Source organism: Paramisgurnus dabryanus, chromosome 11 (assembly GCF_030506205.2).
Source record: "Paramisgurnus dabryanus chromosome 11, PD_genome_1.1, whole genome shotgun sequence".
NCBI lineage: Eukaryota > Metazoa > Chordata > Actinopteri > Cypriniformes > Cobitidae > Paramisgurnus > Paramisgurnus dabryanus.
This window is the reverse complement of record NC_133347.1, coordinates 21,959,623-22,102,269: the sequence shown is the minus strand read 5'-3', so window position 1 is coordinate 22,102,269 and position 142,647 is coordinate 21,959,623. Positions and strand designations below refer to the sequence as shown.

General features: G+C 38.6%; 4 protein-coding genes, 3 long non-coding RNA genes and 39 other non-coding genes across 46 annotated transcripts; 3 read left to right on the top strand and 43 right to left on the bottom strand.

Annotated features, from left to right (window-relative positions):
* The first annotated feature begins 4,448 nt into the window (after nt 1-4,448).
* On the top strand, nt 4,449-10,517 carry LOC135729675 (izumo sperm-egg fusion protein 1-like). Its single transcript, XM_065247492.2, has 9 exons — nt 4,449-4,723; nt 5,210-5,284; nt 5,459-5,542; nt 5,620-5,640; nt 6,684-6,773; nt 6,860-6,975; nt 7,294-7,447; nt 7,533-7,701; nt 8,749-10,517. The coding sequence occupies exons 1-9, from the start codon at nt 4,504-4,506 to the stop codon at nt 8,837-8,839; spliced, it is 1,020 nt and encodes a 339-aa protein (XP_065103564.2). The 5' UTR covers nt 4,449-4,503; the 3' UTR covers nt 8,840-10,517.
* Nucleotides 10,518-15,235: 4,718 nt separating this feature from the next.
* dusp2 (dual specificity phosphatase 2) lies at nt 15,236-19,025 on the top strand. The gene is made up of 4 exons (XM_065260116.2): nt 15,236-15,918; nt 17,025-17,155; nt 17,314-17,533; nt 17,615-19,025. The coding sequence occupies exons 1-4, from the start codon at nt 15,525-15,527 to the stop codon at nt 17,866-17,868; spliced, it is 999 nt and encodes a 332-aa protein (XP_065116188.2). The 5' UTR covers nt 15,236-15,524; the 3' UTR covers nt 17,869-19,025.
* A 3,791-nt stretch (nt 19,026-22,816) lies between these two features.
* Nucleotides 22,817-28,087, top strand: adra2b (adrenoceptor alpha 2B). Its single transcript, XM_065247409.2, has one exon. The coding sequence runs from the start codon at nt 23,927-23,929 to the stop codon at nt 25,433-25,435; it is 1,509 nt and encodes a 502-aa protein (XP_065103481.1). The 5' UTR covers nt 22,817-23,926; the 3' UTR covers nt 25,436-28,087.
* Nucleotides 28,088-72,151: 44,064 nt separating this feature from the next.
* LOC135729615 (uncharacterized) lies at nt 72,152-75,518 on the bottom strand. The gene is made up of 5 exons (XR_010525718.2): nt 75,227-75,518; nt 73,680-73,736; nt 73,476-73,539; nt 73,128-73,189; nt 72,152-72,968 (listed from the first exon to the last, which is right to left on the bottom strand). It is a non-coding gene; the product is annotated as an uncharacterized lncRNA (long non-coding RNA).
* Nucleotides 75,519-84,819: 9,301 nt separating this feature from the next.
* On the bottom strand, nt 84,820-89,382 carry LOC135730066 (uncharacterized). Its single transcript, XR_010525860.2, has 4 exons — nt 89,119-89,382; nt 86,954-87,031; nt 86,018-86,095; nt 84,820-85,571 (listed from the first exon to the last, which is right to left on the bottom strand). It is a non-coding gene; the product is annotated as an uncharacterized lncRNA (long non-coding RNA).
* A 598-nt stretch (nt 89,383-89,980) lies between these two features.
* On the bottom strand, nt 89,981-90,062 carry trnas-cga (transfer RNA serine (anticodon CGA)). The gene has a single exon. It is a non-coding gene; the product is annotated as a tRNA-Ser (tRNA).
* Nucleotides 90,063-90,268: 206 nt separating this feature from the next.
* On the bottom strand, nt 90,269-90,351 carry trnas-cga (transfer RNA serine (anticodon CGA)). Its single transcript has one exon. It is a non-coding gene; the product is annotated as a tRNA-Ser (tRNA).
* A 612-nt stretch (nt 90,352-90,963) lies between these two features.
* trnas-cga (transfer RNA serine (anticodon CGA)) lies at nt 90,964-91,045 on the bottom strand. The gene has a single exon. It is a non-coding gene; the product is annotated as a tRNA-Ser (tRNA).
* A 576-nt stretch (nt 91,046-91,621) lies between these two features.
* Nucleotides 91,622-91,704, bottom strand: trnas-cga (transfer RNA serine (anticodon CGA)). The gene has a single exon. It is a non-coding gene; the product is annotated as a tRNA-Ser (tRNA).
* A 343-nt stretch (nt 91,705-92,047) lies between these two features.
* trnas-cga (transfer RNA serine (anticodon CGA)) lies at nt 92,048-92,129 on the bottom strand. The gene has a single exon. It is a non-coding gene; the product is annotated as a tRNA-Ser (tRNA).
* Nucleotides 92,130-92,472: 343 nt separating this feature from the next.
* Nucleotides 92,473-92,554, bottom strand: trnas-cga (transfer RNA serine (anticodon CGA)). The gene has a single exon. It is a non-coding gene; the product is annotated as a tRNA-Ser (tRNA).
* Nucleotides 92,555-93,130: 576 nt separating this feature from the next.
* trnas-cga (transfer RNA serine (anticodon CGA)) lies at nt 93,131-93,213 on the bottom strand. The gene has a single exon. It is a non-coding gene; the product is annotated as a tRNA-Ser (tRNA).
* A 1,069-nt stretch (nt 93,214-94,282) lies between these two features.
* On the bottom strand, nt 94,283-96,667 carry LOC135729604 (zinc finger BED domain-containing protein 4-like). Its single transcript, XM_065247392.1, has 3 exons — nt 96,541-96,667; nt 96,204-96,335; nt 94,283-95,874 (listed from the first exon to the last, which is right to left on the bottom strand). The coding sequence occupies exons 1-3, from the start codon at nt 96,665-96,667 to the stop codon at nt 94,283-94,285; spliced, it is 1,851 nt and encodes a 616-aa protein (XP_065103464.1).
* A 575-nt stretch (nt 96,668-97,242) lies between these two features.
* On the bottom strand, nt 97,243-97,325 carry trnas-cga (transfer RNA serine (anticodon CGA)). The gene has a single exon. It is a non-coding gene; the product is annotated as a tRNA-Ser (tRNA).
* Nucleotides 97,326-97,486: 161 nt separating this feature from the next.
* On the bottom strand, nt 97,487-97,568 carry trnas-cga (transfer RNA serine (anticodon CGA)). The gene has a single exon. It is a non-coding gene; the product is annotated as a tRNA-Ser (tRNA).
* Nucleotides 97,569-98,079: 511 nt separating this feature from the next.
* On the bottom strand, nt 98,080-98,162 carry trnas-cga (transfer RNA serine (anticodon CGA)). Its single transcript has one exon. It is a non-coding gene; the product is annotated as a tRNA-Ser (tRNA).
* Nucleotides 98,163-98,228: 66 nt separating this feature from the next.
* On the bottom strand, nt 98,229-98,310 carry trnas-cga (transfer RNA serine (anticodon CGA)). Its single transcript has one exon. It is a non-coding gene; the product is annotated as a tRNA-Ser (tRNA).
* A 205-nt stretch (nt 98,311-98,515) lies between these two features.
* Nucleotides 98,516-98,597, bottom strand: trnas-cga (transfer RNA serine (anticodon CGA)). The gene has a single exon. It is a non-coding gene; the product is annotated as a tRNA-Ser (tRNA).
* Nucleotides 98,598-99,323: 726 nt separating this feature from the next.
* Nucleotides 99,324-99,406, bottom strand: trnas-cga (transfer RNA serine (anticodon CGA)). The gene has a single exon. It is a non-coding gene; the product is annotated as a tRNA-Ser (tRNA).
* Nucleotides 99,407-99,472: 66 nt separating this feature from the next.
* Nucleotides 99,473-99,554, bottom strand: trnas-cga (transfer RNA serine (anticodon CGA)). Its single transcript has one exon. It is a non-coding gene; the product is annotated as a tRNA-Ser (tRNA).
* Nucleotides 99,555-99,807: 253 nt separating this feature from the next.
* Nucleotides 99,808-99,890, bottom strand: trnas-uga (transfer RNA serine (anticodon UGA)). Its single transcript has one exon. It is a non-coding gene; the product is annotated as a tRNA-Ser (tRNA).
* A 466-nt stretch (nt 99,891-100,356) lies between these two features.
* On the bottom strand, nt 100,357-100,438 carry trnas-cga (transfer RNA serine (anticodon CGA)). The gene has a single exon. It is a non-coding gene; the product is annotated as a tRNA-Ser (tRNA).
* A 66-nt stretch (nt 100,439-100,504) lies between these two features.
* Nucleotides 100,505-100,586, bottom strand: trnas-cga (transfer RNA serine (anticodon CGA)). The gene has a single exon. It is a non-coding gene; the product is annotated as a tRNA-Ser (tRNA).
* A 725-nt stretch (nt 100,587-101,311) lies between these two features.
* On the bottom strand, nt 101,312-101,394 carry trnas-cga (transfer RNA serine (anticodon CGA)). The gene has a single exon. It is a non-coding gene; the product is annotated as a tRNA-Ser (tRNA).
* A 66-nt stretch (nt 101,395-101,460) lies between these two features.
* trnas-cga (transfer RNA serine (anticodon CGA)) lies at nt 101,461-101,542 on the bottom strand. The gene has a single exon. It is a non-coding gene; the product is annotated as a tRNA-Ser (tRNA).
* A 604-nt stretch (nt 101,543-102,146) lies between these two features.
* trnas-cga (transfer RNA serine (anticodon CGA)) lies at nt 102,147-102,228 on the bottom strand. Its single transcript has one exon. It is a non-coding gene; the product is annotated as a tRNA-Ser (tRNA).
* Nucleotides 102,229-102,433: 205 nt separating this feature from the next.
* trnas-cga (transfer RNA serine (anticodon CGA)) lies at nt 102,434-102,515 on the bottom strand. Its single transcript has one exon. It is a non-coding gene; the product is annotated as a tRNA-Ser (tRNA).
* A 759-nt stretch (nt 102,516-103,274) lies between these two features.
* Nucleotides 103,275-103,356, bottom strand: trnas-cga (transfer RNA serine (anticodon CGA)). The gene has a single exon. It is a non-coding gene; the product is annotated as a tRNA-Ser (tRNA).
* Nucleotides 103,357-104,109: 753 nt separating this feature from the next.
* trnas-cga (transfer RNA serine (anticodon CGA)) lies at nt 104,110-104,191 on the bottom strand. The gene has a single exon. It is a non-coding gene; the product is annotated as a tRNA-Ser (tRNA).
* Nucleotides 104,192-104,748: 557 nt separating this feature from the next.
* Nucleotides 104,749-104,830, bottom strand: trnas-cga (transfer RNA serine (anticodon CGA)). Its single transcript has one exon. It is a non-coding gene; the product is annotated as a tRNA-Ser (tRNA).
* A 927-nt stretch (nt 104,831-105,757) lies between these two features.
* trnas-cga (transfer RNA serine (anticodon CGA)) lies at nt 105,758-105,840 on the bottom strand. The gene has a single exon. It is a non-coding gene; the product is annotated as a tRNA-Ser (tRNA).
* A 66-nt stretch (nt 105,841-105,906) lies between these two features.
* Nucleotides 105,907-105,988, bottom strand: trnas-cga (transfer RNA serine (anticodon CGA)). The gene has a single exon. It is a non-coding gene; the product is annotated as a tRNA-Ser (tRNA).
* A 338-nt stretch (nt 105,989-106,326) lies between these two features.
* trnas-cga (transfer RNA serine (anticodon CGA)) lies at nt 106,327-106,408 on the bottom strand. Its single transcript has one exon. It is a non-coding gene; the product is annotated as a tRNA-Ser (tRNA).
* Nucleotides 106,409-106,474: 66 nt separating this feature from the next.
* trnas-cga (transfer RNA serine (anticodon CGA)) lies at nt 106,475-106,556 on the bottom strand. Its single transcript has one exon. It is a non-coding gene; the product is annotated as a tRNA-Ser (tRNA).
* An 834-nt stretch (nt 106,557-107,390) lies between these two features.
* On the bottom strand, nt 107,391-107,472 carry trnas-cga (transfer RNA serine (anticodon CGA)). Its single transcript has one exon. It is a non-coding gene; the product is annotated as a tRNA-Ser (tRNA).
* A 725-nt stretch (nt 107,473-108,197) lies between these two features.
* On the bottom strand, nt 108,198-108,280 carry trnas-cga (transfer RNA serine (anticodon CGA)). The gene has a single exon. It is a non-coding gene; the product is annotated as a tRNA-Ser (tRNA).
* Nucleotides 108,281-108,346: 66 nt separating this feature from the next.
* On the bottom strand, nt 108,347-108,428 carry trnas-cga (transfer RNA serine (anticodon CGA)). Its single transcript has one exon. It is a non-coding gene; the product is annotated as a tRNA-Ser (tRNA).
* Nucleotides 108,429-108,829: 401 nt separating this feature from the next.
* trnas-uga (transfer RNA serine (anticodon UGA)) lies at nt 108,830-108,911 on the bottom strand. The gene has a single exon. It is a non-coding gene; the product is annotated as a tRNA-Ser (tRNA).
* A 205-nt stretch (nt 108,912-109,116) lies between these two features.
* Nucleotides 109,117-109,198, bottom strand: trnas-cga (transfer RNA serine (anticodon CGA)). Its single transcript has one exon. It is a non-coding gene; the product is annotated as a tRNA-Ser (tRNA).
* A 194-nt stretch (nt 109,199-109,392) lies between these two features.
* Nucleotides 109,393-109,475, bottom strand: trnas-cga (transfer RNA serine (anticodon CGA)). The gene has a single exon. It is a non-coding gene; the product is annotated as a tRNA-Ser (tRNA).
* Nucleotides 109,476-109,541: 66 nt separating this feature from the next.
* On the bottom strand, nt 109,542-109,623 carry trnas-cga (transfer RNA serine (anticodon CGA)). Its single transcript has one exon. It is a non-coding gene; the product is annotated as a tRNA-Ser (tRNA).
* A 401-nt stretch (nt 109,624-110,024) lies between these two features.
* trnas-cga (transfer RNA serine (anticodon CGA)) lies at nt 110,025-110,106 on the bottom strand. Its single transcript has one exon. It is a non-coding gene; the product is annotated as a tRNA-Ser (tRNA).
* A 190-nt stretch (nt 110,107-110,296) lies between these two features.
* Nucleotides 110,297-110,379, bottom strand: trnas-cga (transfer RNA serine (anticodon CGA)). Its single transcript has one exon. It is a non-coding gene; the product is annotated as a tRNA-Ser (tRNA).
* A 2,702-nt stretch (nt 110,380-113,081) lies between these two features.
* On the bottom strand, nt 113,082-115,177 carry LOC135730065 (uncharacterized). The gene is made up of 4 exons (XR_010525859.1): nt 114,818-115,177; nt 114,618-114,686; nt 114,411-114,522; nt 113,082-113,606 (listed from the first exon to the last, which is right to left on the bottom strand). It is a non-coding gene; the product is annotated as an uncharacterized lncRNA (long non-coding RNA).
* Nucleotides 115,178-116,660: 1,483 nt separating this feature from the next.
* Nucleotides 116,661-116,742, bottom strand: trnas-cga (transfer RNA serine (anticodon CGA)). The gene has a single exon. It is a non-coding gene; the product is annotated as a tRNA-Ser (tRNA).
* Nucleotides 116,743-116,936: 194 nt separating this feature from the next.
* Nucleotides 116,937-117,019, bottom strand: trnas-cga (transfer RNA serine (anticodon CGA)). The gene has a single exon. It is a non-coding gene; the product is annotated as a tRNA-Ser (tRNA).
* Nucleotides 117,020-142,647: the final 25,628 nt, after the last annotated feature.

Genomic DNA, 142,647 nt, shown 5'->3' with positions numbered 1-142,647 from the left:
AAACTTTCTCACTAAGTCATTTTTAAAGTTTTTCACCTTAGATTTTTCACATAAATTGAGAAAATTTAAGTTGAAAAAACTTTATTTTTTAGGTGTTACAAGCTGACAGGGGCGTAGGACTGGGGGTAAAACCAGTACTGATTACCAGGGCCCCAAGGGGAGAGAGGGCCCTTGAAAAGTCTGGAATATATTTTATTTTACCTGGATATTTTCATTTCCTAATTAAATTTCATAATGAATGTCAGATGAAATGTAAAGTTAGTGTATTGGCTGAGTAACTGTTTGACTGACTACATTTTGTATAAGTAAAATCAATCTAAAGTCTCAAGCTCCCACCCCTTGCTAATGCACCGAATGGTTTAGTCCATCTGCATGCGCATTTTGTTTATGTTAGTTGAGCGTTTGGTGGAGCGCAAACTTCTGCTGTACGGTTAAAATGTCTTTCTCAAAGAAAGCTAAATCAGGCCACCAAAAAAGACAGGAGAAGGAAAGAACAAAACAAGGGGAAACGATTTGTGACTGACTTCTTTTCAAAGAAAGGTGAGCACAAACTAGAACATGAAATCTATAGTGCTAAACTGTTTTAATATCCCCGCGATTATTAATGCTAAAAATAAACTGAGACAACCAATTGAAAAAGCAGAACTTACACTTTCAGATGATAAATTGGTTATAGGCTACATGCAATTTGAGGTGAAAGGCTAAATAAATAAACAGTTTACTAAAAATGCTGTTTGCATACAAAACACCGTTATAATAGCCTAATTTGAAACAATTTTAAATGAATAGGCTATAAACAAGACTTGATTCAGTTGCTAATAATAAAATGGCTGGGTTATTTTTTTACATTTTAAACACTTTTTGTGTAGTTTCAGTTTTCTTGTTGTTGGGTTAAACCTGCTGGGTTATTATGCTGGGTTGTTTGAAGAGGCTCACGTGCTTCGCGCCCTTGATGTTTGAATGTGCTCATTAATTTAGAGGAATAGTATTGGGTCAGACCTCCGCCACCCCACTTCGACTTTTGTGACACACACGCGCCCAGTGTTCCCAGCTCGCTAGTAATAGCGACACTAAATTTAGTGACAAACGAGTTGCTTTCTTGTCATTCAACATGTAAAGACCGCGAGCACAAGTTAACCATCGCCGAGCCGACGTCTCTGTCAGTGAGCGGCAGGGACAAGCAGCACATTCAATTTACGGTCGGTTGGGCAGGTCGATAAATGAGTACAAAAATGTAATAATTCTTACATAAAATGTATTGGGAATACCTAAATTATCTGCTAGTACTGCTGCACTTTATAGTCTTTATTATATTCTTTATAGTCAGATCACCATTTGTCAGTTTGTGTGGTTTGCGGCCTTTGTTAGTAAAGAGTTTAACACCAAAGTCTTATGCAAACTGAACAGGCCATTTCATAAAAAAAAAAAAATCTCACACGTGGTGGTATGCAGCCAAGGATGCAAAAGTAAGCCTTCATAATTTTATAAAATGTATAATTCACTTGGCCCACATGGTTTTCTGAATACTTAGATCTGATCATTCAGTTCTGACCACTAAAAGTTTTTTCTTTTTTGTAGATTGATACAAAGGTGGTGGAATTTCTTTTCTGGACAGAATCCTCGAAACCCTTTCCTTTCGTCCTGGCCATGGGAAACATGCAGCAGATCTCTCAATCTTTTGTAATTATTAATGGAAAGCTCTGAAACAAAGCACACAACTTGCAGCTGTTGATGTATGTTTTAAGCGAGGGGAAAACTAGATTAGAAAACTAAAATGGAAAAATGAGAGAGGGGCCCATCAGGACTGCCTGCATAGAGCCCGGGACCTTGTGCTACGCCCCTGCAAGTTGAAGTAACTTTTTAAAGTGTTTCACGTTAAATGTGTACCCAAACAATGTTCTCAATGCTCGTGTTCATGTGTAGATAGTTCCAGGTGATACTTCGAGCAAAGTTTCATGTTGTGTCGTGCCTTCTTAGTGTTGTAAAAATAGTGGTAGTTCGGTAGCAGCGGACAGCGGCTGGAAGAACCCATCAGGGATCAAGTAGGCATCACACCCTAACCAAGATATTTTTTAAAGTAGCGTTTCTTTTCATGACAGTCGAGGTGCGAAATGTTGTCTTTCGTAGCCATTTCCTGTATCCGTAAGAATCAAAGACAGTAATAAGAAATCCGTAATCGCCAATGCTTGTCAAAATCTGATTATGAAACTTGGTAAAATACAAAAGGAAAATAAAGAAAGGAATGAATAAATGTAGTTTACAGATTTGCATTTTTTTTGTATAGATAGATGTATGGATGCATAAATGTATAGATGTTGGGACACAATAGTTTCAATGATTAGATAAGATCCACTTTTCTGAGCTGATATTTTATGTATAGAGGAAAGGTTTAGATATACTGTACCTGTATGTACTGTATGTATACTCATCCAAACTCAAAATTTTTACTCACTTCACAAAAATATACACAAACACATGCTTATGCAATAACAAAATAGCCGCTCAACATATAGTTTCTGTATGATGTATGTGACCCTGTCTGTAAAATCCAGGCTAAAGTCTCATAATCTAATCTTTACATGCCCTTACTAAGTCAATATTAAAGATATCAAGGTTTAATTTTATTATATTCTCTTAAGATTAGGATGATTTTTATAGAAAAAAGTAAATAAGATAAAATTGTATTTCAGCTGAGTTTTCTCAGACTGTGTCACATACAGTATTTTAAACTTTGTCCTGGATGTGTTGCCAGGTGATAATCATGTAACTTTTGTTTAAAATTACTGGGTTTTGCACCAACAGGTGTTAGCACAGTTGATAGAGCATTGTGTTTTCCAGGGCGGAGTGGGGACACTTTTTCCATGGTGTAATTCCAAATAAGCACTTTTTCCAAATTGGATAAATGAAGCAACATTTCAGCTCTTACTTTTGTGTATAGTTTTAGTTTAACCAATAATGTAAAGGTTAAATAAAAATTTAATATTAATTCACTTATATACTAGAAAAAATAATTAGTGATAAAAATAAAATAATAATACAAAGTAATTTTAATGCATATACAGATCAAGCTTGAGTTTTGTTTTCAATATTAAATTACATAAGAGTTGTGAATCGAAATGTATTGGATGATACACAAAAGGCTTTTAACTAAATCATATATTTTGCTTGTGAATAGGCTGACAACGGTATTAGCCGAATAATTACGTTGCTAATGCTAATCATAGGCCTATCTTTCTTTACCTGTTGCCACTTGTGTTTGTCCTTTTGAAAGTAAATCTGTAAGCTTGGCACATTTGGCAGCATCCTCCTCCAATGCCTTTTCAGCCCCTCCTGGCCTCTTCCTCCCACCCATACTCCTTAACGCGTACCGTTACGGTAGGGCTGGCCCAGCTATCGGTAGGCGCCAGCAGTAGCCTACCTGAGAAGTTTGTACGTTTTGGAAAAGACGGACTATGGACCCAACCAACTCTATGGAAGGGGAGAACTCCCTTATGGTACAACCCATTCAGAGGCTGCGCGCTGTGGTGTCAGAATGCAGAACGTGTGTAGTGTTATTTAAGGGAAGATAGACTCACTAAAGTGACAAATGTAAAAAAAAAAACTCGACCGGCCCAAAAGTGAAGTGGCCCACGGGAATTCTGCCGGTTCTGCTTATTACCCACCCCGGGCCTGGTGTTATTAGTGCAGAAGGTTGTAGCTTTAATTCCCAAGTAATACACATACTGTAGGCTACTTATATATAAAAAATATATAGCTTGAATGCACTGTAAGTTGCTTTGCATTAAGGGCCAAATGCATAAATGTACCAAGGTGGCAACATAGAAACTGAATCTTGTGCACATGTGTTTATCATCTTTCATGGCAAGTCAAGTGCATGGGTGTGTGTAGTTTGATGGGTTTGGCACATGGAAATTTAGAAATTTTCTGATATCGTCATGATCATAATTTTTTTAATCACAACTATGTAATCATTGCTCATCATAAACACGGCAAAAGGATCTTGCAGTTTTGGCCTCAGCGTGCAACAACAGGCCTCCACTGAGGTGGGGTGGAGTATCAGGGTTAACCACTGAGTTGTTTAACTCTACACTGTACTTTGAAAGCAAGACTCTTGCACTACTTGACTACTTAAGCAGCAAATATTTGAAATAACAGAAAAGAAATGTCTAGAAAAGTTTCTACATAAAGCACATTGAGGTCTTGAGCAGCTATATTCATTTCTAATGAAGACAAAAAAGATATAAAGTGAGAGTTTCTATGTTGTCTTCTACATTCAATTGATTTTATTGAGCAACAACTGCTACACAACTACACATTTTTTATTTAAATAAAAGATGACTCAAATTTACCCTATTTTGATTTCATGGGGACTTAGGATTTTGTGTTGCTATAGTAAATAGAATGTTTGCATTTGATGACATCATAAAAGTTCTTTGGATCTGAAATGACATCATTAGATTTTTATATTTTCAAGAACATAGCTTTCTGTTTCTTTAAAGTACGATGGGTTTTGCATTTCTTTTGTGCTGGCTCTTGATTCTATCTTCATGCGGCAGTGTTAAGTCCTGTCTGCAGTGTGACCAGGTTGTTCGTTACGTACATGAAGATTTCCTTTCGTCTGTCACAGGTATTACTGTCCGTGATCAGATTGAACTGAAGGAAATCATTCAACATGCTTACAACAACTATCGAGAGACCAGTAGATGGTTTCGTGGTGTCATAGGTATGTGAAGTAATTGCAGTTACACAATAATGCATGGTGATGCAACTGCTATCTGTAAAATTCTACTTACATAAAAGGTTTGCAACTGTCATGGAAACTCAATCAGATAAAATTGTTTACCTGGCCTGCTAATAACTTTGGTTTTACTGAAAAGTTTTATAGTGATCCCTGATATTTCTTTGCTGTTTTGCTATTAGACATTGCTATTATCAGTTTTTGTATGACTTATTATAATTTATATATTCAAATATATAAAAATCTAATACATTTCATAGACACTGGATTTTAATGTTTGTTATGATGCTAAAATTTAATGATCTAAAAGTTTGAAATTGGTCTTCTATACAAATATATATTGCATACATTCATACTGTGTTTATAAATTTCTTTAGAAAACATATATACAAAAAATATGATTTAGCCAAATGTACTTTTGTCTTTTCAAATGTGTTTTTACAGCTACAATATATGCTTTTTGCTTTATAGATCCTACAACACTTTATCGTGCACGAACAGAATATCAGAGCGAGTTTAAGAGGCACTGGAAAGAACAAAGAACCGGTAAAGACTTGTGAATGCTGGTTATTTCTGTAACATGCTCTTACAGCTCAGTCATTCATTTTTAACTGGTATTTTCATGTCTAGTGGTCAGCTATCTGCATCTGATAAATTATTATGGCTTATATTGACAATCCTATAAACCATGCTTAGTGCAGGTGTTTTTCTTTTTAATAGGTTCACTTCAGTGGGATATGATTAATATAGTGGAGAAAGGAAGGAGAATTCTGCAGAAACATTTGGAGCTTTTTGTTGCACAAGGTGGGATGTATGACATAAATGTTGTTAGCATTGTGGTGTCCAGACTGCTAATTCTCTTTATTTTCTCTCTTATACAGGTCTGTGTCCTAATAAATGTGGTAAGTAATAGTAACAATAAGCCTTTTAATAAAACATACAATTTTTCTCTGGATAAAATCTATTTACTTAAATGTTATTTACAGTCAGAATAAACACAACCTCACTTAATTTGTTTGTTCATTCATTCATTTCCTTCATTCATTAATTTATTGTCATTCAGTCATTCACATAGTGAAATAATAAAAATTCAGAGGAGTTTATTACAAAAGCTAAGCATATGATAATATTAATAATATTCATATAATACATATTATAATTATAATTCATTCATTCATTCATTCATTCATTCATTCATCCATTCATCACCCATTCATTCATATAGTAAAATAATAAAAATTAAAAGACCTTTAATTTAAGAGTTTCTTAAAAGCTATATGACCATATTCATATTATTTATATAATAAATATTATAGATAGAAATAATTCATTTATCCATCAATTAATCATTCATTCATTCATTCACTAAAATGGAAAGAAAAGCTAAACATGTGATCATATTAATTTTATTCATATAATAAATATTATAAATATAATCATTAATTCCCAAATTCATTCATGCATGCATTCTTTATTTATTCATCTATCCATATAGTGAAATATTGAAAACTAAAGGGAGTTTATTTTAAAAGCTAAGCATGTGATATTAGTATTATTAATATAATAAATATTGTTTTATTTTTCCTAGTAGCCACCTTTTTCCTTGTACACTCTTCAAATTTGTATTTATCTACAAAATCAATTTAAAATATTTAAGCCTGTAAAGAAAATCACGTTTAAGAGCAACTGAAACTTGTTGAAATGCTGGTGTACATGTGCATAAATGTGACAGATCAATGTATTTATTGAGTGTTTTAGAGTTTAATAAAGTATAATGATCTCTCTATCGTTTTTCCTCACTTTCCTCACTCACTAAGACACTTTGGATTAAAGCATCCGCTAAATGCCTACATGTAAACGATGCATGTATGTATATTGTACAGCTCATTCATTGTGTGGTTATATGAATGGTTGTCTGGCTGGGGTGAATGCTTGTTTATTACAGGACTGTTCTATCAAAAAGTAATGAATTGCTCTTCCTGTCAGTATGGACTTTATACATGTCTATCAGCTACACCACCATTAGACTGTGGAGGTGAGACAGACAAACACCCACATCCAGATCATTTCAGCAACACTTTACTATATATAAATATTTTTCATGTTTCTGTTTTGCTCAAGAACATCATCTAGTGGCAGAAGAAGGAGAGGGGGTGGTGCTGGACTGTTTTCTGTCTTGGCACACTTTGGTAGTTGGACAGTTGGAGTATCATTACTCCTGGCTCCCAGCAAATCATGTAAATATAAACAGTCACACAAATTTGATTTTTATACTGGATGCACAGAACATTCAAAGCCTTAAAAACAGGTTTAATAAAATTTTACAGACAGTTGGGGAGTAATAACTAAAAGCAATGCTAAATCTTGTGGAAAATCGGTGGAAGCTAAGTCGCTTTCAAAATATGTAACATATCTGTTATAAGAAGCTACTTACTAGTGGTGTAATGTGACAAAATGCTACATTCATCATTGTTCACAACATTTACAGACAGGGATTGTGGTTGAAATGAATGAATAAAATGTATAGTAATTCACACATGATTATTCATCACAAGCTGTCACATGATGGGGAGTATGAAGAGCTGGTGGTGACAGAAGACTCTAAAATAGTACTGAATCAACTGAGAGTCAGTGAGCAAGGCCTGTACCGCTGCCTCTTACAGGACCAGAAGGGTACTACACTGTCTCGCATTTACTTCAATCTGACAGGTAAGAAATATGGTTCCATTAAATGAATTGTGTAAACCATTTATGGACTGACTTGTATCTAACGATGTCTTTTTTTGTCTTTTAGTCGACCCATTGCCAACTACAGCCCCTAGACTGATTGTGACATTGCCTCCTTTGCCTTTGGGTTATGAATCCACCCCTCCTTCCCTACATAGGAACGCTTTACTTATTATGGTTATATTACTGACGGTACTCAGCATCACTGGCAGCCTGGTCATCATAATTTACTTTGGGTATGACACATTGACTTGACAAAATCATAACATTACAAAACCATGTTTGGACAAAGAAGTATCTTAACTGGGTATCTTTGTAAGGCAATTTTAAACTAAAACTTTAAGGTCTTAAAGGGATTGTTCACCCAAAATGAAAATACTGGCATTATTTACTCACACTCATGTTGTTGTTACAACCTGTATTCATTTCTCCTTTTTTCCTGCTGAACAAAGGAAGATATTTTGAGCAATTTTGTAACCAAATCGTTTTTAAGCACCAATGACTTCTATAGTAGTATTTTTCCTGGAAGTCAATAATGCTTCTGTTTCCTGCTTCATTATAATATCTTCCTTTGTGTTTAACAGAACAACAACATTTATACATGTTTGTAACAACATGAGGGTGGGTAAAGGATGCCAGTATTTTCATTTTTGGGTGAACTATCCCTTTAAGGCTGAAATGATGGTAAGTGCTGTAAAATTTCTTAATGGAATGACAGGCAGAGAGCCAGTGAGTAATTCAGTGAGCCTGGAATTATTGATCACAGCATTTCTAAGAAACCAATTTCATAGTAGAGACTCTTATTTTTTTAAGTACTTAGCGTGCTATAAACTGCCCTGTTTTAATTTGTTAACTGCAACAGTGAGCACACCAGTTAGAGAACCTTCGAATGGGAACATCTATACAATTCTTTACATTTTCTACAGTCCCAGAGATTTTTTGTAAGAGATGTCTGATTTGATGAATCATTATCAGTTTTATAAGAATAAGAAAGTCTCTCCATGATACATGATGCTGTATTTTTTCTTATTTGCAAAATGTCCTTTAGGTCTCAAACTCCAAACAGTACGTGAGGGTTAAATATACTTCGCTCTAGTTATCATTTGCCCCCTAACAATTATTTGCATTTTTTGTAATTATATGTATATAACATGCAGTAAGAGGGTTTGCATATGCAAAGACAGTGAGTGATCTGTCACAAGATCATCAATCACTGATTGTAAAAGGAAGGACAAACACTTCATTCATTCATTCTGTCACATTGTTTTGTGTTTCTCTGACAGAGTGACCATGAAGCGACAGAAGGAGAGAGACAGCAGCAGGAGAGGAGAGAGGGAGGATTCTGAAAACATTGAGCTGACTGTCATACACTGAGGATGTGATCCAAGAGACGCATACATAATTCATTAAAGTTAATTAAAGGATTGACGGATTTATGGATTTGTTAAAAGGAAGATTTTGTTCAAAACTCACCCTTGTGTTGTTCAAAACCGGCATGATTTTTATTTTTTCACTGAGCGCAATGCTCTTTTCCATATCATGAAAGTAAATGAAACTAGAGCTTACTAGGTAAAAGAAAAAAAGTGTTTGAGTCAGTGAACTAACGTCATCTTAATAGCAAAAAAGAAAAAACAACATGCTTTGACATGAAGTCGTGTGACTTACAGAAGATAAACTATAGTGCAGACCTGTTCCTGCAGGACCCTAATGGTTCAAAGTTTAAATGTTTCTTAAACAAACACACACTTCAGCAATTCAGAATCAAATACAAAAGACATCTCAAATCTGTACTGTATGTTATATCTGTCTATGCTACTGTAATTCAGTTAACTATTAAGTTTACGTACACATCTGCTGTTCATTCCTTCATTTACTGACTCTCACAAAAAGTTTGGGCATGCATGAGGGAGGGAATCAGAGATAAAGTGCTAAAGGAAGGAAAAGATAAATCTTTTGGATTACATTGTTTGTCTGGAATTAATATTGACCTGCCAACTGGTTAGTCCCAGGGATTATCCGCCTCTGGTCATCGGAGTGCACAGTAAAAACTTTAAATTGTTTTTCTTTAAATAAAGTTCCCCTTCAGCAACTGCCAGAACTGCCAGACTTCCTGTTTACCGTTTCATCATCTGATTGATCATGAGTGTATTTTTCAGATCATTTATGGTGTTGTATGGTAAGAGTACGGGAGAATTTATTTTCTGTACTTTGGGACCCACCTATGAAATAAGTTTGAAATAACATGTCATCGGGCCTTCTGGGGAAAGTCCTTTATGATACTATACAGGATATTACATGTATTGAAAGCTCCGATTTTGAGTGTCTTTGTTTTTTATGCTTTTAATTATTCATCATGTGGGCTCTTTTTCTATTGTTTTACAGAGATGAGTGACATCACAGGATGCATAAACTGATGCTCATAAATGCAGACTGGATAGTTCTTCCAAAACATTTTCAACAATACACAGCTGTGGAAAATTGGCCAAGCTTAATCTTGTTTGCTAAGCTAAAACCAATGTTCTTACTTGAATGGGTTAATTGTTTTCTCTCAGGCTGTTATATTGACTTTCACCAGATTACTCACCAACTTCCTGTAGACAACAGGAGACAATCAAACATAGGCCTATACCTATGGGGGATCTCCCTTAAACAACACATTGTTTTAGTGACAGTTTGAGGTAGATATATAAGGTAGTACTTTCTGTTTTTGGTAATCTTTTTTGGCAATGAGTCAGGACATAAATAACTGAAATAAGTATTTCATTCACACATTAGTTTCATTGTTCATTATTACGAAAAAAAAAATTGTGTTAAATTATAAAAGATAGTACTAGATATTTTTGTCTTGCCTACAATTTACCCCTGAGATATTAAGCATGCTGTAATTTAATACAGTATTTAGTCTGTACAGGACTTTCCTGATTTAAACAGTTTTGTTGAAGTAGTCAAAGGTACTTCTGAGAGTAAACAGCCCCACTGTTGCTATAGCCAATTTTTCTTTCTTCCATCTTGACAGGAAATTGATAGTGTATAGTTTGTTAAACTAACCTCAACCGACAGTACCACATTTGCAATAATAACTGTAACACAGATAAAGTGTGCAATAAACATTTTTTACTATTTTTGCATACTTAAAAAATGACAACAGGTGTATTTAATAAACTAATATATTGAATGTTTTATGAAAAAAAGAGGAAGATAGACGATAAAAAAATCTAAAAAGGAAAACTGAAAGTGAACACCAAAGCGCAATTTGACAAATGGATTAACGGCAAAACCGTATAAAAATAGTGTGTGTTTATGTTATTACTGGCAACAGTTTGCTCGGATGCTCAGCTGCCATTGGGGGAGGTGGCGCAGCCTGAGCCCAACTCAGAGTTGGCAGACATGCTCGCTTGGGCGGCGGTGGTCGGCTTAGTCTGGGCTCCTCCCCCAGCTCTCGAACCATCCTGCCTCCACGATTTTTTTTTCGGGGCAGCCCGTGGTACTCCTCAGTATTCTGCCCAGGTGCCCTTCTTCTTCGAGGTCCATGAGGAGGTTGTACTCCCTCCCCCCTCACCATCTTGATGGCGGAGCCGCTAAGGGCTATGCGGCTGTCCGAACAGTCCCGCCACCACTGCCTCCTGGAGGACCAAGCCAGCCCTGTCTTCGCGGGCCTGCAAGCACTCGTCCGCTCTGACGGCCGGTGCCTACCGGGCCTGAGGAGTGGTGGCTTCAGCCCTGCATGCTATGGTGTTGTTGCAGGCCAAGGCACTGAAGGACCTACACGAGGGTGGTCATGATCTAGAGGAGCTGCGTGCAGCTACTGACTTGGTGCTCTGAGCGACCAAAGTCCCAGCGCAGTCCGTCGGTCATACAATGTCCACGCTCTTGGTCCAGGAGGGCCATCTCTGGCTGTGCCTGGCAGACATGAAGGAGGCGGATAAAGGCTGCTTCCTGAATGCTCTGTTGTCCTAGGCCAGCCTCTTTGGCGAAGCGGTCAAGAGCTTCAGGAGCAGACTGAGTCGATTAGTCCTCCACTGTCTGCCCCAGTTCCCGCACCGCCTTAGCAGCAACCCACCTTGACGCAGCATCGGAGAACCAGTCACAGGCAGGCCACCCCACCTGTCCAGCCTGCCACAAAGCCCTCCGGAAAACGTAAAGGCAAGCGGCCCTGAGATGGGCGACCTAGAGATGGCAAGGTCTGCTTTTGGGGAGATGGTGCTTGCACCACTCCCTCCCCCAGAGGAGGGCCGGGTGAAGAATCTTTTGTTTCCTTTTGTTTCTGTTCAACTGACATTTCAGGCGGCACCCACTCCATCAAAAAAGAGCAGTTTTCCTTTTCTTCTCCAGGTCTCTATAGGATGCAGGGTGCTGTGCTCACCTGCACCATCAGACTCGACTATGCATTTCAGTTCGCCCGGCATCCTCCAAGTTTGTCGACATCCCTTTCATTTCAGTGAAAGCAGCAGATGCCCCCTACCGTCAGTCCCTCTACCCGACATGAGGTCGGGATTTTACAGCCCTTACTTCATAGTATCCAAGAAAGGTGGTTGGTTATGATAAATCTTGGATCTGCGTCGTCCAAATCACGCACTACACAAGATTCCGTTCAAGATGCTTTTGCAGAAAGCATTTTCCAGTGCATTCGTCCCCGAGACGTTGTCCTGAAGGATGCGTATGTCTAGATTCTCCCTTGACACAGGCCGTTTCTCCGATTTGCGTTCGAGGGGCGGCCATATCAGTACACATTAGCTGAATTCTTGAAAACCTGTGTAAGGCTTGGCGTCCATATGGGCGACCCCTATAGAGGGATGCCATATGTATAATGTCCGTGGAGTAAAAACTAAGCCCAAATTTTTCCCTCAGCAGAGCTACCTCTGCGGTGTCTGTACCGATGTAGTCTCATTAGAAAGCCACCCCAGAGAATTCGATATGCAGCAAAGCCCTTGCGGTTATTCCATGTTGTAATCGCCACCTAAGAAACTTAAATGGGATGTGGCTTCCTCAGCGTCCCCCGTTACCGCTAAAACTGGTATGCTATAGTGTTGTCTAAGTGTTACTGAGTGGGTTATATCGGAACAGCAGTGACTGGCCTTCTCTGCATAGGGCCCCGTCGCGCCTACTCTAAAACACCTAACACGTTTTCTAGGTATAGGGTTTGTGTCGAGCCAGTTTCCTCTTGTGTTTTCACAGAAAGCCGGTAGAAGCACTGAGGCCATTATGGTGCTTATGGTGGTTAATGTTCTTTTAACTTTGTACAAACTTGTCAGTAAATAACATATATTTAAATCTACAGTAAGTTACTGACAAACAGCTGCCAGTAATATCTATCTATCTATCTATCTATCTATCTATCTATCTATCTATCTATCTATCTATCTATCTATCTATCTATCTATCTATCTATCTATCTATCTATCTATCTATCTATCTATCTATCTATCTATCTATCTATCTATATAATATGAGTTTGTGCTGTGTGTAAATATTATGTATATTAAAACACACACACACACACACACACACACATAGAAATATATACATTTAAGAAATGTTTTATTTATATATCATTTTTTATTTATATATAATATAGAATATATAAAAATATAAATAAATATATATACACATGTAAATGTTTCTTAAATACATACATGAATGTGTGTGTATTATATACATAATAATTACACAAAGCACAAATTCATATATTGTTTTATTTTGTATGAGATTAATCTAGATTAATCTATGCCCAGCACTAATATATATATATATATATACTATACATGTGTGATGATGTATAGGAGAAAGTTGAAGGTTTGAATGTGGGTATAGGAGTAACCACAATTGTGGGTGAATTTGTCAGGGAAAAATATGGGGGAGAAGTAGAGTAGTGAAGGGAAATTTAAAAAGCGAGGGAGTGAATGAGAGGACAAAGAAAGTTGTTAGTTGGGCTGCTTTTAACACACACATTCAGTGAAGAAAAACACACAGTGGGAGGATGCACCTCCTCTTCCTTTAACAATAGTGCCTTTACTTTTGGTTTGTGATTTTAGGCTAAGCTGGATGAGTAGAATTATTTATTTTCAGTACATTGTATAGATTTGGCAGACGCCTTTATTCAAAGCAACTACAGTGCATTCAGGTTATTCATTTTTTAATCAGCATATTTCTGGGAAATGACCCCACCTTTGTGTTGCTAGCAAAATGAGTTGTAACATTACTCTATATGAAGAAATATTCTGTATAGACAGGTATAATTTTACATCAGTTACCATAATGTAATTCATTAAAACATCAATCATCAATGTGTGTTATTTTAAGAATAATCTTGTCAGCATTAGGCACAATGATGTCATTTTAAGTCATGTTTGCTGAATCGACCGCAGTCAGTTTTAAATAGGGGTATTTTTAGGCAAAATCATGACTAAACTAAGACTAAGCTAAACTTGTCCTCGAGCTGATGCGTCACATTTGATAGTTCGCAACAACCATACACGAGGAAGCAAAATTTCCATTATTTAGTCTGTGACTCATGACTTCAGGTGACAAACTCTTGTTTGCAGTTGTTGTTATTTAACATAAATGAGCTCAGACTTGTGGAAGATGTTCAATTTCTAACATTAAATAACAATATGCCACTGGTCCTATAATTTGGTTGGTTGAATCATATTTCTACATTGCTGAAAGTATAACAGCTCTCTACCTCCACCCCACCCTTTGTAGTGCTTCTGTGTGTTCTGGAATAAAGAATATGTTGGCTATAGACTGTTTTGAACACATATAGTCCTGATGTGGGAGGTCAGGTCATTAGAGTCACTCAAACGTTCATAGAACAAGCTGCTCCTTAATGCCTGCAGCTGTGTTGTTCTGCTCTTATGGGTATAAACAGAAGGCTGGAAATAACAAGGATGGCGTATGGAATTGATCTGTTTGTCTTTTTCTGGATCTATGTAGAATTGATTTTACAGTCAAACACAGTAAAGAGTTTCTGATTCACACAACGTCTTAAAAGATAAATATTTTGTGGATATAATTGTAGAATATTAACCTTTATATTATTATGATCAAGTCAGCTAGTTTAGCAGCGAGTCAGTATAACACCTGCAGTTGGTACATCAAGAAAACAGGTACACGGTATATGCACCTGCTGCACTGTACTAATCCAATACATTAATTCATTGTAGACTATGACTTGAATGTGTGAAAATAATAATTTTGTATTAATAATTCATTTAAATTTGTTTTATCCATATTCTTTTGCTTTAGTATTACCAGTTTTTAGTTAAAATAAATAATAATAAAAAAAACATTCATTTTAAATTTGCTGTTAGATTTATTGTTCTATTTATTCTGATCTCCTGACAGTTTGCATCACCCTATGATTCAATACACTTACGGAAAGTATTTTACCCACATCGATATCGTCAACAAACAATACGTCACATCCAGCGCGTGGACCGTTTATTATTGCATATCTAACCCCTGCAACTCCTTGTGTACTTTTCACAAAATCTCAAGATAGCCACACAGGTGCCGTATAGACCCTATGGCAACATACGTATATGTGTGTGTGTGGTACATCTTAAACGCACGTCACATCATGAAAAAACACGGGTAACCCCAACAACCACGTGCCGGTGGGAACTGGGGGGAGAGCGCGTCAAGAGCCATATTTGGAACGTCGGTCTTTGTCAAAAGACCAAATATGGTATTTCCGCGCTTGACGTTTGTTCCTTGTGTGGAAAATGAAGGCGTGGCTGTGGCGGAGGAGACGCGATACAAATGCTGTTTCCAACCCCGCCTGTACTATAGAATCACATCTGCTGACAAAATAAGGAGTGTAAATCTAAGCTTTGACGAAATCATCTATCATAGTTAAAGACTAGCAATTTGTAAACTAGCAATACTGTGAAAACACATTAGGTCTCTAAGAACACACACTAATAATATTTTGTGTGCTCCATTGTTATTTATACAATTGTAGTAACTTAGTGCATTTCTGCTCGTAAACATTTTTAAATATACTGAACCGGTTACATCCAATTCTCCTCACGGCTGTTGTTTATCTTGAGAGGTCATCATGGGTATTGGCGACCCTCTTGAAATCTCTGGCAGTGAGTTAGTTCATATTTTGCGGACTCCCTGTGAGCTCTTCACGTCTGGCGGATGTATCGTGCTGGACTGTCGGCCTTTCCTCTCCTTCTCTCGGGCGCACATCGTGGAGTCCCGCAACGTGAACTGGAACTCAATGCTGAGGAGAAGATCCAAAAGCTCGGTGGTGTGTCTGGAGTGGCTGGTGGCCGACAAGTCGCTTCTGGCCCAGCTGCGGAACGGAGACTTCTCTCCGGTGATCGTCCTGGATGAGAACAGTCGGTCGGTGGGAGATCTGAAGAGTGAAAGTCTGGCCAACCTCCTGATAAGTGCCCTTCAACTAGAGGTCCAGTCTGCATCCACTCAGATCTGCTTTTTACAAGGTACAGATGCCAAAACTTAAAAAAGGGGTCACCGTTTGGAAATACTGATACTGCAATCTTGCATTTGACCGTACATGTTTTGTTTGTTTAGATTTTTTAACCACACAAAACATAAACATGCACATTTTTATGTTTCCTATAAATATACTGTATATACTTATGTACTTTAATGTTGGTAACCTAAAAATGTGTTTCATGCTACTGAACGCTACTGGTTTTATTCAACACTTTTTAAAATATAGCTGCTTAAAAGGTTCTCACAGCGATGCCATGAGAAGAACCTCTTTTGGTTCCTTAAATAACAATTTTTTTATATACATTTGTATAATCTGAATAGCATTTTCTCACCTTAAACATCCTTTTATTAAACAGAAAGGTTTTTAAGATTCAGACAAAAAAAGGTTCTTCTATGGCATCGTGAAGCACCTTTATTTTTAAGAGTAAAGGACAACATTAGCTAGGTCACATCAACCAACATGGAAAATACCATAGTATACTTTAGTATTTACTAGTCAACTGTAGTGAAATTCCTAGAAACTCAGGTGTTTCTGAACCTTACAATAGTAAATATTTATGATTCAGGGTACATTATTTATAGTTCACTAGTTTATACCACAGAGTATTTTACATTTAGTGTATTTACTATATTTAAGTGGAAATACTATAATATACTACAGTATACTTCAATTTACTATTTTTTTTTTCATTTTATCATGTGGGAAGTAACCTTAATTTAAAAAATAATTACATAATCAAAGACTTGCTTGGTACCTTACTTTCTAAAGGTACCATCACCATTTGACTTAAAAATTATGTTTTATTTGTTTTTATTTATAGAAACGTTATTTACAAATCGCAAAATTCACATAAATGTTATGCTTAAATGTTAAACACCATTTACAGTAGCTGGATTCTTAATTTGAATTATAAGTTGTTATTTATCATTTATAATTTACTGCTTGATTGTTGTTATGCTTAAATGGGGGCCTATTAAAGAGATATCTGATATTTTAATATGTCAGAAACTTAGCATAATGATATTGAGATTACTTACTATTACATTACATTTTCATTTACAAATAATTTTTCCCTTAATATTTCTGTAGGTGGATTTGATGGATTTTTTACACTGTATCCCGAGCTTTGTTTTAACACTCCGGTCATGTGTTCAAATCACCCTGCTCTCGCTGACCCGGAGCCCATTGTGTCAGGAAGAAAGACCCCCCTCTATGATCAGGTTAGTTAAATAAATTTGTTAATCAAAATGACCCATAGTTTTTTGCTAACAAGTAAACACATTTATGCAAACTCACATAATCGTGTTTATCGGAAATGTGAACCACTGCTTTTCTGAGGTTTCTAATGACAAGCTTTTGGTTCCTTTTAAATCTATAGGGTGGTCCGGTTGAGATCCTCCCCTTCCTCTTTCTGGGCAGCGCCCATCACTCGTCCAGACTGGAGACTCTGGAGCGATGTGGGATCACGGCTGTGCTTAATGTTTCCTCCTCCTGTCCGAACCTGTTTGAGAAAGAACTTCAGTACAAGACGCTAAAGGTGGAGGACAGCTTGGCTGCAGATATTCGTGTGCTTTTTCCCGAGGCTATCCACTTTATTGGTAAGTTTGAGGGAATAAACAATCATACTTAATGACTTAAAACTGACCTAAAATTGACAATCACCTCTGTTGGGTCTGCAGATTCGGTTAAAGAGAACGGTGGGCGAGTGTTGGTCCACTGTCAAGCAGGGATCTCCAGGTCAGCGACCATTTGCCTTGCATACCTGATACACGCTCGCCGTGTCCGCCTCGACGAGGCCTTTGACTTTGTAAAACGCCGCAGACAAGTCATCTCACCCAACCTTGCTTTCATGGGCCAGCTGCTGCAGTTTGAGACAGATGTTTTGTGCCCATATTCGGTACTAGAACGAGAAAACAGTGCCACTGCATTTTAGTGTCTGTGTACAGATGGAAGAAATCTTGCCTTCAATGATCTGTGACAGAACATTACAAACTTGAGACTTTGTCCAGAAGACAGATCTACTGTACAGCATGAATATCAAAGACTGAGATTCTGAAAAATGTAAGGTGCTTTTGTGTTTAGCGTGATGTCGACTCAGGTGCACATTTCCAATCCTACGGGTAAACAAATGTTTGAATGCCATTCTGCGTCAGCAGGATTATGGCACAGGGTAAATATCTTTTAACAGGACCAGGCGAGGAGTTTAAAGTCATCCCCCCTTTAAATGAACACCATAGTAGACTCAGCTGTTCATATCTGCTGTTGTAGATAACATCAGCAGACTTCCTTTACTTGTTTGTTTACGGCAATACACAAACTATATAGCTGAATGGTTGTCTGTGTCACCAAACAATAATAATGTCATCACTGACACATTAAAGGACAACGCTGCTATACCCTTATGGAAAAAAAATTGTTGTATGTCACTGTGACATTGTGTAAATCAATGCTTACACATAACAATTTGAGAGCTTTGTGAGACGGACAATCAACCTGACAGCCAAACCTCTATTGGTAGTTTAAAACCTGAGAATAATAAAGCAATGAATTATGGTTGTTTTTAACAATGTGCTCAGGATGTACGTCTGCAGATCACATAGCATAATTTTATTGCATCATTCAACGCTCCATTTGACTGTACCGACTGAACCTGTGACTATATATGGGCGTGACTTGTGGTTAGTTTTCTGTGTGGTAAATGTCAAGTTTTTCCACAAAGTTATTGTCTAATTGTTAGTCTAAGTTTTAAAGGGCAAAAAAAGACCTGACAAACTGTGATCTTAGGTCATTTTAAAAGGTAAATTGTGTGACGTAGATAACAGGCACAAAAGCTTGTTTTCTAATCAATATGTGTATGTTTTATTTTTAAGGTTTTTTTTTTTAATTTTCTTTTTTGTGAATATTTATTTATGTATTTCAGTTCAAGCTATGCACTTTAAATGTAAATGTTTTTGTATATAATAAGATGTTTTTAAGCTGCATTCTTCACTTTGAAATGTAAATAATGTAGTCCAATATTTTTTTTTAAAGCACAACTGAATGATGTCAATTAAATCAGGCTCTATTTTTTAATAAATGTGACCCTGCCTATGAAAACCCGGCTAAAGTCTTTTTTGTGATTTAGTGTTACATAAAATCATCCTACATAGTAATGTAAAGAAACATTTTGTGAAAATATAACCTTGATATCTTTATTTTTTGACTGAAAGACATGTCAAAGATTGAAATCAGTGACTGAAATTAAATTAAACTTTATGCTCCTAATCGTATTATTAGGTTATAAGAATTACAGTAGTAGTAATACCATGAAATTGGTTATATTTTTAAATTTCCAACTTTATTGAAGGTTAATGAGATCACCCAAAAATCATTTACTCACCCTCATGTTGTTTCCTAACCTGTATGAGTTTTTTATTCTGATGAACACAAAAGAAAATATTTTGATAGATTAAGGTAACCACACAGTTGACAGTACCATTGACTTCTACAGTAGGAAAACCAAACACAATGGGTACTATTAACTCTGTGCTCACCATGATTTATCAAAATATCTTATTTTGGGTTCAACAGAATAAAGAAACTCATAAAGGTTAAGAACAACATGAGGATGAGTAAATGATGACAACATTTTCACTTTTGGGTGAACTGTGGCCATAAAATAACCCAGCGAGAACCATGAACACTATTATACAGGCGGTTGAAAAATCATAACTTTTACATCGGCGCCATCTGCTGCCCGTTAGACAAACAGCAGTGCTGAATATCAACGTCAAACAGTAATACAAAATGACCACATAGAGGCAGTGTTCGACTATAAAAAAGACTATGCTTAATCAAAGCAGGCTTTCTAACTCAGTGGTCCTCAAACTTTTTCAGCGTGCGGCCCTTGTGTACGGCGCATTCCTTCGCGCCCCCCCCCCAAAGAAAATTTTTGACAAAAAACTGTTCTAAAACTCAACTCAACAAAACAGATTGAATGATACAAAGTTGTGCTGTTGGTTAGTAGCCTTATTTTTTAGGTTTAATTCCACAGAATTCATGATAAATTAATTTATTTTATAAAATGTCATAAAATTGGGGCCCCCCTGGCACCATCTCGCGCCCCCCCACGTGGCCCCCAGTTTGAGAACCACTCTTCTAACTTGCACGATTTACTATGCCCATTTATTTGTTTACCTATAGGAATAAAGTGGACTATTAACAGTTGGTGGAGTCTTGTGAGTTCATCCATCAATCAGTCCAAAGGGGGTAAGGTAATTGCTATTACCAACATTTGGGCCTACTATTTCCTAGGTGCCTGCATGGGAAGAGCAACAATTTCTTTGTTTAGATCTACCAAATCCATAGGAGTTTGGTTGTGGGAAACCTGATGATGTTGAAATGGATCATGCATAAACTCACACATTTGCTTACGGTGACATTTGGCCTTTTTGAAATTAAAACTTTGGTCTAAACCCGATGTTTTGATTTGTCCAACTGCAGATTAAGATTTAAATTCTGAATTACATTTTACCCGGTAAATATTGACTGCTAGAGCTTTTAATCTGACTGAATTAATTAACTGTGTCATATACACAAATTTATTTGACACATATTGAAGATGGGAAAGTAGAGAACAGCATTTTCTGGCTTTGTTTATGCTCTCTTTCTACTTTGAATACATAAACATTTCTTTTTAAATATTGCTGATGCCAGGCTATAGGAAACATTGGCAGTACTATCACATCCGATAAAATCTTCCTGTTAACTGAATAAAAAAACTGCATGTTGTCTATTGGCGAGTTTTCACGCTATTATTATTGCTCATACTGTAGAAGACGAAACATGACAGTCACAGTATTGTTTTTTTTTAGTTTTTTTTTTTATTATGTTTATTTATTTATTTATTTTATTTTTTTAAAGGTTCTTTGCAAAGCTCTTGTCCAATTATGCTATAGTTTCTGAAATTCTGTCATCTGAAATGTAATAATAACATGACATTGTTGTTTTTACACATTGTTGTGTTAATAAGCACATACAATGTCCATCTTTGACTGAATCATGGGTAGAAACAAACAAGCATAAGTTAATCTAAACCCTAGTTGATTTTGTCCCTATTTACCAAATAAAAAAAATGCTGGGTTATTTTTTAATATATTTTTGTCAGCATTTTGTCAAAAAGGGACAAACCCAAATTAATCCAGAAAATGTTTATATTTGACCCAGGAATGGATTAAAACAACCAAGTATTTTGTGTTGAAACAATCCAGCATAGGTAAAAAAAATCACAACCCACTGGGTTGGGCTTGTCCCTTTTTCACCCCACACAGGTTGAACATAACCCAGCATTTTTAGAATACAATGTTGTAATGGCAAATGAGATAATGCAAATAAAAATGACACAAATGTGGCATGTTAAAATGTTCTTTTCTTTTTTTACAGACTAGTGTATTTACCAACCAAATACTTTCAAGAGAAAAAAATAAAAACAACATTTTCTCACTATTCCCTACAGGGCTGTAAAATTAATTGTCCTGGCAAATACACCCGTCTATCACTAAAGACATCACAAAAGGAACATACCCCACTTGACAGGTAAAGTAATAAGTTCATTCACGGGTACAGTGAATAAAACGCTTTCCTAAAATAAACTCATCCTCAAGAGTGTCGTAATTTAAGATGGTAACTGATGGAGAAAGTAAATTCTCATGAACCCCAGAGTTTCTGGCAAGGCTTAAAGCAGCTTAAAAATGTTTTGAAACGCACAAGACGCACAACCCAGTCGACGATGAGTCACAAGATATTTTGTATTCTGGTCATAAACCATCTCGCAATGTTGAATGACGTACGAAATTTATGATAGATGTGAATATTAATAATTTACAGTTTGGAGTCAAAAGATTGTTTAAAATACAATGAGGTAACAGTGAATGTTGGATAAATAAAGATATCATAACGGACCCAATTCTGGGCATACTTAGCCTACATTTTTACATTTGAAAAACGCTTCAATCCAACTTTCAAGCTAAACATTTCCATGTATATTACTATACGTTCCCAAACCCACAACCTTTGCTGAAGCAATATTACTCTCTTCTCTTGTTCTGAATTCTGCAGACATACAAGTCAATGTGTTTTGGTATCCATAAGAGGGCAGAGTGTACCACAGGTTTACAAACTACCAATTTCTGTCTTTCTTTCTTTCTTTCTTTCTTTCTTTCTTTCTTTCTTTCTTTCTTTCTTTCTTTCTTTCTTTCTGTCTGTCAAATACTGTAGCCAATTGTTTCTCAAATATACAAATAGCTCGTGCATTTATTTATTTGTTTAATAGCTTTTATTTCCCCCTGTTCCATTCTAAAAGTGTTCTCCGTTTCACTGACCCTTCTGACATCAAGACCTGTTTGCTCCATCACGACTGTTATCCAGGCACAGTAAACACATTCTGCGATCTTAATGGATACGTTGAAAAAGCTCCTAATTGCGGCGGGTATATGTTGCACATTATCAGTCGAAGTGAGCATTAAACCACTTGATCTTTATTAAATTAGGCGCGAATATGATGCGGAGGAAGCGCTTAGTCGCTCCGATGCGTGATGAGCTGCCTGTCCCTTTACGCACGAGAGCGCATTCTGTGATGCAAGTTTAAAATGCTTCATATGTGCTTTTTGGAGAGAGAGGGAGAGAGGGAGTTATCTGCACAACGGCAGCAGGTGTAATTTAGGACAGTTACGCAAATATATAGTCCAATTATTTCTGTAGTAATGATGCTATTACATTCATTACTTTGATCTATTTTTTGAATAAGTTAAGTTGTTGAGTGCTTCAAGACACTTGAGTTATTCTTTCTTACGCCTTAATTTGTTTTCTGGTTGACAGTAGAGTATTTGGATAGGTCAGGGTTGTGGGTGGGAGGGAAGAGCTCGCTTCATGACGCCCGTCCTGACATCACTTATACTGGGCTACTGAGATGCGCCGCTGCGTGGATATGAAGCCAGAGCGGCTCTCTCGAGCCGCACCATACTTACAGCTGTCACCGAGATCATGTGCGAGGCACGCTCGAGCCAAGCAAGCCGTGCTGAGTGACTACAGATTGGAGAAACATTGGGAAATGGACTTTTAGACAATATACTGCTTTGAAGTGCTTGGACATATACTGCTTTGAAGTGCTTGGATTCTTTTTAAGGTGACTTTCTCCACTCAGGAATGTAACAACGACACAGCGAGTTTTCAGTGCGTGATGAAATAAAGAGAAGTAATTTATCAGCATTTTGAATTCTTCCTGAAAACTTGTGAAAAACGCCGAGGGGAAATTGGCTCTTCGCCGCGCGCAACTGCGCGCTCTCTGGAGATTTATATTTAAAGCTTAGTTCTCCGTGGAGACTCGTGCATCTGGGTAACCTAGATTTAAACATTCCAACAAATTTCGGTAAACTATCCAAAAGTCTTTTTAATGTCAATATTGCATTAAAACATATTATTCCATAAATGTTTACATATTGGCAAATAATTGTACAGTGCCGCGCATGCTATCATAACTCTGACTTTTTATCTTTATTTGCCATTTTTTTTGTATATTAGCTTTTTATTTAATTAAACGTCCAGAATTTAATAATTTACCGAAGAAACTAGTTAATAATTTATAAAAAAATTAAACGATACACATCAAAGCATCTAATCTGACATAACTTTTACTTTTATAAAGGCTGTGGTGAAAATGACGTTAATAGGTAGTTTATTGTGACTAGAGAAATAAATACACTCGCAAAGATGTGATAGAAACGGTGGCTAACGCAATCTTAACAGAGGTTAGCCATGTATTCATTCGTTTATACGTAAACGGGTTTCCTTTAACGTACATATTTATATTATTAATGTTTTTATTATTGTTTATATAAAACTTTTTAGTTTTTATTAGGCTAGCAAATAAATCGAATCATTAAAATCTCCCCAAATTAGAATTCCAGTTGAGGAGAGTCGTGCACGTGCACGTCAGTGGCCGCGCTCTGGCAGTCATGGAAAGCGCGTGCTCTGTCGACGCGGGTCTGCATGGCCATAACACAAGCAGCTCTGTTGGCACATCTTCACCAACATGTAACCAGAGCTTGCTAAAACTCTCTCCATACACCCCAGAAGCCACAGCAGCGTTTGCGACGGCCATTACGCTCATGATTATTTTCACAATTGTGGGCAATATTCTGGTCATCATAGCTGTGTTAACTAGCCGCTCACTCAGAGGACCCCAGAATCTGTTTTTGGTCTCTCTTGCTGCCGCGGACATCTTGGTGGCCACGCTGATCATACCATTTTCCCTGGCCAACGAGTTGATGGGCTACTGGTATTTCCGTTCTGTGTGGTGTGAGATATACCTGGCATTGGATGTGTTGTTCTGCACTTCCTCTATAGTACACCTGTGTGCCATTAGTCTAGACCGCTACATGTCCATCTCACATGCTGTTACGTACGGTGCACAGCGGACGCACAAGCGCATCAAAGGTGCCATTCTGGTGGTGTGGCTGATCTCGGCAGTAATCTCCTTTCCGCCCCTCCTCTCTATGAACAAGAATCAAGGTGGGGTGGATTCAGATCCCCAGTGTCAGCTCAACGATGAGCGCTGGTACATCCTGTACTCTACAATTGGTTCTTTCTTTGCACCCTGTCTGATAATGATATTAGTCTACATTCGAATCTACCAGATCGCCAAACAGCGCACACGTTGCCCACCTGGAGAGCCCCGGAAAGAGGTCCCAGCCAACGCCGCAAAGGGTCAGCAAAACGGGACAGGAGATGAAACAACCGCTACCACACATCAAGCCTCCACAATGGTCAGACCTCCCACTCTAGCTGTGTCCAAAGTGGAGACCGGTCAGCTGTGTGAAACAAAGCCTGTTGTCTCCAACAACCTCCTGCAGCCTCCTACATCAGCTCAGACACCGACCCCTCAGTGCCCATCCCCCACCCCATCCAATTCATCCGATATCGCTCCCAGTAAACCCAAAAGCAAGCGAAAGGAGAAAAAGACCAATAAAGTACCCGACAATAATAACGGGGAAAGCATGAGCTCTGACTCGGACACAGAGCAAGGCGGGCGGGGGGCAGAGGTGCCTTGCACTCCTATCGTGACACCCACCGGCATCCATTCACCTGCAACAATACAGAAATACAGAGACATGATAGCCACAGCGAAAGGCGCGAAGCTGGTCGCACGAAGAACGAGGCAGGAAGGAACGGCCAACTCGGCACGCCGCAAAGCCATGGTGAACCGCGAGAAACGCTTCACATTTGTATTAGCGGTCGTGATTGGCGTCTTCGTCATCTGCTGGTTTCCCTTCTTCTTCTCCTACAGCCTACAGGCTGTGTGCCCAGAAACCTGCACCCTCCCAGAGCCCATCTTTAAGTTCTTCTTCTGGATCGGCTACTGCAACAGCTGCCTCAACCCAGTCATCTACACCATCTTCAACAAAGACTTTCGCAGAGCCTTCAAAAAGATCCTCTGCAAGAACACCAAAGGCACATTTTTCTAAACTTCCCGAGGTGGATTGTCTGCTCCGATAACAAACGTACAGCTATTCAGAACGCAAAAAGACTACGAAGCGCACAATAACAGTGCTGTTGCAAGTTAGTCAAGGACATGATGCTACTCTTGTACTAAATGACTATTTTGTCAGGTTACCGCCTCAGGCTTTGGATTCCAGGACTTATGTTATTAATGAGACTTATCCAAAAATATTTACAGCAGCAGGGGATGATGGGGGGTGCTCAAATGAATTTACTGAGACTATTTCACACCTGCAAAGACAAGGCACAGTGCGTGGAGCAAAAGATTAAGGTTTTCACTTTTTGTTATTTTGTTTTCCAGGAAATGCATGGGGATAATGCAAATATGGATTTTTAATAAAACCACAAGTAAACCGTTCAGATTCCCTCAGAACACTTCCTACCCTTGTGGACATAGAGCATTGTTTCCGAACAAAACTTCAGAGTCAAAAATATTCCCATGGAACTCCTTGCCAAGGGCAAAGTGTATGCAATGTGTATGCCGATGCAAGTTTATCCAGGCGAACATTAAAGCATCTAGTTACGGATCCTCCCTAGTGCAGGACCATAGGGAAGATCCCCTGTCATGCCCATGTCTTTTCTTCCTCTGATGCAGACAGGCTTTGTGAATACAGAACACCTGTCATGGATGGGTAAAGACCTTGATATCTCTTTTTAAGGCTTGGACGCAATGACTTTGCGAAAGAAGAGTCAAGATTGGGTCAGCGTTTGATATATATATACAAAATGTGCATAAAATGTCTTTTCTAATGTTTTGTTCTATAAAAACATTTAAAATGCATCTTCTATATAGACTTTGGTGACTGTGTAACATCAGACAACCTTCTGATCTGATGGACAGGTTTTGGAGGTGCCTGTTCTGACTTTGTTCAGCACTTTTCTTTGTATAAAGGAACAATATTTGTTGGTATAAACTGATCTACCACACCCTGAACATTAAGCAGGGTGATACTTTGGGACTAAGGGCTGATAGCGATGATGCTTTCTATTTCTTTAGTCATCATTACCTTTTTGCTAATTATTGCTTTTGTGTGTGTGTGTGTGTGTGTGTGTGTGTGTGTGTGTGTGTGTGTGTGTGTGTGTGCAAAGCAAATACTGTGAATAAGTATGTGTTATGTCTGAGTGCCATGTATGTTTGCTGATGTATGGTGCGTGTGAAAGGGTGTGCGTTGTTTGTGTGAAGCTTTTTTTGCGTGGATGATGGTGTGTGCTTATAAAGTTCACACCCCTCCCTGATTTTACAGGCACTGATTGGAGTAAATACAGGACGAATGTTTGATAAATGTGGCTGGTATGTCATATCTGCCACCATATGCCAGCGCTTATGATTCAGCTAATACTTGTGCCAATGCTCTTACATGTTTGCTGCTAAACTCATTAAGTATTTTCTCAAACCGACGATATAAAGTGTGGGTACTTTGCCACAGTGAGTTTGTTTCCCCACAAATAATGCTAATAATTTTATAAAGCTGAAATCATTCGGGTCATTTTGAACGGAGTAATGAAAGCTGTAAATTATTTTGGTTGCGTGAATGATTTTGTATTTATTTATCTTTCTATTTCCTCTTGTTTCCATTTTTTCTTTTTCCAAGGGGAAAACAAACATTTGAGGAGTACAGTTTCAGTTAAAGGGATAGTTCACCCCAAAGAATCATTTAATCCTCATGTTGTATAAATTAATTTTTCTGATGAACACAAAAGGAGAAATTTTGATAAATGATAATGAGCACACAGCTGGTGGAAACCATTGACTACCATAGTAGGAAAAACAAATCATACATGTATGGAATTAAATGGGAACCATCAACTCCGTGTTTACCATATTTTATTAAAATATCCTCATCGTCATTTATCACAATACTTTCATAGTTTTTGTTTATTCTACTATGGAAGTCAATGGTTTCCACCAGCTGTGTGCTTATCATCATTTATCCAAATTTTTTTCTTTTGCGTTCATCAGAAAAAAAAATGTATTTATACAGGTCTAAAACAACATGAGGGTGAATAAATGATGACAGAATTTACATTTTTGGGTGAGTTATCCCTTTAAAGTAAATGGATTGAAAGTCATTTTTTTGTTTGATTCCTGTCAGGACTGCATTTTCAAAAGCTTTGCGATTTACAGACCTCTTGCAAGTGTATCTCTTTTGCCTCCCGGACTTCTCTTTCACCGGTGTAATGCTTTTGGTTTCCAAACTCTCTATAAAATAAAACCGTTCAGCTGTGTTTGTGTGCCAACTGACTCATTGCTGTTTGAGAGCTTTCAGAAGCACAAAGGATTTTCTCTCATTGATAGGATGTTGCATTAAAAAAAATCAAAGAAGAAATGTCTTGAAGAAAATGAAGTGTTCCTTAGAAACCAAACATTCACAAATTCATTTCCAAAATCTCTGTGAAAGTGGCATGTTTTCATCACATCTAATTTTCTGTAATAGTAACCCTATACTTTTCATATTTGTTGTTGCTGTGATTTATTTGAACTCTGATGCAAATATATATATATATATCTGTATTCAAAAGGTTCAAAAACAACATTTTAATGTTTTGGAATATGAATAAGCTGTGGGAGAAAGAAATGCTTCGGCAGATGGATGTTGATGCGGTTGGATAAACTTTATAGTCTCCCTTAATGTCAAGTTTACACCCTTAAATAAAAAAGGAAATTCATAAGCGTGATTGCATTAAGAACAATGATGTTTCAGAACACAATACAATCTTGGCAATGGGGATTAATATTAGACTGAGTTTAATATTAAGATGAAGGACCGTCTGCTTTGGACTTAATTGCATTTATTTTCATCAGGACGACACTTTACAAATCAAATAGAAAATGTGAATATTATGTGCATTTTTACAGTTTAAGAGCCAGACACTTGGCTCTGAAATCAAATAGAGAATGAATTTCATCTCCGGTAATTGCAGGAAGATGCTGCATTTATTAATTTATGAAGAGTGTAAATAATTTTGTGTGAATAAGTAGCCTAGCGTGTTCCCTAAACATCTACCCAGGGTCATGCTCTTGCAGAGCTTTAAACTCTTGATTGCTTTGCTGTGACTAGCAGAGAAATTGAACTCATTCGTTTAAAAATATGGAAACGTCATTCCAGGGGAATAAACATCAAGATTTTATTTTAAGAAGATTGCTCTCTTAAAATTTTACAAAACTGAGTAATATTCAGAACCTTTTAAAGAGTAAAAAGCTTGGGCACATAGTATCCCCTAAAATGTAATTATAAGGGTGGAAACATATATAGTAGCTGTTATGGACAAGCAAACATGTTTTAAAGCAGACTCTTAATTAGAAATTGTGCACTGCTATGTATTTGGGAGAAGAAATAAGATTTTAAGGTAATGCAACTTACAAGCTAACATGTAAGAGGAAAACATCTTGCCAGTTTTTAGAGCTGTTTGTGTTATATGAACACTGTAGAAATTCCTTTATTTTATTTTTAAGTTTAATAATCTTTACTAGCAAGGAGTTGCCATAAATTATAAAAATAAAGTTGAAATAACTTAAGCTAAATCAACTTTATTTTAATAATTTATAGCAACTCCTCGCCAGTCAAGAAAGTTGAAATTATTTGTAAATTCAAGTTGAGTATACCTAAAAGTTTAAGTGCAATAAGGATTTTTATATATAATATAAAGGATACATAATCTTCAAAAATGGAAAGTTTATATGTGTGTGTGCTGAATTGAACTGAATTTAAATAATTTGAATTAAACAAATGCAGGACACTTTGACTTTAACTTTTGTTCTTTACTCTCCGTAGCTGCTATTTTACTGTACTCAAAAAACATGATCTTATCCTATACATAAGAAGTTGTTGAAAATATGAAATGCCTGTAAGATATTTTTAATCCGCTCAGCATTTCACACACCATTTTGTTTAAAAAAGCTTTAAAGCCTATATCACTCTAATGTGACAGGGCTACAGTAGGATGGTTCTCATACAGGCCAACCCCTGTCCCACATTCCCATCCAGTGAGATTCTGGAATAGTTGTGTATTCGGATAAGCAAACTGTTAAATTAGAAAATGGATTAGCTGGGAATGGACAAGAGGGGGGTGTCCCTTTTTTGGCATGGACAGTGAAACAGGAAGTACGAAGTGTGTTCAGTCACAGCCTCATCACGTACCACATATCATCATGTTCAACAGTAGTTGTATAATCCACTGAGAATAGCTCTTTCAGGATGTGACTCGGTCTCAGTAGTGTCCTACTGCATCATTCTGGGACAGGAGCTGAAAAGGCAAAATTGGTCATAAAATATACTACTTTTATTGATGCTGAATTGAGTAAATAAGGAGTATCCTGTCGGAACCAGGCAATGTTTTTCATTATAAACAAATTTTAACTATAAGGAAGTACAACTGTAGCAAAAAAATGGCCTGAGCAGAGGATAAATTGCATTGTTGATGTCGAAAAATTCGGAGAGCGTATTTGCAATTCAGCTGACTGATTGTCGCATCTGAATTCTCCGGAAGCAAATTGTTGACTGATATCACGCAAGGCTGTTGGCAAAACATCTAAATGTGAAGTGTTTCTGTGTTTATATTTTTAACAGTGGCTCTGGAAAGCAGGAACAGTTGCTTTGAAAGCCTGAACCAAAGCCAAAGAAGCACAGATTGCTGTGAACATCATTTACGAAAAGCCTAATTCTCCCATGCGCTCGCACAAGTAGAGTCGCCCATGAATATTTATGCGGTGAAGATGGGGCTAACGATATATAATTTAAAAAATGTCTATCTCCATTGTGGACAACGGGAGCAGGGAGGATAGATCTGAAGCATGGATGAGATGGAGGAGGATTATACAATTAGGGGGCAAAGCAATCCAAAAAAAGGTCCCTGGGCATCCAACACAGGAAACTGAGAGGCAGCTGGATGAGAGAGCAAAAACTGGTATGAGAAGAAAAACTGAGATGGATAGGAATCTGGAAATGAGAAAGTTTAGAAAGAAAGCAGTAATGACAGGCAAGAAAGGGATCATGAAAGAGTTTGTGCGGGAAGCCAATTGGAATAGAGACAGTAGTGTAATGTGTTCATGTCACAGTACTGATGGATGAAAACTCTTTAAATTTATTATATGTATGATGTGCCCTCTGTCAATCAGAATGAGTAATAGATCTGTCTGCTAGATGGAAAATCTTCCCGGCCAAGTGCAGACAGCGTGTGATAGATCTGAGTGGACAGAAAGTGCAAAAAATGTGCAGATGAGTAGAAGTTCAACAATCATCTGTCATATTTTACTTACTTTTGTGTTGTTTCAAACCTGTATGATTTTGTTTTATTAAAGACTCCACTGCTCATTCTTTACCATGGATTGAATGTGAATTTGGATCCAGGTTGTCAAATTTTCATATAGTTTACGTTTTATAGTTTTATCTCTAGAACTATATTTTAAAACTTTTTAAGCCACAATAGTTTTATGTTTGATGCAATGTGGTGCATTGGTTTGTTTATATAAAAGAGTTAAACATGAGAGTTTGGTGAATATAATGTGTGAAGATTGACCACAGTTTTTTTCTCCAGGTTAGATTGACTGTCTTTAACTTGCTTAACATACCAGCATCAGGGGCCAGCTGACATGTATATCCCTTAATGTCCAGGCTCAGAAACGTTTGCCCTTTGTAAATAAACTGTGGCCATTCTTCGTATTTCTGGTACCCCACAACAACCTCTTTCCAAATAGTCAGGCTGAAGACATGACAACCCCAGCCATCATTAATCTAATTTTAGCACTCCACACTGTCAGTGTGTAAGTGTGCTAAAATTTTAAACAGATGACTTTATTAAATACCAGCACACTCACACACTGACCTGTGTTTTAAATACCGGCACACTCGGATGCTGACTTGTTTTAATTTGTGGCACACTTACTATGTTTCAAGTACCGGCTTGTTCACTTGCTGAACAGTGTTTGAAATATTGGCACATTGGTACATCATCCTGTGTTTCAAATACTTGCACGCTGCCCCGTTTTTCAAATACTGGCATGATTGCAGGCTGACCTGTGTTTTAAATACCGGCACAAATATTTGTGTCACGCTTGTTCCGGATTGTTCACTTGCTGAACCGTGTTTGAAATATTGGCACGTTGGTACACCAACCTGTGTTTCAAATACTGGCATGCTTGCTTGCTGACCTGTGTTTCAAATACTGGCATGCTCGGACGCAACCTGTGTTTCAAATACTAGCACACTTGCTGCGTGTCTGAGTTTTAAAACCGGCACATTCACTTGCAGAACTTGTTCACTTGCTGAACAGTGTTTGAAATATTGGCACGTGGGTACGCCAACCTTTGTTTCAAATACTTGCACGCTGCCCTGTGTTTCAAATACTGGCATACTTGCATGCTGACCTGTGTTTCAAATACTGGCACGCTTGCATGCTGACCTGTGTTTCAAATGCTAGCACACTTGCACGCGGGTCTGTGTTTTAAAAACCGGCACACTCACTTGCAGAACTTGTTCACTTGCTGAACAGTGTTTGAAATATTGGCACGTTGGTACGCCACCCTTTGTTTCAAATACTTGCATGCTGCCCTGTGTTTTAAATACTGGCACGCTTGCATGTTGACCTGTGTTTCAAATGCTAGCACACTTGCACGCGGGTCTGTGTTTTAAAAACCGGCACACTCACTTGCAGAACTTGTTCACTTGCTGAACAGTGTTTGAAATATTGGCACGTTGGTACGCCAACCTTTGTTCCAAATACTTGCATGCTGCCCTGCGTTTCAAATACTGGCACGCTTGCATGCTGACCTGTGTTTCAAATAATGACATGCTTGCTTGCTGACCTGTGTTTCAAATACCGGCAAGCTTGCCCACTGACCTGTGTTTCAAATACTGGCATGCTTGTTTGCTGACCAGTGTTTCAAATACTGGCATGCTCGGACCCAACCTTTGTTTCAAAAACTGGCACACTTGCAAGCGAGTTGTTTAAAAACCGGCACACTCACTTGCAGAACTTGTTCACTTGCTGAACAGTGTTTGAAATATTGGCACGTTGGTACGCCAACCTTTGTTCCAAATACTTGCATGCTGCCCTGCGTTTCAAATACTGGCACGCTTGCATGCTGACCTGTGTTTCAAATAATGACATGCTTGCTTGCTGACCTGTGTTTCAAATACCGGCAAGCTTGCCCACTGACCTGTGTTTCAAATACTGGCATGCTTGTTTGCTGACCAGTGTTTCAAATACTGGCATGCTCGGACCCAACCTTTGTTTCAAAAACTGGCACACTTGCAAGCGAGTTGTTTAAAAACCGGCACACTCACTTGCAGAACTTGTTCACTTGCTGAACAGTGTTTGAAATATTGGCACGTTGGTACGCCAACCTTTGTTCCAAATACTTGCATGCTGCCCTGCGTTTCAAATACTGGCACGCTTGCATGCTGACCTGTGTTTCAAATAATGACATGCTTGCTTGCTGACCTGTGTTTCAAATACCGGCAAGCTTGCCCACTGACCTGTGTTTCAAATACTGGCATGCTTGTTTGCTGACCAGTGTTTCAAATACTGGCATGCTCGGACCCAACCTTTGTTTCAAAAACTGGCACACTTGCAAGCGAGTTGTTTAAAAACCGGCACACTCACTTGCAGAACTTGTTCACTTGCTGAACAGTGTTTGAAATATTGGCACGTTGGTACGCCAACCTTTGTTCCAAATACTTGCATGCTGCCCTGTGTTTCAAATACTGGCACGCTTGCATGCTGACCTGTGTTTCAAATACTGGCACGCTTGCATGCTGACCTGTGTTTCAAATACTGGCATGCTTGCATGCTGACCTGTGTTTCAAATACTGACATGCTTGCTTGCTGACCTGTGTTTCAAATACCGGCAAGCTTGCCCACTGACCTGTGTTTCAAATACTGGCATGCTTGCTTTCTGACCAGTGTTTCAAATACTGGCATGCTCGACCCAACCTTTGTTTCAAAAACTGGCACACTTGCACGCGAGTTGTTTAAAAACCGGCACACTCACTTGCAGAACTTGTTCACTTGCTGAACAGTGTTTGAAATATTGGCACGTTGGTACGCCACCCTTTGTTTCAATACTTGCATGCTGTCCTGTGTTTTAAATACTGGCACGCTTGCATGTTGACCAGTGTTTCAAATACTGGCATGCTCGGACCCAACCTTTGTTTCAAAAACTGGCACACTTGCACGCGAGTTGTTTAAAAACCGGCACACTCACTTGCAGAACTTGTTCACTTGCTGAACAGTGTTTGAAATATTGGCACGTTGGTACGCCACCCTTTGTTTCAATACTTGCATGCTGTCCTGTGTTTTAAATACTGGCACGCTTGCATGTTGACCTGTGTTTCAAATACTGGCATGCTCAGACGCTGATTTGTGTTTCAAACCGGCACACTCACTTGCAGAACTGTGTTTCAAATACTGGCATGCTTGCTTGCTGACCTGTGTTTCAAATGCTTGCTTGCTGACCGTGTTTCAAATACCAGCAAGCTAAACATAGTTGTGTAGTACTTAAGTATTTTTACTTTCTACATAAAAGTAAATTATTTAAATAAAAGTAAAGTCAATTATTCGTATTTTATTAGTGTTTTTCTTTGGAAAACATACATTCCAAAACATATTATCATAATTTTTACTCCACTACATTTCATAATTTCAAGTTTTTGGTTTATATTTAATATTTAAGTACATTAAACATCTAGTAATTTTGTGTACTTTTACTTAAGTAAATTTTTTTTCGTACTTTTACTCAAGAAAGTAAAAGTACCCAATTTTTATGTAATTAGGCAATCATTTGGTAACACTTTATTTCGATAGTCCACTTTAGACATTTTACTAATAATAAGTTACTTTGCAACTACTTATTAACTACCAATCTTTAGAGAATTAGAAGACTATCTGCTTAATATCTACTAACACTTTATTGTGATGATATCTCAACAGACATTCAACTGTCTATAAGTATCTCTGCAGGTGCATGTCAACTTATTCCACTAACCCAAACCTCTTCCCTAACCCCAACCCTTACAGTCTACTAATACTCTAATGAAAGTTAGTTGACGTATAGTTGCAAATTATTGAAAGTTAGCTGACATGTAGTTGCTAAGTTATTTATAGTTAGTTGAATGTCTAAAGTGGACTATCAAAATAAAGTGTAACCAATCATTTTTAATATGCAATATATAATGAATACACAGTATGATTCTATGCTTTAGAATGTAGTGAACATTTTTTACTAAAGAAAAGTACATTTTATTCCCAAGACAAACACTCTGATAAAGCACAGATGCTTGGAAAATGTAACTAAAATACTTAAGTATTATACACCTCTGAAGTGACCTGTGTTTCAAATACTGTCATGCTTGCCTGCTGACCAGTGTTTCAAACGCCAATGTGTTTTAAAAACTGGCACACTTGCATGTGGGTCTGTGTTACAAAAACCGGCACACTCACTTGCAGAACCGTGTTTCAAATACTGGCATGCATGCTTGCCCACTGACCTGTGTTTCAAATACAGAAATGCCCACTTGCTGACCTGTGCTTCAAATATCAGCACACTTACAGGCCAACATGGGTTTCAAATGCCGGCACACTCAAACAGTGCCCTGTGTTTCAAATGCAGTCTCGCTAACATGTGTTTCAAATACTGGCTCACTCAATGACCTGTTTTTCAACGATGGTATGCTGGTACGTTGACCTTAGTTTCAAATATGGGCACGCTCGCTTGCTGACTTGTGTTTGAAATGTTTTCAAATCTAATACATTCACATTCAGACCAAATTTTATATTTCTTTAACACATTCACACACTGTCCCTGTGTTTTACATTCAGGTACACTCATACACAGATCTATGCTCCAGTGTCTAGCATACTTAAACACTGACCTGTCTTTCACAAGTTTCTTCCCCACCTTTTCCAGAAAGAAGGAGATGCTGTTTTCACAGGAGGACTGTTAGACCTGCCACATGAAGTGACAACTCAAACGAGCATCACAGTCCCGGGGAGTGATGACAACATGCTCAGCATCTGCTATGATGACTTAACACTCAAAGAAACCATATGGTGATTCACACATCACTAAGCGTCCGCACTGCAGTCAAAAGATAGCGTGTAATTACAAAGAACCCAAATGAAAGATTTGCAAATTACCATATTTCCCTTAGTGATGGTAACAGCGAGTAATGAGTGTGTGCATAAAGAAGCATCCTTGTGATATTTACATCTCTGAAGACAATGTTCCTGCCCAAGTACTCAAGTGTAGGAGGACAGAAGTTGCTAATTGCAGTGTTATTCGACCAGAATGAATCTAACACTTAATTTGCCCTTTCTGAACAAGAATAACAATGAAGCATTCTTATAATATAGAAAAGCCAATTTTATTAATAACTATTACTGTTAATAACTAAGTTGTACAGCTGTACAGCTCAATAGGTAAATTTTGCATTAGAAGCGCAAAGTTTGTGGGTTTGAACACCAGGGAACACCCATATTGATAAAAAACGTATACCCCGAATGCACTTGAATGCAGACAAAATACATGTAAATGTATTAGGAACTATAATCACTATACCAAACATGCTCATTTATGAAGTTATGCAATATTAACATTAAAAAAATACATTATTCAGCCTTAATTCAGTTCACCTTTAAATTATTATAGAGTAAGATTAGACATTACCAAAGCAAATGGCTTAACAAGCTGTATTGGGAAGGTTTCAGAAAAAAAGCAAGTACTCATTCGAGTATAATTAATAACCTCAACATTTTCCAGCTATATCCTAATGCACCACTGAACTGACACCATAAGCATTACAATGGAAAATGTCTTGCTTTGTGAATGTTTTGCCAGCACCCTTTAATCTTTAAATACATTTTTAACATTAACAAATCTTTTTTAAAAACAAAAGACTTAAAATAAGTTCACGCTACAGTATATCAACCATTTCTTGATGGTTGGAGGGACGCCAATGAAAACTTGCCTTGTAATTAAAACATTTCTTATTGTGCTTTTGTTTTTGTTCAGTGACTCCCGCTGCTCGGCTGATGTTAATGCCTGCTTCATAATGCCTGTTTTGAAAAGTTTCTAAAAGATCTCAATTTATCATGAACACAACTCCATTGATCTGTCTCTTTTTCATTTCTGTGACCTTTTCTAGGTGTAGCATAGAAGGGGCGCAGAGTCTGCATCCGCCACTCTGTCGTGCCAGTCAAACATGATGGACATTGTGGACATAATGCTTGCGCGGTGGAAACCATGGAAACTGAGAAAGTCACTGCTGAGGTGTTCAGATTAGGAAGGTTTCACACAGAGAACTACATAGTTGAGAGTGTGTTCATAAACAAAAAGCTTACCTGCATGTGTAAAAGATAAGAAAAGAAGAGAGAAGAAAGCAGGCATGCCCAGAATCAGGGGAAAACATATGTGTCACATGATTGTGTCATGTGCAAATTTAATAATGTGGTCTGTGGCTATTCAAATGGATATGCTTGGAATAGTCACTGTGAATTTTTTTTTTTTTTCATTTTAAATAGTGTGAAGGGACTGTGATATTGTTGCCATTTCATGGGTGCCACTTCAATGGGTAAAATAAGTCCTGATTCTTTGCATCTCCTCATGTGCATTTGAAAAAAAAAATCACTAGGTTGTCTGTCTGTCGTTCTGTATGTCTATCTATCTACAGTACAGTATCCCTTTCTTTAAATGAAACTTTCTTTGATATTGGACATTTTGTCTGTGTTAGTGATCATTTGGTTTACACATTTGCCAAATGTTTTATCCAAAGTAACTTACAAGTAACTTACATTGCATTAAAATTATACATACCTTTGCATTGCTAACGCAAGCTCTACCAATTGAGCAACAAGAAGATTGTTGAGCTACAGGAATACATTTTTGATCAGTGGTGGTTCTACATGAAATTATATCCTTCAAGTGCCTCTCCTCCAAAAAAACCCCTCATGGATTTTTTTCCATGTTTCATGAAAAAATGCTGCCCCGGGCAGTTGCCTGATTCGCCCGTGCCAAAAATTACAGGAATTTGATTACAGGAAGACATAATTACGGGAAGACTACAGGAATTGATGTGTGACATTTTTAATTACAGGAAGACATTGCTGAGCTACAGAAGGGCAGTTTTGATTACAAGAAGTGCATGAGTACATTGTCAAGCTACAGGCAAACATTGTCAAGCTACAGGAAGAAATTGACGAGCTACAGTAATACATAGTTGAACAGCAGAAAGACATTTCAGAGCCTACAGAAAGACATTTTTGATTACAGAAAGACATGGAAACAATAAGACAACATGAAGAAATTGCTGAGCTACAGAAAAACTACAGGATGACAATGCAAAGCTACAGGACAACATTGCTAAGCTACAGGAAGACACTATTGAGCTACATTTTTGATTACAGGAATACATGATTACAGTAAGACATCAGGAAGCATTATTGAGGCACAGAAATGCATTTTTGATTACAGTAAGACTGCATGAAGACATGTTAAGCTACAGGAAGACATTGACGAGCTACACTAATACATTGCTGAGCAGTAGAAAGACATTGCAGACCTTACAGAAAGACATTTTTTGATTTCAGGAAGACATAATTAGGGGAAGACTACAGGAATTACTGTTACACATTCTTGATTACAGGAACACATGATTACAGTAAGACTACAGGAAGACATTGTCGAGCTACAGCAAGACATTGTCGAGCTACAGCAAGACATTGTTGAGCTACATAAATACTACAGGAAGACATTGCAGAGCTTACAGAAAGACATTTTTGATTACATAAAGACATGAAAACGGGAAGACTACATGAAGAAATTGCTGAGCTAAAGGAAAACATTGTTGAGCTATGATTGAGACATGATTAAAAAAGAAAACATGAAATTGTATTATTTGACCCTCTTACAGAAATACTACAAGAAGACATTGTCGAGCAGAAAGACTACAGGATGACAATGCTAAGCTACCGGACAACACAGTTGAGCTACATTTTTGATTACAGGAAGACTTATTACAGTAAGACTACAGGAAGACATTGTTGAGCTACAGAAAGACATTACAGGAAGACTGCATGAAGAAATTGTCAAGCTAAAGGCAGACACTGCTGAGCTACAGGAAGACATTGATGAGCTAGACTAATACATTGCTGAGCAGCAGAAAGACATTTTTACAGGAAGACATTGCTGAGCTACAGGAAGACATTGCTAAGCTTCATTTTTTGATTACAAGAAGACATGATTACAGTAAGACTACAGAAAAACTTTGTGAAGCTACAGGAATACATTATAGGTAAAGAAGGACATTGTTGAGCTACAGAAAAACATTTCTGATTACTAGAAGACATGATTACAAGAAGGCCACATGAAGACATTGTCAAGCTACAGGCAGACATTGCTGAGCTACAGTACACAAATACATTGCTGAGAAGCAGAAAGACATTTCAGAGCTACAGAAAGACATCGAAAGACATTTTTTATTACAGGGGGACTACAGGAAGACATTACAAAATTGTACTTATGTAGGGTGTAAAGTAGTAATGTATATTAAAGCTACATTATACATCATCCACTGCTCATACTAGTGTGGACTGTAATGTGGACATTGGGTGTCTTTTCAGCTCTTTTGCTTATTTGATAAAACCTTCAAAAGGTAGAGTAACATACAACTCATTCTTCTAACATCAGGTTCAGTAACACACATCTCTTTCTTCTGGCTCTTCTTTGAATCATTGTTGTGTGGAACACATATTCAGGCTTCATTTTCATTACACTGAAATTCATTTTATTACAGAAAGTGAAAATGCATGCTATTATATTTGTGTTTTGTTCTTTTCAGGCGATCTCTGTTGGAGAGAAGATGAGTGTTTCTTGTGACGTAGTCTGCCCGGTGATATATTCCATTCCTACTTCATCCAGTTATTTTAAGTGTTAACCTTTGTTGCCCTTGCGTGTGGTATCAGGGCAGCATAAGGCATAGGACAATATTTCTGCTGGGTTGCCTCACATGGCCGCATTTATGATTTCTGACTAGTCAGCGGTGTGTTAAATAGGTAAAATGCTTTTCAGGTGTAGAGAATATGTGGACTATATTTGTGTTGCCAACTGTCCCGTATTAGCCAGGATGTCCCGTATTTTGAGCCTAATTTATTTGTTTTTGACTGCTGCACTGATCTAACCAGTGACTGATACAACAGGCTTGTTCGGCTTCATGTGGCGACACGAGCGGCAGATAACATCAAAATCCCGCGAGAGAAATCATCTGAGAAATGATACACAGGAGACCGCTATCGAAATGCTCTCGGGATACTTTGATGTCATCCACCTGTCAGTTGTGGCGGCACTGCAAGCATCAGCAGCAGTGCTGAACACCAGGGCCGCATTAATGCATGGGCTTACCTGGGCTTAAGCCCAGGGCCTTGTGCTGGAAAGGGCCCCGAGATGCCGGAAAAAAATAACAACCGCATTTTATAAAAAGTTGATACTCCCTTTAAAATTATGCTTAATCGCTTTGCTTTGAATGTTCGTGCCTGAATGCAGTTCCTGCGCAAGAAAATCTCTCACTTACTGTAGGCTATTCTGCAATCATTAGTGAGCTTTTTAAAATTTCTGTCTGAAATATCCATTATTGCATTTCTGATGAACAAAGACGAAACTGAGGACGCGTTTTTATCTTAATATGAAAGACAACGTGTAAACATTCATTAGATGATTCCTCGTAACATTTTAAAGCCAAGATGTACAGGACAGCACACAAAGATATTACACAAAACATTTTTGATAACTAAATCTAATAAATAACAAATTAGATTCTGCCTCGGAAGCCACGGCTAAGTTCAGCGATCTTATTTCATTTTGAGATTTAGCGTGGCAAGGAAATAAAAGACGAGAAATTACATATAATTTGTTACTGTAAATTATAAAAAACAAGCTTTATATAAAATTCCTTAAACGGTTCATTTATAACAAGAAAACACTGAAATTAATCATTTCATAGACACTATATATGCTTTATTATTTTGCACAGAAATATCTGATTGCTTACTTTCACTTTGATCATCTCTGTATTCACTTGAAACATCTGATGTTTCTTATAACATTTGTTTCAGGAATCTCTTTTCTATCATTTGAAAGTTAACACCGACCATATTATTAAATCACAAGAGAGAAAATTTTGTCAGATTCGGTAGAGATATTTATATTCGGTATCATCACCGAAAAAAAAAAACGGCTTACCTGTTTTGTAGCTCAACTTTTGACAAGTTAAACAACCTTTTTAAATACATTTTAAAACTTATACTTAATAGAATCTATTATATATCTGTTTTTTGATGTTTAGTTTGATGAACGCCTAAATATGATCACGCAGAACACCTAGCGCGTTCGGCTAAATTGAATGTGACAGCATGCAACAGCGTAACATCGACACAACGGAAAGCAATCCAAAACTTACAGAACTTAAATTAGATCAGAATTTACCTTTATAATTAATAAAAAATAAAAACAAAATGAAGTCAGAATCAATAAGGTGCAGAACATGGGTGCAAAATGCCTAAATGCGCAGGGGAATAAAACACAAGCCACAAATAATTTAATCAGATAACACTAAATAATCTATAAATTAAATAAAAACAAAGTAATATTAAAATAAATTTTAAAATAACGAAAGTATAGAATTGCCTGTTTTGTCTTTTAAATTGCAGAAACAAAGAGACTTGAATTTCTGAATATAGACGTGTAGCCCTGTCACGGGATTTTGGCTATTAACAGACTTTAAAAATATTTATTGAAAGCTACTTTTTCACATATTATTTACTTAGTATTATCATAGTAGGCTGTATATTTTTTATATTGGGAGAAAGCTGTTATATGTGAAATCAGATAATGTGCACTCTTATACAGCCAAAATTAAATGATCCTCATTTTATAACACATTTGCGACGATTCGACTGTGCAGTAGTCGAATCAGGCTTCTCCTGTCAAAGCATCGAATCTTAGACTATTCGGGTCACCCTATAGGACTATGTGCATATGTTATGCAGTGATATTTGTGTATATTGTGGGCATTCTGATATGGTTTTAATATTTTGTTATTGCATTTATTCCAGCAAAATAAAAGCCTGACAACTTGCACTTAGTGCCCTGCTAAAAAAACAGCATACCAGCAAGACCAGCATATGTTGTGTTTTGGTGCTGGTTTGCTAGTGAACACCAGCTAAACCAGCATCAGCACCAGCATTAGCACCAGCTAAACAAGGACCAAACCAGCATTAGCACCAGCACCAAACCAGCATTAGCACCAGCATCCCATGCTGGTCATACCAGCAAGACCGGCATATGTTGTGTTTTGGTGCTGGTATGCTGGTGACCACCAGCTAAACCAGCATAGACCAGCATAATTCTCATGCTGGTTTGATTCTGTTTTTATCAGCAGGGTTATTATAAAGATTGTGTGAATGTAGGCTGTAATTCTGGTGGATGAAGGGCCCCACAAAAGGGTAAAGCCCAGGGGCCCCTTACAGTGTTAATGCGGCCCTGCTAAACACGACACTTGATAATGATCCCTGACACCTTTCATCCAATCACAATGAGTAAGAGGGTCAAATAATAAAATTTCATGTTTTCTTTTTTATATAGTGCGTTATTTAGCTGTTTGTGCATGTATAATATCTGCTCAGTTACAAAGTTTGTTCTCAATTCTGAAGAGATCGCTGATCCAAACCAGCCTAAAATGCCTCAATCTGAAAAGCCACCAGGCATTTTTACTAAGAAATTCTTGCGTTATTTAATGTATTTAAAGGGGGGGGGTCAATGGTATTTCATGCATTCTGACTTATTAACACAGTTATAGAGTTGTTTCCTCATGCTAAACGTAGGCAAAGTGTCAAAAAAGCAGTTGGACGTGTTACAGAGTATTTCTGTGCCGAAAGCACTTCGCCAGGGTTCGTACAAGTTTCGGAAAGTTTTTTTCGATTACAGGTCCAGCTGACTTTTCAGGGGTTTCTATACTTATCACTTCTTTATATGGGCACTTCCCCCGGAAAACCCCGCCCACCCATCAATCAGCGGGAGACGCTAGAACTTGCAAACATCTTATCACGCCACTCAGCTTTGTTTAATTTCAAAACTCAACAATGGCACGAAAGATGAAGTGGGTTTTTGGATGTAAGGAGAAGAAATCCAGCCTTATGAAAACAATGGATAGAGTTTATTATCCGGGGTAGCAGCGGAGTTTTGCGTGTGTGTTTGATGCGCTGGATTTTCCCAACCGGGTCATGACGAGTTGCACGCGGTAAGTAAGACTTCTGTCTTATGTTGGAAATAGGAGCGTGCGTATTATATAAATGACACAAACATGTAGTGAATCATAAGTTAAAACAGTGTTGTTGCATGACTCGTACTCGCTCCTCCCGCGGTATAACTCCTCCTTCTTCATTTTTTCGTACGTTATCGGAAAGATTCTGTAAAGCTAATCTTTCTTTTATAAATCTGATTAAACTAAAGACTCTTCGGAGATATAAAGGATGTCATACTACTCTATAGGTACTCCAGATTAACATCAGAAATGCAGAAACAGCGTGTGTTATGTGAGCTTTAAGTATTTAATGTTGACTCTAAAAAAAGAAAACTACAGCTCACAGAATTAGTTTTAGTTTGTCACACATAAGATGAACATGAAAGGATAACGTTTTAACCCTTAGTGTATGAGTCACAAGTGTTTTGTCTTAGACAAATATTTAAGGTAATGGTTCAATTAAAGGACTGTGTTAAAAGTACCAGCTGTACATTAAAAAACTATTAATACTACTATATGTTGCCAAGGCAGAAGAGTTACAAATGAATATTAAATTAGGAGATCATTTTGGCAAATGGCTTACATACACCATATACACAAAACCATATCCACACTGCTGCGTCAGGCCATCTTTTGTCCTGTATTTCAGAGTGAGAAAGTTGGCAACCCTGTGTGTCGGTGTGTACAGTATCAGTAAGGAAAGCCAAAACACATGTGCTGATTCAGTTAAACAGCACATGCTTCTCTCTCAGATAAATTTTGTGCATGTCTAATACTTATTCTGGGAATGTCTCAGCAGTAAAGCCTCATGAAAAGAACCGAAAAGTGCAGGGTGGACAAACGCTCCCTGTGATCTGCCAGCCACAGATTTAAATAACCTGTCATCTCTTTTGTAATAATAGAGAAAAGCAGCCATAGCTTGTGTTGGGTTAATTAAATAAGCCCTTAAAGTTCCCTCCTCTGAGTTCGGCAATTTAACAAAAGAAGCTAGAACAGTTTAGCAGCGGAAAGCAGACCGTCTTGTGGCAGATGAGGAGAGATTATGTGCGCAGAGAGTTTGAACGGAGCTGTGCAAATGTCACATTTACATTTACGTGTTTGGCAGACCCATTTATCCTAAGTGACTTCCATACATTACATTACTACATCCATTATTTGGGTTCAAACCTAAGACCGTGGCAGTGCTAGCACTGTGGTCTACAGAAATTCTCACAGGTCAAGTTGATGTCAATATGTTTAATAGCAGTTGCAGCTATCATAATCCAGAAATGTGTTTTTGTGTCAACTTTTAATGATAATGAGCCCTCTGGACAAGAACTGTGCTTAGATTTGTAGTTATTATTATTTTACAGTTTTGCAAAAGAAATTCATTTTTAAGACAAAAATGTGCTTTAGGTGGATATTAAAGGGATAGTTGAAAAAAGGAAAATTCTGTCATCATTTACTCACCTTTGTTACCAACCTGTATACATTTTTTGTTTCGATGAACACAAAGGAAGATATTTTGAGAAATGTTTGTAACCAAACCAATTAGAGGCCCCATTGACTTCTATAGTATTCTTTCTCCTACTATGAAAATGAAATGGGGTCTGTGATTGGTTTGATTATGTAACCACATGAGTGTGAGTAAATGATGACAGAATTTTCACTTTTTGGTGATCTCTTTGAACTTAAAAAACTTTAGGCACAGGCCACCAGGTAAGAATTTGTTTTTGTGTGTTTTTTTACATAAAGCAAATCAATTTTTGTGTGAACTATCACTTTGATATTTTCTGTTTGAGTTTTAAAAGCTGTGACCTTCAGTCTTGATATATGTTAGTCAATAAAAGAAAAGCAATGTTTACTCAAACTCCATGCTTGAGCATGATGTCTCTATTATTATATTGCTTAGACCTTATGACAAAGCTGAAAGATGTACTTTAATATGGCACGTTATTATAAATGCTGTTTTAAAATTGAATGACAAGCGTGATACAGAAACATAAGCTATGCCGATTTACAAAAGCTGTATTTATCTGCCATTTTATATGTTATATTTTATATGCATCTCTGCTATTGCTATATATGGGGGAGATATGGTCGCTCTAGAAAAAAAGGAAGTCCAGCCTTCCAGTAAAAAGAGCCAATCTTTAATCCTTAAAGGTGACATAGAATGATTGAACAGGGTATTTACCCTTGTTCTGTGATGTGACATGTAGACAAAAATGTTTTTGTTTGGGTCTGTAATGCCTTAGAACAGGGGTTCTCAAAGTCCGGACTCTGGTCCGGATCCGGACCCGACGGAAATTTGTTCCGGACCCGCGTCCACTTCATATTACAAGTGCATTCATTTCTATGTGATTCATTAAATGTGTGCATTTGCTACTTTACAAATGCATATTAAACTTGTAAACCATTCGTTTAGTTTTTTTTTTCTTTTTAGATTTAAGAGTATTCCTGGTCCGAAAATAAAACAAGTTATTTAAAAATTTCCTGTGTGATGCTGTAGCCATCACACCCAGATATTATGCACAGCTACTTCATGTACTACGGCTTTTGATCAGTAAGTCCTTATCAATCTGGAATCACTGTTGGTTTGAGTCGTTTAAAACATGCATTTGAAAAAGCAACACTCGTCAAAAATTATCTTTATACATATTCTTTATTATCATGAAAATACCTGAAAAGGTTTGAAGAACAGCAATATAAATATATCCTTAAGACATTTCCTGGAGCTGCGTGTGTCTGGTTCTTCGTCTGCAGCGCATATTGAGTTTCTGCACGAGAGCGCCCCCTGGCTTTTGGATGTAGCGGCATTTCACCATAATTCATTGAGAAGCATAGCAAGCATCATCAGCCAATTTATAGGTGCACCCCTAATTTTGGTCAGTGTCTCTGCATACCAACCACACTTTTTTTGCCATGGTTTATGCATCTGATGGAGAACAAACTGTGCCATTTCTCTAATTAGGTTGCTCTGTATTTTGCACCTGGTTACTTTTGGCATATTTCTTGTGTTTATGTTTAAAACATTTTTTTACTTTAAATGCAAAATACATTTATGTTTTTCCCAAACTATTTGTGTTGATTTGTTATATGAAGAAATGATTTACATAAAGTTTTTCCGGACCTATGAAAATGATGAGAATTCAGATTTGGACCTTTGAATGTAAACTTTGAGAACCCCTGCCTTAGAAGCTTCCAAAAATCCTCTCTCTGATAGCTGTATTAGGGTGGGGGATTTTAAACAAGTGGTTTTGCACCTATTTGGCTCCCCCTACTGGCTTAACTTGCAATCTCATTACTGATTGGCTGACTTTGCTGCCACTCAAAAAATATAGCCAATTATTTTAAAGTGGAGGGGCAGTTGCCTGTGATGTCATTAAGCATCAGTTTTTCAGATTGGGCCGTTTTCTGGCTGATATTTCTAAAAGAGGAATTTCTATGAGACTGAGATGTTTAGCATGTCAAGCACTTTTTGTATATTCGTCAATGCGGGTGTACCGCTCTTAGTCACAAATCCAAGGCCAGGTTCTCCAAACTGATGTTTTATTTCTCCAACAAGGAAACATAAACAACGTAGAACTACACAAACACAAGACAACATACCACCATCAATCATATATTCATAAACCCAAACACAATGTCAATCATTATTAAAATAACCGAAATAAAGAGTAACATACCACTTTACCGGCTTGTAAACAAAGAGAGGTTGTCACAATTCGTTGTTGAGTTGACCATAAACAATATGATCCTTTGTACACATGAGACACAATGAAGCATACAGCACCTCAAACAGGTAGCTTACCCTCTGTAGCCTCACCAGCTAATTCATAAGATTTTGAACATTTGACAGGAAGTGACACAGATGCATCATGGGGAATTGAGTCCATCCAATATATTCCAATGTGTGACAGATGCATCATGGGAAATTGAGTCCATCCAATACAAAACCATTAAACTTCTGTAGCTGCAGCCACACTCCCACAATCACATAAATGTGATTCTGAAAACCCAAAGGTAAGTTAAATCACACACACAATCTTTCACATGAACCTCAAATATATACAATGAATCAACATAATCTATGATTTAGAACCTCACACCTTAATCAGACTCAAGTAATAATATTGTTTTGTGTACAGGTCTTTCTAAATACACTGGCTTAGTAGTGCGTGCACCTTTTCCATCTAATGTTGCATCACTGACTAAAAGTTTGACCTTCCTAATCCGCCCATCAGATCCCGGGAAGACTTCCACAACTTTGGCAAGCTTCCAACAGTTTCGTGGTGTCATGTCATCTTGAAGTAAAACAACATCATTGACCTTTGTCTCTCGACGATCCTTACTCCACTTACTCCTTTGTTGCAGATTCAAAAGATACTCCCTTTTCCATCTCACCCAGAACTCATTGGCTAGAAATTGGACTCTCTTCCATCTCTTCCTCAAATAGAGATCTTCCCTAGAGAACTCTCCCGGTGGAGCTGCAATAATCTCAGACTTCATTGTTAATATATGATTTGGCGTTAACGGCTCTGGTGCCAATGGATCATTTAAGAATTCAGAAGTCAGAGGGCGACTATTTACTATTGCCATAGCTTCATACATGAAAGTTCTCAATGAGGAGCTGTCCAAGGTTCTGGCAGACTGATCCAAGATGGCTGTCAAGACACTTCGCACTGTTCGGATCTGTCGCTCCCAGACTCCACCCATATGACTGGATGAGGGTGGATTGAAGATGAAACGACAGTTCAGATCCTTCATGCGTTCTTGGGTGAATCCTTTTATGAGTTCCGTGAACTCTTTTTTCGCACCAACAAAGTTAGTGCCTTGATCACTACGAAGTTGACTTACGTTGCCACGGATGGAAATGAGGCAGCGCAAAGCATTCAGGAATGCATCAGAGCTGAGGTCATCAAGCACTTCAATATGGACTGCTCTGGAACACATGCAAGTGAACAGAAGGCCGTATCTTTTCAGTTCTCTTCTTCCATCCTTCACATAGAATGGTCCAAAACAGTCCATGCCACTATACGTAAATGGAGGAGTAGTCTCTAACCTTTCAGGTGGTAAATTAGCCATAACTGGTTCTTGGGTACCTTTACGATACTTCCTGCATTTTACACATTTGTAGATGATTGAAGATACTTCGCTGCTACATCTCAGAATCCAAAAACCCTTGGATCGGATCTCATTCATTGTCATGCCGCGACCTTGATGACAAATTCGCTCATGAAAATGTTTTATGAGGAGTCGGGACACATGATGTCCCTTTGGAAGAATAGCAGGGTGCTTAACATGTGGATGGAGTGTCGCTTTAATCAACCTTCCTCCCACTCTCAGAATATTATGTTCATCTACAAATGGGCGTAACCTGTATAGTCTGGAGGGCTGATTTGATTTCACCTCTTTCCTTTCTTTGAGAGCTTTGATTTCTCCACTAAAAACATCTTCTTGAACTAGGCGGATAATGAATAGTTCGGCATCTTTCCTTTCATCGAGTGTTGTAGACTCTGATCTTTCTTTTCGATCCTTTATATTCCTTGCCCAACACTTCAGTCTTGCTATAGCCTTCACCATTCTTCCCCAGTCTGAAAACTTGTGCAAACGATTCAACAGAGGCGCCTGCTCTGTCACTTTGGTTGTGAGGACTTGGGCCTTTCTGAGCTCTGGGTCGTCATCACTTACTTCTGCCTTGACCTCATCTTTGGGGAGTTCTCTTTGCCACAGGAAACTTGGCCCAGTGAACCAGTTAGACTCTATAAGTTCTTTTGCTGTGAGCCCACGAGATGCATGGTCAGCTGGATTATGTTCTGTGGTCACGTACCTCCATTGACCAGGTTCTGTGCTGGATTTAATCTGCTGAATCCTATTGGCTACAAAGACTTGAAACCGTCTTGCCTCGTTATTAATATAACCCAGAACAACTTTGGAATCAGTCCAATAGAATTGACTGAGTTGATCCAACTCCAGTTCTCTTCTAAGCAGATCACCTGTTCTGGTGGCGACCACGGCTGCAGAAAGCTCCAGTCTCGGAATGGTTGTCACCTTCGTTGGGGCCACTCTTGCCTTCCCCATGACGAGTGTGCAATGTACCTCCCCGTTCACAGTCACTGCCCTGAGGTAAGAACAGACTCCATAGCCGATCACACTGGCATCAGAGAAATTATGCAATTCATAACACTGGACATCTTTACAATTTGGTGGCACATAGCAACGTGGTACCTTTATTTTAGACAAGTCCAAAAGATCACGGAGCCATATCTCCCAGTGCGGCTTAAGCTCTTCTGGAAGCGTCTCATCCCAGTCTACCTTATCTCTACACATAACTTGCAGGATCCTTTTCCCAGTCAGAATAAAGGGTGCCACAAAGCCCAACGGGTCAAAAATTGAAGCCACTGTGGAAAGAACACCTCTTCTGGTGAATGGGTTTTCCTTTATGGTTACTCTGAACTGGAATGTATCGGATGCTACACACCACTGTACTCCGAGTGCCCGTTTTACCTTGATCTGTCCTAAGTCAAGGTTCAAATCAGCAGCATTTTCCACACACTCTTCTATAGGAAGAGAAGCAATCACTTGCTTACTGTTGGAGACAAACTTGTGCAGGTGAAGCTTGCCAGACTTACAGAGGTCTCTGGCTTCTCTCACAAGCTGAATAGCCTCTGTGTCGGTTTCAATGCTTGTCAAACCATCGTCAACATAAAAGTTGCGTTGAATGAACCTTGCAGCGGCTTGACTGAACTCTCCTTCACCTCGAGCTGCGAGGTGCTTAAATCCAAAGTTTGCACAACCAGGCGAGGAGGCAGCTCCGAAGAGATGAACACACATACGGAATACTGATGGTCGTGCTTCCAGCTCACCACCTTCCCACCACAGGAACCGAAGGTAGTCCTGATCTTCTTTGGCAACATGAAACTGATGAAACATATGTTCCACATCACACATAATGGCTACTCGACCCTTGCGAAAACGACACAGGACTCCTATAAGGGTGTTTGTAAGGTCTGGCCCAGTCAATAGATGTTCATTTAGGGATGTGCCCTTAAATCTTGCAGAACAGTCAAATACCACCCGGATCTTGCCAGGTTTCTGAGGGTGATACACTCCATGATGAGGAATGTACCAGGCAGGCTGACTATTAATCTCTCCATCAGGAACCTTTTCTGCATCACCACAAGCAATGATGTCCGTCATGAAGGCCCTGTAGTCTTTGAAATATTGTTCATCTTTCTTGAAACGTCTCTTCAAACACTGAAGTCGGTGTTCAGCACAGGCTATGTTGTTTGGCAAAGCTGGTCTTTCCTCTTTAAAGGGCAGCGGCATCTCAAGATGACCATCTTTCTTTTGATTAATGCCCTGTTTCAGTTTGGCCAAAAAACGAAGGTCCTCCTGAGACATAGCTGCATCTTCAACAGTCCTTTCTGTAAAATCTGACTCAAAGATCTTCAACATGTCCGCTGGAGTAAGCATCTCTTTTACTTTAGTTCGATACACAAAGTGGACTTCAGACTTAAATGGTTGAGGTGCTCGAATGGCTGGGAGGACTTCTCTTGAGATGATTCGATGACTGATTCCAATTTCATCTGCAAACTCATTGTCAAGGTTGCTGTAACCAATAATGCTCCACCCCAACACAGATTTCTGAGCAAATGGTTGACCTTCCTTACCACTGACCACATTTCTTGGAAGCAAGACTTGGGGACAGTTATAACCAATCAGCAATCCCACTTCACAATCGAGTTCAGGTGCCATCTCATCAGCTAGATGTTCTAAATGAGGCCAACCTTTTGCAGTCTTACAGGTAGGTATATCAGATTTATTTGCAGGTATATATTCTCTAGTATATGTAAATGGAAGGTTGATTCTTTCTTCAGACCTCAACCCTCTTACCTGTAGTCCATACAACTTATTGCTTGACACAACCATTGTTTTTGATGTGATTGTGGAGATATTGAGCCTCACAGGATCTTGCTTTACAGGTAACAAATCAGCTATGTCCTTCAGAATAAAGGTAGTGTCGCTCTGAGTGTCGAGCAAGGCGTACACCAAAATCTCTTCTTCAGGATTAGTTGCTGATGACACGTACACAGGGAGAATTGATGACGTATGAGTGTTCTACTGTACCGCTCTTAGTCACAAATCCAAGGCCAGGTTCTCCAAACTGATGTTTTATTTCTCCAACAAGGAAACATAAACAACGTAGAACTACACAAACACAAGACAACATACCACCATCAATCATATATTCATAAACCCAAACACAATGTCAATCATTATTAAAATAACCGAAATAAAGAGTAACATACCACTTTACCGGCTTGTAAACAAAGAGAGGTTGTCACAATTCGTTGTTGAGTTGACCATAAACAATATGATCCTTTGTACACATGAGACACAATGAAGCATACAGCACCTCAAACAGGTAGCTTACCCTCTGTAGCCTCACCAGCTAATTCATAAGATTTTGAACATTTGACAGGAAGTGACACAGATGCATCATGGGGAATTGAGTCCATCCAATATATTCCAATGTGTGACAGATGCATCATGGGAAATTGAGTCCATCCAATACAAAACCATTAAACTTCTGTAGCTGCAGCCACAGCGGGTAAACTACAATTATACAACAAAGACAAGGTAAAAACGGTTTTTCATTCTCTGTCCCCTTTAAAGAACGACTTCATCTGGGGGAGGGGCTCTGTATAGACTCGCCTGTTTTTTGCGACAGTCCCTGCATGCACACTATCTAACAGGTATTACAAAAATGGTGGTGCTGTTGCTTCCTTAAAAATAAAGACTTTGCTTTTGGGCAAGTGGGTAGTTTTTGCTTAATGTTGTTGATGTCCCATTGGTAGTGATAAGGATGAGACTGCCTATGCCGAGTCCGAGTCAAGACCGAGTCTTTGAAGGGTTGAGACCGAGTTGAGACCGAGTCTGTTGGTTTTCAAATAGAGTCGAGCCGAGTCAAGACTGAGTCTTTGAGGAAGCAAGTCCGAGTCAAGACCGAGTCCTTTAGGAGTCGAGACGGAGTTGAGACCAAGACCATAAAAACATGTCAGTTTTTATATTCATGATTTAATATCACCCCAGTTAATGATCAACAGTTAGGCCTACAGACTAAGCAAGATTGGGAATTGTTACGAGGAACAGTCTTAATGTCTTAATATGGACTACACTTTCACTATCTTTAAAAAAATCCCTATCACATGCATCATCTTCTGCCTATTTTTCTAGAGATAAATACACAGCTCTGATGGCAGTATCTTTGCATTGCACCATGGGATGTTATTTTCAAATAATGCCCATCAACATTGCATTTTATTATTATTGTTTTTGTTCTATGTGGTTTTTAAATGAACATAAAAAATGTGCTGGTCTCGAGGACTCAGTTTGAAATTATGAGTCCTTCTCCTCTCACAGTGGTTCGAGACACAATCAAGACGGAACGAGTCCGAGACGAGTCCAAGAAAGCAGAAATTGGTCTTGAGACCAGTCTCGAGTACTACAACATCACAAACCAATGGCTTAGATGTATTTTAATCTCTTTGATGTGAATTCGAGCATCAGGTTTACCAGGTCCGCTTGTCTTATAGGAACGAAATGTCAGAAAGGGCAAAATATAGTCAAATAGACATTTTGTTTACTTGTCCTGCATTTCAGATTTTTCTTCAAAAGAAATGGTCTTTTTCACATGTGTATTTTTTCAGAACAAAATATATAATTTAATATATCTGAGATCTCTAATAAGTGTTATTAGTTTTGAAAGAGCAACATCTATAAATGTCCATACTTTATCCAAAATTGTCATTTCCAGGTTTAAAGAAAAGCTGTACTTTCAAGGTTTTAAGAAAGTTTTAGACTCCTGCTATGTCAAGCTGTGAGCGAATTATACAGTGTCTGACAGAAACGGATCCTCTTTTCGGCTTTTATTGTCACACACTATTTCCACAGTACAAAATTTCATCAGTCTGTCATTCACTCAACGAGACCTATTATTTTTTCTGACAGATGTGGGAAACTTTGCATTGTTGCAAGCATTGCCCACCTATAGCATGAAACAACTACAAGTCTGATTGAAACACTGATTTTAAATCACTCTGTTTCTTATTTCAGAAGAAGTGCATCAGAGACTGCAGAGAAATGTTACTATATGACTGCACAAAGTATTCCTCTTACCAATTAAAATATTGTAAAATAATAATGGTTGGAATTTGTATTGCAAGTTTATGGTATACAATTATAGAGGCACTTTTATGGTTGCAAAATTTATATTTATTAATATAAACCAGGTGTTTCTATCTAAACAAAACTGCAATATGGTAAAGAGCAGAAGCAAAGTCATAAGGGGGAAAAGTGTTTCATTAATGTGATGCTTTACTTTACTACAGCTCAGGTCTGTAGGTTAATGAATTATTGCAGGATCCAAGGCAGTTTTACATCCTTATAGTCCAGTGTAAATGTACCTGTAAATTTCAGCAGTACCTGCAATGTAAAATGATTATGTAAATGAACAGTTGCTCATTAAAATGCATATCCACTAAATAATGTCATTCAGTTGTGCATCTCATTTACACATTTGGCAAACATTTTTATTTAGTAATATATGGGACAGACTACTGCATGCTACTACTAAGTTAACTCCCGCAAAATCCAGGTAGTGACAACCGCATTTACAGAAACTCTGTGTAGTGTCTACATGAACGAACTAAAAACTAGTTATTGATGATGTTTTTAAACATGCACCATGACAGGTCTCTCTTCTGGAAAAAAGAAATGCCTAGAAGGGGAAAAAGTCTTCTGTATGCGCTGTGCAGAAAACACAGAGGTACGAATGTTTACTTACGTGTGTTGCCAGATCTTGCACATTAAAAAAACAGCCAACAGGAAAAATCCCATGATGAACCGAAACAGCTTTATCTCAAAGACCAAAATATTAGGACCGGCACCTTCCCAATTTAATAACACAACAAATCATGAGCCAAGGCCAAAAATGGTTAAGCGCCACAACGGTATGTAAGCCCAAAAAAGACGTGGACATGGCAACACAGCAACCTCATAAATGTGGACAACACACAACGCCAAGACTGAGGTTTATTAAAATTGCAGAACATAATCCCGTAATATTATTTTGGTCAAAGCAGTGAATGGCAGAACGTTACTATGGTTACTGTACCTCTTTGTCAATCGTCACATTTTCAGGAGTGAGTCTTTTTCCATACAGGCATAGAACGAACATTTAGGGATTTAAAAGCGGCTGTCACTCCCAAAACTAGGGTGTTTAGGGAATTCCCTTGGAATTGAACCCCTGGGCTGGCTAGCACAACACCATGAGCATCAGTAGCCCATACAATGCAAAATGCAGCATCTCCTACATTAAGATTTCATATACTGTATTGTAGAATGCAATGGCATAAACACCTGATTTTATAAATGTCATTGTTGAATTAAACTTGTCAGAATTGACCTCATTAACATTAGCAGGACTAATTTCCTTCTAACGTGTTTGTGCCGTGTTGAAATGTGAGCATAATACCAATGTGCCATTTTGTTCCCCTAATGTTCACATTTTTCATTGATCTTGACACATGCAAGGTTGAAGCACCTGACGATAAATGAACATGGCATTATCTGCTCTTCCTTATAACATGGTTGGTGAATTTCCATTGGCATTTAATTGACTGTAATCACATCTTGTAAAGCCTGAGTGGTCAATAGAAGTCAAAAGAGAAATACTGTGGTCATTTTAAAAGACTGTATTACACTACTATTGCAAATGTGTTTAGGAAATTCATTAAAAAACATGAATAAATATCTTTTCCTTTTTTTTATAAAAAATATTGTACATTCTTCTACACAAATCATCTGCTAATATTCTGTACTGCAGAAATAGCAATGCATTGTGCAAAAGGTTAGTGAAAGGAAATTAAGTTCATATTGTTAAAGACCTCAGTCCAATTTGTGCTCATGCCCTAGGATTGCAAAAGTGTGGGTTCATCTTGAGTTCAGGCTAGATTAGGCAGGTAACGATGTATAAAGAAAGCATACTGTATAATAATGATAATAGATATCCTGTAGTCATAGTCAGTGGTATAAAAATTCTTAATAATGTAGATTGGATCAAACCAACTCTTTATTATAAAGCATACCCTGCAAAGAAGTAACACTGTCTTCAAACTTAAGGAAACTTCAGGGAACCGGGATTATACAATTCAAATGTCTTCAGCGTACAAACTAACCATTAAATATACAGAAAACACTAGAGAAGTACATATGCTAATGTTAATTGGAAACTGTGAAAACTCAAGACACACAAAAGGCTTAAAACAGCCCTATTCAACTGTTCAACAGAGTATCCAAACCAAATTAAACACACTTGCAGTTCTTTTCAAGTGAAAGTGATATAGGTACCAATATGTATTCATTATGGTAATTTTTATTTAAATGTATTAAATGTATTAATAAAGGCTTTTTAATCTTTATCCTCCTGAGTGCCTCAGACCCTATTTTAAAATATATGTAGATCGCTTCACTGAAGAGCACCGGAGGTACTTACACACTTTTTTACACCCGAGAAGCACTTCCAGCATTTTTCTGCTTTTTATATTTATTTACCATCTAAGTAAATTATGTTCATGGTTGCTGATATAGGCCAAACAGGTACATGACAATGAAAACATGTAGTATAATGTATCAATACTGCACCCATAATACTATACAGAACTGTTTTAATAGCCGATAAATCATCTAATTGAGAATGCACTATCATACATGCGAAATGAGTAGTATGTCTAATTTTAAATTGCAAACAATGGAAGAAAAAGCAAGGGATAGTATGTGTAAAACATATGAATACCGCACCCACACATACCTCCTTTGCCCCTCATACTTCATCTAATAGCATGCAAGCTCAGCGCTGGATTAATACTCAGTTTAATTTATGTGAGAATACAAAGTCGTGAATACCATTGGATAACTCAAGATTTTTACAAGTTGGGGTAGTCAGTAAGAAACATGCCAGAAGCAATCCATGTAGGTGACGGTTTCAAGGGTTTTAGTATACCTCAAAATAATATTATTGTATTGTAATAACAATTAATATGTAATGTTAAAGTTTATACTGCCTTCATAAATAAAATAAAAACAAAGCAAAACACACCTGATGCAGATTCTTATTTTCTTAATAAAGTTAATAAACCTTGTATTTTCGTGTAATTAATTAAAAGTAAGTACACCGCCATCTTCTGTCGACGAAAGTGACTTGAATGCACTTAACATTATAAACATGACAACCCAGGAGGACTTGGATGCACCATAACTTTGGGGTTTGTTTATAAGAGTTTAAGCAGTACTTTGAAGTGCTTCTTCAGGATTGGAGTTAAATAGCCTCAAACGTCTGTAATATAAGCAGTTTGTTTGTTTTTTATGCAGGTTATCACTTCAGCTGCCAGCAGGATGAGTCAAATCTCAATCAGAATCATTATAAACTCCATGGAATAAGTATTGTTGGATGCACTTTTGTTAGTGTCCCGATTTCGTTTGTTATTTAAATGTAAATTGGGTTGTCACAGTCTTAAGCTGATTTTATTCATACTCATTCACTCTCTGAAGTTAATGTGAACTTAACTGTGTAGAATTATTCGACCCACGGAGACACTTTTTATATTCTCATATGTCTATTATATACATTATTTTTTTCTTGATATTACTGTTCTGATATTATTTTCATTAAGGGACCAATTTTTAATAACTGGATTTTTATTTGAAAGTTTTCTCCTGCACCAGGTATGTCATTCACAAAATGAATAATTGTCAGTGGGCTCATGCACAGATTGACATGTTGCCCACAGGCTTCAGAATATTGCTGTATAGTAATGCAAACAGAGTTGAAAAACTTTATGTGATATTGTAAAAGCACTATATCATAATAATCAAAAGTTATCATTATTTATAATTAAAGTAATAAAAATAATAAATATGCATTTACAAATTGTAAGCTTCAATTAAAAATTTGGATTTCTTATAATCTGCTTTAATTTCATGAATATCATTTATTGCATATTATTAAGTGTTTCAGTATCTCAAAAGTTTGTGCATAATATTTGAGATGTGCAAACTTTGTCTTTTTTAAGTTTTCTGTATTAGTTCCATTTCAGTGCAGTTTGATTTTTAAACTATTTTGCAGCTTTACTTTAAACAGGATCATAGTGAGGCACAGTGTGCTCACCGATGGTAATTTGGTTCTTGCTTAAGCTCATTAAGCAGAGGGATTTCTTTCTCATTAAGAGTATAGCAATTGCCTTCTAGTTTTATCTGCAGATCAATAATTTTTAGAAAGTCAGGCTTGGCCCAGGAGAATGGATGGTCATGGGCCGGTGATCTTAAGGTGTGAAAGTGCTGACCGCCGCCAAGTCTAAGATCCCCTTCTACAAGCTTTCATATAATGCTGTTGTAAAGTAATGATCACCAGCGGGCATGGCCAGTTTACACGGATGAAAGCTCAAGTTATGCTTCAGGCAAGAAATTCAGCTGGGTCTTAATCTGTGAAATACATTCTTCTCTCCAAAATTTGTGCCTGAACTTCAGAGAACGTTGAGAGTGTTCATTATTAATAAACACAGGGTTTGTCTGACAAGGTTTTTGTTTGATAAAAGAAAAGTTTAAATAAATAATAAAAAAACATTACTTATTAAAATCCAACTTAAAAATGTTATCCTAACAAATATAATAAAGTATCTTGAACAAAGTCCATTTATTATTTTGTGTATACTTAATAAGATTAGCCCCAAACATCTTAAATAGTTCAGTGTTTGTCCAAATTGTTTCAAAAAGTTTGCTCAACTTGTTAAACTGAATAATCTGAAAGAAACTATTTTAAAAGTAAACAAATGTTTGTAAGTGAATTGCATCATATTAAATTCTGTGGTTAAAATATTTTAAAAGATTACTGTTTATGTTTGTTGGCTTTATTTATGCTGTTTATATTGTCTATCGCTATCTGTATTTATAGTAAACTATTTTTGTTGAGTGTCACCCGATTGAGGTTTGTGATTGATTTTAAGTTGATTCAACTGATTATTTTTGTATTCAAGTTGAAATACCTCAGACATTGCTCAGTAAATTAACTCAGGTAAACTACTTGGCCCAAAAGCTGAGTAAACAAGAAAAAGCTAGGGAAAATACTTCAATTTTTTATAGTGTGCTGTCATGTTGGTTTTACACATGGATGGGTTTCTTTTTTGGAACACTGAATAAGAAGTTGTGAAGACTGTAATTGAAAGGAGCAACCAACACAATGAATAAGATATAAAGCTTTTTATAAATAGTCTATAAAATAGACACAAAGACCATTGTTGGTAAACAGTAAAAGAAAAGGACTATAAAAATATTGAGGTACACTGAAAAAAAGTTGGTTCAACTTAAAAAGATAAGTTATCTATTTGCCTTAAACCTTTTAATTCAACTTAAAAATAATTGTCGAGATAACCATTTTTACACAATTGTTTGAGTTAACTAATATTTTTAAGTTGAATTAACTCAAAATTTTAAGGCAATCGGTTAACTTACTTTTTTAAGTTGAACCAACAAATAGTTTTTTTTACAGTGATGCAGATAATAATGAACAGTGGATGATTCAATCTTTGCATTTGAGACACTTTACATTAAAGTTACTCTTATTTAGTGCTATTCGTTAACATCTTGTGTGAAAAAGCATAAATTGAATTACATGTCCCATGTTTGCCCAATAGGCATCACTTAAAAAACACCTGCTTTGAAATACCTCAGATACATGCACATACAGCACAACATTGTAGCGAAACAAAGCATTCACATAATTTGTCTGGTAAATATACTTATGCCACAATAGTCAGCTTGTCTGTAACCGAGCAGATATTCAACCACTATACTGTGTGACACTTACATTACATACGAACGGCCCCCACGCTAATAGGATTTTATTTCTCTTTACCTGTCTTTTCCTTGAACCCGAGGACACTGAGACTAACAGACCCAGTTTCTGCTGCCGTGAAGGTCATCATACCATCTACTGGCCTTTCCTTCAACGTGATGCTCAGCCGATGTCTGCCCAGTGACTACCGGCCGCTTCCCGTTTAATCTACTAAATATATACAGTATAAATATATAGCTGTTTTATTCCCACAAAATTATAATACAGTATCTTATATATAGCATATCATAATAATCTCTTGAGGGTTTTTTCTATAGGACTTTTTTTCCCACAGGATTTTTCTCCTAGGACTTTTTTTTCATCCCCTAGGGAGCTCACATTTGCTTAACTCTCTTTTATATGTTACATTATTACTACTCTCGCTAGTACGGTTTATTCACAGATTTTTCTGAGTTTTCTCCTGCTTTTTTAATGTAAAGCTGTTTTTAACAAATAAACAATTGTGAAAAGCGTTATATAAATAAAATTGAATAGCTTCAAAATATACCATCAAAACATCCACAGTTGTTAGTTGCTATTTTCAGATTTCCACCAGCTACATTTAAAGAGCAGATTAACCCACACACATGGCAACAATTTACTCCTGCAAACAACCCATTTGATGATGAAGATAACATTCACTGTGCTCGACCCGTGACACTGAGTCACGAACACTCCAGAAGGTATCATGATTCATCACATTTTATTAGTACAAACGAATTGATTATTGTAGAGAAGCCATCAAGTTCTGGCAGGAATTGAAAGTAAATGCAAATAAGTGATTGAGTGTTTTGGTAAAGTTAATAAGCACGTGAATGTCCTTCCAAAGGGTAGAGAGTGCTGTGAATGAGAAATCTAAATGAAACCAGCACTAAAACTATATTGGGTTTGTTTAATCAAAAACGGACAAACCCCGCCAAACCTTTTATATCTGACCCAACATTTTGGGTTGAAACAACCCACCATATGTTAAATTAAGCAGGTTAGGTTTGTCTCTTTTTGACTCAGCATTTTTTACTTAGTGTGTTGAATACCAGAAACCTTCCTTATAAATTTTCAATGAATGGAATTCAGAGCTGCAATAAATTCAAATTTGTTTTTCAGGGTCTAATCAAATAACGAAAAAAAATTGAAAGGAGTGCAAAAAAAGTGAATAAAGGTAAACTAAATTGGCTCGCTGTTTTATTGAAGTGCTTGTAAGTGATAAGATAATTTAAATTGTTAGGTGTACTTTCACTTTAAATGTTAACATTGATCAAGGCTAGGCAGGTATTGCTGCATGCACCCTACCAGCATTTTTTTTGCATTCTTAATTATTTTGTTTTATTAACAATTATAAACAAATGAGTAACTGTTCATTGCCTGACAAAAGATAAATTATGTGAATGACGCTCATAATTAACATAAACTTCAATGTTTTATTTGCATTCCTGTACATGCCCCATTTGGTTGCCAACAGTCATATCGCTTGTGTCGCCAAAAAAATGAATGAGATTGGATAGATATGTAGCTGTGAACGGGACATAAGAAACAGACGGATGGAACAATATAAAAAGTCTTAAGTGTATGGAAGAGTCTGTAATAAAAAGATTTTATTTCCAGCACTTTGTGCCATAAATACTTTAATAACCTTAGTAACGACATGGCCTTAGTTCTGCTGTCTGAAATGAAGTGGACCATGGTTTAAATAGGCATATTATGCAATTTTGCTAAAATGTAAGCTATTTAAACTTACAGCATTCAGGTATATAGATTTTCATCAGTTTTCATTGAAATGCAGGGTTATAGACTTATAAAAACACTGGCGCTAATTGTTCACATGGAAAGTGAGGACTATGTCATTTTTAAACACTTGGTTAAAACTCATACATTTGGATAAGTTAGACAAAGTTAACTGTTTTACATAATTGTTTGCATAACATCTCTTGGTTAAACAAAGATCACAGTAAAATACCCCTGGTTTATATTCAGTATGATATTTTTAATAAAACATTTCAAGTAGGACAATTGCAACATAATGTAGGGCAAAAAGAAGTTTAATAGATCCAAAAGTGAACAAGAAACCAGAAATACAGGTAATACAAAACAGCCATTTTTTATATGTTACCTTTTACATTTTTTCCTGTTTTACAAATCATTGCCTTATCATAAGTAATACTGAGGCATATTGTCAAAAAAGGGGATGTTGAATGAACTGCATCTTTTTGGACATATAGTTTTACTGTTGCCAAATAAAGCATGACCCTATTCAAAATAATGTAGTAAATACTAAAGTCCCCCTGTAGTCGAACATAAATAAAACTCATCTTTGAGCATTATAACAGCATATGTAAAAGGTTTTTTCTTTGACAGTATTTATAAAATAGCTTAGCAATTACAGCTTAGACCATAGATATGAATATGCAAATTAGTCCTGCCTCCACTCTTTCACACCTTGGACCATAGATATGTAAATAGATGTTACATTCGGCAGTTTCAGGTACATACTGTAGCTGCTAAGTCCAGTTTCACACAATACATTTGCACATGATTTGTGTTAAAGGGGACATATTATAAAAATCTGACTTTTTCATGTTTAGGTGCTATAATTGGGTCCCGGTGCTTTTATCAACCTATAAAACATGAAAAAGAACAACCCAGTAACTTAGTGTTGGTAAACCATTCTCTGCAAGCATGTAAAAAAAATAAGTCATTCAAATTTGGCTCCCCTTGTGATGTCAGAAGGGGATAATACCGCCCCTTAATCGGCACTATAAAACAACGGCACTGCCGGCACAATGATACACCCAACAACGTTGCAATTTTAACATGCTATAATAAATTATCTATATTTGAGCTAAAACTTCACATATGTACAGTACTGGACACCAAAGATTTGTTTGACATCTTAAAAAGTATTGTGAAATGTCCCCGTTAAAGCATATTAGCAAACACCACATAAAAAACTTGATTTTCACCACAGGGGAACTTTAAATGAGGCAAAATTATGACAACAAGCCCCGGTCTAAGCCATTCTGGTTACACTGTTCAGTCCCAGATGGAAAGCCTTCCTGTCCAATTTCTTCTTCAGCTCTAAATTGTTATCAGGATTATGAAAAGTAGACTGACAATGCATTTACCCCCGAGGCTTTCTTCAAACGTACAAATTACGATTAAAGTTGTCTGACTGGCAGTTTTGTGTCTGTGGATTAATTAATGTTTTATACATTGTCAGATGTCCAAGTGAAGGTTTTGGTCAAATGTATTCCCAGGGTGACAACAAATGAGCTCATCTGTTGACTATAAAGAACACACAGACGCACCAGCAAGCTTTCACTCATTGCATTGCTACCATTACCACTGATTGTGAATGGACTGTCTCGAATACAAATGGGGCTGGATGGGCACTGAATAGATAGCAGTTTGATAGAGCTGTAGCTTTAAAAAGCAGCATTAAGTTAAAAGAACTTGGTTTTGCAAGTCAATTCAACCCACTATTTTAAGTTTTGACCTGTAATAAGTTTACTTAAATTATAAAAACAAGTTGAAATTGTTTAGCTTAATTCGTTAAGTTAAAGTAACATAAAATATATGTTGGTTTGACATTTCAAGGTAAAAAAATATATCTGAATATATTGTGATAGTTATAGGACTTTAAAAAAGTAATAGAGTTGACAGTTTAGCCGTTTAATCCAGACAGGGCCTAAGCCTAGTCCCAGACTAATTTAAATGTTAGTGCTGTTTTGACAGAAAACAACTTACTCTGTCATATCTTAAAATATATCAGTGCGAGTGTTCTGTCTGAAGATGCACATATGGCAAAGAAATATATTTTAATTTAAAATATACAGAAAATGGCTAAAAATATATTTGCTGAAATCTATTTTGGAATATGTTTAAAAAATATATTTTCACCCATATATATTTTTGGCAATTTTTTGTATATTTTAAAACATTTAAAAAATATTTTAAAGCATTAAAGAATATATTTAGCCCTCCATGTATTTTAATCTAAGGAAATACATTGCATTGAAAGAAAAACTTGTAAAATCTGTAAACACATAGCTGCCAACTCTCACGCATTCACCGTGAGACACCCGCAATTGACCCCATTCTCACGCTCTCACGCCACACATCCATTTTCTCACGCAGGCTCGTGCCCACCATTGACATTCCCATTGAGTTTAATAAAAGTCATGAAATAATTGCCTAATATACCTAATTGTACTTACTGTAAAACGCCTAGCTATCTCTATCTGGCCTGCCTCAATCAACATAAAGCGCTCGTCAAAGTCAAAATGATGCGAAGGCCAATCAAATCAAAGAAAGTGGAGTTATTGTTTACAGATGCCGGAGCGCCAGCTACAAACTACAGAGCGAGTGCGCGGCTGCGCGATGGTGAAAGAGCAACGCGCGATGGTGAAAGAGCAACGCACGATGTAAGTAGCTAAACCAGTGCTCGCAGTACTGACACTTTTATATTTAAGCGTACCTTCACTGTCTTTTGCGTCCCACCACTTCTCATGTTGCTGGTACTTTGCTGCAAAAAGTCAAAGAGCATTTCACTTTATGTGGCGCTGCGCAGGAAGTTCGGCAGCGAGGACATCAGAGTACCGCGAGAGCAATTCGAAATGTTACAAAAGGGTACGCCTTTACCTTTGTTCTCGCGTTACTCTGATGTCATAAGCCGATCAGTCAGCGCCGCACCAGTCGAACACACAAAGCGTCAAGGTCTGGATGAGAAGCAGAGACCTGCCCGGATTCCACGCACACAGATACCCTCAGAAAACAGCTATTTTAATCAACCCTCACCCGCATGCCTGTAATCAGTACAAGCCTGTGTGATGTTTGCTGTGACAGTTTTTAATAAAAGAGAAAAAAAAGTCAATTGATATTTGACATCTATAAACATAATATATACGAAATATAATTATATGGTCTTGACATGCACATTATCTGTTGCTTTAGTTTAATATAAAGTACTCATTTGGTTTATTTGATTGTGACAGTCCCTCTATCACCAATCAATCACAAATCATCACTTTATGCTTTTCTTTCTCAGTGGATAAACTGAATCAAAGCTGCTGTTATCTGCAGTTATACATTTTACAGAGACCAGTAGCCTATTCATTAGATTTTAAGAACTTTTTTGGCACTTTTATCAGAAGGAAAGCATAATAGAAGTGTATGAAATAATAATAAAGACTCTAATTTCAGTCATTTAAACTCAGTAAAAGCTTTTATTTCAATTTAATTTGTAAAATATGATTAGATTTGTATTGTAATCCATTTTTACGCAGTTTTTCCAACTATTTTATACAGAAATAGCTCAAATCCACACTATTATCAATTGGTTAAGGACTTAAAAATTATTACCACAACCCCCCCCCCCCCCTCAAAAAAAAAATCTCACTCCAAGCTGAACTCAGAAGTTGGCAGCTATGTAAACATAACCAAAAAGATAAAGTTAAATAGTTTCAACATCAAAAATATACGTTATAATAATAACTTGTATTTAGCATATATTTAAAATATTTTTGTAAATAACACATTTTTGCCATATGGGATGTAAAATTAGAAATGTATTTGCTTGCACATGAATACATTTTGAAATATATGTTGATATATGAAATATATTTCAGAATTCAAATTACATTCAATTGAGCATTTCTTTCTACAAAATGTATTTCACATATATTTAAAATATCTTTTTGGCAAGAGAAATTTTTTTTTTGTCATATGGGTGCACACCATTAATGTTTATTCATAAATTAGGCTTTGACTTAAATATCCTCATTTAACTAAGGCATAGTCCTGTTTAAGCTAATCCCTGTCCAGGAAAACCCCCCATAATGCTTTTGCTTGTACATATATTCACCTTTTGATTATCATTTCATTTTATTTTGTCTATGTATTAGTTTTCTTAAGCAGCTGCAAAAATAATGGTAACAGGACATTTAAACTCTAAATACATCAAAATGTGCATATTTGCTAATACAAGTAGCATACACAAGCATAAAAAAGCATTAAATAACCTTTAAAACTAGTTAGAGTGCAATGCTACGTGCTTGCCCGATGTGTCTGCTTTTAGGAGAAATTAAATATCTGACATCAAAGGGTAAACATCTAGTGACAGATATGAGATGCCCAGCATGCTTAAAGCAACGGTCCTTTTCATCTTTCCTGTCCCACAGAGCTCTCTGGAGAGTTTGGACCTCGCTGTTTAGGATGAGAGGGTTTTCATGTCATTTAGATGCGTAACATTGTCATTACGCATTGAGTTCTCTCTCTATATTACTATTATGTCCTTGATCAGCAAAGCGATCACTGAAAAGATCACAAAGCAAAAGATTTGAAAGTGAAAACTATTAGCAGACCCCTGGGCAATATCATTCAGGTGAGTGATTATAATATTTCCTCTATTCTGCTTAATGATGTAGACCAGGTCTGTAAACTTTTATACGTTGCGTGTTTTTGATAGCGTGTTTGAGGTTCGGTGAATTCATTTGATTTAATGGCAGTGACATCACGAATGAGTCACTTTGTTGCTATGCTACAAGCTCCCGTGGCAACTGGAGAGCAAAAAAAATTATAACCTGGAATGATGGGAAATTATCATTTAAGTGAATACCACAGAGAATAAGACAGCAGTGACGGGCTTGTATTAAAATGTAGATGAGGATAAAAGTAAGTCACAGAATGTGCTTGAGTTTCTGTTGTTATACAATGTTACACATACTAGTTAGATTTACACAATTTAACTCTGAGTCCCATGCTGGAACCTTCTTTGGTCAAATCCAGCTCAAGTGGGTACCAGTTGGGCCTGTGAAAAGACCAGCACTTGCTTTGACCAGTACATATAAGGGCACATATTATGCCCATTTTTACAAGATGTAATATAAGTAGGTGTGTATAGAATGTGTATGTGAAGTTTCAGCTCAAAATGCCCCACAGATCATTTATAATAGCATGGCCAAAATGCCCCTATTTGGCTGGTAGCAAAAAAGTGCCGTTTTCCTACCTGTCATCGTCCTGTCAGCCCTGTATGTCTTTTATGTGTTTCATGTGACAGGGTCATGGCAGCCCTCACTGTTGTCTTGTTTTGTGTGGAGAGTCATGTGACGTGTGTTATGTGTAGCACGTGCTCTCCTGTCTGTAGTCTTAACCTTACCCTCCTGTTTCCTTGTTAAGTCTTGATTAGTTAATTCCCTTCACCTGTTTGTTATTGTTCCCTAGTTTTTAGTTCTTCCCTATATAATGCCATTCTGTCTGCTGTCTTGTGCTGGATCATTGTGTGTCATGTGTGACACCATCAGGAGTCCTTGTCTTGTTTTTGCCCTGTCTTTTATTTAATTCTTGTCTTGTTTACCCCCTCGAGGGAGTTTTTGTTATACAATAAAAGTATTTTTGGTTGAGAGCTGTCTGCACTTGGGTTCTGTCTTCCCCATCCCTGACAGTACCTTTAAATGCAAATTAGCTATTGTTTTCGGTGAATAGAGTCTGAGACGATAGTATCTTTAACACCACAACGTGCTATCAAGCACATTTAGAATAGCTTAAATTAACAAATCAGTCAATGGGTGGCCTCTGTTTTTGTGATGTCACATTAAAGGAATAGTCTACCCTTTTGCCATATTAAACTGTGTTATTACCTCAACCTAGACAAATTAATACATACCTATATTTTTCAATGCGTGCACTGTACAGCGTGTTGTGAATGTGTTAGCATTTAGCCTAGCCCAATTCATTCCTATGGTACCAAAAAAAGTTTTATTTTGTGGCACCATACTTACTGGTATAACTCCTCATGTAACAGTCTTTAAATAGGGAAAACACGGAAGTGTTTGGTGGCTTCCCTGTTTGGTACCATAGGAATGAATGGGGCTAGGCTAAATGCTAACACATTCACAACACGCTGTACAGTGCACGCATTGAAAAAAGAAAGGTATGTATTCATTTGTCTAAGTTGAGGTAATAACATAGTTTAATATGGCAAAAGGGTAGACTATTCCTCAGGGGCGTAGCCAGTAATGGGCCAGGGCGGCACTGGCCCGCCCACATAACTCCCTGGCCCGCCCAGGCAAGTTTACCCAAAATACATTTTTAGTTTATTTTTATTATTCAAATGTATTTAATAAAATATATGAACATAAACCGGATTTATTATTGACTGGTGTGTGTTTAATTTGCTTTCTAAATAAAATGGAATTGTTGAAGCAAGTTGTAGGAAGCTTCCGAAACGTAATTGGTTGCTTGGTTGCTAGGAGTTCTGATAGATAGACTCTGTGGGGGGCGGCGGCCGGCGGGCTCTGGCAGTCTGCCAGTTAACTTTGCTAACTGCTTTTTTAGCTAATATTAACATTGCCACAATAATGGCTAAAGTTTCTTTAATGTGTTATTTAAAAAAGCAAGATTTGACGAAGAAGATACGCCACTGCCTCCATCTACCGAGTATTACCAGCCCAGTTCTTCAGACGCTGGTGGCGCGGGCTGCCGCTTGCTCCCTGGCGGCAGTTTCAGTGCTCTCTCCCGGTCAGTCTGACACAGGTTACCCGCCGATCTAACTGCAATTGATGAACCACCTTCACAACCCAATTTGCATCCATGAGTTACTACCCGCCTCAACAACCTTTTGTTTTTTTGAAAAATATAGACTCTTCGGACTATAATGAGATCATTTCTGTTTTCAACATCAAACCCAGGCGTTTGCGTCTTGTTTTGTAGAATTAAAACAACAAAGGTAGGCATGCTGTTTAACTAATTTCCTTATTTTTGCTCGTGAAGTGATTTAACTAAGTGGTGTGTTGTGTATAGATGTATGCCAGCCTTATAGGTTAAACTTACATTGTTTAATTTAAATGAGTTGCTATTTTTGGCACAAAAGCTTAATTTCCAACAGGCTGATTGCACTGTATATGGTTGATTTAACATAACTTAGGCAGTGTGTTGTTATTTATTTCAAACCGTGCTCTGCTGAGAGTTTTCGTCATTTCAATTTATTTTTAGCCTACTTTATTTCAGGTGAACTGTTTTTGGACTAGCCTGAATAAGCCTGGTTTGTCCAGCCTTTATTGAGCTCTGTTGGTTTAACATGTTTAGACAGTGTTTTATTATTGACTTCGCCAAAAATTGAAAAGTAAAGATGTCACTGTTTTTGCAGTTTGTCTATTGTTTTTTTCCACTCTAAGGTTTATTTATTATTTAAGTAATTTTATTCTGATAAACTATAGGCCCACTCACTTTTGCTCCGGCCCGCCCAAAATACAATTTCTGCCTACGCCCCTGCTATTCCTTTAACCAGAGAATTAAAACAATATGTCTAACGAGACTGCTTTGGTTTAACAGGGATTAAAAAGAAACACTGTAAAAAAATTGCTGTTCAAAAAAAGGATTTTCGACAGTAATATACTGTTCTTCACAAATACAGTTAAATACTGTAAATGACAATGAATTTGATGAGCATATAACAAGAAGTTACTGTTCAGTTTTACAGGATAATATAGTATTTTCTGTTCTATAAAAAAATGTGACCCCGTAGCCTGCTCATTACTGATCTGAAGAAAATCACGACACAACAGTCAACGGGCAAATAGATTTAACATTACAGATATTAAATATTTTATATATGAGAAGGAAGAATAAGAAGCAGAATTAAAGAAAACCTATTTCATTGCTAAAAACAAAGTTATTTTGTGTATTTGGTATAATGCAATGTGTTTGTGTGGTTTATGGTAAAAAAACACATTATTTTCCACATACCGTACATTTTTGTAGCCCAAGATTTTACTTTCTTTCTGAAATGCAGGGATTTGAAAAGCTCTGTGTCCCTGATTGGCCAGCTAATCTGTACGTTGTGATTGGCCTGAATACCTCTGATGTCAGCTGGAAATGTGACGCTCCTTACCATGTTTGAAAGATATAGTTGCTAACAAGAGTTAACTCACAGTCCAAGTGGAAGGAATTATGATATTGTCGTTCTTGTATAATTTTTCAATCCCAGGAAGTAAACTGTTGCCTACAATCTGTGTGTTTGTTGTAGTCCGAGAAAAGAGATTTACGTTGGAGACAATAACTCATGTTTTACTTTGGGGTTTCTACATTTTGCATATCGTTAATGTACTACTACACAATTACACACCAAAGAAAATGTAAAACGTAAATCGGACAATGGGTGCTCTTTAAAAAAGATGATATTTGTTTCAACTTTAACCATGCTAACACCAAAGTGGACAGTGTGGATGTTGATGCTTGTGACTTTCCTCATCGTTATTTATTAAGGTAAGTGCTAACAAATCAAAGTCTCTGTTAAATATTTGCATTAATTAATTACTAATAACAAAGAGATGTATTCTATTTTTATATCAAATGGACTGCCTGTTAAACAAACTAGGAACAATTAGTTGCATTAGCTTGCTAATTAGCTTAAATATCTTCTTTTGTGTTCATCATAATACAGAAAATCAAACAGGTTTAGAACAACATGGGGGTGAGAGGTATTTTTATCTTGCCATTTTAGGAGAATAATCATAAAAATATCTACTTAACACTGCTGTCTACACAGAGCCGGCGCCAGACAATAACTAACAGGGGGGCATTTGGCTTCCAACGGGGGGGGGGCACGCAATAGCAACAATAACTTGCAAAAACAAGACATTAAACAACAAATACAGTGCAAGCACACACTCATACAACTGGTACAGACTGTCAGCTCATTTCCTGTATAAAGTGCAAAGACCACAAACTATGTGCAAAACTATTGAACTTCGACCGCGGCGTGAGCGCAAGCTGAGCTCTACTGCGCTCGCGCTTTGCTCTACGCAACAAAAAACCGCCCTCGCGCGGCGCAAGCCATTGAAATGAATGGGTTTCATAGCGCAGCGCAGAGGTGTAAAGTACTCGAGTAAATGTACTTCGTTACTGTACTTAAGTATTTTTTGGGCTACTTTGTACTTGTACTGAGTATCAAAAATATAGGCAACTTTTACTCTCTACTCAATTACATTTTTGACTATGTATTTGTACTCTTCCACTACATTTGAAATGACACTTAACGTTACTCGCTACATTGTTTATTCGTCAAATAAAAACGAGACGAAAGTGTCAGAGGGTGATGTTGGATAGAATCTGTGGTCGCGAGGTTACACGCAAACACACAACTGAGGGACTTCATTTGGTGCTGCGCAGAGCAATTGTATGAAATCAAAGTACTGCGAGAGCGAATTAAATGCATATGGAGAAGTCTGGTCTCGCGGTACTTTGATGTCAAACGCTGAATGGCTTGCGTTGAGCCACCGTAGCCGGACATCTGCGTGCTGCGTATGTCATAAACTGTAGAGAAAAGTTCGCGTCTGGTCTGTGAGAAGAGATAAAGAGCAAACATATGGATGCATATCACATTTGCTTCAGTCAAGGGACCCTTTGTTAAACATGTGATGCTACAATCAAAACAAAAGTGATGCGCGATTGCAGGAGGGTCATCGCGCAACTCAAAGGCAAGCACAAATGTTTATATACTCTGATGCTACCTTATCAGCTAACCTGAGCTGGTACATAACTTGATATAACTTACTATATAAGCCAATATAAACCAACGAGGTCCTGTACTGATTGCCCGAGTAACTTAAGTACATTATAAGATTGATAATAAGTGTACAATTTCACTGTCCTCACATTTAATCAAGTATGCTGTAATGTATTTACTGTAAAGAGGGATGCATGACGGAAGAAATGTAGTGCACTTAATGTGAGATAGTGGTGTTACGTACTACATGTGTTTACAATTAATCTTTCAAATGAACAACTTCACGTTTTTAATATGCATTATCATATTTCTGTTAGTGTAATTTTAGTTTACTGGAATTTTTTAAATATTAAAATTATATCTTTTTTAGGATAGGCCTATATAAGAATATTTGGTAACACTTTACAATAAGGTTCATTAGTTAACAGTAGTTCATGTATTAACCAACTTGAACAAACCATGAGAAATACATTTGTTACATTATTTATTAATCTTTGTTAATGTTAGTTAATAAAAAATTAAGCTTTAATTGTTTGTTCATGTTCGTTCGGAGTGTATTAACTAATGTTAACAAGATTTTAATAAAGTATTAGTAATTGTTGAAATTAACATTAACAAAGATGAATAAATGCTGTATAAGTGCAGTTCATTATTAGTTCATGTTAACTAATGTAGCTAACTAATGTTAACTAATGAACCTTATTGTAAGTGTTACCATATATTTATATCACAAAGTTAGGCTATATATTTTTCAGCATGGCACATTCAAGTACACAATGACACTAGACTAAAATTAAATGGGTTTAAATTAAAATCTCATGGCATTTAGTTGAATACAATTAGACTAAAACTAAATCAATTCAGATGACAAAAATATGACTAATACTAAATTAAATTTTAGTCAAAAGACTATGACTATGTTTAATCTGTGTTTGTTCTGCCAGGTCAAAATTTTGAGGTGTTTGATTTCTTTTCTATATTAGGAAATAAAACCTCATAAATAAACTTTCTTTGTTTTCACTGCCCAGACCTACAATGTCTCTTTGTGTTGAGGACTAGTGCATCTTTGAGCCAACATTCAGTACGAGTAAAAATACTTGAGTACTTTTAAATTGGGTTACTTTAATACTTTTACTCAAGTCGTATTTAAATTGGTGACTTGTAACTTGTAGTGGAGTAATTTTTACAGTAAGGAATTTGTACTTTTACTCAAGTATAGCTTTCAGCTACTCTTTACACCTCTTGCGCAGCGCACACCGCGTCCTGGCTTGAAAAAAGCCGCTTTACCATAATCACGTCGTAATGCTGTTAACGGTCTATAGCCACACTTCACATTTAAGCTTACGTAATTTAAAACAACGCTAACTTACCTTTAAAATAGCTGAAGACGGCGTGTACGAACATAAACTTCCTTAAAACAGTGTCCTGTAGATTTGTAAATTCCACCTCGACCTCTAATCTCTGAGTTTGAGCCAGTCTGTGTTTGCATGAAGTCAGATGAAGCAGGCGGTGCTGATTCGTTCTAAATGTTCTAATATCCATATTTTACACGATCCATAAAATGCCGCGAAAAAACACGTTGCTAGTATCAAGTCACAAATATGCTAAAGACGTAAGACGGGTGAGACGCGGCAATACATCCAATCAGAGAAACTGGTCTATTTTAATTAAAGAAAACATATATCAACTACATTTTCCTCATTTGATTACATTACAAATCACGAAACATTCAATGTTTAATTTATTTTAATTATTCTTGATATATATTAAATTAATAAAAAACTTTTTAGGGGGGCACAACAACCTGTTTGGGGGGGCACTGCCCGCGAATGCCCCCCCTTGGCGCCGGCCCTGTGTCTACATTTCTTAAAGATGCTCAGGTCTCCGAAGCTGAAATACTTGTAATGCTGCTGAGGCACACTGTTAACGATTTCCCTGTATTTTTACAGTACGGTACTGGCAGCACGGTTGCCAGTAAGTTACTGTATTTTGGTTTTACAGTACTGTACTGTAATACCATTTTACAGTACACAAACTAGTACTGTATAGTTACAAAGCAGTACTGTACTGTAATTTTACAATATTTTATTACAGTAGTCTATTTTTACAGTAATTTACTGTAATGTCTATATTGACCCATAAATACTATTTATTACTTATTACAGTTAATACAATAATATTATATAAAATAGCTAGAGATTTAGGTTTAAATCTATAGTTATTAATATGGTAAAAATGCTAAATTAAAACATAATGAATTAAAAGGCAATCCAAGCAATGTTTGTATCAAAATTTTATTAAAAAAAACATTTAATTGAAACAAACATATTTAAAACAAGATTTTAAACAATAATAAACATATAATCAAGTAACATAAAATAAAATCAACAAGTATAAACAAGTTTGGAGACCCCTGCTGTAACATATTTAACTCTGGCAAATAGAACACTGTTCCATAGTTTGAAGTTTTCAGTTTAAAGTCCATCATCGACTAAAAGGTAACATTTCACCGTGGTAAAAACAACACTGGCCCATAGTTTTAAATATTCTACTTGAATTTCATTGAACACTAAAAATAAATAAAAAATTAAACTGTGGCAGACAGACCACAGTGGCCTTTACTGAAGTCGTCCATTCGAACTCAATCAGCGACTGCATGAAGCTGTTCACAGGGGTTAATGGCCACAGCTTTTCTCTGCACCAAGTTCCTTGTCTTTTTGCTTGCTCCTTGTCTGGATGTGCACTTTTTCCCATCTTTGGAATTAATTCTATCCAGAAACCTGTTAGAAATATCATAAACATTAAGTCAACAAATATAAGATAGAAAAAGATTCTTAAAAAATTAAACTCAGCCTTGAATTTACTCCTATTCTGAAACCTTTTGCTCTTATTCTACTGTTCCACACCTAATTACATTAAAATACAGAAGATTCACTTACCGCTGAACAAACTCTTTCCTCAATGGACAGCATCCACCTGGATCATGTCATGATTGAATGTCCTGAACAGAAAGTACAATTGTTACTGATTTGGACACAACTTTTTATTCTGAAAACAAAATCTTTTGTCAATAAAGTCCAGGGACACCTCTGCTAAATAAATACAATTATTAAATTAAATTTCTTATAACCAAAGTCTGAATATTTCTGTTTGTATATTTCTACATGGCAAACTAAGACAATTGTGTACATGTTGTGTATGGTCGTGTTACAGTGTTGTGTGGGAATGAGTGAATGAGTGTATACATGGGTATTTAAAGAAACTGTAGTGGTAAAGTGCAAACTTACCAAACATAATGTGCTTGGTGTGTGTCTGGTATCACCCGTTGTGCCTCCACATCTGCCTTAACTCCTATAAAAGTGCAAGGACACTCATGTAAACTACAAATAAAAAGTCAGCCACATTCCTGTGTAATTTTGCATGTGACGTGAAAGCATTTAATATTGCAGTCGAAAAAATACATGACTTGTAACTGTACATCATGTACTTGCCTGGTGCCTTTAAAGATGATCCATCTTACCCAATCCAGCTTACAAGCAATGGTAAGACTGTAAAAAAGACAAATGTTACAAAATCTGTTAGCCATAGAAATAAATAGACATTGTGAAGGAAATGGTAAAAGAAAATTTAGTAACACTTTACTATAAGAGTTTATTCCTTAACATTTGGTAATGCCTTAGCTAATATGAACTAACAATGAACAATATATTTTACAACATTAATAATATTTGATAATGTTCATTGTGCAGAGACAAAGTGATTGATTTAAAAATGTATTAAGTGTTTAAATCTAATATCATGCTATGCTAACAAATAAAACATTACTGTAAGTGTTAAGTCAGTTGTAAAACAAATATATATATATATATTAGTTGTTATATTATATATTATATATAAATATCTAAATAAGTCTTTTTTTAATTATAACATCTTGTCTACAGAAAATCTCTGAAAATGTCTCGTTTAGTGCAGAAAATAGCGATTTATAGTGATAAGGTAAAAAGACTGTCCCTTTAATGTTTTACCCGGACCGGCTGCGGTGTAACACTATGTCACGCAAAGTTTTTTAACAAGTAGCTAGCTGCTCACTTTAAAGATAAACATGATCGCCTAAATCTGAGCAATCCTGGTGATGCCAGTTTCCTACACGATGTTATAATGGACTACCGTATTTTAAATCCAGAGATGAAGGATCAGATGACAGAGACGAGAAGACAAAGGTACGTAAATGCGGAGCCCATTCTCTTTTCGTGCATTGATTTGATGTGTTTTGGAAACTTATATACAGCGTGTAATGCATCTGAAGTGGTGGAAACAATATGCCATAAAAATGTATTGGACAACTTACTGGACGTGTAAAACGCTTTAGAGAAGATATTCTCTGCTTTTGATGATATACCGTAATATAATAACAACAACAATACGCGCGGCAATCCCTTTCGTTCATCTGATATTAAGATGAGCCCAGGTCTGAATGATATTTGGTAGAAGTTAAAGCTGCGATGAGTTCGATGCATGTATCCAGTTATGAGGTTTCTTGTTTTCACTTCTGTGGAGGAGTTCAGTACTACAGTATGCTGTGTACGGTGTGACAAGTCCTGACTGTTTACAACCACGAGTCAGCCTTGCCAAACAGTCGAACTTAATACTTTTCTCTGACGCTAACTGAACAGATGAAACGCCGAGATAAACGACCATTATGCTGGGACCGCAAGACCGCGCTGGCGGGTTGTCTTTGTCCATTTCGTTAAAAATAGTTTCATTGTCACCACACTTTCAACACAATATAAACTCACCAAAACCCTCATAATTTAGTTAAAACAACCCTATATTCATTAAAAAAAAGGTGTAAAGCGAGTTAAAGCAGCGGTAGACATCTGTGTGTAACGTTAAGCTTACTTTCTGAGGGAGATTGAAACTTTGTTGGCGACCGTTTTTCTCTCTCATTGCACGTTTAAAACAATATTGTGACAAACTATTGACAACATTCTTAAACTAAAAATTAAGTTTTCATGAAACAGAAATATTTCAAACTTACCGAACTGCCAGAAATCAATCGTCCTCCTTCAGCTGCAGCCAGGAGTTGTGCTCTCTCTCCCTCTGTGTGATTTGACGTTGGCGCACTTTCTCTGATTATTGCAAGTACACCTGGCACATTACAGCAATGGCTACAGCAAGGTTACATCAAGACCAAAATATACTGTAAAATTTTCCCGCTCAAACAAATTTACCCAGAATGCATTATGAACTGCAGTACTGTACTGTAATGTACACATACAGTATAGTACTGTGGATTTTTACAGTAATGTACTGCTAAATCTACAGCGACATCTAACAGTGCAGATATACTGCCATAATGGCAACAACCTAGAACATTTGAATTCAGTGGGTTTTGTCTCTCTTAACTGCATAATATTTACTTCTCTTATTGTACATTTAAGATGCTTAATTAGTGAGCACATTGAGAGGGAAACAGAAGCCAGCCAGCTGGTGGTCACATTTTTAAAAACCTGATGGACTTTGAGTGATGCTTTATTTAATCAGGTAAACTAAGGCATTTTGTTCTGCAACCATATGTTTGTAAAGTCACATCATTGTGTGTTCTCTAACCAAATTTTTATTTGAAGTCACAGCATTTTTTTCTTTTTTGCAAAAAGATGTTCATTTGGCGTTATGTTTTGTTCAGTCTATCACTTGTGAAGCAGAAATTGTGTCATTTATTGAATGCATTATGTTAACAGCTTTAATAAAAACTATGCATTTTTAGCATGCATTTTCATTGTCTTTTATTTTAGAATGCAAATTTTAAATATTCACCTTCTAGCAGTTTGTTTATTGAAATTACAGAAGGAGCACCAAAATAACAAAATAAGGGCAACCACACACCTGACAGTATTATCATGTGCAGCTTTGTTTAATGGCTGTAACGTTTTACAGTAATATACTGTTGTTTCAGATTACAGTAGGTAGACTATAAAATTACAGCTGGATACTGGTGGATCTAGCTGCCAGTTCTTTACTGTAATTTAACAGGGACATTGTTTTACAGCAGAATACTGTAATATTTTTAACAGCAGGTAACTGTAAATTACTGCAAGTTGAGGTAAGAACATAGTAAAATATTAAAGATGGTGGTGTTTCCTTTAAACAAATTAGCAACAATTATGTAGCTAGCTAAATAGCTAAAATAATTTACAGTCTACCTACTGGATGCTGGTGATTCCAGCTGCCAGTACTTTACTGTAATTTAACAAGGACTTTAAATATTTTTTTATTATTGTAGGGTGGTTGTGTTCTCATCCACATTGTAAAAGTAGATTTTGCATAATATATGCCTTTAAAATCACATTGGTTCGATATTAAAATTCATTCTGGTCCTGGCCTATGGCACCCTAGTACCCAGAATGGAACTCATACAGTACCAGCACCATTGTGATTCCCCACACCATAATCTAGCCAGGCGCCTTAGTCAAGCTCATGTGGGCCTTTGATTGATTATAACCTAGTTATTTACACGCACATCCAGACAATAACAAAAACTCTTTGTATTTTTATCTATTTAAGTGTTGTGCTGCAGGCTGACTTTTGGGTGTCAGGAGGGGTGACCTTGTTTTTGCAATTACACAGCGCACACTAACAAACACATGTGCAAACCTAAAAAATCCAAAGTGATGGCCTAACTCATGGCACACAGAGATCTTCATTGTTTCTCGGCGTTATCAGTGGGTCACACTGCTGTCATTAAGCTTGTCAGGAGGACAACAATCTGTTGGTTACCACTGCACCATTCTTGCGCTTATATGCATGTATTCTGTAGCACACGTGTGTGGGCACAATTGTAAGGTCTGAAATGTCATCTCAAAAGCATGTGGGTATTAAAGTAAAAGGAAGACATACCAGATAGTAAGAAATTTAGATTTTATGCAAATATTTAAATTAACTTTGAGTGTGAATACTGATCTTGTAATTAGCAATTAATATTTTAAATTAAGTAGAAGCAGTTTCACCTAGACCATTCTGTCCTAAACCAAACTGGGAACATTAAATCTGCAGCCTCAAGGGGAATATAAAGAGAAATATAGTTGTGCTATTTTCTGTATTTTTGTCAGTGTAAGGTGATGACTGAAGCAGATGGCTTCAAGGCAGCTTCGCTTAGAAAACGCATCAAAATATACCATTAACATCCTCCTCCACCTCATCGCCTCACTCTCTGCTGGAACATCTATTCCAGTTAAAAAGGGGGGAATACTCTGAGCTTATATTATATTGTTAAAGCTTATATTGTGAGCTCAGAGTCCTCCCTTTAGACAGCATGCCAAATATAATTTATCTATGAAAAGGCAAACTCTTAAAAATATTTTTTTGCTGAAAAACACAGGTGAGGATTTTCCTGTTATCTGCCAGCACGTGGTGCAATGCCTCCTTTTCCTCTTTCTGCATTGCACACCTGAGCGGGTGCTATCATAATGCAACTTGCCCGAAATGTGCCTGTGTCATTGAAACTGGATTCGCTCCTCATTACTGCCCGCTGTCAAAAAGTGAAAGGCTCTCAGAAATGTTTTGGCTTGTAATAAACTTTTAGTTGACAAGGACACAGTAAGTGACTATCCATTAGTGTCACATAACCAGATTTTTGACCATCAGCACGAAGTGTGGTCCTGCACACACCTTATTTTAGACAATAACCACCTATTTGGACAATTGGGAAGGTCTGATCGCATGAAAAACAACCAATCACAGTTACTGTAATTGTTTACATAGAGAAACAAAATCATAAAATTGAGCAGCAGTTTCAGTCAGAAACTGGCAAAGAAAGCACCGAGAGGATTAGAGAAACTTTGTGAGTATAGATTATTCCACTCACATAACCTAAGGGATAAAATTTGTTTTGGCATATTTAGTTTACTTGCTACTAAACCCATCTAACAGTATAAAAAGTTGATGTTGAACTTTTTGCGAACTTTGAAACTTTAAAAGAAATTCAGTAATTACCTGTATATTACCTGTTTGACAAAATCTCAAATGAAAATCTTTTAGAAATGAAAGAATTCTAGGTTTACTGAGAGAGCTGATGAGGTAAAATCCTAAAACCCTGAATGACTTCTGCACTGGGGATGAATGAATTTCTGGTAACACTCTTTTTCCAGTGTAATGAGTTACAGATGCTGTCAAATAGATGTTTCTTTGGGTCAGGTTGTCATGTCCTCTGCCAGTCAACCATCTAACAGATATCGGCAGTGCATTTGTGGCCTTTGTAACAATAACAGTGGGATATATGCAATTTATACAGTGTCCACCATAAGAATTGGGAAAATAAAGGCAAAATCGCTCTTTTTGCTGTGGTGTGAAGAAATGTCTAAACACTAAAAGGTGAATATGAGACCAAAGTACAGAATGTCACATTTTATTTTTCACCTGTTTTAACAATTTACCAACTTAACGGAGCAATACGCAACACGTTTGGATTTTTAATACTTATGTCTGATGTGAGCATATTGGGGTGGTTTCCCGGAGAGGGATTATAGCTTAAGCCAGCACTCTGCCTTAGTTTAATTAGGAAATATAACTAGGTTTAACAAACATGTCTTTCTAAAAACATTACTTGTCTGCTTTTGAGGCAAAACCAAAAGTCAGACGCCCAAGTGGATGGACACGCATCCTTTGTGTATTAATTAAGCATTTAGGATGGTACACCTCTCGAATAAAGATCATTTTAGATGTTCAGTGACTAGAGCATTAGATTTTGCTAGTCGACTCATTTAGACAGCACAGGTCACATTTACTGTCTAAGGCTGTGTCTCTATTCAACTATGTGCTAGACCAAGGGTCAAAAACAGTACTATTTGACAGTCCAGTTCTTTTGCCTCATATTCATCCTTCACATTACTTGTCTTCACAGCAAACAGAGCAATTATGTCTTTACTGTCCCAACACTTATAGAGGGCATCAGTGGCGGATTTGGCTAATTGGGGGCCCAAGGCGATTGTATGTATGGGGCCCCCCTATCCGATCTTTAAAAGAGAACAGAATTTTTTTGAGGATGGAAAGCAGAGAACACACAAAGTCTAGCACTACACAAACTAATAGTCACAATGAAACCCAATAGAGATTAAATCAATGGGGCAATTGTCCCCACACAGATAGGAATACAAGTATATTTTTTACCTTGTGGGGACATTTTGAGGTCCCAATGAGGAAACAAGCTTATAAATCAAACAGAATGATGTTTCTTGAAAATCTGAAGTGGCACAAAGTTTTCTGAGATGGTTTAGGGTTTGGGTTATGGGAAGGGAATAGAATAGAATAGAATATACAGTTTGTACAGTATTAAAAATATTATGTCTATGGAATGTCCCCACAAAACATGGAAACCAGAATGTGTGTTTGTGTGTGTGTGTGTGTGTGTGTGTGTGTGTGTGTGTGTGTGTGTGTGTGTGTGTGTGTGTGTGTGTGTGTGTGTGTGTGTGTGTTCTTTTGCCCAAATCAGTTTTGAGTGAGTTTTTTAAAAACTCATTGGCATTTAAGGAGTACAAATCTTAAAGAGAAAAATTAAATTAAAATTAAAGAGAAAAAAGGAGTGAGGTTGATTAACAGATTTATGCAAAAAACGAACATAGCGAAAGGGTTGTAAATTTGCACACAGTGTATTGTTGAGTTAAAAAAAAATTGCATCACATTTTCCCAAAATATGTGTCAAAATAAGATTTGTCACAAAAAAATCAATCCATTTGCTGAAACACAGAGAAAGTTGTGGCCACATTAAGACTCAACAGCACCCCATATTGGATGAAAACATCCCCAACATAACATAAGGGTTCAATTAGTTTTTTTATAGTAACGTTATTTACTTTACCACAAAATCATTTTTATCAGTGTAGGGCTATGGCTATTACTAGCAGCCCAAAAGCCCCATCATTGCTTTCTTCTTTTATTTAAGCCGACTGGGAAAGATCGTTTTATTTTATTTTCGCGTTTATATTTGTCTTGATTCATCCTTGTTCATGTATTTTCCCAGTCCTCCTGTCACTCTATGTTTATCTTTCGTGTTTCTCGCAGCACGCACCGTTACGGACTCGTCCATTTCAATGTGAAAGAAGGTGGTGTATGTGTGTAGTGACAGATAATCATGAACTGGACATTTTAACTACTACTTCAAAGTTGTTAATAGAATTTACCATGCTTTTGAAGTGTTCGTGATGATAAGGGTTAATTTTTTATTTATTTTTTAGGTTGGTTGGGGGCTCCCTAATATGACTGCTGTAGGGGGCCCCAAGCAGCTGCCTACCTATGCCTCTATGTTAAGACACATGCCTCTGGAGGGCATTGCATATAATGTACTGTGTGAACATACACATTAAAGGCATATTTGGACTGGTCTCTTGACTTTTTCAAGAGCTCCTTGCATTTTTCTCATCAGTTCTGTATGTCATTAAATTCCAAATCTGTTGAAGCAAAAGGCCAACAAAAGCAAACCTCACCAGCACCATAAAGTCACCGCAACAACAACGTGATAAACTAAAAGCTGTGATTTAAAAATCAGGATTATCACATCAAAAATGTATTGTTGAACCATTCCATAATACATGTAAAAACTGTAGTATTATATTGTTTAAAATAATCATCCGAATGAAGCATATAATGTTTCTATAAAATATAATCTAGAAATCTTTATAAATTTGGTTTCAGATGATTCCAGGTCTGATTATTGTGCTGTAAATAATTTCAGAATACATTACAGCTGTAACCTCCAGATGATTGTGTGCATACAATTGTGTCATCACCTCGTAGCTAATTTTTTGTGTTGTTTACATAACAGCCCATTCTTTTTCAAATTATTAGGGGGGAATTAAAAAGGAATTACATTTACAAGAAGTAGCTTTCTCTCTCACACACACCTGCTTTCCCTAGAGCCTGAATCTGTCCGTGAATCTGTTTTCTCCCTCTGCACCTCAGTTTCTAATGCACCACTCATTAGCATACTGTGAAGAGCCTCCTTGAGTGTTTGTTCATTTCTTTGTGTGGAAATTAAAAACGTGCTTCTAAAGTGGTGCCCGCCTGCCGTCATATCACCATTTCTAAATGGATTTCTGTTTTTAATAGATCCTCTCTCACTGTTTGGTGTGTCCACTCGTCTTACCATATGTCAGGCATACACACTATTCAGTCTTCCGCAATGTAAGCCACTTCTGGAATTCGCCCTTGATTTCTCCAAGTGTTGTCTTTTGTTTCCTATTTTGTCTATAAATCTGGCAGCACTTTACCCGGTCTCTCCTTCTTTGATGCGTGCACATTAGTTCCTCTGTAAATCCGTTTCCAGTTAAGTTGTGGAGATAAGATTGCATCGACACAGAAGGCTTCATTTGCATGAGACTGCACTCTCTCATCTGTAATTTGTGTACACTCCTGGTAATTTACTTTGAAATAAATAAAAGCAGTTATCAGGGAATTTGTTTGTCTGTTGCGCTATTTGTTTTTTTAAACAAAATAGCACAGCAGGGTGCATGTTTGTTTCATTATCATATGTGAGGTTTAAAAGCTTTAACTAAACAAACTTTTTTGTCCCTTGTGTAAGAAAAGAGAGTCAGATTAGTCAAAACTGTTCAGGTGCATTAAACAAATTTGCATTTGTTTACAATTTCAAATTGCACATTTTATTCTTAAAGGTACAGTATAGTTAATTTCATAACAGTAATGCATTTGGCAGACTTATTTCAAAGCAACTTACGGTGCATTCAATCTATATTATCCTCTACCCGTTGAGCTGTAGCATTACATTATAAATTATGAATTTCTGTCACCTTCATGGTTGTTTAGACCTGTATGAGGACATTAGGTATTATAATGCACCTCTTGCTATAACCAGGAGTTTACAATTACAAGGAGTAATTGTAAACCCTGTATCTGACAACCCTAAATAAACACATGCTCTTTAATTTCCACTTAAAACATAACAGAATAAAAATTTGAATGCAATGTGAGGTTCATATAACAGATACCATTACATTTACACATTTGGCAGACGCTTTTATCCAAAGTGATTTACATTGCATTCAGGCTATAGCTGTATGTTTGATCAGTATGCTTTTCATAGCATATAAGCTCTATATAAATGACCATCTGTGAGCAAGACGCACAATGTGCCTGTTGCACGCAAATGGCCGTGGCATGGCAATTATTTTTAGTAAAGAGTAAAGTTTGCTTTGATTTACAATTCATTACTGGTGGCCTCTAGGTGTAAGCATATAATTTTACACACTAAAAGATAAAATGATGTTATATGTGCAGGAAATTCATACACATTATTCATGCAGGACGCTATTCATCAGAAAGAGACTGGGGACTCTGAAGCTGGTGCTGAAATGATTGCTGCCATTATAGACTAAAATAAAAAATGTAATTTATGCAAAGTAAAAGTGCATGAGACAGGTGCTGAGGATGGGAAGATGGGAAGATTTGAAGTTCGTGCACATATTTTCCATTAGCAGCTCTATTGTAACTGCACTCTTAAAACGAATGTGTTAAAATAATACATCTTGTGTCTAGGACAACACATCTAGGGGCGGTTTTCCGGACACGGTTTAGATTAGTCCATGACTACGCCTTGTTACAATTTATCTAAACCTATTCTAAGGACTTAATTTGGTCAACTTTAAAGGTTATTTTTTCAATATTGCCCCCTTAGATTCCAGATTTTCAAATAGTTGTATCTCGGCCAAATCTTATCCTGTCCTAACAAACCATACATCAAAGGAGAGCTTTTTATTCACATCACAAACCTAATGTAAGGTTGGATCATAAAACAAATTGCGTTAGTATATTACATGACAAACAGTACATGGCTTATTGCTTCAGATGTGTCGACCCCTTTTTGGTAAAGCCGTCTGTTTTTGATGAAATTTGCAGTCCATTATCATAACCATTAGTGAAATGACAAGCGTGTGCGTACGTGCCTATGTTCATGCGTATGAAACACTGCTTATAAAATATGAATTATTACAGGACGGCAAACATACGGTCGCATGTTGCTGTTTAGATGAGTCACAAATATCAATGATGTTTGTGTGTTCTTTCCTGTGTTAAGATGTCAACAAATGCCCATGTGTGTATACACATGACTGTATTTTCCTGGTGTGTAAGAGTCTGTGTGTTTGCACAGTTTCTCTGGGGAATTAGTCCATCTATAAATATCTCCGAAGGGAAGAGTTTACTTCCCCTGGCTAGACTTTGCGCAAATGCGGGGTGGATCATTTCAATGTGCGCACATTTCTTTGCACGTTATTTTGGTGCGTTACCCTTTCTGAGTGTATATGCATGAGTGTATAAGTGCATGCTTTAAATGTTTGTTTGTCAGTATGTTTGTCAGGTTTGTTTTTGTGTATGTTTTACTCCCTGAACATTCATCAGAGCAGTTTCCCCCAGTGATGGTCTTGGCATTTTGCTAATGGCCATCTATCAAAACTCAGGACTGGGACCACTGGCTTCTCACTGATCAGCTACTACTGCTATAATGTTGTGTGGGAGAAAGCATTTGTGTGTTTGAATTTTGTTTAGTTAAAGGTAGCTGCATTGATTTCCACACAGAGAAAAATAGTCTCCAATAATTTTCTTCTAATAACTTCTAAATCACTTTAAATCTAACAATGCTATTCACTCAATAAAGTCTACTTACACAAATGTAAATGAAGTGTCAATAGAAAGACTAATAATTGGCTTGCTCTATACCCCTACTCTGTCAGCATTTTAGTCATTTTTGTCTATTTTTCAGTACATAACTTCTAAGGGATTGAAAGAAAAGAAAATTTTGACACAAAGTTGACAGCTTAAATAAAATAAAAGCAACCCTAGCAATGAAACATTCCCTCGGGCATGTTTTCGTGTCTTTGCCTTGTTTGCTTGTAGTTTTCTTTTCTGTGTGTGTCTGTCCGTGTTTGTGCATGTGTATATGTTGATTATTTTGGCAGTGGAAATTTTTCTCATGTTTGTTGTTAAACATGGCTGCACATCCGCTACGCTGCAGTTTGTGTTTTTCGTCTTTAGTTCTGCCAGGAGTGTGTGTTTGTATTAGTTTATGGAAATGTGACGGTCCCAAAGTATTACATTCATTATTTGTTGAGATTTGTATTATTTGTGGTCTTTTGAATGATCTGTTTCCAATCCTTCTTGGGGAGCATTTACACGCAGCCTTTTTTGATCAGACAGCTATTAGTAAATATGCATTGTGTAAGCCAGTGGTTCCCAACTACAGTCCTCCAATCCCAAAATATTTTAGATTAGTGATGTTGGGTTCTTGAACGAATCATTCACACTAAAAACTCCTGGGTCAAAAACAACCCATAATGGGTTATTTTTGACCCAACTCCTGGGTTAAAAAGGGACCAACTAATTTCTGGGTTATTTCAACCCAGAAAAATGGGTTATTCTTTTTGACCCAACTTCTGGGTTAAAATAACCCAAAATTGTAGTTAATATAACCCAACTTCTGGGTCAAAAGAACAACCCCAATATCTGGGTGGAAAAACCCAGAAATTAGTAGATCCTTTTTAACCAAAGGTCAAAGATACCTAAATTGTGTAACTATGCCACTATGCCTTATTTCAGAAAGAAAAAATTCAGACACTTACACACTTCAAGCAGTTTTAAATTTTTATTGGATTCAATTAAATTCTATATAAAAACGCACACTTGGACCTATTTATTTTAGGTCACACTGTAATAACATTACAAAGGAAAAATAGAAAAATAAACAACACTTAAACATTCTCTCTCAAACATTTGACAACATTCAAAAATTGGATTGAACTTGAGGCTTTAAGTCTTCAAACATTGGTTGTGTGCAGCTTGAGATCTCCCAGAGGGGAACGGCTGCGATTGCTGAAGGTATTCCACCAGTGGCGGCCGGTGACTTCTTTATTCGAGGACGCTTGATGCAAAGTTCGTCACAACATGTATGTAGCTTGTCATGTGTGTGGTTTGTAATTTCAAAATATGTGTTCTGCGCTTTTAGAGATCTTGTGTGCATCACGTGTCATGTCAAAATAAGTGCCTGCTGCAGACGTGTCTAAAGGGTTTATGATAAAAGAGATGCTCGCGTTTGCCAGATACTCACATAATCTCATGCGTAATAAGAGTTTACTGTTAAGGAAGTGTCTGGCGTGTATTTTAGGAACATGAGCGTCTATTGTATCATAAATGGTTTTGACGCATGTGCAGCAGGCACTTATTTTGACAAAACACGTGATGCACACCGGATCTCTTGACACGCAGGACACATATTTTGGAAAAGGGAACCACACACGTGACAATCTGAACACTTATTTTGAATTAGCGCATCTTCGGATGAGCAGTTACGAGCCGCCACTGTATTCCACCATATTTGTTCCAACCTAAAACAGACAGAGACAGAAAGATATAAAGTGAATATTGTGTAGAAAGCTAATTTGTTAGCAAGATAATAGACTACCAGTTTGTGTTATAATGCTGATACTAACTGTACAAGGAAGCCAAATGAGCTGTGGTTCTTAATTGGTGTCTTCATTTTGAGTTAGTCATGAATGTGTACAAGAAAATGTGGGTTGAGAACCACGGAGTAATGAAACTAAACATCTTTAACTTAACTTTCTAGTCAGATTGCTACCTTAGATGGCATCGCCCAAAACTGAAATACAACTGCGAGGAACCTTGAAGTTGTTTTTTTAAACCAGGATTCACCCTTTAGCTTCCACATGAAACATGTCCCTTGTATAGCCTTCTTTCACATGAACAGTATAGTTATAGAATTAAGAATATTCTCTCTCAGAGTGGTGCTGAGAAACTGGTCCATTGTACTTACAGACATTTGGTGTATGAACGCTGTCCAGGACTCTTCAGTGGAATGCCGGATAGTCTTCTTCTCAACCCTATAGATAGCCTGTAAATGATGACAGAATTTTCATTTTTGTGTGAACTATCCCTTTAAGCCCTATTAAAGAAAAAGTTTTTCAATATTTTACTAAGTTAAGGTAAGAACATAGACGAAATAATACATCCCTGTCTTTTTTCTATGCATGCAGTTTATCTTTGTACAGCGCGTTATTAATGCATTTAGCCTAGCCCCATTCATTCCTTATCCAAACAGGGGTGAATTTAGAAGCCACCAAGCACTTCCATGTGTTCCCTATTTAAAGACTGTTACATGAGTAGTTACACGAGTAAATATAGTGGCACTAAATAATTTTTTAAGCTGATAAAAATGAGAACTATATTGTATGGCGGAAGAGCACTTAGTTTGCAGCACTTCGACCTCTGGTGCAGTAACATCATCACTCATCACACTGATTTTGAAAAAGATGGGAGAGTTCACAGGAGTGATGTTACTGCACCAGAGGTCTAAGTGCTGCAAACTAAGTGCTCTTCCGCCATACAACATAGTTCTCATTTTTTTAATCCGCTTAAAATATTGTCACCTCTTATTTTGTGCCACCATACTTACTCATGTAACTACTCATGTAATAATCTTTAAATAGGGAAAACATGGAAGTGTTTTGTTGCTTCTAAATTCATCCCTGTTTGGATCCTAAGGAATGAATTGGGCTAGACTAAATGCTAACACATTCACGACATGCTGTACACGATGTACTGCACGCATTGAAAAAGACAGGGATGTATTATTTCATCTAAGTTGACGTAAAAACATAGTAAAATATTGAAAAACGGTGTAGTTTTCCTTTAAAGAAAATTTTTTAGCTATAGAGAGATGATATGAGGGCAATAAGAGTAAAAAGCTCACCTCAAAAATGTCTCTGTCAGCTCAAACAGCCGCCACTCAGTTAACTTATCAGTGACAAAGCTGTCCAATTAAAAAGACCTGGAGAAAACATATAGAGGTTAGCAACAATTTGAAGACTTGACCCCCTTCTTTAAATCTCACTACTTCAGCCAGTAGAGCATTCTATAATATTATAAGCATGGTGCAGCTGGTAAACATAACTCAAAGCAACGCAATGGTTGGTTTTGCCGGTTGTTGATGAGTAACAGCTGTGAGTGATCACAACACGCTTAAGCAGCCACACCACAGGATAATAAGTGAACAGTGTCCCAATGTCAAGTGAGCTAAAGTCCTTACCAGTGCCCGAACCTGTGTACATGATAAACTGATTCACGACCTCGGGAGTTAGGGAACGAAGAGACACAGGGTACAGTATGTGTGTGTACCGGCGGCGCCATTTTGCGTCTGTATGCGGCGCCGAGCTATGTACATAGTTTTAAATTTACACTTATTTGTCTCAAATTCGTCGTTAATGTATATACAGACTTCACCATGTGCTGTAATGTACATTAAATTTTACATTCATTTACAGAAATCAGCTACTTTCATGAAAATTTGTTGATATTGGATTTTCAGGTGATATTCTAAATTCATTCAGTTTACGGACGCTCTGAGGTCAGACTGCAGACTCAGCAACGATTGTATTTAATTATACAGTACAATCATAACATAGTATTGATATCTTAATTCCATAATGTCCTTAAACATAACAATATTGCTGGCCATAAACGGAGAAAGTGCGGGATACCTCGAGTGGTCTTATATACGACGCGGCGCTTCTCGTCCGGTGTTCCCCCTTAAACCCCGACCCCCTTAACGTTGCACGAAGTCATAGCTGCCCTGTACTTATCGTATTTTCACCGGTAACAATGAGATAAGCAACTGTCACGCCGGGAAACGGGAATCAGGACACATATGCAGGGTTCACATAAAAGGATAACATTTAATATAAATAACATAGAAAACAAACACGGGAATCAAACAACAGGCAGAATAAATAAACAGGAACAGACAGGATGGAGACAAATGGCGACAATGATCCGGCAAGTGAGTATAGCACAAACAGGGGTATAAATACAGACAGACTAACAATGCACAGGTGTGATGAGGAAGGTAATTAATCAATGAATAGTCCAGGTGACGGTAATCAGGACAGACAAAAAACATGACACGGATTTCACCGTGACATAACCCCTCCCTCTACGAGTGGCTACCAGACACTCACATAAACACAAAACAAAAACAAAGTCTGGTAGCGAGAGTCCAAGGGAGGGGTGGAGGGCTTGGGGACCCTGGCGAAGCCGGCAGCCGCCGGGATGAGACCAACAGGACGGTTGGCCTGACTACGCCAGGAGAACCGGAGCGATCGCTCCGAGAACCGAGGCAGACGAATTACCCCCCTCCTGGGAATCGTCGACGATCAGATGCCCCCGGAAATCATCTCCCATCCCCTCGCGGAAACGGAGACCCTCGCTCGGTAGCCACCCCGGGGAAATGATCGGGCGTGGTCCGTTCCGGATCCCCCTGCGAGCAGGATGGTGGTCCTCCGAGGGACCGTCGACGACGACTCAACCGTTGGGGGACCGCCTGGGCCGATCCTCCTCCCGCAGGCCCGCAGGAGCGAGCGATCGCTCACGGTGGTCCCCAAGAGACATCGGGGCTGATGGGGAATGAACCCCAATGTCACTACTCCCCCTCGACGAAACTCCTGGGGGAGCTGCCCTCCGTGAACCTGCTGCGTCCAATATGGCCGGATCATTCTGTCACGCCGGGAAACGGGAATCAGGACACATATGCAGGTTTCACATAAAAGGATAACATTTAATATAAATAACATAGAAAAAAAACACGGGAATCAAACAACAGGCAGAATAAATAAACAGGAACAGACAGGATGGAGACAAATGGCGACAATGATCCGGCAAGTGAGTATAGCACAAACAGGGGTATAAATACAGACAGACTAACAATGCACAGGTGTGATGAGGAAGGTAATTAATCAATGAATAGTCCAGGTGACGGTAATCAGGACAGACACAAAACATGACACGGATTTCACCGTGACAGCAACGGGGACATGGACACAGAAAGTTTACGTTACATTGACACTTAAAATACTTGCTTACCTTGAATACACAACGAAGAAGCCCAGGCCAAAACGGATCGATCGCGCCGCGAACTCCGGTGACAGTTATTTCAATCGACTGTTGTGAGAAAATTCCAGAACAGCGGGGGGCGGGGCGTTAACCCAGAACATGGGTTAATCTTTGAAAAATAACCCAGAAACCCAAACAACCCAGGAATTGGGTCAATATATTAGCCCTATAACCCAGAAAATGGTTACTCTCTGAAAAAATAACCCATAATTTTAACCCAACACAAATAACCCAGAATATGGGTTGAAGAAATAACCCAGGAGTTTTTAGAGTGTTCTTTTGAGCCGGTTCTCAGGAAGTAAACGGTCGAGCCGGTTCATAAATCGAACTGAATCGAACTTTAGGCTCAGGCATAGGTTCCGGGTTGATGACGCAGGACGCACAGTTGAAATAGCACGCCGGACTCAAAAAGAACTGAATGAGCCAGTTCAACCCATAGGGTTCAACCAACAGTCGAAGTTTGTCGATGATTGCAGACGATTCTGACGAATTGCTTACACTGCGTGTGTATCACTGAGGATTTGAACGAGCCTGATGCACAAAGTTTCTTCTTGTTTTATTAGTTTCTTGCAAACATTGGATGTAGACATTCCTTGATGACTTCTTGCCTTGGAATGCTGCCTCCAAAGGAGGCTTCAGAATGAAGCCATGGACTTCTGTTATCATCTCTATTTCAGTAGTTTGTCTGTTTCCACATCACTGTGATCTGTGGGACCAAAATATAAACATCAGATGTTTTAGGTGCATCAAGAACCATAAGGACTTCTGTCATCACCTCTACTTCAGTAGTTTGTCTGTTTCCCATGACTGTGATGTAACAATCTTATAACAACGCTACGAGCAGGATTCTAACCTGCGCAGGGAAACCCCATTGGATTTCGAGTCCAACGCCTTAACCTCTCGGCCATCACAGCTGTCAAGACACCTTTTCTTCAGGAGATGATGGAAGATGGTTTGTCTCACTGCTGTGATTATAAAATGATCTTCATCTCAGCATTGTGGAGCACCAGTCATGCAAATAAGATTCATCAATAGAAACAAGGATCATATAGACTTCATGACTGTGATCATCACAGAGATGAAGTCTATGGTCTAAGCCACAAAGTTCACCATGTAACAATCTTATAAGACAGGATTTGAACCTGCGTGGGGAAACCCCATTGGATTTCGAGTCCAATGCCTTAACCTCTCGGCCATCACAGCTGACAAGATACCTTTTCTTCAGGAGATGATGGAAGATGGTTTGTCTCACTGCTGTGATTATCAAAATGATCTTCATCTCAGCATTGTGGAGCACCAGTCATGCAAATAAGATTCATCAATAGCAACAAGGATCATATAGACTTCATCACTGTGATCTGTGGGTGTAAGCCGCAAAGTTTACCATGGAACAATCTTATAAGACAGGACGCTGTGAGCAGGATTCGAACCTGCGCGGAGAAACCCCATTGGATTTCGAGTCCATCACAGCTGACAAGACACCTTTTCTTCAGGAGATGATGGAAGATGGTTTGTCTCACTGCTGTGATTATCAAAATGATCTTCATCTCAGCATTGTGGAGCACCAGTCATGCAAATAAGATTTATCAATAGCAACAAAGATCATATAGACTTCATCACGAAGATAAAGTCTATGGTCTAAGCCACAAAGTTCACCATGTAACAATCTTATAAGACAGGATTCGAACCTGCGTGGGGAAACCCCATTGGATTTCGATTCCAACACCTTAACCTCTCGGCCATCACAGCTGACAAGACACCTTTTCTTCAGGAGATGATCGAAGATGGTTTGTCTTATAATATTATAAGACAGGACACTGTGAACAGGATTCAAACCTGCGCGGGGAAACCCCATTGGATGTCGGGTCCAATGCCTTAACCTCTCGGCCATCACAGCTGACAAGACGCCTTTGCTTCAGGAGATGATGGAAGATGGTTTGTCTCACTGCTGTGATTATAAAATGATCTTCATCTCAGCATTGTGGAGCACCAGTCATGCAAATAAGATTCATCAATAGCAACAAAGATCATATAGACTTCATCACGGAGATGAAGTCTATGGTCTAAGCCACAAAGTTCACCATGTAACAATCTTATAAGGCGGGACGCTGTGAGCAGGTGTGGGTGTGAGCCACAAAGTTCCCCATGTTACAATCTTATAAGACAGGATTCGAACCTACGTGGGAAACCCCATTGGATTTCGATTCCAACACCTTAACCTCTCGGCCATCACAGCTGACAATTCACCTTTTCTTCAGGAGATGATGGAAGATGGTTTGTGGAGCATTGTGGAGCACCAGTCATGCAAATAAGATTCATCAATAGCAACAAAGATCATATAGACTTCATGACTGTGATCATCACAGAGATGAAGTCTATGGTCTAAGCCACAAAGTTCACCATGTAACAATCTTATAAGACAGGACGCTGTGAGAAGGTGTGGGTGTAAGCCGCAAAGTTCACCATGTAACAATCTTATAAGACAGGATTCGAACCTGCGTGGGGAAACCCCATTGGATTTCGAGTCCAACGCCTTAACCTCTCAGCCATCACAGCTGACAAGACACCTTTGCTTCAGGAGATGATAGAAGATGGTTTGTCTCACTGCTGTGATTATAAAATGATCTTCATCTCAGCATTGTGGAGCACCAGTCATGCAAATAAGATTCATCAATAGCAACAAAGATCATATAGACTTCATCACGAAGATAAAGTCTATGGTCTAAGCCACAAAGTTCACCATGTAACAATCTTATAAGACAGGATTCGAACCTGCGTGGGGAAACCCCATTGGATTTCGATTCCAACACCTTAACCTCTCGGCCATCACAGCTGACAAGACACCTTTTCTTCAGGAGATGATCGAAGATGGTTTGTCTTATAATATTATAAGACAGGACGCTGTGAGCAGGATCCGAACCTGCGCGGGGAAACCCCATTGGATTTCGAGTCCAACGCCTTAACCTCTCGGCCATCACAGCTGACAAGTCACCTTTTCTTCAGGAGATGATAGAAGATGGTTTGTCTCACTGCTGTGATTATAAAATGATCTTCATCTCAGCATTGTGGAGCACCAGTCATGCAAATAAGATTCATCAATAGCAACAAAGATCATATAGACTTCATCACGAAGATAAAGTCTATGGTCTAAGCCACAAAGTTCACCATGTAACAATCTTATAAGACAGGATTCGAACCTGCGTGGGGAAACCCCATTGGATTTCGATTCCAACACCTTAACCTCTCGGCCATCACAGCTGACAAGACACCTTTTCTTCAGGAGATGATCGAAGATGGTTTGTCTTATAATATTATAAGACAGGACACTGTGAACAGGATTCAAACCTGCGCGGGGAAACCCCATTGGATGTCGGGTCCAATGCCTTAACCTCTCGGCCATCACAGCTGACAAGACACCTTTGCTTCAGGAGATGATGGAAGATGGTTTGTCTCACTGCTGTGATTATAAAATGATCTTCATCTCAGCATTGTGGAGCACCAGTCATGCAAATAAGATTCATCAATAGCAACAAAGATCATATAGACTTCATCACGGAGATGAAGTCTATGGTCTAAGCCACAAAGTTCACCATGTAACAATCTTATAAGGCGGGACGCTGTGAGCAGGTGTGGGTGTGAGCCACAAAGTTCCCCATGTTACAATCTTATAAGACAGGATTCGAACCTACGTGGGAAACCCCATTGGATTTCGATTCCAACACCTTAACCTCTCGGCCATCACAGCTGACAATTCACCTTTTCTTCAGGAGATGATGGAAGATGGTTTGTGGAGCATTGTGGAGCACCAGTCATGCAAATAAGATTCATCAATAGCAACAAAGATCATATAGACTTCATGACTGTGATCATCACAGAGATGAAGTCTATGGTCTAAGCCACAAAGTTCACCATGTAACAATCTTATAAGACAGGACGCTGTGAGAAGGTGTGGGTGTAAGCCGCAAAGTTCACCATGTAACAATCTTATAAGACAGGATTCGAACCTGCGTGGGGAAACCCCATTGGATTTCGAGTCCAACGCCTTAACCTCTCAGCCATCACAGCTGACAAGACACCTTTGCTTCAGGAGATGATCGAAGATGGTTTGTCTTATAATATTATAAGACAGGACGCGGTGAGCAGGATTCGAACCTGCGTGGGGAAACCCCATTGGATTTCGAGTCCAACGCCTTAACCTCTCGGCCATTAGAGGTGTGCGATACCGCTGGATTTGGTATCGATCCGATACCAAGTAAATACAGGGCCAGTATCCCTGATACCGATACCAATACCGATACTTTTTAATAATTAAGGTAAATGCGTCTTCAACCTAAATCTAAATGAATTTTCATGACTTTTCATTTGTTTTTGTTATTTGCATTTTGGGTTATTAATCAGTACTACAAAAGCTTTTGTTCAGAAACAACTTTTGGTTACTTTTGTTTTATTTAAATAAACAAAGTTACAAAATGATTACTTCACAAATATAAAAAATGTAAAAACAAATTCTCTTGTCAAGTAGCATGTTAACAAAAAATGTTTCTCCTCTTTAGTGCACTTCTTTTCAGGATTTTTTTTCTTAAATAAACAAAGTCACAACGTTTTACTTCACTATAAATATAAAAAATGAAAAACAAATTCTCCTTGTAATACGATATAATGACAACAAAATAACGTTTCTCCTCTTTAGTGCACTTCTTTTCAGGATTTTTTTCTTAAATAAACAAAGTCACAACGTTTTACTTCAATATAAATATAAAAAATGAAAAACAAATTCTCCTTGTAATACGATATAATGAGAACAAAAAAACGTTTCTCCTCTTTAGTGCACTTCTTTTCAGGATTTTTTTCTTAAATAAACAAAGTCACAACGTTTTACTTCACTATAAATATAAAAAATGAAAAACAAATTCTCCTTGTAATACGATATAATGAGAACAAAATAACGTTTCTCCTCTTTAGTGAACTTTTTTTCAGGATTTAAAAAAAATAAAATTATCATAAATAAAACCAATTACTGTAAATACAAAATATAAAATGTAAAAATTAAACAACACCCAAAGCCTTCAGTTCAAAGAAATACTCCCAGAATCCCCTGTGGTCCCTGTTCCCCTGTGCAGAAAAGAGGTTTTGGTTAGAGGTTTTTGTTCAGGAACAGAATCATGTTCACATTTTTTGCTTTTATCGCAGATCGCCTGTGAATAATTAACTGTCCTGCCTTTGAAAAAATCCTCTCAGCTGGCACTGATGTTGCAACCACTCCCAGGTTTTTCTTCGCAAGTTTGCTAAGAGAGGGGAATGTTTGTGCGTTGTTTTTCCACCAAAGTAGTGTATCCTGATTACGAGGAATTGGCCTCTCTTCTGAGTACCTGCGCAGTTCAATTAGTGCATCTGTGCTAGTTGTCCGATGCCGCTGAGATACAAGGACCTGAGAATCAAAAGTTTCCCATATCCCACCTTTTGCTGCAGGTGGGGATGCAGGAGCCCCTGCAGACAAGCTTGAACTAGTTGAAGGGGCTGAAGCAGAGCTGGTGGCAGAGCTGGTGGCTGAGCTGGTGGCAGAGCTTAATCCAGATGTTGAAGGTGCTGAGGTCTCACTCATTGACTGCATTTCTGTAATGAGTCGAGCTTTTACAGGCTCAACATTTGCAGAGTCACGGAATCCCAGGTTTTTAAATCGAATGTCCAGATAGGTGCTGACAGCAAGACCATAAAATGTCTCAATAGACCTGAAACGATGATGGCATTGTGCTGACAGCTCAGCAGCTAGCTTGCTACCTTGTCGCTCAGAAGCTGAAGCAGTTCTGAGGAGCACTGAAACCAGGGGACTCACCTTCGAAACTGAAACATGTTTTTCAGTAGATACCTCCCTGGTTGCTTCTTCAAATGGTCTCAGTGCGTCAATAGAGAGACTGATAACAGACCATTGCTCCTCATTCAAGCAAAGCGAGCTCTTGCCAAGTAGACAGAGAACTGTGGTAACTGCCTCTTTTTGCTCCAACAATCTCTCCCACATGTAGAAGACAGAGTTCCACCTTGTCTCAACTGCTTGAAGGAGTTTATGTTCAGGGAACTTCTGCTGCTTTTGGATTTCTTTTAGCTTGTCTGCAGCTCTAGTGCTGTGGTGAAAGAAAGTAACTATAGCACTACTTCTCTTCTGGAGTTCTAGTATGTCAGGGTGAGCCTTGAGAGAGTCTTTCACCACCAAATTTAAAGTGTGTGCGAAACATGGGTAGTGTGACCAACCAGCTTTACGCACAGCAGCAACCATGTTGGCGCCATTGTCTGTTACTACAGCCTGAATCTTTTCTGAAATGCTCCATTCTTCCGCAATTCTGGTTAAATGCGAACAAATATTGTCTGCAGTGTGTTGTCCAGAAACAGAGCACGTTTCAAGCATGTATGCCAGCATTTGCCAGTTTTCATCTATGATGTGGCATGAGACTGTTAAATATGCCTCTGTCGCTGTTGATGTCCACATGTCAGTTGTCAGCACAACATTGTCCACACTGCTTAATGCCTTTCTGACCTTAGAGGAGCACTCTTCATAAAGTGCAAGTAGTTTCCCCTCCATCAGAGTTTTCCTACTTGGAATTTTGTACCGTGGCTCAAGTGTCTTTACAAAATTCCTGAAGCCGACATCTTCCACTATGGAAAGAGGCTGCAGGTCCTTCACAATCATTTCTGATAGGCGCCTTGTAATATCCACTGCTCTTGGAGAATCAGCTATTGATAAAATAATAAATAATAAAAATAATTAAATCTGGTGCACATCTACGTGTAGTTTAAATATAGAAACTAGTATCCCTTTCACAGCTAACACAAAAAGGGTAATTATATTCAAATATCAAATATGACCTACATTATATTCAGTATATTTGTTTCAGTTCCAGTAAATGTATTCATTTAAATAACACACTTCAATGGAATTCATGTATTACTTCTAGGTCTTAGCATAATTCTTAAGTTGACTAAAGTAACAAATTACCAGTTATTAATTATTATTAACTAATGCTGAAGATGACTAAAATATGTCTTTCATCACTCTTATCTACCTGGATATTCTCTGCCAAACTGAAATGCCTCTGGCAGTGACTTCTGCCTCTGAGTCGCGGGTCTGTCTTGGCCAGGGGGTGGGGTAGGGGGATTTTTCCCCTCCTCTGTCCGTTTCTGCAGCTCTGCATTTTCTGGTCCGTGATTTTTCATATGTTTGTACAAATTAGTTGTATTGCCACTGTATTTTACAGACTTTCTACAAATTGTACAAGTCGCTGTTGTCTCATTTTCGGGCTGAAAATACAGCCATACAACGCTCCTCTTTCTCTCTGCTGCCATTCTCCGCTTCCTCTGACTAACTGCTGTTAGAAATGCGTGGCTGAGCAGCGCGCGCACCTGACTGCTGGTGGTAGCGCACGTGGTGAGTCACGTGACAGTACAACACAGGAGAGTGAGGGGAGAGCAGTGTCGAGCACGAGCAGCACTCTTGAGAGCTTGCTCTGCTCTGTGACAGCAGCAGCATTTTGACAAACACGGCCAGGTCGCAAAACGAGAGAAACTGAAACTTAAGTATTGATATTTTCACGTTGGTATCGATCAATACGGATACCAACGTTGATATCGATATTATCGATATTAGTATCGATCTGCCCACCTCTATCGGCCATCACAGCTGACAAGACACCTTTGCTTCAGGAGATGATGGAAGATGGTTTGTCTCACTGCTGTGATTATAAAATGATGATCATCTCAGCATTGTGGAACACCAGTCATGCAAATAAGATTCATCAATAGCAACAAGGATCCGGGTCCAATGCCTTAACCTCTCGGCCATCACAGCTGACAAGACACCTTTGCTTCAGGAGATGATGGAAGATGGTTTGTCTCACTGCTGTGATTATAAAATGATCTTCATCTCAGCATTGTGGAGCACCAGTCATGCAACTAAGATTCATCAATAGCAACAAAGATCATATAGACTTCATCACGGAGATGAAGTCTATGGTCTAAGCCACAAAGTTCACCATGTAACAATCTTATAAGACGGGACGCTGTGAGCAGGTGTGGGTGTAAGCCGCAAAGTTCACCATGTAACAATCTTATAAGACAGGATTCGAACCTGCGTGGGTAAACCCCATCGGATTTCGAGTCCAACACCTTAACCTCTCGGCCATCACAGCTGACAAGACACCTTTTCTTCAGGAGATGATCGAAGATGGTTTGTCTTATAATATTATATAATAAGATTCATCAATAGCAACAAGGATCATATAGATTTCATCACTGTGATCTGTGGGTGTAAGCCGCAAAGTTTACCATGTAACAATCTTATAAGACAGGACGCTGTGAACAGGATTCGAACCTGCACGGGGAAACCCCATTGGATTTCGAGTCCAACGCCTTAACCTCTCGGCCATCACAGCTGACAATTCACCTTTTCTTCAGGAGATGATGGAAGATGGTTTGTCTCACTGCTGTGATTATAAAATGATCTTCATCTCAGCATTGTGGAGCACCAGTCATGCAAATAAGATTCATCAATAGCAACAAAGATCATATAGACTTCATCACGGAGATAAAGTCTATGGTCTAAGCCACAAAGTTCACATTGTAACAATCTTATAAGACAGGATTCACCTGCGTGGGGAAACCCCATTGGATTTCGAGTCCAACGCCTTAACCTCTCGGCCATCACAGCTGACAATTCACCTTTTCTTCAGGAGATGATGGAAGATGGTTTGTGGAGCATTGTGGAGCACCAGTCATGCAAAAAAGATTCATCAATAGCAAAAAAGATCATATAGACTTCATGACTGTGATCATCACAGAGATGAAGTCTATGGTCTAAGCCACAAAGTTCACCATGTAACAATCTTATAAGACAGGACGCTGTGAGAAGGTGTGGGTGTAAGCCGCAAAGTTCACCATGTAACATCTTACAAGACAGGATTCGAACCTGCGTGGGTAAACCCCATCGGATTTCGAGTCCAACGCCTTAACCTCTCGGCCATCACAGCTGACAAGACACCTTTTCTTCAGGAGATGATCGAAGATGGTTTGTCTTATAATATTATAAGACAGGACGCTGTGAACAGGATTCGAACCTGCGCGGGGAAACCCCATTGGATTTCGAGTCTAACACCTTAACCTCTTGGCCATCACAGCTGTCAAGACCCCTTTTCTTCAGGAGATGATGGAAGATGGTTTGTCTCACTGCTGTGATTATAAAATGATCTCCATCTCAGCATTGTGGAGCACCAGTCATGCAAATAAGATTCATCAATAGCAACAAGGATCATATAGATTTCATCACTGTGATCTGTGGGTGTAAGCCGCAAAGTTTACCATGTAACAATCTTATAAGACAGGACGCTGTGAGCAGGATTCAAACCTGCGCGGGGAAACCCCATTGGATTTCGAGTCCAACGCCCTAACCTCTCGGCCATCACAGCTGACAATTCACCATTTCTTCAGGAGATGATGGAAGATGGTTTGTCTCACTGCTGTGATTATAAAATGATCTTCATCTCAGCATTGTGGAGCACCAGTCATGCAAATAAGATTCATCAATAGCAACAAAGATCATATAGACTTCATGACTGTGATCATCACAGAGATAAAGTCTATGGTCTAAGCCACAAAGTTCACCTTGTAACAATCTTATAAGACAGGATTCACCTGCGTGGGGAAACCCCATTGGATTTCGAGTCCAACGCCTTAACCTCTCGGCCATCACAGCTGACAATTCACCTTTTCTTCAGGAGATGATGGAAGATGGTTTGTGGAGCATTGTGGAGCACCAATCATGCAAATAAGATTCATCAATAGCAACAAAGATCATATAGACTTCATGACTGTGATCATCACAGAGATGAAGTCTATTGTCTAAGCCAGTGGTTCTTAACGTTATTCCTGGAGGCCCACTGCCCTGCATGTTTTGTATGTCTCTTTTATCTGGCAGACTCAGTTCAGTTCATTGAGAGCTCTTCTAATGAGCAGATGATTTGAATCAGGTGTGTTAAATAAGGGAGACATACAAAATGTGCAGGGCAGTGGGCCTCGAGGAATAACGTTAAGAACCACTGGTCTAAGCCACAAAGTTCATCATGTAACAATCTTATAAGACAGGACGCTGTGAGAAGGTGTGGGTGTAAGCCGCAAAGTTCACCATGTAACAATCTTATAAGACAGGTTTTGAACCTGCGTGGGTAAACCCCATCGGATTTCGAGTCCAACGCCTTAACCTCTCGGCCATCACAGCTGACAAGACACCTTTTCTTCAGGAGATGATCGAAGATGGTTTGTCTTATAATATTATAAGACAGGACGCTGTGAACAGGATTCGAACCTGCACAGGGAAACCCCATTGGATTTCGAGTCCAACGCCTTAACCTCTCGGCCATCACAGCTGTCAAGACACCTTTTCTTCAGGAGATGATGGAAGATGGTTTGTCTCACTGCTGTGATTATAAAATGATCTTCATCTCAGTCATGCAAATAAGATTCATCAATAGCAACAATGATCATATAGACTTCATGACTGTGATCATCACAGAGATGAAGTCTATGGTCTAAGCCACAAAGTTCACCATGTAACAATCTTATAAGACGGGACGCTGTGAGCAGGTGTCGGTGTAAGCCGCAAAGTTCACCATGTAACAATTTTATAAGACAGGATTCGAACCTGCGCGGGGAAACCCCATTGGATTTCAAGTCCAACGCCTTAACCTCTCGGCCATCACAGCTGTTAAGATACCTTTTCATCAGGAGATGATGGAAGATGGTTTGTCTCACTGCTGTGATTATAAAATGATCTTCATCTCAGTCATGCAAATAAGATTCATCAATAGCACCAAAGATCATATAGACTTCATCACGGAGATAAAGTCTATGGTCTAAGCCACAAAGTTCACAATGTAACAATCTTATAAGACAGGATTCAAACCTGCGTGGGTAAACCCCATCGGATTTCGAGTCCAACACCTTACCCTCTCGGACATCACAGCTGACAAAACACCTTTTCTTCAGGAGATGATGGAAGATGGTTTGTCTCACTGCTGTGATTATAAAATGATCTTCATCTCAGCATTGTGGAGCACCAGTCATGCAAATAAGATTCATCAATAGCAACAAGGATCATATAGATTTCATCACTGTGATCTGTGGGGTTAAGCCGCAAAGTTTACCATGTAACAATCTTATAAGACAGGACGCTGTGAGCAGGATTCGAACCTGCGCGGGGAAACCCCATTGGATTTCGAGTCCAACGCCTTAACCTCTCGGCCATCACAGCTGACAAGAGACCTTCTCTTCAGGAGATGATCGAAGATGGTTTGTCTTATAATATTATAAGACAGGACGCTGTGAACAGGATTCGAACCTGCGCAGGGAAACCCCATTGGATTTCGAGTCCAACGCCTTAACCTCTCGGCCATCACAGCTGACAATTAACCATTTCTTCAGGAGATGATGGAAGATGGTTTGTCTCACTGCTGTGATTATAAAATGATCTTCATCTCAGCATTGTGGAGCACCAGTCATGTAAATAAGATTCATCAATAGCAACAAAGATCATATAGACCAGTGTTTCTCAACCCTGGTCCTCAAGGACCCCCTTCCAGAATGTTTTAGATGTCTCCTTAATTTACACACCTGATTTAAATTATTAGCTTGTTAGGAAGACATTCTGGAATGAGGCTGATGAGTTAGTTCAGGTGTTTTAAATTGGGAGACATCTAAAACTTTCTGGAAGGGGGTCCTTGAGGACCAGGGATGAGAAACACTGATATAGACTTCATCACGGAGATAAAGTCTATTATTCTAAGTCAAAAAGTTCACCTTGTAACAATCTTATAAGACAGGATTCACCTGCGTGGGGAAACCCCATTGGATTTCGAGTCCAACGCCTTAACCTCTCGGCCATCACAGCTGACAATTCACCTTTTCTTCAGGAGATGATGGAAGATGGTTTGTGGAGCATTGTGGAGCACCAGTCATGCAAATAAGATTCATCAATAGCAACAAAGATCATATAGACTTCATGACTGTGATCATCACAGAGATGAAGTCTATGGTCTAAGCCACAAAGTTCACCATGTAACAATCTTATAAGACAGGACGCTGTGAGAAGGTGTGGGTGTAAGCCGCAAAGTTCACCATGTAACAATCTTATAAGACAGGATTCGAACCTGCGTGGGGAAACCCCATTGGATTTCGAGTCCAACGCCTTAACCTCTCAGCCATCACAGCTGACAAGACACCTTTTCTTCAGGAGATGATCGAAGATGGTTTGTCTTATAATATTATAAGACAGGACGCTGTGAACAGGATTCGAACCTGCGCGGGAAAACCCCATTGGATTTCGAGTCCAACGCCTTAACCTCTCGGCCATCACAGCTGTCAAGACACCTTTTCTTCAGGAGATGATGGAAGATGGTTTGTCTCACTGCTGTGATTATAAAATGATCTACATCTCAGTCATGCAAATAATATTCATCAATAGCAACAAGGATCATATAGACCAGTGGTTCTTAACGTTATTCCTGGAGGCCCACTGCCCTGCATATTTTGTATGTCTCTTTTATCTGGCAGACTCAGTTCAGTTCATTGAGATCTCTTCTAATGAGCTGATGATTTGAATCAGGTGTGTTAAATAAGGGAGACATACAAAATGTGCAGGGCAGTGGGCCTCCAGGAATAACGTTAAGAACCAATGATATAGACTTCATGACTGTGATCATCACAGAGATGAAGTCTATGGTCTAAGCCACAAAGTTCACCATGTAACAATCTTATAAGACGGGACGCTGTGAACATGTGTCGGTGTAAGCCGCAAAGTTCACCATGTAACAATCTTATAAGACGGGATTCGAACCTGCGTGGGGAAACCCAATTGGAATTCGAGTCCAACGCCTTAACCTCTCGGCCATCACAGCTGACAAGACACCTTTTCTTCAGGAGATGATCGAAGATGGTTTGTCTTATAATATTATAAGACAGGACGCTGTGAACAGGATTCGAACCTGCGTGGGGAAACCACATTGGATTTCGAGTCAAACGCCTTAACCTCTCGGCCATCACAGCTGACAAGACACCTTTTCCTCAGGAGATGATGGAAGATGGTTTGTCTCACTGCTGTGATTATAAAATGATCTTCATCTCAGCATTGTGGAGCACCAGTCATGCAAATAAGATTCATCAATAGCAACAAGGATCATATAGACTTCATCACTGTGATCTGTGGGTGTAAGCCGCAAAGTTTACCATGTAACAATCTTATAAGACAGGACGCTGTGAGCAGGATTCGAACCTGCGCGGGGAAACCCCATTGGATTTCGAGTCCAACGCCTTAACCTCTCGGCCATCACAGCTGACAATTAACCATTTCTTCAGGAGATCATGGAAGATGGTTTGTCTCACTGCTGTGATTATAAAATGATCTTCATCTCAGCATTGTGGAGCACCAGTCATGCAAATAAGATTCATCAATAGCAACAAAGATCATATAGACTTCATCACGGAGATAAAGTCTATGGTCTAAGCCACAAAGTTCACCATGTAACAATCTTATAAGACAGGATTCGAACCTGCGTGGGTAAACCCCATCGGATTTCGAGGCCAACACCTTAACCTCTCGGCCATCACAGCTGACAATTAACCATTTCTTCAGGAGATCATGGAAGATGGTTTGTCTCACTGCTGTGATTATAAAATGATCTTCATCTCAGCATTGTGGAGCACCAGTCATGCAAATAAGATTCATCAATAGCAACAAAGATCATATAGACTTCATCACGGAGATAAAGTCTATGGTCTAAGCCACAAAGTTCACCATGTAACAATCTTATAAGACAGGATTCGAGCCTGCGTGTGTAAACCCCATCGGATTTCGAGTCCAACACCTTAACCTCTCGGCCATCACAGCTGACAAGACACCTTTTCCTCAGGAGATGATGGAAGATGGTTTGTCTCACTGCTGTGATTATAAAATGATCTTCATCTCAGCATTGTGGAACACCAGTCATGCAAATAAGATTCATCAATAGCAACAAGGATCATATAGACTTCATCACTGTGATCTGTGGGTGTAAGCCGCAAAGTTTACCATGTAACAATCTTATAAGACAGGACGCTGTGAGCAGGATTCGAACCTGCGCGGGGAAACCCCATTGGATTTCGAGTCCAACGCCTTAACCTCTCGGCCATCACAGCTGACAATTAACCATTTCTTCAGGAGATCATGGAAGATGGTTTGTCTCACTGCTGTGATTATAAAATGATCTTCATCTCAGCATTGTGGAGCACCAGTCATGCAAATAAGATTCATCAATAGCAACAAAGATCATATAGACTTCATCACGGAGATAAAGTCTATGGTCTAAGCCACAAAGTTCACCATGTAACAATCTTATAAGACAGGATTCGAACCTGCGTGGGTAAACCCCATCGGATTTCGAGGCCAACACCTTAACCTCTCGGCCATCACAGCTGACAATTAACCATTTCTTCAGGAGATCATGGAAGATGGTTTGTCTCACTGCTGTGATTATAAAATGATCTTCATCTCAGCATTGTGGAGCACCAGTCATGCAAATAAGATTCATCAATAGCAACAAAGATCATATAGACTTCATCACGGAGATAAAGTCTATGGTCTAAGCCACAAAGTTCACCATGTAACAATCTTATAAGACAGGATTCGAGCCTGCGTGTGTAAACCCCATCGGATTTCGAGTCCAACACCTTAACCTCTCGGCCATCACAGCTGACAAGACACCTTTTCCTCAGGAGATGATGGAAGATGGTTTGTCTCACTGCTGTGATTATAAAATGATCTTCATCTCAGCATTGTGGAACACCAGTCATGCAAATAAGATTCATCAATAGCAACAAGGATCATATAGACTTCATCACTGTGATCTGTAAGCCGCAAAGTTTACCATATAACAATCTTATAAGACAGGACGCTGTGAGCAGGATTCGAACCTGCGCGGGGAAACCCCATTGGATTTCGAGTCCAACGCCTTAACCTCTCGGCCATCACAGCTGACAATTAACCATTTCTTCATGAGATGATGGAAGATGGTTTGTCTCACTGCTGTGATTATAAAATGATCTTCATCTCAGCATTGTGGAACACCAGTCATGCAAATAAGATTCATCAATAGCAACAAGGATCATATAGACTTCATGACTGTGATCATCACAGAGATGAAGTCTATGGTCTAAGCCACAAAGTTCACCATGTAACAATCTTATAAGACGGGACGCTGTGAGCAGGTGTCGGTGTAAGCCGCAAAGTTCACCATGTAACAATTTTATAAGACAGGATTGGAACCTGCGTGGGTAAACCCCATCGGATTTCGAGTCCAACACCTTAACCTCTCGGCCATCACAGCTGACAAGACACCTTTTCCTCAGGAGATGATGGAAGATGGTTTGTCTCACTGCTGTGATTATAAAATGATCTTCATCTCAGCATTGTGGAACACCAGTCATGCAAATAAGATTCATCAATAGCAACAAGGATCATATAGACTTCATCACTGTGATCTGTGGGTGTAAGCCGCAAAGTTTACCATGTAACAATCTTATAAGACAGGACGCTGTGAGCAGGATTCGAACCTGCGCGGGGAAACCCCATTGGATTTCGAGTCCAACGCCTTAACCTCTCGGCCATCACAGCTGACAATTAACCATTTCTTCAGGAGATGATGGAAGATGGTTTGTCTCACTGCTGTGATTATAAAATGATCTTCATCTCAGCATTGTGGAGCACCAGTCATGCAAATAAGATTCATCAATAGCAACAAAGATCATATAGACCAGTGTTTCTCAACCCTGGTCCTCAAGGACCCCCTTCCAGAATGTTTTAGATGTCTCCTTAATTTACACACCTGATTTAAATTATTAGCTTGTTAGGAAGACATTCTGGAATGAGGCTGATGAGTTAGGTCAGGTGTTTTAAATTGGGAGACATCTAAAACTTTCTGGAAGGGGGTCCTTGAGGACCAGGAATGAGAAACACTGATATAGACTTCATCACGGAGATAAAGTCTATTATTCTAAGTCAAAAAGTTCACCTTGTAACAATCTTATAAGACAGGATTCACCTGCGTGGGGAAACCCCATTGGATTTCGAGTCCAACGCCTTAACCTCTCGGCCATCACAGCTGACAATTCACCTTTTCTTCAGGAGATGATGGAAGATGGTTTGTGGAGCATTGTGGAGCACCAGTCATGCAAATAAGATTCATCAATAGCAACAAAGATCATATAGACTTCATGACTGTGATCATCACAGAGATGAAGTCTATGGTCTAAGCCAGTGGTTCTTAACGTTATTCCTGGAGGCCCACTGCCCTGCACATTTTGTATGTCTCCCTTATTTAACACACCTGATTCAAATCATCAGCTCATTAGAAGAGATCTCAATGAACTGAACTGAGTCTGCCAGATAAAAGAGACATACAAAACATGCAGGGCAGTGGGCCTCCAGGAATAACGTTAAGAACCACTGGTCTAAGCCACAAAGTTCACCATGTAACAATCTTATAAGACAGGATGCTGTGAGAAGGTGTGGGTGTAAGCCGCAAAGTTCACCATGTAACAATCTTATAAGACAGGATTCGAACCTGCGTGGGGAAACCCCATTGGATTTCGAGTCCAACGCCTTAACCTCTCGGCCATCACAGCTGACAAGACACCTTTTCTTCAGGAGATGATCGAAGATGGTTTGTCTTATAATATTATAAGACAGGACGCTGTGAACAGGATTCGAACCTGCGCAGGGAAACCCCATTGGATTTCGAGTCCAACGCCTTAACCTCTCAGCCATCACAGCTGTCAAGACACCTTTTCTCCAGGAGATGATGGAAGATGGTTTGTCTCACTGCTGTGATTATAAAATGATCTTCATCTCAGTCATGAAAATAAGATTCATCAATAGCAACAAGGATCATATAGACTTCATGACTGTGATCATCACAGAGATGAAGTCTATGGTCTAAGCCACAAAGTTCACCATGTAACAATTTTATAAGACAGGATTCTAACCTGCGTGGGGAAACCCCACTGATTTCGAGTCCAACGCCTTAACCTCTCGGCCATCACAGCTGACAAGACACCTTTTCTTCAGGAGATGATCGAAGATGGTTTGTCTTATAATATTATAAGACAGGACGCTGTGAACAGGATTCGAACCTGCGCGGGGAAACCCCATTGGATTTCGAGTCCAACGCCTTAACCTCTCGGCCATCACAGCTGTCAAGACACCTTTTCTTCAGGAGATGATCGAAGATGGTTTGTCTTATAATATTATAAGACAGGACGCTGTGAACAGGATTCGAACCTGCGCGGGGAAACCCCATTGGATTTCGACTCCAACGCCTTAACCTCTCGGCCATCACAGCTGTCAAGACACCTTTTCTTCAGGAGATGATGGAAGATGGTTTGTCTCACTGCTGTGATTATAAAATGATCTTCATCTCAGCATTGTGGAGCACCAGTCATGCAAATAAGATTCATCAATAGCAACAAAGATCATATAGAATTCACTACTGTGATCATCACAGAGATGAAGTCTATGGTCTAAGCCACAAAGTTCACCATGTAACAATCTTATAAGACAGGACGCTGTGAGAAGGTGTGGGTGTAAGCCGCAAAGTTCACCATGTAACAATCTTATTTGACAGGATTCGAACCTGTGTGGGTAAACCCCATCGGATTTCGAGTCCAACACCTTAACCTCTCGGCCATCACAGCTGACAAGACACCTTTTCTTCAGGAGATGATGGAAGATGGTTTGTCTCACTGCTGTGATTATAAAATGATCTTCATCTCAGCATTGTGGAACACCAGTCATGCAAATAAGATTCATCAATAGCAACAAAGATCATATAGACTTCATCACGGAGATAAAGTCTATGGTCTAAGCCACAAAGTTCACAATGTAACAATCTTATAAGACAGGATTGGAACCTGCGTGGGTAAACCCCATCGGATTTCGAGTACAACACCTTAACCTCTCGGCCATCACAGCTGACAAGACACCTTTTCTTCAGGAGATGATGGAAGATAGTTTGTCTCACTGCTGTGATTATAAAATGATCTTCATCTCAGCATTGTGGAACACCAGTCATGCAAATAAGATTCATCAATAGCAACAAGGATCATATAGACTTCATCACTGTGATCTGTGGGTGTAAGCCGCAAAGTTTACCATGTAACAATCTTATAAGACAGGACGCTGTGAGCAGGATTCGAACCTGCGCGGGGAAACCCCATTGGATTTCGAGTCCAACGCCTTAACCTCTCGGCCATCACAGCTGACAATTCACCTTTTCTTCAGGAGATGATGGAAGATGGTTTGTCTCACTGCTGTGATTATAAAATGATCTTCATCTCAGCATTGTGGAACACCAGTCATGCAAATAAGATTCATCAATAGCAACAAAGATCATATAGACCAGTGTTTCTCAACCCTGGTCCTCAAGGACCCCCTTCCAGAATGTTTTAGATGTCTCCTTAATTTACACACCTGATTTAAATTATTAGCTTGTTAGGAAGACATTCTGGAATGAGGCTGATGAGTTAGGTCAGGTGTTTTAAATTGGGAGACATCTAAAACTTTCTGGAAGGGGGTCCTTGAGGACCAGGGATGAGAAACACTGATATAGACTTCATCACGGAGATAAAGTCTATTATTCTAAGTCAAAATGTTCACCTTGTAACAATCTTATAAGACAGGATTCACCTGCGTGGGGAAACCCCATTGGATTTCGAGTCCAACGCCTTAACCTCTCGGCCATCACAGCTGACAATTCACCTTTTCTTCAGGAGATGATGGAAGATGGTTTGTGGAGCATTGTGGAGCACCAGTCATGCAAATAAGATTCATCAATAGCAACAAAGATCATATAGACTTCATGACTGTGATCATCACAGAGATGAAGTCTATGGTCTAAGCCACAAAGTTCACCATGTAACAATCTTATAAGACAGGATGGTGTGAGAAGGTGTGGGTGTAAGCCGCAAAGTTCACCATGTAACAATCTTATAAGACAGGATTCGAACCTGCGTGGGGAAACCCCATTGGATTTCGAGTCCAACGCCTTAACCTCTCGGCCATCACAGCTGACAAGACACCTTTTCTTCAGGAGATGATCGAAGATGGTTTGTCTTATAATATTATAAGACAGGACGCTGTGAACAGGATTCGAACCTGCGCAGGGAAACCCCATTGGATTTCGAGTCCAACACCTTAACCTCTCGGCCATCACAGCTGTCAAGACACCTTTTCTCCAGGAGATGATGGAAGATGGTTTGTCTCACTGCTGTGATTATAAAATGATCTTCATCTCAGTCATGCAAATAAGATTCATCAATAGCAACAAGGATCATATAGACTTCATGACTGTGATCATCACAGAGATGAAGTCTATGGTCTAAGCCACAAAGTTCACCATGTAACAATCTTATAAGACGGGACGCTGTGAGCAGGTGTCGGTGTAAGCCGCAAAGTTCACCATGTAACAATTTTATAAGACAGGATTCTAACCTGCGTGGGGAAACCCCACTGATTTCGAGTCCAACGCCTTAACCTCTCGGCCATCACAGCTGACAAGACACCTTTTCTTCAGGAGATGATCGAAGATGGTTTGTCTAATAATATTATAAGACAGGACGCTGTGAACAGGATTCGAACCTGCGCGGGGAAACCCCATTGGATTTCAAGTCCAACGCCGTAACCTCTCGGCCATCACAGCTGACAAGACACCTTTTCTTCAGGAGATGATGGAAGATGGTTTGTCTCACTGCTGTGATTATAAAATGATCTTCATCTCAGCATTTTGGAGCACCAGTCATGCAAATAAGATTCATCAATAGCAACAAGGATCATTTAGATTTCATCACTGTGATCTGTGGGTGTAAGCCGCAAAGTTTACCATGTAACAATCTTATAAGACAGGACGCTGTGAGCAGGATTCGAACCTGCGCGGGGAAACCCCATTGGATTTCGAGTCCAACGCCTTAACCTCTCGGCCATCACAGCTGACAATTACCCATTTCTTAAGGAGATCATGGAAGATGGTTTGTCTCACTGCTGTGATTATAAAATGATCTTCATCTCAGCATTGTGAAGCACCAGTCATGCAAATAAGATTCATCAATAGCAACAAAGATCATATAGACTTCATCACGGAGATAAAGTCTATGGTCTAAGCCATAAAGTTCACCATGTAACAATCTTATAAGACAGGATTCGAACCTGCGTGGGGAAACCCCATTGGATTTCGAGTCCAACGCCTTAACCTCTCGGCCATCACAGCTGACAAGACACCTTTTCTTCAGGAGATGATCGAAGATGGTTTGTCTTATAATATTATAAGACAGGACGCTGTGAACAGGATTCGAACCTGCGCAGGGAAACCCCATTGGATTTCGAGTCCAACGCCTTAACCTCTCGGCCATCACAGCTGTCAAGACACCTTTTCTCCAGGAGATGATGGAAGATGGTTTGTCTCACTGCTGTGATTATAAAATGATCTTCATCTCAGTCATGCAAATAAGATTCATCAATAGCAACAAGGATCATATAGACTTCATGACTGTGATCATCACAGAGATGAAGTCTATGGTCTAAGCCACAAAGTTCACCATGTAACAATCTTATAAGACGGGACGCTGTGAGCAGGTGTCGGTGTAAGCCGCAAAGTTCACCATGTAACAATTTTATAAGACAGGATTCTAACCTGCGTGGGGAAACCCCACTGATTTCGAGTCCAACGCCTTAACCTCTCGGCCATCACAGCTGACAAGACACCTTTTCTTCAGGAGATGATCGAAGATGGTTTGTCTTATAATATTATAAGACAGGACGCTGTGAACAGGATTCGAACCTGCGCGGGGAAACCCCATTGGATTTCGAGTCCAACGCCTTAACCTCTCGGCCATCACAGCTGTCAAGACACCTTTTCTTCAGGAGATGATGGAAGATGGTTTGTCTCACTGCTGTGATTATAAAATGATCTTCATCTCAGCATTGTGGAGCACCAGTCATGCAAATAAGATTCATCAATAGCAACAAGGTTCATATAGATTTCATCACTGTGATCTGTGGGTGTAAGCCGCAAAGTTTACCATGTAACAATCTTATAAGACAGGATTCGAACCTGCGTGGGTAAACCCCATCGGATTTCGAGTCCAACGCCTTAACCTCTCGGCCATCACAGCTAACAATTACCCATTTCTTCAGGAGATCATGGAAGATGGTTTGTCTCACTGCTTTGATTATAAAATGATCTTCATCTCAGCATTGTGAAGCACCAGTCATGCAAATAAGATTCATCAATAGCAACAAAGATCATATAGACTTCATCACGGAGATAAAGTCTATGGTCTAAGCCACAAAGTTCACCATGTAACAATCTTATAAGACAGGATTCGAACCTGCATGGGTAAACCCCATCGGATTTCGAGTCCAACATCTTAACCTCTCGGCCATCACAGCTGACAATTAACCATTTCTTCAGGAGATCATGGAAGATGGTTTGTCTCACTGCTGTGATTATAAAATGATCTTCATCTCAGCATTGTGGAGCACCAGTCATGCAAATAAGATTCATCAATAGCAACAAAGATCATATAGACTTCATCACGGAGATAAAGTCTATGGTCTAAGCCACAAAGTTCACCATGTAACAATCTTATAAGACAGGATTCGAACCTGTGTGGGTAAACCCCATCGGATTTCGAGTCCAACACGTTAACCTCTCGGCCATCACAGCTGACAAGACACCTTTTCTTCAGGAGATGATGGAAGATGGTTTGTCTCACTGCTGTGATTATAAAATGATCTTCATCTCAGCATTGTGGAACACCAGTCATGCAAATAAGATTCATCGATAGCAACAAAGATCATATAGACTTCATCACGGAGATAAAGTCTATGGTCTAAGCCACAAAGTTCACCATGTAACAATCTTATAAGACAGGATTCGAACCTGTGTGGGTAAACCCCATCGGATTTCGAGTCCAACACGTTAACCTCTCAGCCATCACAGCTGACAAGACACCTTTTCTTCAGGAGATGATGGAAGATGGTTTGTCTCACTGCTGTGATTATAAAATGATCTTCATCTCAGCATTGTGGAACACCAGTCATGCAAATAAGATTCATCAATAGCAACAAGGATCATATAGACTTCATCACTGTGATCTGTGGGTGTAAGCCGCAAAGTTTACCATGTAACAATCTTATAAGACAGGACGCTGTGAGCAGGATTCGAACCTGCGCGGGGAAACCCCATTGGATTTCGAGTCCAACGCCTAAAGCTAAGTTCACACTACATGATTTTAAGCCAGATTTAAGCCCGATTTGCAAATCGTTCGCTCGCCGACAGGTCGGGGTGTGATCGGGTGCAAATCGCGGGGGATTAGCGGGCGATCGACGTTCGCCAATCTGTTGGTATGAAAGAGCCAACAACGCATCAAAGACGCTCGCAGACGGCTCGCAGACGCGTCGCCGACACCAGAAAAATATCTAGCTTGTTAGATATCTGGAGCTGTCGCGCGACTCAACCTCCTATGATGTCACGAGCTACAGCCAATCCGACGAGGGGTTGACGTCACACGGAAAGATGAGCAGCATGTCACCAAGAAAACATTGAACTCAGGCATAAATGTCTGTATGACGTTTCACATATATTTACCACAACTGCGCGGAGAAAAAGAAACGGTGGAGAGAAAGAGCAAACGCTGTAAAACAGCCAGGTGAGCAAATGTTATTATTACATTATCTAAATGTTATAGGGTAAAATGTAAATTAATTGGTCATATTTCCATATACATGCATATTATAGAAGCTAGCGTAATCCTATTTTGGGGATATGTCTGTAAAACATTATAAAGTGTATAATTCTTTTTACTGTACTTCTGTTTATTGTTATATATTGTGTATTAGAGGATATTCAGTTACATTACAATCTGCCTTTTGTACCAGTCGAAAGAGCTTGTAAACAAAGGAATAAATTCTCATATTTAGTTTGAATAGACAAATAAAATAAAGTGTGGAGGTAAATATTAACTGAAAACATTGCATTTATTTATTGATTTTAGACTTTACTGTTGCACAAGTGGACTCACAAACAACTAGGGATACATTAACTTCATTTGGGAACCATGGCTTTGGAATTGAGGAATATTGAAGACCCAGTTCTCTTATCACATCTCAAAAGCAGCATAATGGTGATGCTATACAACGCCCTGGAGACTGACAGAAGCAGATCAATGTTGTCACCTGAACAACCTACCCTATGCATATATCATGCATGACATGTGCGGTCCGGTCCCAATGTGTTTTTGTTTACAAACTATTGACTTTACTATGTATAATATTTATCAATAAGGTGATTAAACCTTAAAAAAAGGGTTTAGATTGAATTTCCCAGTGCTGTTTCATGAAATAAAGGGTCTATCGAAAGTAATACATTTAATGCAACAAAGTATAAAAGTATAAAACACATTGTCATATTTTACAAAAACCGCCAATATGAATAGTGCTTTATAGCCTTGCATTGTTGTTTGTGCAACTTGAAAACAATGTAGTACATTTGAATGTATATTATGTGGACAGACAAAATATACATTGTTAGAACACGTGCAGTGCACCACATTAACACAATTAAACATTACAAAACTCCCTATGTAGAGCCCCTTTAAGGGCTGGGTGATATATAAATATCGTAATATAATTGTGTGTGATTGGCTGTTAGATTAATCCACATTGAGTAAAAATGCCCAGAGCTTATCATCACAATCCCCATAAATGTTTAGCATGATCAGATATGTTGATGTTTAGCGCCGTAGTATAGAAACATTGTTAATGTTCTGTGAATAATGAGTGTGGATCAAGAAATAAAGTTAGTACAAGGCACTTAATTGCAACATGCAGATTGCCTTTATTTGTTACATTCCTGCACCTTTTGATTTGTATGCAATTAAAATTAATTGAATAATAACACAACAATAAACAGAATACTTAAAACAATGAAAAAGTGAACCACATTGTGTTCTTTACAAATACAGGACTTTAGAACACACAAGAAAACTAATGTCCTAAACTGACAATAACTGGCTTTAATCTGCTGTTTGCAGGGATAACTCTACATCAGTTCCTTTTAAAATGTGTTGAACTTGCCAATAAACACTACCCGCTGGTGAGACAAAGTAGTCCCGCATCAGAGTGCGTTGCACTTTTGCTGTTGCCATACAATTGCGATGTGAGGTGGCGTTCATCGGTTGAAAAGCACCCATCCCACGATTCTTCCATTGCCCATCAACCATGTTTTGGTCAGCAGTCTGCTACAGCTGGAGTGGTAGTAAGTACCCCAAAGCAATGTGGAAACTGCCACTTCCTTTCGAAGTCCACGGCTATGCCACTCTCCTTCCGTTGATGGTGTCTAAAACAATAGGACACACCAAATGTCAGTGATTAAATTATTATATATTCAAGACTACAGTTTCCAATGGATTTATTTGCATAGTTATATGTAGAACAAACTTGGATAGCCATGCTTTTGTTAGTCAAACACCTTGGGTCTCATTTATAAAACTGTGAGTAGGATCCTTACTAAAAGTCTATGTATGCACAAAAGCCAAAAAATGGCATACGCCAAAAAATACAGACAAAGCAATGTTCCCTTTCTGCAAGTGTGCGTACATTAATTATCTTCTGATCCCACCATGCAAGCCTATTCTCCCATTAAGTTTTTTTTTTTTTTTAAAGATCACAACATTTGTGTGGTAACTGGCGTACGCATGTTTCCAGAACTGTTTTGTGCATACGCATGCTTTATAAATGAGACCCCTTCTTACTTAATCCATATAAATAAGTATATAGATAAACTAGGGACTAAACAACATGTAGAATAACAAATATTACAATATAAGGTTTGGAAGTAATTTTATATTTATTGCTGTGTTAACATAATTCATGTTTATACACAAAATACTTTAATATACACATAGTGTAAGCTCAGATAAAATTATGAAATTAATGTATACAGGTATGTATAGACATAAAAATAAATATTACTTGTGCTTTTCGGAACTATATCCCTGTTTCTAATAACAGTTTTTACTAAAATACTTTTATCAAAGATGTCCACAATGTTATGGGTGTTCTTTTTTTAAATGAAGAAGTAATAGATAGATAGATAGATAGATAGATAGATAGATAGATAGATAGATTGTAATAACCCTACCTTCAAGAAATCGTCCTTTATAACCTGGTACAGAACAGCTATCCAAAACTATTTGTGGGATGGTGCTGGTCCCCCATCCTGGACTTGAACCTGAGGGACTTGAACGTGTCACCTGCATGACACCAAAAAGTTCAAAAACATACCCAGACAGAAAAAACGTAATGACAACATTCAGTTCATATTCGTTTGAAATGAAATCACACAAACCTGTTGCATAGAATCGCAGGGTCAAAGACAAACCCTCTCCAAGTCATGCTTTGCGAAGCCTGTCCTATTCTATTTGAACGATTATTAAATCAAGAAACACAGCTTTTAAACACAGTAGACAACACGTTGATATTTTAAATGTGATCATAGCCAAACATAAGCATGCAGCTATATTTCCTATATAAACAAGCTGTACTCACCTCCAACTCTTAAATCCCTGCTGTCCGCGTGTGGTGTCCACCTCTCCACATACACATCTCTTCATTTTTTTCTTTTGCGGCTTTGCATCGCGCAAACGGTTTGCAGCACTAATTTCTGTCTGAAGTCTATACAAACAAAAGTTTTGCGCGTCGTCTTGATTCTTCTTCTGTGGGTTTACTGGTGCGCGTGTTGTTTCGCGTCATTTCCGGTTTGTTTTATCGCGTGATTTTTCGTGACAAAACGTGGTTTGTGGACAAGATAGAATCGCCGGGTGATAGAGTTGTTCTCAACTCGTGTAGTGCGTTACCTCCTGTTGTGGGGCAGTCACGTTATGTCGTGTGGTGTGAACTGATCAACAACGTGAGCACTCCTGATTTCACAGAGAGCAAGTCATGTAGTGTGAACCAGGGTTATTATAGTTTTAAAAAAAATAATAGTTTTTATTTTTATTTCGTTTTGTAATGTGTTATTTTATTTCAGTTTAGTTTTAGTTATTTTTAGTGGTGCATAAATAGTTTTGATTTCGTTTCTATTTTTCAAAAATCATTACTTTTAGTTTTTATTTAGTTTTAGTATAGTTTTAGTCTTTAGCATAATATCATGGTTGTGTACATACACCTTGCCAAATCTGGAAATGTTGAAAATACGATGAGAATAAGAGGATTTAAAAAAAGTTTTGTTTATTTAGTACTATCAATCAAAGGCCGGGACAAATACCACACCAACCAACACTCTAAATTCTGTTGTGTTATTTGGGTAAATATAATATACATGTATAAATACACATGTTTGGTTATAAATAATCATATGCTGGGTTGTTAACACAAACATGAGTTAAAACAACCCAGCATTGCATTGAAACAACCCAGCATATGTTTATTTCAGCACAGTAAATTTATTTCAGCACATCTTACTTGTACAAACTTATGTCTGTGCACAACAACTGAAAATCAATGCAAAGTTTAATGTTCTGCCTATGAGTGTCCATTTCTGTACCAGAAGAGATCGCTGTACTAACATAAAATGCTTATTTGTTGACTAAATATATATAATATTATTTGTTGATTATCCGCAAAGGCATATAATAGTTTCAGATTAGTTAAGCAGACATTCTGTATCATAGCAACCAAAAAGCGTCAGCTAACACTGCCAAGCAAGTGGTTGGTGTTAGCGTTTTCAGCCATATTTAACGTTTTAATGCTTCAGTGTAGAGATAATTAAGCCTTCTTCAGTTATTGTAATGGTTTGCCAGCAGAAACAAATTGTCTTAATAAACTAGCCGTTAGCAACAAGATGATGTTTTCTGAACCGAACTGTTGGCTCGGGGGCAGGGATCCAGTGCCCTGACAGCGTCATACACATCACGTAACGCTGCTGTGCAGGTCAGGAGTTCTAATAGACTGCCACCTATTGGTCATTAATGATTCAGCAACGTCTGCTCATTTGCTTATGATCCGGTAATATGGGTGACTCCGTGTTCAACTGCTGATCCAATAACATTTAAAAAACGAAAACGCAAGTTTTGTTTTCCTAAATTTTAGTTAGTTTTAGTTAGTTTTACAGGTCCACATTATAGTTATAGTTTAGTTTTAGTTTTTTTTAGAAACCTTCGTTTTTATTTTATTTCAGTTAACGAAAATGTTTTTTCACTAATAGTTTCAGTTTTCGTGATAGTTTTCGTTTACGATAATAACCCTGGTGTGAACCGCACAGTTCGGACCAACGTTTTAAAGTCATGTAGTCTGTACGAGCCTTTAACCTCTCGGCCATCACAGCTGACAAGACACCTTTTCTTCAGGAGATCATCGAAGATGGTTTGTCTTATAATATTATAAGAGAGGACGCTGTGAACAGGATTCGAACCTGCGCGGGGAAACCCCATTGGATTTCGAGTCCAACACCTTAACCTCTCGGCCATCACAGCTGCCAAGAGACCTTTGCTTCAGGAGATGATGGAAGATGGTTTGTCTCACTGCTGTGATTATAAAATGATCTTCATCTCAGCATTGTGAAGCACCAGTCATGCAAATAAGATTCATCAATAGCAACAAAGATCATATAGACTTCATCACGGAGATAAAGTCTATGGTCTAAGCCACAAAGTTCACCATGTAACAATCTTATAAGACAGGATTCGAACCTGCGTGGGTAAACCCCATCGGATTTCGAGTCCAACACCTTAACCTCTCGGCCATCACAGCTGACAATTAACCATTTCTTCAGGAGATCATGGAAGATGGTTTGTCTCACTGCTGTGATTATAAAATGATCTTCATCTCAGCATTGTGGAGCACCAGTCATGCAAATAAGATTCATCAATAGCAACAAGGATCATATAGACTTCATGACTGTGATCATCACAGAGATGAAGTCTATGGTCTAAGCCACAAAGTTCACCATGTAACAATCTTATAAGACGGGACGCTGTGAGCAGGTGTGGGTGTAAGCCGCAAAGTTCACCATGTAACAATCTTATAAGACAGGATTCTAACCTGCGTGGGGAAACCCCATTGGATTCCTCAACGACCCCCTTCCAGAATGTTTTAGATGTCTCCTTAATTAACGCACCTGATGAATTATTAGCGTGTTAGGGAGACATTCTGGAAGGAGGCTGATGAGTTAGTTCAGGTGTTTTAAATTAGGAGACATCTAAAACATCCTGGAAGGGGGTCTTTGAGGACCAGGGTTGAGAAACACTGGTCTAAGCCACAAAGTTCACCATGTAACAATCTTATAAGACAGGACGCTGTCTTATAAGATTCACGTCAGGTCCTGATCACACTGTCGGGGCTTATTTTGCAATAACTACCGGCTGCCTCTACATTATCCCTTAAGTAACATTCTATTATTTTCGAACGTCATGAAAACGTCATGTTTTTATTTACTTTTTTGCTTGTTATGTAAATGATAGAGAAACGCTTAGGTTACTCACGTAACCCCGGTTCCCTGAAATAACGGGAACGAAGCATTGCGTCAGTTTGCTGACGCTATGGGGGAAACTCCTGTTTACTCCGTGATTGAAGCCTATTGGTTAACGTCTGTAGAAAATACAGACCAATGACGTTTGAGCCCGCGCGGGGCGTGGCACACGTCCCTATATAAGCCGGTGAAATACGTCAAGAGCTCATTATTATTCGACTGAAACGCGCAGCCGAATAACACTCGCTGCGTAGACGTTTGTAGCACGGCCAGCGACGCAATGCTTCGTTCCCGTTATTTCAGGGAACCGGGGTTACGTGAGTAACCTAAGCGTTCCCTTTCAATACGGTTCACTTCGCATTGCGTCAGTTTGCTGACGCTATGGGGGAACGTAATCCCATCCCGCCGTGCATACACAACGGACTGAGGTGCCCTTACCGGAGAGACACTGCATGTGGCCCTAACCCAGCATATACATAGCTCTAGCGAGCGCAAGTGTAAGCACCATATATGAGACAGTAATACGCATACAGTGAAGTTTCTAAACGCACCATGATGCATATACAATAGAGCACGAGACGGCGGGTTCCCTGAGCGCGCCGCGAGCTGTGCATGATTTATTAATAGGTAGCCATGACGGTGAGCTAGCAACGCACCGTGAAGGCATACAGAAACGCAGTCGCGTGAATCATTAAGCCGATAAGACCTGTGCTTGTAAGGCAGGGACATCCAGGCTATAAAATCTGACAAACGTAGACGGCGAGGACCAGCCGGCTGCGTTACAAATGTCAACGATAGAAATCCCCGTAGACCAAGCCCAAGATGAAGCCATACCCCTCGTGGAGTGAGCTTTTAAACCAACTGGACAATGTTCATTCAGGGAGGCGTAAGCCAAAGCAATGGCTTCGACGATCCATTTAGATAGCCTCTGTTTAGTGAGCGGCATACCTAAGGAATGTTGTGCGAAGCTTACGAACAGCTGATCTGACTTGCGGTATGAGGCAGAACGGTCCGTGTATATTCTTAACGCTCTGACGGGGCAGAGCGTGTTCGGGGTTTGTTCGCCGTCCGCCGTCGGAAGGGCGAGAAGTGAAACCACCTGAACTCTAAATGGCGTGGTCAAAACTTTAGGAATGTATCCCGCTCTCGGTCTAAGGATCACTTTGCTATTGTTAGGACCGAATTCCAGACACGACGGGTCAATTGAAAACGCGTGTAAATCGCCCACTCGTTTAACCGATGCCAACGCCAGGAGGAGAGCGGTTTTAAACGAGAGAGCGCGCAGGTCAGCCTGCTCGAGGGGCTCGAAAGGGGGACCGCGCAGCGCTTTCAGGACCGTGAACAGATCCCAAGACGGGACCGTGTTAGGTCGCGGTGGGTGTAGTCTGCGAGCGCCTCTGAGGAATTTAATGATGAGATCATGTTTTCCCACGGTGCGACAGGCGATGAATCGTGATTCGCCGTTATCGCCGCCACATACACTTTAAGCGTCGAGGGCGCGCGACCGCTGTCCAGCATTTCCTGCAGAAAGGAGAGAATATGCTCCACTTCACAGGTGTTTGGGTTTAAGTCTTTCGTCGTGCACCAGTCAGAAAAAATAGACCACTTTTGAGCGTAAAGGCGCCTGGTAGATGGGGCCCTAGCTTCAGTTAGAGTATTTAACACTCGTCCTGAAAGGCGTGATGATTGTCGTTCAGAGACCAAACGTGTAGATTCCATAGCTCCGGCTGTGGATGCCATATCGTCCCTCTCGCCTGAGATAGGAGGTCTTTCCTCAGCGGTACTGGCCATGGTGCTGATGTTTTCAGCTGCCATAGGTCGGGGAGCCACGGTTGATTGTGCCAAAACGGGGCGACCAGAATTATCGCGCATTTCGTCTCTCTTATCCTCTGAAGGACCTGTGGTAACAGAGCCACCGGAGGAAAAGCATATAGAAGACACGCCGGCCATGTTTGCGACAGGGCATCGTGATGTCTCGAGAAGAAGATCGGGCAATGCGCGTTCTCGTCGGATGCAAACAGATCGATCTCCGCCCGGCCGAAGACGGTCCATATTCTCTCGACCGTCTGAGGATGCAGTCTCCATTCTCCCGGCGGCGGACCGTTGCGCGAGAGAATGTCTGCACCCGTATTGGCTACACCCGGTACGTGAGTCGCTTTTAACGAACGTACGTTCGCGTGAGCCCATAATAAAAGCCGTTTCACCAGCCTGGATAGGGAGCGAGATCTCAGCCCTCCTTGGTGGTTTATGAACGAAACCACCGTCATACTGTCCGACCGCACTAGAACGTGTTGATGTTGGAGTTTCGGTCGAAAGTGTCGTAGCGCTAAGATAACCGCCCACATCTCGAGGTGGTTGATATGTAGCTGAGACAACTGGTTGTTCCACGCACCGAAGGCGAGTTCGCCCCAACCCGTCGCAGACGCATCCGTAGTCACCACTTTCCTCCTGCTCACGGAGCCGAGCTCCGTGCCCGAGAGGAAAAGGTGAGGGGATGTCCATATCGATAAGCGGCCCGACAACCAAGCACGGGGCGAAACTTTCGCTTTCAACCAAAACTGAAGTGGTCTCATGAACAGCATTCCCAACGGTATTAGTGGGGATGCTGCTGCCATCAGACCCAGCATTTTTTGGAATCGTTTGAGAGGGAGATGTGAACCCGCTTTGAACGATGCCGCCTCGCGTCTGACCATGAGCGCGCGTTCCTGTGTAAGCCATGCCCGCATCTTTAATGAGTCAAGCGTCGTGCCTAAGAACGCGATTCGCTGCGTGGGGGTGAGCAAACTCTTCTGGAGGTTGATTTTGAACCCTAAATTCTCCAAATGCTGGAGTACAACGGTCTTGTGCGCAGTAATTTCCCTCTCTGACTGTGCTAGAATAAGCCAATCGTCGAGGTAATTCAATATGCGGATGCCGCTCTGTCCGAGAGGGGCGAGAGCCGCATCCGCACATTTGGTAAATGTGCGTGGTGCCAGAGATAATCCGAAGGGCAGAACTTTGTACTGGTATGCTGTCCCGTCGAACGCGAATCTTAGGAACGGCCTGTGACGTGGCGCTATCGGAATGTGAAAGTAAGCGTCTTTCAGATCCACTGATATGAACCAATCGCCCGGTCGAATTAACGCCATGATTCGTCTGGCTGTAAGCATTTTGAACGGCCGTTTGGCAAGAGCGCGATTCAAAACGCGTAGATCCAATATCGGTCTGAGGCCGCCGTCTTTCTTTGGAACGAGAAAATAAAGACTGTAAAAGCCTGATTCGCTTTGATCCGCCGGGACCGTCTCTATCGCGTCTTTTAGTAATAAAGAACGCACCTCTTCCCTGAGGATCTGCATACGATCGTCTGGGACAGTGGTGTAGAGAACGCCGCGAAACCGGGGTGGTCTCCGAGCGAATTGAAGTGAATAACCGTGTTGGATTACGTTTAGAATCCAGCCCGGCATACCGGGGGTGGATTGCCAAACGTGAAGTTTGACAGCGAGCGTCGATATGCTTATGGACGTTAAGCCGTGTGTGTGTGTGTGTGTACAGAGGAGGAAATTTGCTCTTTTTGTGAAAAGGTAAAAATTTGTGTTTCGCTGTTACAGCGAGGGTGTGTCCAGCGCCCGAGGGGACTGAAACACGCAGAACTTTCGAGGGCGGGCCGGCCGAAGCGGGACCAGAGCCTCTTTTCCTCCTCAGACTCTCTTCAGGGAGGCGGCGCCGGCGTCTGGTCCAGCGTGATCCGAGGACGGGGACCGCGGCGTCGAGGCGGGCCAGCCGGTCGTGCAGGACGCTGGCGCTTGACCTCCGGTTCAGCTCTCTGCTGGGGCTGAGCTGGTGCTGGCTTAGGGCGTTGAGCTGGCGGCGGTTTTGGGCGGCCGGTCTCAGACGCTGAGGCAGGTCGTTTTGGTAGAAAATGCCGCATAGCCTGCGACGATTTCTGTGCCTCAGTGAAGCGCTGGGTGAACCCCTCCACAGCAGAGCCGAAGAGCCCTGACGGTGACACGGGCAAGTCAAGAAGGGCAACCCGATCCGTGTCCTTGATCTCCGTCAAGTTCAGCCACAGATGTCTCTCCAGAACAACCAGGCTGGCCATGGCTCTTCCTACAGCCTGAGTGGCGACTTTAGTGGCGCGAAGGGCCAGATCAGTCGCGCTGCGCAGGTCTTTAAAGGTCGACGGGTCCGGACCTGCCTCATCCATGTCACGGAGGAGTTTTGCCTGGTATACCTGCAGCACCGCCATCGTATGGAGAGCGGATGCAGCGTGGCCGTCGGCGGCGTAAGATTTCGACGCCAGGGTTGATGTCAGGCGACAGGGCTTAGATGGATGGTTCATCTTCGCTCTCCATCCGCCGGCTGAAGACGGGCAGAGATGGGCGGCGACAGTTTCCTCGAGCGGCGGCATTTTGGAGTAGCCGTGTTCGTCGGCGCCGTCCACTACGGAGAGGACGTGGGAGACGGCGCTCTGAGCTCGGGTGGAGTGGGGAGCACGCCAAGATTTGGTGAGCTCTTGGTGAACCTCAGGAAAAAACGGCGCCTGCCGTTGGCGGGATGATTGACGGCGCCCGGGCTGCAGAAACCACTCGTCCAACCGGCTGAGTTGAGGCTCTGACGGCGGTGACCACTTGATGTTGAGCTCCGCCGTAGCTTGCGTCAAGATGCGGATGAGCTCAGAGTCGTGAGGACGCGACTCGGTTGGTTCTTCAGCGGCGGCCGTGTGGGCGTCGTCATCCGAAGCCGCCCAATCCTCTAACTCCTCAGAGGATGACATCATTTCCAAGTTGTCACCGGACCCAAAGGAAACCATGCCGCTAGCACTCGGCAGGGGGCGTAGGTCCTCATGGGCGAAGGTGACAGGATGACGGCGGGGAGACAGAGCACGCGGGGGATGAGCCGGCGTGGACTCGGTCTCAGAGCGTCTTCCAGCTTCACGGCTCCGCTGCTGTTTAGGCGGGAGAGCACGGGAAGCCTTCTGTTTAAAGATCTCAAGGCGGGAGCGCAGCACCGCGATGGGAAGGAGCTCGCAGTGGGCGCAGCCCGCCTCGGTGAGTACGGCCTCGGCGTGGGCAGGACCCAGACAGATGACGCACTCCTTGTGGAAATCCTCCACAGGCAAAGGGGCTCGGCAGGAGCCGCAATGCCGAAGTGACATTATCTCAACGCGCTTCTGCTCTTTTAGATAACTCTTTTAGGCTCACCGGAAAGCGACAGGGGAACACGCTGGTGTGTTGTAGTCCGCTGCAGTGCTTGGATCGACGGCGAGTAAGGGCTTCTTCTTCGGAGCAGCGAGAAGGTTCGCGCTGAAGGAGAAAAGTAATGAGCTCTTGACGTATTTCACCGGCTTATATAGGGACGTGTGCCACGCCCCGCGCGGGCTCAAACGTCATTGGTCTGTATTTTCTACAGACGTTAACCAATAGGCTTCAATCACGGAGTAAACAGGAGTTTCCCCCATAGCGTCAGCAAACTGACGCAATGCGAAGTGAACCGTATTGAAAGGGAACATTGCATTTTAATATTTTAAAACTGATATAAAACATTATTTCTCAATGTTCTGTAAAAATATTTCTGTAGAAAACGCAATTCACTTATTAGGTATAACAATGGGGCTGCTTACACAAAGCGAGTGAGACCGAGAGAAGAATCCATGTGCAGAAGTTTGTTTATAAATCCCAAAAGGGTAGGAAAACACATCCAAAGGGTAATCCAAAAGCATAAATCCAAGATACAGTAATGGGGGTCAAAACCAAGAACATAAACAAGAACCATGAAACAAGAAAACAAGACAAGATCCAGAACTCTTGGTATGCAGTGTTACACTAACAATACGTAGCAATGTGATGATGTGATTGAACCGGCTTTATACTGACAAACAGGAAGTGAATGGTGAAGTGAGACATGGCATGCTATCAAAATCAAAATAAAATAACCATCACATTAGGCTTACATGTTGATGTTTTGTTTCATTTTAAGTCACCATTATGGTGATCAGTGTTTGTTTTAGTTTGACTCTTGACACTTAATATCTTGTTTGCTAGTTTTTCCCATGGTTACATTAATATCCCTGGTGTCTATAAAACATATTTATGATGGTAATGTAAAGTTAATAGTGCAATTCTGTGGTGGTTGTTACATAACTGATTTACTCACTCATCAAAAGTTTATTTTCTTTCAATAATGTATATGAGGTCCAATGCTTTCACAGCTTTTTGTCATTAAGAATTTTTTAAAACTTTGGACAAAAATGTACTGCTGCATGTTTGGGACACACAAACATCAAGAATGAGTGTATGAATCTCAACAATGGTGACAAAGAAAATTGTTAAAATTTCATTATTTATCCATGCCACAGTGCCTACTGGGAGTCCTGAATGAGATTTGTAATTTGTGGAAACCCAGCATGCATTGCAGCATTTTTTGTTTTGTTTAATTGTCACCATCGATGAGATTCATACTCTGATTCTTGATGTTTGTGTGTCCCAAACATGCAGCAGTTAATTTTTGTTCAAAGTTTCTAAAAATCCTTAATGACAAATTGCTAGATCTAATTTTGACAAGAAAACTTTTGATATGTAAGTAAATCGCTTAATTAGATAGTAATTTTTCCATTATGTACCAACCATCATAGATTTGCACTAAGTATGCATTACTGTAATAAATGTGTTTTATACACACAAAGCTTATAAAATTACGTTTCTTTTTTTTCTTAAAAACATTACTTTCGCCCCTGCTCTCCCCATAGAAAAATGACAGCGACTTCCATGTAAGGAGACCAGTGGTAGAGATAAAAATGGGTTTTAAGGTAGGTTACCTCATTCTAAGGTAATAAAAACAATAGAGTTTATTATGTCTTTATACAACACAGACACTATAGTTACATTGCATTTCTTTCAAGAGATCCTTCTAAAAGTAACACATTGGACCTTTAAAAGTCAAATATGTACATTAAAATATGACAGCATCACATCTCACTGGTTCTTGCATGTCTTGTGACAAAACCCATCATCTGAATTAGTCATTTGAATTACTTTAATGATCTATGTATGTGCTTTTTGGGACTTTGTTCTGTTGACCCCCATATAAGAAGATAACATGACAGCATTTTAATATAAATGTATTTGTTTGTATTCAGTTGAACACTGTCTGAACAAAAGTTGTCATTGGGACGGTGCACTTTAAGGTACAATGTGTACCTTTGAGGTACCATGCCCCTTTAAGTTACAACCATGCAACCTTTAGATTAAAAAAAGTGTACTTTTTGAAAGGGTGCCACCACCCCTTTCAGGAAAATAAATTCATATGCATCTAGGTTGGCATTATGGAATATCTAAAAAAATCATATTGATATTTATTCCTTTAGGCTATATTTAAAACAACTTTTTACTCCTACAAACCACACTAAATATCATGACTACTGGTCTGCCTCGCATACACCGTGAGCTCTTGTGTCAGCACATGGGTCTTGTTTTGTCACCGATGTCACATTGCAAGACTTCAAAACCTCAATCCTCCCTTTAATCTTGAGATATCAGAGTAAATTAATGTAAATGGACACACAGAGGCCACCAGCTGTACCCTGTTGCCATAATAAGCTGTTTAAACCCTATAAACGTTCACGTCACATGGTGTTTCCTAATGTCGTTGGTGTTTTCATCTCATGTCTATTTTAGTCCAAATAAAACAACAAAGATGTTACATAATTGACACTGAAAGTGACATAGAGCACCATGATTCTCAGCCTTTTGATACTTAATGTCAAACTTCCAGTCTGGTTAAGCAAGGAGCAGTGTGGTATAAAACCGAATAAACCCAGGAAACTCAATTATATAATATTGACCACTTGCTATAACCTTTACTATAATCAGTGAATATATTACGCTTTTTTTAAAATAAGTTGTGTACTTTTTCCCCTTTCTGAAATTTGGGTTCCTAGTCGTCCCCTGCTGTCAACTGTTAAAGAGGATTATGGGTGAATAGTGACCCTTCATGCTGGGTTTGTTTAGTTAGGCACTCATAGACCCCTGAGGTATTATTTACATGATGTCTGCAATGGTCCTCTCAGTTTAACACTCCTGTGACCAGGCCTGGACTGGCTACTCGGGAGCACCGGGAGAATTCCCTTAGGGCCGGTCTGTTTTTTTGGCTGCGGGGGCTGAGCCAGTATTTTTTACAGTCGCCATTCATTGTGTTCATTTTTACATTGCTTTGACCTTTCTCTTTAGGTTCCCGCCTTCTCGCATGCCACATCATTACTCTCAGCACAACATGAATGTTGAATGTGAGGGCTTTAGGTCGGCCCCTTCTTTCAGTCTATGCGTCAGCGCCTTTTTTCAAGTTCATTCCGATTCCACGGTCGCTCATGGTACAGAGTGAAAGTCAAGGTGAGGTGGGGATTTAATTATATTATTTTAATATAGTCAGCTGTGAACCAAAGTGGTCCGTTCTAAGGCATGAAACTCCAAAGCTGAGTCCCACTCCAGCCCTGCCTGTGACCCTCGTAAAGCTGTCCTGACCAGTTTCATGTCTCCTATGTGTCTTTCTTGTTAAATCAGGGAAACGCCATAAAAATGTCATGTTGAGCTATTCTAGTACTCTCATGCATGCACACAGTATGAACTTGTCTGTTTGTGTGTGTGATTCCTAAATTGACCGCTGAGAATTATTTGCGTTCTGTGTCATGCATGAGCACGTATGTGCAGCGAGTAAAATTAACCGGATAAAGCATGTTTGTACAGTCTGTGTATCCGTTTCACCTGGCTAAGCATTGTGGGCCTGCACTAACCAGATAATACCTTGGTCAACACGCTGTCCTGGCTATGAGAGGTATAGGAGAGCATTGGAGTTTAAGGCGCTTACCATTCAACAAGAAAGATATCTGGAAATCTAACAGTTTGAAGTTTTTAAATTGGGTCAGTTTATCTTTGTGGGTTCTCAGAGACTCTTACAGGAAACAAGGTCAAACACTGAGAGCAGTGTTATAATATACTTGGGGTTAGCTTAATCACATAACAAATATCATGAAAAAGTGGTCATAAGATAAACAATTATGCTTTTTTTCTTAATTGTGCAGCCCTTTGGATGGATGGATCTATTATGGACAGATACAGAGCTGTTTCTAGCCATTTTGACACCCTGGAGGAAACCCTTATGGGCACCCCCCTGAACAAGATTATTCAATTTTACATGCAATATACATACAAAAAACAAATCATGTGATAATCATGTGATCATGTTACACTCAAATCTGAAATACATTAAATTCAACAAAGCAATTAAACAAAAAAGCAGTGGCGTGTTTACCATTTTGGTGGCCCTTAGCAAAGTCCAAGAACCGGGGCCCCCCATGCCCCAGCATTGCCCCAGGTTTTTAATTTGAATTGCACAACAATAATATTCAGTATATAGAATTAAGTGAGATATAATATATAAACCTGGTTTATTTTGTTTAACACTGCTTAAAATAACACTAAATTGTTAGTTTGGTATGAAAAAAATTCTTGGTTTAAAAAAAATTTTCACGCCCCTCTCAGATATATCTTTTGCTTGCAAATGTATTATAGGATGTATTTAAAACAATGTAATTAATACTGCAACTTCAGTGTCTGACATCTTACAAAAAAAAACTGTAAAAAATGAGGAAAAAGAGAAAGCATTAGATTAAGATTCATACTGATCAAACAAACTGAACAAACAAACACCAGCAAACAACATTGTAAGTTGGTTATTGCTTGAGTTTATGGATGGGAATCACATAACTCTAATGTTCATATTGCAAAAACAAACTTACTATGAGATACAACAAGCATATAGACTAGAAATACACAAAAGATGATATTTTAATGACAATGATGTAATATGATTTGTCTATTTTCGACGTGATTTAAACCCCTGCGTGACGTCTTTATCATGTTTATACCTGTACGAGTGTGGAACAAAAGATGCGTGTCATCAAACCAAACCACCAATCACAAGTGTGAAGCCCAAAGTCTTTAAAGTAAACTTGACCATCGAGTGAATGTTGTGCAGTTACGAGAGCACAGAGAGAGTCGAGCGAGCACTCATTCCAGCACTTGTGTGGCTGCATTTGTGCGTGCTGAGCAGAGGTGCGCTTTCCCGTAGAGTTCGCTCATGAAGTAGCCTATATGTGCCCTCGCGAGGATGAGCGCAAATATTATTCTGCGTGCATACTGCGTGCGCGCGTGCTTTATCCGTGCCTAAGATTTGGGTCTGAATAAACGTAACATACTTTCGCACACCTTGTGGCCAGTAGGGGGCCCCCCAAGCCGCGAGGCCCCATGCAATTGCGTGGTTTGCGTGGTGGGTAAACACGCCACTGCAAAAAAGTTAAATTTTTTATTGTCTATTAAAGTTTTAAAAGGGAAAAAGTATTTTGTGTGCTTTTTACTGAACCAATTTTAAATTGAACTTAAATTGACTTTGATCTAATGGTAGTGTTGAGCGCTGAAATTGCAAACTTTACATGTAATTAATGATCTGGCAGTAACTGGGACCAGGGGCAAAAATATTTGACTCAAGGACAACATCAGGTTTTGAAATACATTTGAAGAGCCAAGACAAATTTAGCTTTATTTTTTCCAAATCATCACTCAATTATTACTGTACTAAAGTTATATACTGTACCCTCTTTTTAAATACACAATTTTATATTTTGTAAAAAAAATTACGACTGCTTTTGTGTGTATCATATTTACAGTTCTAAGGTAAACGTTACAATACACTCACCTAAAGGATTATTAGGAACACCATACTAATACTGTATTGGACCCGCTTTCTCCTTCAGAACTGCCTTAATTCTACGTGGCATTTATTCAACAAGGTGCTGAAAGCCATATTGATACGATAGCATCTTGCAGTTGATGGAGATTTGTGGGATGCACATCCAGGGCACGAAGCTCCCGTTCCACCACATCCCAAAGATGCTCTATTGGGTTGAGATCTGGTGACTGTGGGGGCCATTTTAATACAGTGAACTCATTGTCATGTTCAAGAAACCAATTTTGTGACATTGATGATGGGCTAATCCTGAAACAATTGTGTTTGTTATGGCCTATTTACATTATTCGGTACTTTAATACAGTTTTTGTACTTGATTCAGTCTCTGAGTGCGGTCTCCTTTCTACCATTCTACTACTTTATCTTGGAGTTACGCACGGGCATACAATTTGGACATTAGGCGCAGACGCCACTTTTCTCACCAGAAACCAATTTGAAATGATTCGAGCTTTGTGGCATGGTGCATTATCCTGCTGGAAGTAGCCATCAGAGGATGGGTACATGGTGGTCATAAAGGGATGGACATGGTCAGAAACTATGCTCAGGTAGGCCGTGGCATTTAAAAAGCCCAATTAGCACTAAGGGGCCTAAAGTGTGCCAAGAAAGCATCCCTCACACCATTACACCACCACCAGCAGCCTGCACAGTGGTAACAAGGCACTATGGATCCATGTTCTCATTCTGTTTACGCCAAATTCTGACTCTCCCATCTGAATGTCTCAACAGAAATCGAGACTCGTCAGACCAGGCAACATTTTTCCAATCTTCAACTGTCCAATTTTGGGGAGCTTGTGCAAATTGTAACCTCTATTTCCTATTTGTAGTGGAGATGAGGTACCCGGTGGGGTCTTCTGCTGTTGTAGCCCATCCGCCTCAAGGTTGTGTGTGTTGTGGCTTCACAAATGCTTTGCTGCATACCTCGGTTGTAACAAATAACGTTACTGTGTTAGAAAGTATACTTTATAATGTATACAATCTTTACTACAGATGGGCTGCCAAACCTTTCTTTACTGTACGTCTCACCTCGTCTTTAGGAAACCAAAGGATTTGCTATTTTCGACAAGCTATGGATCCAGCGTTTGGTTTAGCCACTAGTCAGAACATTAAAGGTCCTGTTTTTCCTGTGTTTTTAAAATTATGATTGTGTTTATAGTACACAATATAACATATGTTTATGTTTTGTGTATAAAAAATGCAGTATTTTTCACACAATGTACTTTTCTTTTTTGATCTCTCTAAAACATATTGTGCACATAAGCTTTGTTCAGGGGTTATAAAGTCATAAAGGTGCTTTTGCATGCTGAGAAATCTGTATTTTTAATGCATATATTCCTGCCATGTGTTCTTGCCCTGTCTCCTTCCATTCTGCTCAGGAATAAGCAACATCAATCACATTTGCATTACAAATGTAATATCTGGGGAAAGAACTGATTTGATTACTGACTTCACAGCAGAAGGATTTATGTTGCTGCCCTCCAAAGCAGTTTTTTGAGGATTTTACATATCTAATTTCTTACATTTATGAGAGACATGAATAATAAAAACTGTCAACATTTGCAAAAGCTCGAAATGTCATGGCAAAAGCATTTATCAAAAACAAGTCCCGCGGTTCCCAAGAGACATGACCACATTTTATTTCCCTTCACCTTCTGTTATTACTGTAACCGTCAGTCATATCTAAAAATATAAGCCATTGTTTTTCTTTCACCTTATTACAATCATGGTGGGTATAGGTGAAGATTGTAATTTTATAAAAGTTAAAGGACAAGTTCACCCAGAAAGTCATTATTTACTATCATTTCTGTCTTTATTTTGTTCCAGAACTATAATTTAGTTCTTTAAGATTTGCAGTTTACAGCATGTTGGTCATGGTTACAGAACCACAAACCTTATTTTATTCATAAACCGAACCGTTAATCCCTTACTAACAGTAAACCTAGGAAACAGAAAACCTATTTTCTTCTAAAATATAGTTTGCAAACTTAAAGTTCTGTACAAAATGTGCGGTTGTATAAAGGACTTTTGTAAGGTATATTGCAAATACGCTTACAGGAAACTCAGATGCTTCTACATTGAATTATTATCTCAACATTGCTCAAAGCATTGGTGAATGGAATCATCTAAAGTATAAGCAACCATCTTCTGGACTTTTTCATATTGTTAGTCCTACAGCAATGATCTCCGTCCAAAATAATTTACTAATTCTGTTGCATTGCAGACCTAAGCGTTTCCAAAAATCCAAAAACAAACAAACAAACAAAAAAAACTGCTCCAAGCTCCACATCTTGTAGACAACATTTATCATCTGTACAAAACACTGTCAGTGGAGTTAATGGAAGTGCTAAAGTAATCTCTTAGAGAACTCTTTGAGATAGTTTTCTTCAGTCTCATAGGGTTCAATCAGATCTTAACCCCCTGCAAGCCTGCTAAAATGTTTAACTCTGGCTTTTCTTTTTGTTGTATATTTTAAATGAGCACCATAATGCCAGAGGAGGCAGAAGTGTTGAAGAAGCATAAGCAAGACGCAGTTTAGACAGAAGTGGTCACCCCCTAAAGCAGGGGTCTTCAACTAATCTTCTTTGAGGGCCAGATACATATGTTATAATTATGTTGTTTTTTGTTACTTTTTTGGTATCTTATAGACCGGTTGAGCAGTAACAACAGAAACACGCGGCTCGTGGTCATCACGTAACTTCCGGTAAACTCTGCAAAGAATAAATAACAACAAAGTCCTTTTAAAGTAGTTTATTTATATAACAAGCAAAATAAACAACATGTAGATTACATAGGAACCCAAAACATTTGTTATTTTTGACAAGGTATTTGTTCAGCAACTAGTCAGACCATTAAACAAACAGAAACCGAAAGTAAAGTTCGGACCAGATGCTTATCGCGTCATCGCACGTGTGCCCGATGAAACTGCCTACATTAAAAAAATATGCATTTTCAAAAAACAAATAAATAAATAAATGCACACATTTGTATTCAGTATTTTGCACTTTGATTACTGAAAACTATTTTTTTTTAAATCTTTTCACCTCGCACAGTGTTTTGACTGAAACACACTGAAATACTTCACATGTGGTGCAGTTGTACAAGTTTATATATGTTTTAATGCATCCAAAGCTTAAACTGGATCCAAAAATAACGCACTCGCAGATGGTTGGCACCCCAAGCAGCCCCTTTCCGACTATGCTTCCATATTATTTTTTGGTGTCATTTGTCATGTACAGTGGAAAGGCGCCTTTAAAGTAACCAAGCCTGATTTTAAAGCAGGGCCAGATAAAGATGATCGGAGGGCCGCATTTGGCCCACGGGCCACTATTCCTGCCCTACAATATACAGTATTGACATTGATGTACAGTCTAGACCAAAGAAGTTCAGCGAAGTTTTGTTGAATCCGAAATGACAAATTAATCACCGAGTATGTTTACTTAACATTTATACTTGCCATTGAAGTATCACGATGTTGATGCAGCTTGACTTTCTAATCCTATGGGAACTGCTAATGAACATCAACGTTTCAGCCTTGTGCTCACAACTTCTGGGATTTTTTTGTGTGCCTGGAGCTAAACAGAGGGGAAGAGTCATGCACTCTATTAAAATATTAGGTTGATTCAACCAATGGTTGGGTAAATATTGGACATATAAACATATAATATTGGTTGTGTTATAAGTAAAGCTATGCTGGGTTGTTGTTACCAGCAATGGAATTAAACAACCCAGCATTTGAGATGAAACAACCCAGCAATATATACCCAAACAGGGTTAAACCAATCCAATATTTTGTAGAGTGTAAGTTTGATTCCTAGAGTATACTGTACATGAATTGATCAACTATATAAATCATACCGTCTCTTTGAATGAAAGTGTCTGCTAAATGCTTAAATGTATGTAATGCATGCCTGAGGTGTAATAATAATAGTTACTATTCCAGATAACAGTCACTTTTCTGAAAAGTTCATGAGACACCACAAAAGGTTAAAGCTTCAACAATAATTGCCTACTGGGATTTAGGTCAAATGAATTTTTAGTGGCGTCTCTAAGACCTGAAACTTTAAAGCAGTACATTTAAAAGAACTTGAGCTTTTATTAGATACTTTACTGGAAAAGTTTCTATTCAGTTTATTGCACTAAAGTTATATTCCTTTAATAATGTTAATTCATTTTACATGTGAAACCAAATATGCTTCTAGTAGCCGAATCATTAGCATTTGTTTCTAAATTGGTTTGACTCTGTGTTTTTAGATTCGCAGTTATTGGACTTGACACGTTATTATATTCAGTATTAAATAGTCTGTGTTTAAATAACAAAAACTCTCTGCATAAACTCTGTAAACAGAAGTAGTATTAAAAGTTTGTCCAATCTCTAAACAAACGTTCAAATTGTTTTTGGAAATTGACTGTTCTGAAAACAGTTTTTTTTTAAATCAGCAAGTTTGCTGTCTCTGAACAATAGTAAACTTTGGTTGAACATAAACAGATTGACTTCAAAATAAAAGATGGCAAAAGCTTTTCCATCTCCATGTCTTTAAATTATAGTTTAATTCCTGCTCTTTCCAGAAGAGAATTATCTTGCGTCAGTGCAGAAAAAGTCTTTTCTTGCCATATTGATGTCCTCTTTTGGTAAATGTGAAGCTAGATTTCATTTGTGAAAATAATTTCTTTTTACACAAGCCTAAAAATGTAACATATTGATCTGAAAAAGGTTTTTGATGCATTTATGCATGCTGAAGGTTATTACCACTTCAAAATATCAAACATATTATCAGTGTGTGTTTTTGGCCCTCTTGGAGTGAAAATAATGGCTCACCCTCTCTGTAGAGAGAATGAAAGGGGCCCACACATGGCATTGGTGAGGTTTACCAACGCTGTAGTTAGGGGCGCTGCTAAGGATTTTGGGCCCCATGAAAAGAATCTTGACAGGGCCCCAAACACAGCTGAGAATTTTTTCATATTATTTTACATAAAATAATGTGCTTTTATGGTAATTTGACTACCAATGGGGTGGAAATTTTTACTTGAATTAAGTGTTTAAGAAAAAAGAAATCTTGTTTCACAATTTTTTTCTCACCCCATTGGCAGATAATTTAGCTTGTTTTAAGGACAATTTTACTTAAATTGTATAATAATTTGTCTTAAAACTATACTTATTTTTAGATATTTCTACTGAAAACAAAAATACTAAGTAAGAAAGTCATTTTTTGCAGTTTTGAACGTTTAACTAAAACTGTGTATTGCTATTTTTTCCAGCGTTTTCTTGACCTAACATGGGGAGAAAATTGAGTTCCATTATCATGCACTTTTAACACTAGAACGGCTACCAGCAACATTTAAACTTATGGTAATTATCTTTAACACTAGAACGACCAAGGTGTCAATAACTTTGTCTAAATAGACCATAAAGCCTTGCTGCTCCCTGACTTTTCCTAAAACTACATGCATTTTCATTAAAACTAGTTTAAATATTTATTGTGTGAATAAAAACAGAAATATAATCATTTCTATCTAAAATGTCCACAGGCAGTCATTTTGCGCTGTTTAAATTGAGTTTTGCCGAGTCGGTCTGAATCAGATAATGTGAAAGTATTACAACTCCACATCATCTTCAAGAAATGCACTGAAACATCACAAACAGCTGATAGTAGTTTGTACAGTAGCTGGCAGAGGATTTTGATCAGAGTTCATGAAGTCAGACTGCTTGCAAGACAGGTGCAACAGCGTGGACCGCAGCAGGGTGCTGAAAGTTGGCGGACCGCTGGAGCCTCGTACAAAGATGTCGACAACGGCTGCCTGTGAGGCAAAGCCATGCATCCGCTGCACCCTGCTCTATCGAAACGGGCTTACTTGTCGAAAAATGCTACCATAGAGAACTGGGGCCTCATGTACAAAGCGTGCGCATAAGCACAGAAAAGTGCCATAGGCTACGTTCATTGTCATGGGCGGGCGGTCCACTAACAATTAGGCCTACTTACAAACCCACCTTTTCTTGTGAAAAATTGGGTAACATACTGTCGACCCTTTGCCTCTTTCACTTCTCTTAATTTTTTCTCTTTCCGTTTTTGGCTTTTGAGGCATTTTCACTTCCTCATCAGTTAAGTTGATATTCTGCCGGCGCTATAAGTGAAGTCAAACTGTGTTGCCTGGATTATACAATTTGGGCGGACTGAACCATTTTATGATAATTGAGAGGGGGGAAAGGGGCCCACTAACGTTTGTGTTTCCTAAACAAAGAAATTTTTTTGATACCAGGACACAGCAAATAGAATAATTTAAAGTTAATAATTTTTACTATTAAATATTTTTAGCACCACAATTTTGGGGGCTTCTTTGGGCCCCCTCTTACTCGTGGGCCCCGAGAATCGTCATTGTTTACCCCCCCCCCTCTTTACAGCGCCCCTGGCTGTAGTGCAGGCTATATGCGGTACTGTATATGGTCGATACCCACTTTTTAAAAGATCACACAAATTAAACAAATTAAAATGTGAAATATTAATAATTTCATTATGATCCGTACACTGAGAAGATAAGCAGTGGAAGTTAAGTGACAATAGTAGGAGTGAACTAATTATGCAAGATTACGTGTCACTGTTTATAAGGGTGTTCAAAAGGCCTCTTTAAAAAAAATGGGGGTGTAAATTAAAGCCTATCCACTTGTCCATGCACCACACTACTGGGGTCTACCATTGCTCACGTTCAGTAGGCCTAATGATAAAATCTGTAGACAGCACTATTCCTCTAAAAGCCCTTGTGCTGCTTTCTTCCTGTAATTCTGAATCTTAAGCATGTATATAAAGTAGAAAAGTGAAAGTAATTAGAAAAGACCGGAGCTGTCATTACACAGACTACATTTAGTCATGAGTGTTTATTCCAGCACACTAAGATATGTCTGAGGCAAAGAGGAAAAAGCTGACAGACTACTTCAAACGGTTTGTTACTAATAGCTACATGATTAGATTTGGGAAGCAAAAACCTATGCTTTAAAACATTTTTATTCATGAAAAAAATCATGACCTTTGGAACTTAGCTGAAGTCTTGCATTTTCAATATCAGTTTAATTTTCCTAATAAAAAGATTATCCCACTTATTACCCAGCTATTTACCTCACAAGCAAGGTAAGGAATATTAAATATTCATTTGAAATATTTTTTTTTGCTCATTTTTGATGAATGCAAACACATTATTTGGTTTAATCATTTGTAAATATAATGTCATATATGTTATTAAAATACATTTTTATATATTACATTTTTGTTTAATATAAATCCAACATGATCTCACGGAAAGTCGTGTTATAGTCACAAAAAATTGTTTAATTTATTTGTGTCCATGGCACGAAATTCAGCTTTATTCGTGCCTTGAGCACATGTCTTTGTTGTGTCACTCGCACAAATTTCTATAAATAGTTTTTCGTGTATGTTGCACGACTTTCTTTTGGGTGTCATTTTATGTATTGTTTTCTCATTGTTTTTTAATATTTTTAAATCATTGTCGCTTGGGGTTGGGGTTAGATTTGAGGTTTGGGTTAGGATGTACTTTTATGTATTGGTTTCTACTAGGGATGCACCGAAAGGATTTTTTGGGCCGATACCGATTTAAACAGACAACTTCTGGCCGATACCGATATTAAACACTTGTATATACAATACTATACAGTTGGTCTATTAGCTAGTTTATTTCTGCATCAAATTATTTTTACTGAACATGGATTTTATCTATCGTTTTATAAAGAAAAATAATCAACACCCATGGAAGATCTGTACTACCGTATAGTACGTTTCTAGATTTGATTGACAAACAGTATTAATCAAACTCTGACCAGTAACCTTTGCCAAAATGTGCAGTAATAGAGCAAACAATGTACAATATGTGTGTGACAAATAAACCAAAATAATTACAGCTGTGACGTTTGTTGTTTGACTTACTATTTGATTGAACTTTCAAATTGGATTAAAAATGCAATATAAAAGTATTTATTTCCAAAATTATTACTTGATGCCACTCACATGCAAAGTGATGAGATTGTGTGACACAGATGTGCCATTCTGAATCGCTCTTGCTTTTCAGTACACCGTGTAGTATTCGGGAGTGTTTCATTTTGAAAATGGCCAGGAAAAAGCCTTAGGCTGCTTTGTACTATTGCAGGTGGAAACATCATCAGGTCAAAGTTCATTACTGCACAAGCCCGGCATGTAATATATGTCCCCTGTGACGCAAGCCCACTACTCAAGGTCTGAAAAAGGGCTTTTGATATTTCATTCCCTCAGAATGTGTTATCATGTAATATGATCCCAACTGACATAATTCCAAACATCCAGCGGGCAACGGTGATGTGATAAAGATTCTCCGTAATTCCATAATAACACTCATGACATTGATAAATGCTATTAGTAGTGATGTCCCTGAAAAAGTCAATAAAAATACGAAAGATCGCAGAGCAGATCTCTCCTAAATTACAATAATTTGCTGTCTTATCTATTTTCTTCTCATCCTAATTCTTTTCCTTAATAGTCACAAATGCACATGCCCACCTTAATAGCTAGAAATCACAACATTTTAATTTATCAACAGCAGCATTATTCATAGATATACAATAGGTTTTGCTTGATTGACTGCAGTGCTTGTGAGAGCGCCTCACTTTAAACTCCCCGAGGGTTTTCCGCCCTCTCAGCTGGATATTTATACAGTACGGCTGTCATGTTTTATGGCCGACAGTAATTAACCTGATAGTGCCACTGTCTATATTTCATGTGAAGCTTTGTTTGATCTGCTCTTGTAAAACATCAAAATGACTTGAGTGAACAGAAGCATGTTTATGTTTATAAAGTTCAACTGTAGCAATTACCAGCAAATGTTAACGGTTAAAATTAGATTAGCATTAGCATCATAAATGACTCCAGTCAACAGCCTGGGCTTTAGACGGTTCCCAGGATTTTCCTATGAAACAGCGTTGTGGTGCTAAACCTTCTTGTGTTTGGGGTCTATAATGCAAAAAAGCTTTAAGCATTTCCAGTCATCTCAATGATTGCTTATTAGTGCAAGATCCCCCATATTGTAAGTATGTGGTTTTTTTTTTTTGCTGCACAGGCTCATTGGAATCAGCCTACATTTCTGCATAACCTAAACTTGGTACCAATATGTATCTTTGAGAAACTAATATGAACTCTTTAGGTGTACTTTTTGAAAGGGTACCACCCCAGTGACTACTAGAGGAGCATTTGAAACTGTAGCTGGTTTATTTTTCAACTGTCTTTCTACTAGAGTGGCTCTACATTTGTTTATGATGTAGTCCTGTATCGACTTTTTCATTAACCTCTGATAGACTGAGCTCTGTGTGAAAGACTTCTTAAACAGGCTCAAACACGTTGAAGATGAAAATGAGCTGCATCAATCAGAAGACAGGAGACGCTTGCAAATTGGCTCACGTAGCCGAAAGACTGTGAATCATATCCAGCAGCAGAGGGCATGCAGCCTGTTTAGCTAACGTTATTGCAACATCATAGATTTCCACTTTTGATTAACCTCTTATTTCATCAACATCCACCCATTGGGAACGCAGTCTAGTCAAAACATTGCTTCAAGCATGTGGAGTATGAGCATCCATTATTGCTATTCTTCTCATGAATTTTCAATGAAATTTATTAAGGGAAATAACCATACAAAACATGCTGGTCTTCTGAGCCATGCAGTCAGAGACAGAGAGGTTTTTTGTGTTGTGTTGTGTTGTTCGTCTGTGATTAGTGAATTGCAGGTGGCCAGAGATCCAGTGTGCACAAACAGCTGGGAGGATGGTTGTTTTCTCTACCCCCTGATGACCAGGCATTGTGTCTCCTCAGGCATTTGCATTTTGCTAAACCTTTTACCAGTAAGGGAAACCAGTATTGCTTTATATTATATTCTGTTAATGAATATTGACTTAATAAGGTGACATATTTCATATAGAAGACTAAATGAAGATATTGAACAGTATAAATAAAAATAATATATAAAAATAAAATATATAATTGGGTGAAAATAAACTAAAAGACATGTCATATGTGTACAGGAACTGAAATGCTTCGATACACAAAATGCAAGAGACATCACTGCTATGTACACAAAAATGTACATATGTAAAAATATAGATTAAAAAATATAACAAGTGACAAGGCATAACTCATATTATTCATGTAAATTCAATTAATAATTTATGAATTCATAGCATATTAATTATGCTCTGTCAGGTTTGCATTTAAAAATGCCATCTCTTTATATAAACAAAGTTTTTGCCTATGACAATCGGTATTTTAACTAACAAGATTAAACACTTTAAAAGTTTGTTTGGTCTGCCTCCAGGCATCCATTTGAACCAATTTTAAGACTCTGAGCCAAGGAAAACAAACAGTCTGAGAATATTAAAAAGTAGAAAATCTGCTGTTGTTGATGATGTAAATGTCCTGTATAAACTTTTGCAGTTTTCTTCTCTTTTGGCAGATCTTTTTTCATGTGGGTGAGGTTAACGTGCCTTACAATATGGTTTCTGTGTGATTTTAAAAAAAAATTCACTTTTGTTTATTATTTATTTTATCCTTTTATTTGAAAATCTGTTTTATTAAGGCCTTGGCTTACCAGATAAAAACAACAAAGGATAATTTATTCTGAAATGTTTTGTAAGGTAACTCTCCACATATATTGATATTTTGTGCTCTGGGAGAGGTTATGTTTCTGAACGCTAAGGTAGCAGTTTTAAAAGCTTCATGTTGAACATGAATCATTCGGTCAAGTATGAGTCAACTTAACTTCAATAACATCATCACTGGGAGGTCACTTTGAAGCTATATACTACAAATACTCAATTTAGCTACTGTACAAACTACTACTTCTGTCAACTTTATTGATAAGAAACATTGAATTTAAACACTGATTTACATAAAACAATCACTGTAAACACTTATAAAAATAGCATTTTTTATTTTTATAATTATTGTAATAATATTTCTTTGTATATTGCTATATAGAAACAAAAGAAGACACAATAGTGCTCGTTCAGGGACTAAATAAAACACTTTAACACAGCATGTTGATCCCATGAAATTCCCATAAAATTGCCAGAGTGCCTTATGTGTGAACACAAACACGTCCTTGAATTGGAAAGAAAATGGTCAAAAATACTTGCTAACTGTCACTGAGGCGATACAGTACACCTTTGCACCTAAAAAGTTTATATTAGTACCTCAAATGAATACCAAATGTATGCATATCTGTACCTAAATTGTATTTTTCATTTGGTTCTTTGACTGAAGGATCAACATTCACAACAAAAAAGTCTGCAAACCGGAATGAAGCAGAGATCAGGGATCTCTTCACTATCTGCGCTAAAGCTGAGATCATTCACCAGCACAATGGTACGCAATGCATATCACAAAAATGCATACTGGTAAATTATAATCGCGGATAAGCAAACTTAAGATGCTGCAGAAAACAATCAACATTACATGTCGTGTCTTTAAGGGCTCTTTACAGGATGTGCGTGAACACAGACACTGATTCCAGAAAATCCCTGGCAGTGTGATTTTCACACATAGGACACTGAAAATCTTTAAAAAGCCAATTTGTACAAAGGTCTGAAAAACATGGTGTGATCTGAAATTGATTGGCTATACGGTGCATTGTGATTGGCCAAATACCTCAAGGGTGTGATGAAAAAGGACGCTACTTACCATATTGAGAAGATCATGATAATGAATTTGGAATTATGATAATGTGCATTTAATTCATTTTGGAAGTAAACTGTTGCCTACAATCCTTGCGTTCATTGTAGTCCAAGAAAAAAGATTTCAGTTGGAGATGAAAACTTGTGTCATCGTAGATTTTGGGATTTGTAAAATTGCAGATTGTTTTAGTACTGTACAAAACAAACTGGTACAAACTGCAGAAACATCTTAAATTAGATAAAACCAACATTGATGCAGTTTAAAATTAGGATAAAGGACTATATGCACATGTGCTGATACTGAGTGCTGCTGGTGATTATGTGGAGATTGTGTCAATTTGCCAACTTTTTTCTCTTTCTCTATGTTTTATGTTGTCTGTTTTTGCTCTGTATTTTAATTATGAAACTTTTATTCTGCTGTCTTGGCCAGGACTCCCTTGAAAAAGGGGCTGTTTACACTTGGTATTAAGATGTGTTTTCATCGATCGGATCACAAGTGGATGAGAGAGACACATTACGTTTACACCTGGTATTTAAATCCGTCTCTTTTGTCCACTTTCGTTCGCTTCTGTCCTGAATACTGTGAGGGGGCGGTCTGTGAGACGGTGGGCGAGTCTCTCTGCTGTCATTCAAACGCGAGCGGGAGTAATTATGAGTTTATATGGATGCAAACTAATATTATGTCGGAGTCCGCTGCTTGTTTAGCAAGTAAACATGCTGCACAGTGTTTTGTACGTTTATTTGTTGGAGCTTTCTCTGAATTTTAGCGAAATTGATGAAATAGGATCGTGAAACTTTCACGCTTTCAAAACGAAACTACGGAGAACACCCGCAGTAGTTTTATCAATGAAAGGCTAAAAATAGCGCTGTTCACCGTATGTTCACGCCAGAAGTAAAAAAAAGACGTAAAACTTGTGTTTAATACCTCAGATGAGATAAATGGGCAGAGAGAAGGCGGTCGCGTGTGGCTGTTCGAACACATTCAACCACATTTGCGTTCCGCAACTCCAAAGCGATCCGATCGAAAGTGGTTTCGACTACCTCTGAAAGTGGTTGAAAGTGGTCGAAAGTGGACGAGCTCAAAACGTTTTGAACACCATTTACACCTGGCATTAACGTCTTCCACTTTTGATCCGATTGACGAAAAACGCATGTTAATGCCAAGTGTAAACAGCCTCAAAGAGATTCTGAATCTCAATGGGATTTCTTTCCTGGTTAAATAAAGGTTAAATAATAATAATAATAATAATAAAAGAACACTTACACACAAGAAAGAAATTTAAAATCATGAAAAGGACAATAGGGGCTCTTTAAAACAATTTTATCATTTTATTCACTAAACGCTCACAATTCTCAATGCTTCATATACATTAAATACTGAAAATACACAGTTTAGGTGATCTTTTGATAGTTACTGTACTTGGCTGACTCTTAAACTGCAGGTGCAATAAAAAAATTGCCAGAATTTTTGTCTGAATTTTTTGTCAGTTGTTTAATCGGTGTGCCTTACTTTGATTGGTTGATCAACATTTTTATTGGTTTGAACCACAAAATATGATGTCCATTTCAGTGGACGCAGGGTCTGAAGGGGTTAAAAGCAACTGTTTTTGAGCTACTGTCCCACGATTAAAAATTTTATCAAGCCACGTACATCCATACTGTCAATTACTTCAGTTACTTAGTTACGTAGAAGAAGAGTCTGTTGTTTTTGTAAGATATAAATAAAGACAGAGGCCATGAGCACAAATCTCATCCATCTGTCCATGTTTAACCAACATTAACCTGGCAGCGTGTAATCACTGACAGTGGCGGCCGGTAACTTCTATTTTAAGAGTGCAAAATGCAAAGCTGGTTAAAACATGTTTTTAGCCCGTCATGTGTGTGGCTCGTCATGTCAAAATATGTGTTTGACGTGTCATGTGAACCTATGTGCATGCCTACCGCAGACGCTTTTAAGGGTTTAGTGTTAAAGGAATAGTCAATTTTCTTAAAAGAAAAATGCAGATAATTTACTCACCACCATGTCATCCAAAATGTTGATGTCTTTCTTTGTTCAGTCGAGAAGAAATTATGTTTTTTGAGGAAAACATTGCAGGATTTTTCTCATTTTAATGGACTTTAATAGAGCCCAACATTTAATACTTAACTCAACACTTAACAGTTTTTTTCAACGGAGTTTCAAAGGACTATAAACGATCCCAAACGAGGCATAAGGGTCTTATCTAGCAAAACGATTGTCATTTTTGACAATAAAAATAACAAATATGCACTTTTAAACCACAACTTCTCGTCATGTAGATCCGGTCATGATGCGCCAGCTGACCCCGCGCAATACGTCATGACGTCAAGAGGTCACAGAGAACGAATGCGAAACTCCGCCCCAGTGTTTACAAGTGTTGAGAACGAGGACCGTTCCGACGTTGTTGTATGTCAACTGATACT

Excerpts from the sequence above, each read along its gene's own strand:
- LOC135729675 (XM_065247492.2), top strand. The coding sequence starts at position 4,504 with ATGGGTTTTGCATTTCTTTTGTGCTGGCTCTTGATTCTATCTTCATGC. Across the intron at positions 4,724-5,209 it reads ATGGTTTCGTGGTGTCATAG|ATCCTACAACACTTTATCGT; the intron begins GTATGTGAAGTA and ends TTTGCTTTATAG. Across the intron at positions 7,702-8,748 it reads GTCATCATAATTTACTTTGG|AGTGACCATGAAGCGACAGA; the intron begins GTATGACACATT and ends TTTCTCTGACAG.
- dusp2 (XM_065260116.2), top strand. The coding sequence starts at position 15,525 with ATGGGTATTGGCGACCCTCTTGAAATCTCTGGCAGTGAGTTAGTTCAT. Across the intron at positions 15,919-17,024 it reads TCAGATCTGCTTTTTACAAG|GTGGATTTGATGGATTTTTT; the intron begins GTACAGATGCCA and ends ATATTTCTGTAG. Across the intron at positions 17,534-17,614 it reads CGAGGCTATCCACTTTATTG|ATTCGGTTAAAGAGAACGGT; the intron begins GTAAGTTTGAGG and ends TTGGGTCTGCAG.
- adra2b (XM_065247409.2), top strand. The coding sequence starts at position 23,927 with ATGGAAAGCGCGTGCTCTGTCGACGCGGGTCTGCATGGCCATAACACA.
- LOC135729604 (XM_065247392.1), bottom strand. The coding sequence starts at position 96,667 with ATGCTGCTGCTGTCACAGAGCAGAGCAAGCTCTCAAGAGTGCTGCTCG. Across the intron at positions 96,336-96,540 it reads GCGCTACCACCAGCAGTCAG|AAAATGCAGAGCTGCAGAAA; the intron begins GTGCGCGCGCTG and ends ATCACGGACCAG. Across the intron at positions 95,875-96,203 it reads GTTTGGCAGAGAATATCCAG|CTGATTCTCCAAGAGCAGTG; the intron begins GTAGATAAGAGT and ends TTTTATCAATAG.